Source organism: Lygodium microphyllum, chromosome 24 (assembly GCF_053477565.2).
Source record: "Lygodium microphyllum isolate KBCC chromosome 24, Lygodium_microphyllum_v1.1.10, whole genome shotgun sequence".
NCBI lineage: Eukaryota > Viridiplantae > Streptophyta > Polypodiopsida > Schizaeales > Lygodiaceae > Lygodium > Lygodium microphyllum.
In genome coordinates this window covers 121309630-121453808 of record NC_141158.1, presented here as the reverse complement: position 1 = coordinate 121453808, position 144179 = coordinate 121309630, and the positions used below count along the sequence as shown (strand labels likewise).

Below are 144179 nucleotides of genomic sequence, written 5' to 3'. Positions count from 1 at the left end.
GTTTTGTACCGCCATAAGGAGCTTTGGACCGGGCCCGATGGCAAGAGGTCGCTCGGTGAGGAATCCATTAGGCAAGAGGAGGCGCCACACTGAGCTGCTCTACACCGCACGCCCCGCGTATAACTTTGATGAAGGTAAACTATGTCGTGTCAATTAAATTTAAAAAAAGACAAAAAGGTTGCATAATCGGCAACCAACCGGGAGTTACCGACACGTCCCCCTAAAAGCGGGACCCATACTGATATCTATCTTCAGCCAGTAGCACATGAACTGTCGCATGATGGAGCACGTGTGGCACGTCGGCCAGGAGAAGTTGCCACAGTGCACCAACAGCGCCAATGGGCTTGCCACGTCGCATGACGTGGCTAGCCACGTCACCTCGATGATGCTGGTTTCATTATTATATTATAATTATCTTACGAATGTATCCAACAGGTTTCATTATTGGAGGTTTGAATGTAAGTCATAGGGGTTAATTTTTTTTAGTGATTGCCAAGGGCAAACAAGTGATTTCTAAGTGAAAACAAGTCGACATTGGAAAACAAGTGGACATTGTAGTTATGTGTTTTAATATCAACATCCAAGATTAACCCATATGGTTTTTATAGGCAAAGTTGTGGGCCCCTTGTAAAGGTGAATTCATAATGTGACATGCTAGACCATGGAGAGAGTAAGCTTCACTATGAACAATAATGTCAGTTTTCTTCTTGCATTGCGTTAATACGATGTTGTTGCCTGCCACCTCCATTGTAGGGTGTAAAGGCCTTTATTGCTCTTGCAAATTATTTTTTTGCTTTTGTTGTTACTTCACTCAAGCACATAGGTTGTTGTAATCATCTCTCTTTTACTCTAGCTTTCCATGCTTTTCTTGTTATGGTTATATACCTATTATGGATAGGAAAAAATGAAACCTCTAAAAGTGCATTTTCTAGTATGCCAAAAATGAAATCAAACTTTGGATTTATAAAGTCAAACTTGACTTGTTATTTGCTCTAAAGATATGTTCATTGAAACCTTACAAATGATAAGCATGTTAATCTGTTTTCCTTATGTGTCCCTAATAATATCGGGCTCATAGGCTCATGGACATTCTAATATTTTAAGAGTGCTCATGTGTCATATCTATAGGATGCAATGTGTTTTCTAATTGCCAATACTCAACATATGATTTTTGTAATGTGTTGTAATGAGGTTTTAATGTATCAGGGTATTATCCACTTGGTTAAATAGGTGTTGTAGAGTATTTTAGAGTTTACTTAGAGCCTATACAAGGTTTTTCAGGCCATATCTAGTACCTATAGATCATATTCAGGGTGCTACAGGGTTTGGAGACCTTATTTTGGACCTAAGGATAGTAAAAATGTCAAAATAGTGAATCTATAGGGTGCTAGATTATTTTATACAACAGGAAAAGAATATTCTCATAATATTTTGTTTCAATTTTGAATTGAAGTGTCATAGCTCATCTTGAAGAGCTATTTGTTGGATTTTTCTTGAATAAAAAAGTTGTTGATTCTAATATCATGGTGAAAAGTCATAGTTATTTTAGTGACAGGTGGTCTACTTGGACCGCACTATGACAATGAGTAGAAATGGTTGGAAACAAGGGAAAGAACAAGGGTAATGATGATGTCTAGCAAAAATGTAGGGAAGCACATGAATAAATTCTTGAGGCACATCATGATGAAGAAGAATCCCAAGAATATGGTGCACATAGCATTCTAAATGCATCACTTTGAAGCCATAAAACTAGGCATTCCATCAGACACATGGAGTTGGTTTCTAAATTGGATCGAGTGGTAGAGTAAATGGTTCAGTCAAACATCCAAATCAAGGAAGATATGGATTTGATGACCCAATCTACTAAGGATTCCTTAGATAATTTTTTGTAAAATTTTGCCTCTTCCACTAAAGAATCTTTGGACAAACTTCGTGCTCAAATTTGATCTATGATTGTGCTAGCACAAATGATAGATAAAGAAAGTATAGACAAGCAATTATTTCAGCCCTTGAATAATAATCCTTAGCCATGTATCATTGGAAAGAAGGATATACCACATACAAGCTATGAGTTTGGGGAGACTTCTTTTAGGATCGATGAGCCAATTTGGAGCATTCATATGTCCAACCCTCCTCAAGGAGCTAGAACTCAACCACCTATTCCTCTAGGAAGGTTTCAAACTAATTATCATAGGAGTGCCTCTAATCTTTTAGCTCCCATTGGTAGCTATATATACCCATATTTCCAAGCATCAAATGGGTAGCAAGGTTTTGTTGAGAGGGAGATCCATGTTAAAATTGCTGACAAAATATAGTGGCCATTCATCATCATTGGCTAATTTGGAGGAGTGGACCTAAAAGTTAGAGACTTATTTTGACATTTTCCCTATATCTCATGATCAAAAGATTCACTTTGCTACACTTCACCTTGAGAGCTTTGCTCATATATGGTGGAGGTACATAAGAGAGAAAATCAACAGGTTGAGAGTTGGGAGGATTTCAAAGCAAAGATGACACAAGTATTTGTCTCTCCCATTGAGAAAGAAAAATTGGCTAGGAGATGGTATCAATTTTGGGACCAAATAAGCCTATTAGTTAGAGAGTATACTAGCCAATTCTTGAACCTTACCATGTATGTTAAGAGTGTGAGCAATGATGAAAAGTTATACAAGTACATCTATGGTCTAGAGCCTAATTTGTCAGTTGATGTTATGGCCCAAAAATCTATCACACTATTCCAGGCTATTGAGCTAGCATAGAGGTATGCTCATAAGTAAAAGAAAGATATCCATGTGCATGCTTCTTTTGGATAGCAAAGGGATATTAGTAAACAAGGCAACTTTGGTGGAAATTATGGTGGGTCTAGTGCTTTATTTGGCAGCCCCAAAGTCCCCACATGTCCTACTTTTAATGCTTTAAGATAACAAGCTGTTTCAAAGCCAGCAATCAACCATGTATTGAGTCTAAACAAGCTGACAATAGACCAAAAAATAATTCAGCAATGGCAATTTTATATCCATGGATCTTTTAGAGAGCCCAAAGAGAAGAGTCTATATTTCAGATGTAGTGAAAGTTATACAATCGATCATGCATCTAAGTGCACTTACAAGGATGCCAAAGCCAAGAATTATAGCATGATATACTTGAGGATGTTGATGAGGACATTATTGAAGAACCAACTGTGGGTGCACTAGCTGAATTTGAAGAGCATGATGAAGATCTTCAAAAAAAATTCGTCTTATGAGTTAGCTGATGGATTTCCATTTAGCCTTAGTGGGCATGTTTCCTTTGATCTAGGTGGGACAGATTGACAGTACCCTTTGTTCTATCTCCATGGATGCTTGGATAGATTTAGGAGCCCAAATACACTATGTATGAAGGATACCATTCATGGAAAGGATGTGTTTATCCTGATAGACACAGTGGTAGTACACATGGTTCTATGAATAAATCAATTTGTGGACATGTTGCATTGTTTTTCCATAGATTTATAGCAGCCCATAAAATTTCAAGTAGCCAATGATGAAGAGGAAATCAACACCCAAATGTGTCCACGGGTTCCCATATAGTAGGTTGAAAATTATAGAGGAGTTGCATTATTCACCTACAATTGGACATTTGAGGTATTTAAGACATATGATAAAATAAAATAAAATTCACTAGAAAGAATTGTGAAAATATATCAAGGATTATGTTATGAAGTGTATGCCACACCAAGAGAATAAGGATATCACTCATAAGCCAAGTGGTTTACTACATCCATTGCTTATTCCTAAATGAAAATGGACACATATAACCATAAATTTCATTACTACTTACCTATAACTAAAAATGGATGGAATAGCATATATGTGGTGGTAAATAGACTCACCAAGGTAGCCCATTTTATTCCCACAAAGACAATTTGCTACCTTACAAGAGTATGTCTTTAGACTACATGGATTACTGCACATGATTGTGTAAGATAGGATACAAAGTTTACGCGTAACTTTTGGCAAGCGGTATTTAGCTCCATGTATATAACTTGGCTCCTTCTATAGCCTATCATTTGTAGATTGATGGCCAAACAAAAAAGATAAATAAGTGGGAGACTTATCTTCACCATTTCTATCATGATGTGCAACATGCGTGGGATTCCTAGTTGCATTTGGCTGGGTTTGCTTATAGTAACTCTATCCATGCTAGTATTGGCATTTCACCCTTTGAGTCTATGTATGGCTACAAGTGCTCTTATCCATAGTCATTTTTAATGAGAAGATAAACCATCATGGGAAAGAGGAATTGGAAAGAATGCAGATCCTTCCTCAATAGTGCAAGTTGAATCTTAGGAAAGCCCAAGACCAAATGATGTATGTTGATGAAAAGAAGTGACCTTAGGAGTTCCAGAAAGGAGAGTTGGTTTTGTTAAAAGTATCCAAGTCTCATTACTCTACATTGAAGAGGATAGTTCCAGTAACAAACCTTCTCACAAGTTTTATGAACCCTATAGGATCTTGTAGCATATTGGAGACTTGGCATATATATTGGAATTGCCCTCTTCCACTATAGGTCACTCTATGTTACCTAGATAGAAATAATTGATGAGTTGCCTTCTATTGATGAAGGACTTATTCAATACATCCTTAGGAGATCGTAGGCAAGCACAAGGAGAAGCTTCACTCTCAATCTATCACTGAGTGCTTGATCAAATGGAGAGGTTTGCCACTACAGGAAGCTTCTTAGATGCTTGATTTTATTTTGGATGAGTTTCCATTTTTATACACAAGATGCATTAGTGGTTGAAACATAGTTTTAGATAAGCCAGTTACAGTGCAAACAAGACCCAAACATCAACCTTTTTTAGGACAATTTTTATTTTTCCTAAAGCTCAAAAAAATGCCACCTATATGGATTCAAAATATTCTTTGATAGCTATGTTTTGACATGTGACATACTCCATTTGGATTATTTCCTATCATGAGTTATGGAAGTTTTCGTTCAATAGGACATGTTCTTCTTGCAAGCTGTCTATCAGTACAGTGACTTTTTCTTGAAGATCTAAAGGCTCACACTCTTTTGAAGATATCGACATTGTATATATGGTAGAGATTTCTCTTTGTATCATCATTTTAGTTGAAAGATTTCAACTTCTTTATTCATTTTCCATCATTTGTATAGCTTAAATTAGAGTAGTACTCCTTTTTCTCTATCCTTTACATTGTAATTTTGTTTTTGTGGGCAAAGGCCTTCGAAAAGGGATGGATTATAAGAAGTTGGAAAGACATATTAATTTAGAGAGAGTTTATTAATAATACCTTGTCACATTGACATATGCATAAAAGGTGTGAGACATGAAATTTTCATCACTTTTGGAAATAATGCAATTACTATCTCTCATCTCACCTCCTTCTTCATAGCTTTCATGGATTCTCTCTTCTCTCCTATCTTTCTAGTCTTTCTCTCTCTCCTCATCGCTCATTCTCTCTCATCTTTTCTATCTTCTACACTCCTTTTTCTCATTTCTCAACCCTGTTGTTGACATGGATGTTGTTATGTGGCTATATTTGTGAGGAAGCATTGGAGCTACAATGCCATATTTTACTACATGCAATGGTTTTCACAATATTTGGATAGTGATATATGCATTATTGTTGATCATTGGTTCAAATTCTATCTTCTCTTGGTTCTAGTTATGTTGGGTATGTGTTTCAAATTTTTTCTACTTTTGCAATGTAGTTTGTTGATTTTATTGTTGTTGTCATTTGATGATTGGATATTGATTTTGCACAAATGGTTTCATCATATGCAATGCACAAAACATTGTATAACATTAGAAAGTTTGATTATCCTAACTTTAGTTTGTGGAAGGAGTAGATCAAAGATGTCCTTATTCAAAAGAAGTAATTAAGGCCCATGACATGCATCGATGGAAAACCAACAGAAATGTTTTAAGTTTATTGATTGGAGCTTGATGCATTGGTCAAATCCTCTATTGGGCTACACTTGGCAAAATTCGTGTATTTTACAATTGTGTACAAGACCACTACACATGACTCGTGGAAAAAGCTACATGACACTTATGGAAAAAGAAAGCTACTGTTAACAAGGTATAACTCATGAAAAAGTTGTTTGAGTTACAAATGAAGGAGGGCTCTACTATCACTTTCCATCTTAATAAATTCAACATCATATTAAGTCAGATGCAGGCTCAAAAGTTGAAATTCGAAGATGAGCCTTAAGGCAAACTTTTTGTTGTGCTCCTTATCCGCATCATATGGGACACCTTTAGAACAATCATCAATAATTTAGCTCCAGATAGTGAGTTGAAGCTTAACGTTGTTGTGAGTAGTAAAGAGATATATAGAGAATCCATAGACCAAGGTAGAAATGGTTAGGCATTGGAAACTTAAGAAGAAAGAAGTAGAAAAATAGAACAAAGGAAAGAATCAAGATCATGGAGAGTTAGCAGCATCAAATCGAGGTCCAAGAAAGATATTAAATGCTCTCATTTTGGTAAGATAGGTCATATAGTTAAAGACAACCCTTATAAATGGAAGCAAGAGTAAAAGGATAAGAAGAAGGAGGATCACGGATCCCTTTAGTGGAGAATACTTACCAATTGGCTAAAACATTATATATTGACAAATGTTTTTTTGAAAGTTGAGTAGGTTGACGAAACTCCAAAGTGGATCAATTAACCAAGTAATAGAAACATTAGTGTCCTGTGGTTGTTGGATATATACTACCCAATAGATTCCAATGATGTGGTGACAATTGGAGTTTTAGGATGATGTTGCTTTTGGATGAAGATGTTCTATGTCGAAAGTTTGGAATTTAGAAGGCAATAACTCTTGTTTTTAGTTGCAATTTATGCAAACAAATGGGATTTTAGCAAGGTATCTCACTTCTATGTAGATCATTTGGATTTTAGTAGGGTGTTCTATGTAGACAATGATGGGTGTTCTATGTACATTGTTTAGATTTTAGTAGGGTATTCTATGTAGAAATGATGGGTGTGCTCTCGGTCAATGCTCATAGAACTTGCACACTATCCTATTGACAAGTGTTATCAATGTCAAGTGGTCCATAGGATTTTCAAACATCCTTGGAATGACTATGTAAATTTTGAATAATATGATTCATATCTATTCTACAAGCTAAGGATAACGTTCATACATTACTTTGTATGCCTTCAAGTCTCATTGATGGAGCTTAAAGAGACTCGAAGAGCATTCTCTCTCTGTCTCTCTGTCTCTCTCTCTCTCTCTCTCTCTCTCTCTGTCGTGGAACTCCTCTGCTTGGCTGGCAGCACTTTGCAGTAGTTGTCGCCCTTCACAACCCCCCTCTTCAGTTCTGTATCGCTTGCTTGCTTGCAAACTCCCGCATGAGCTCGAATGTTGTCTAAGGCAGTGAGTCATTGGCAACTGTGCCTACTTGCAGACTCCCATGTGAGCTTAATGAATGTGTTAATAACACTTTGGTCCCACAACTGCGATCCGTCCGAGCGGCACTGAGGATGGTCGTCGGTGCATTCCAGCTGCGTGGCACGTCAGGAATTGTGATCACAAGTCAGCCAGGAAAACTTATACGAGTGTACGAATGGCCACCAGTGCAATCTGAGTTGCAGTGACGAGTCAATCTGACGTGTGCACGGTAGTCATGATAGTTCTCTTGCTTCCGCCTTCAGTGCAGCTCCCTACGTGTCGTGTCACTATCACTGAGTATTTCGACATCGACGGGTCAGGCTAACTGGCAAGTGTAGGCGGCCACCTTGAGGCCGGCTTGGAATCCAGATGCGTGCATTGGCTGCAGTCTACACTGGCTTAATGGCAACTGCGTATTGCCCCCCCTTTAGTCGCTCCCTGCACTCCCCCGCTCGTGAGACGATCCGCAGCCAACCAAACCAACGCTGTAGGACCTGCGCGTGAGACGTTAGCGAGTAGAGTCTATGGCCATCACTAGCCAAATCAGGTTGTCGGACGTGGACGCAAAGCATCTTCGTGTCTAAGTAAGTCTTTCCTTTCCTCGCTTTCTTTGTCACCCTATTTCCCTACTAGTGCCACCTACTTGGTTTTTGCACATGGCATTTCCTTCTTTAATTTCTTTATTTTCTTCAATGACATTTGCTTGCCTCTACTTCTTAGAGCAATAGTCGGTTGGATGTCCGAATGTGCCAAACACGTCTTTATTTTCTTCAATGACATTTGCTTGCCTTAACTTCTTAGAGCAATAGTGGGTTGGATGTCCAACTGTGCCAAACACGTATTTAGTATTATTTTGCAATCCATCTCCAAATTCGCACGTTACAATAAGTTTTGTATTCGGATTTTTGGTGTAGACGCATTCATAGGCATAGATCAAGTTGTCCACATTTGGTCAAGGTATCGTAAGGTGGAATAATATAGTATGCATGTTCATCTATACATGCATCAAGTATAAACTCTCTCTTAGCAATTGCCTTTACATGCAAACCAATGTTATTATGTATTTATCATCATCCGAGTTAAGAAACATTAGCTATGCTATGTTGGACTTGCTTATATCTTATTTCTTTCTATAGTTCTAGCTTCCATTTTGGGTTATGGATTATCTTGCTCTACAAATATGTGTTACCATCTCCAGAAGATCTAGATCTAGTAGAAGTGGAATGTTCCTCCATGTGTGTTTATCTCTAAGCACATTCTAACAATATCTCAATAGATTTATTGAACTTGAGTGAAAGATCCTTAGGTTGGTTTACATTTATGAGAAAATATAAGAGTCTACCCTTCCCAAGATTATGCTTTGGTGACCACCTCTCTTTATACTAGGGTGTAGCAAAGACATTTTATCTAAGACAGTCATGACATTATCTCTAAACTCTAAAATCAAGGATTGACGAGGATTCTCATACACATCTCAAGAATCAACCATGTATGATAATCATAATTGCTCATCTATGATTCAAAAAAGTTTTGGAAACTCATGATACTTAAGACTTTGAATACTATATCACAGCTTACCTCCTCAATTTTCTTAAAACTTTATGAAACACTAGTTCATGCAAGAAAGGAGTATCAATGAAGGAAAATAATAGCCACTATATGTATTTATCGTAATGTATACAAAACTTAGCTTATAGTCTTCTATAAGAATCTTTCTATAAGTCTAGGGGCTCACTCACATAAAGGATGATAGATACTATAGTGATTTAGAACTTTTGCATGTCTTAATACTCTATGTCTTATGGGTAGAATCCTTGGGAAAATAGCAACCCTTTTCAAGGGGAGTATTTGGGTCACCTTCTTATAGATCCATAAAGTTTTGGGCAGTGCTTCATTACTACACAAAGCAATCTGTCTTCATAGGAATAAAAAATCATGAAAAAGTTGACAAGTTTTGATTAGTGGTTCATTACTACATAAAGCAATCTATCTTTCATAGAAATAATAGAGAATGAAAAGCCTAACAAATTAAGTCTCTAAGTCTATCAAAATCTTCAGAGGTTGTGACTCAATACCTATCCTCTTGATGAGATATGATTACAAATGTGGTATAATATTTGTGACCAACCTAGTTACTTGCATTTTCTTCATGTACTTGTCTCGAGGGGTCCACCTTATAGAACATGTAGGATACCATGTGAGTTTTAAAGAAAGGATATTATGTTTAGTAAAATTTACAGGATTATATTTACAAAAAGGATTTTTAAATTACAAATTGAAAAAAAATCCGTAAGTTTAGTAAAGTAAAAGGGATCGCTTGAAGACCTTATAGCATGCAAAGAAAGGGAAAGGGTATTTCTTAATATCCTTTGAACGCATGTTATAAAGATGATTTCTTAAATGTGGACTCCCCGAGGTACTTGTTGAGCTTTATATATTTCTTAAGCACATAAATTGTAGCTCTCAAGGAATTCTTGACCACAATACCTTAAGGATACACTCGAGTATCCATAAGTAATAAAAGTCCACACTTCTTGAGCCCATTAGTTACATGTATAGTGGACATTGTGTTTTTGCTTAAACTTAGATAGTTCTTGCACTATAGAGACTATTCTTGATCAAATCTTTACCTTTAGCATCCCTCAAGTAATTTTCATTAGAATACCTTGAGGGCATGGTTTCTCACCTCTAGAATCTTGAAGTGGCACCATTCTTGAGTATAAGTTTCTACTTACAATTGAAACATTGTAGTGGTCTTTGATCTTGACTTGTGGGGGCTTCATGCCTTTGAAACCACTCAAGCATCATAAATTTATACTCCTCATGGTAAAAATCTATTGTCTATGTGATGCCACGAAAACTCCAAAGTGTGGTCTTACACATTGGATATTGTACTTAGTTTATATAGTGGATGATGCTACATATTGGATAGTCTTAAGCATTACTTTCTTTTCTATTTTATGGCATTATTGAGTACTCAATGATGTAATGGTTGTGCATCAATTTATGTAAATTTGTCTTGAGTGTTTACTTGGAATTAGTAATACTTGGGTGATCCCTATACGACCAATAATATCATTTTGTGTTATTTTCATAGAGTCTTTGCAAGTTTGAATTTGACTAGTATAGATCTAACATGATTTCATGCACTTATCTCTTAAGTTCTCACTATCAATGAATGTATTTTGCACATACTCTATTATAATTGGCATACAATCGAGCTTTCATATGCTTATTTGTATTCACTTCGCACAATCAATTGAATTTTTTGCATATTTTATATGTTAGCTACCATAAGTAAATGTAAAGAGGATATTGCATCCCTAATGGCATTGCCATTATGAAACAAATGTCTTATGTTGATTTTTTCTATGGGATATCCTAATTAAGTGATATATAGTGGATGCCACAAGGGAAACTCCAAAGTGTGTTGTTATATAATGGGCAGTATAATTAGTTCATATAGTGGATGGAGTTATATAGTGGATAGACTTTAGCCTATACTTCCTTTCCTATTTTATGACATAAGTGTACTCAATGAGATAATGGTTACATATCAATTTATGTAAATTTACAACATGTTTTTGTACACTTGTTTCTTAAACTCTCACTATCAATGAATATAACAAGCTAGATTTTTGCATACTTTATAGTTTTAGTTGCAAATGCATATCACTTTATAGTTATAACTACAATGCATCATAGTAGGTGTTGAGACATCAAAGTAAAAGGAAAAAATCAACAACATATTATTAGATTTGAAATGGAAAATGATTATTTTTAAAGATAACTTAAAGGTGATAACATTGGAAATATTCGAACGTCAAGATTTGCAATCAAGTCATAGATCACTTCATGTTGATTTATTGTGTCAATAATTTGGCTCACAAGCATATTTTATTCAACTTTGAGACCAAATATAAGATTTGCCTAAACTTGGTATTCAAACTCACCTAAATTTGGTATTCAAACTTGATTCTATCTAGTTTTGCATAACTTAGGTGTGTGCAAGTTGTTAGTCAAGTGTGTTAGGTAGTTATTCTTCAAGCTCAAACTTTAGATAAGAAGAGAAATTTCAATTAACAGAAGACTACAAAGTAGTTTTGAGTTTTGGATTGTGCAATGTGTGTGGTAGGAGAGGGCTAGTGATTGGCATGCACTATAAATTTTACATATGTATGTCACGAGGTATTCATTTTCTGTCACTTAGTATATATTTATGTGTATGTGCACACACATATACACGTGCATGATAGGAGAGGTCGTTTGACTAGCATATGCCTCTAATTGAATTTGAGATATGCATATCATGAGGATAGTTAAGACAATCCTCTCCTATCACTCACTATGCATATGCATGTACTTTTCATATGCACATGCTTGATAAGGGGAGGTCATTGATTGGCACGTTGTTATGCATGTCATGAGGCAATATGTATATTGTGAATTACTTGTATGTATTGATTTTGCGTGTATGTGTGTTATATTGTCACTTGTGGGACATGTGGATTGACATGTATCCCGTATTTGATAGATACATCTCATGATATCTCTATCTCATGATGGGTGTGTGTAGGACCAAAAGGTGCATGTCAAATAGGCACTCGGTCATGAATTTCACTACAAGAATATGGAGGTATAGCGACGGCGCTTTTCGACACAAAATAGCGGCGTCGCTATTTGCGTCGCAAATGCGACACTAATAGCAATGGTGCTCAGACGAAAAAAACGTGGGCCGAAACCCAAGCGGTTATTTTGCGTGAGTACACGAAAGAGAGAGCAAAAGGGAGAGCGAACTCCATCTTACATTTGGGAGGGAGAGGGAGAGAAAGAGAGAAAGAGGGAGAAGGAAAGCTTCTCACTATCGCCGCCACCGTTCGTGAAGAAGAAGAGGAAGTGTACGGAGGGCGAAGAGGAGCCGCCGAATCCATTCTCGAGCCTTTACGGTGAGTGCATTGTTCCTTCTTACTTTGTTTTTGTGTTTTTTCTTTTTCTTTTACTTGTTTTTGTTAAAATTCATGTGTATTGAGAGAGGGAGAGGAAGAGAGAAAAGGAAAGAAGGAGAGAGAGAGAGAGAGAGAGAGAGAGAGAGAGAGAGAGAGAGAGAGAGGGAGAAACATGAAACATAATAGGGAAAGAGAGAAAGAGAGGGAGAGGGAGAGGGAGAGGGAGGGAGAGGAAATAAGAGAGGGAGAGGAATAGAGAAAAGGAAATGAGAGAGGGAGAGGAAGAGAGAAAAGGAAAGAAGGAACAAGAGCGAGAGGGAAAAAACATTAAACATAATAGGGATTAAAGAGAAAAAGAGAGGGAGAGGGTGAGGGAGGGAGAGGGTGAGGGTGAGGGAGGGAGAGGAAATGAGAGAGGGAGAGGAAGAGAGAAAAGAAAAGAAGGTCGAACGAGAGAGAGAGGGAGAAAACATTAAACATAATAGGGAAAGAGAGGGAGAGGGAGAGGGAGGGAGAGAGAGAAGGAGGGAGAGGTTGTTAATATTGTTGTTGTTATTTTGTTTCTTCTTTTCTTTTTTTATTGTTTATTGTTGTTGTGGTAGTCATAGTAGCAGTAGCGGTAGAGGTAGTTGGAGATTAATTTCTTATTTTCTTGTTTGTTGTTTTTGTGGTTGTAGTGGTAGTGGTAGTGGTAGTGGTAGCGGTAATGGTTGTTTAATTTCTTATTTTCTTGTTTGTTGTTGTTGTGGTAGTCATAGTAGTAGTAGTAGTAGTGGTAGTAATAGTAGTAGTTATTGTTTAATTTCTTCTCTTCTAGTTTGTTGTTGTTGTGGTAGTCGTAGTAGTAGTAGTGGTAGTGGTAGTGATAGTAGTAGTTATTGTTTAATTTCTTCTCTTCTAGTTTGTTGTTGTTGTGGTAGTCGTAGTCGTGGTCGTAGTCGTCATAGTCATGATCGTAGTAGTAGTAGTAGTAGTAGTAGTAGTTTTCTTGTTTTTTGTAGTAGTAGTAGTAGTAGTAGTAGTTTTCTTGTTTTTTGTTGTAGTAGTAGTAGTAGTTGTTGTAGTTTTTTTTCTTTTCTTGTTTATTGTTGCTTAGTTTTCTTGTTTGTTGTTGTTGTTATTGTTGTTGTTGTCATTTTTTCTTTATTTCTTGTTTGTTGTTATTGTAGTAGTAGTTGTTGTTGTAGTTTTTCTTCTTTTCTTGTTTGTTGTTATTGTAGTAGTAGTAGTTGTTGTTGTTGGTTTTTTTTTCTTCTTCTTCTTTTCTTGTTTATTGTAGTGGTAGTGGTTTGTTATTGTGGTAGTCGTAGTCATGGTTGTAGTAGTAGTAGTAGTGGTTTTCTTATTTGTTATTGTTGTTATTGTAGTAGTAGTTTTGTTTCTTTTCTTGTTTGTTGTTGTTGTAGTAGTAGTTTTTCTTTTCTTTTCTTGTTTGTTGTTGTTGTTGTTGTTGTTGTTGTTGTTGTTGTTGTTGTTGTTGTTATTATTGTAGTGGTAGTTGTTGTTGATTTTTCTTCTATTCTTGTTTATTATAGTAGTAGTGGTAGTGGAAGAGAGAGAGGGTTATTGTGGTGGTCATAGTCATCGTAGTCGTGATTGTAGTACTAGTACTAATAGTAGTAATAATAGTTTTCTTGTTTGTTATTGTTGTAGTAGTAGTAGTTTTTTTTCTTTTCTTGTTTATTGTTGTTTAGTTGTCGTAGTCGTGATTGTAGTACTAGTACTAATAGTAGTAATAGTAGTTTTCTTGTTTGTTGTTGTTGTAGTAGTAGTAGTTTTTTTTCTTTTCTTGTTTATTGTTGTTTAGTTTTTTTTTTTGTAGTAGTAGTTGTTGTTATTGTTTTTTCTTATTTTCTTGTTTATTATAGTGGTAGTGGTAGTGGTAGTGGTAGTGGTAGTGGTAGTCGTGGTGGTAGTCATGGTCATAGACGTAGTCGTAGTCGTCGTAGCCGTGGTTGTAGTAGTAGTAGTGGTTTCTTGTTTGTTGTTCTTGTTGTTATTGTTGTAGTAATAGTTTTTTTTGTTTTCTTATTTATTGTTGTCTAGTTTTCTTATTTGTTGTTGTTGTAGTAGTAGTGGTAGTAGTAGTAGTTTTTTCTTCTTTTCTTGTTTGTAGTAGTAGTAGTAGTAGTAGTTGTTGTTGTTGTTGTTGTTGTTGTTGTTGTTGTTGTTGTTGTTGTTGTTGTTGTGGTAGTAGCGAGAGAGATATGTTTTGTTAAAGGAAATGAGAGAGGGGGAGGAAGAGAAAAAGGAAGAAGGAACGAGAGAGAGGGAATAAATATACATCATAATAAAGAAAGAGAAAAAGAGAAAGAGATGGAAGGAGAGGAGATAATGAATTGATAAAAAACAAAGAGAGAGTGGTGGCGAGGTCCGGTAAGGTCCGGTGTAATACCACGAGATGGAAAATACTCCGATATACGTTAATTTGTGGGTGGGTGGGTGGAGACTTTACATATGTTAATTTTTGCTGAGTTACAAGAAAAGGAATCCCTTCTCAAACAATTTAAGAAATGAAAAAAGAATGATAACAAAAACAAATTGTTTGTTGTAACGTAGACAAAATGGAAAACGATAAAGGTCGTGATGTTCAAGATCACAAGGCGTATCTTAATCAGCGTGTCCCATGTCCTTGCTCTCAATGTAAGCTAGCAATTAGACGAAAACGTCGATTGTCTATAAAACACGTACGACGCTTCGATGAGTTTTAATTTGAGATTATTGATCAGGTGATCTTGGATTTTAAGCAAATGGTAAGAAAAGTTAATATCAACCATGCATTGTACTCGCAAGCTAATTGAATACCATATACAAAAAGATTGGGTATGGCTGGCAAATTTTCTATCCAGGGAGGTGACGTCTCGTCCCAAGGAGGAGTGCACACTTTGCGGCCACAATTAGACTCCCGAAGGTCACAAACCATAAAGAAGATGGTATATCAAGGACACGCCGCTTTCTTACCAGAGGGTCATGAACTTAGGTAAGATTTTCTTGGACGACCTCCAACACGTATGAATGCCCAAAGCTGGTACGAGCTAAAAATGGTCCACATGGAATCCCATCCAAACGGAATGCAATGATTCTCAGTTTTCTACGAGTTACCATATTGGACCCACTTAAAAATCAACCACTTGTATCCCATGCATATTTTCAAGAACGTGGCCAGCTTGCTATGGGACCACATCACAGGAAAGAGAGACACTATAGGGGCACGAATGGATTTGAAGGAGGTACGCAAGATGGAGGCGCTTCGGCTGCAGTCGAGTGCTGATGGTCTCTTGCAGCTACCTCGCGCTCCTTGGGTTTTGTCCACTAAAGAAGAGTGCATTGTGAAGCAAATAATTAAGTCTATCCGCACTCCAACGGGTATGATGTGTTCTCTCAGGTCTGTGTTTTCTAAAGACGACACGGCTAAAATCCCATGATTGGCATAAGATATGTCAAGTTTGTACTACGAATGGATTGTAAGTGGCCTGTTTATTTTGCTATTTAGAGTGTAGTCATTGTTCATAATACTTTCTCATTTGTGGCAGTTTGTACTACCAATCGCAATCGCATGATGTCTTACTCCAGAAATACGCGGGAAAATTTACAGGTTGTTGACTTTAGTTCAATGGATCTCACAGAAGGAGATTAAGATGTCCTCTATTGAATCCACGAGGTGGGGAGTATTGGAGACGGTCTGTCTCTTTGAGAAATACCTGCCTATCAGCATGCTCACGATACAAATCCACCTTCTTGTGCATCTTGTAGATAAAGTGGAGATTGCTGGACATGTCCATACGCGATGGATGTTCTTCTTAGAGTGCTTCATGAAAACCCTGAAAGGCTTTGTGCGACAATGAGCTCGGCCAGAAAGTAGCATGGCTAAAGGTTGGTTGGTGTTTGAAGTGCTAGTGCATATTTCACAATGGCTACCAATAGTGGATCCAGACAACAATATGCTATGATCACTAAAGGACGATGATAGACTGACCGAAGATGTGGTGGTTGGAAATGGGGTAGAAAAAAGAATGGATGCTGCAATGGAGGAGAAAGTGAATCGCTTTTGTATGTTGCACCATGCCTCTATGGAGATGTGGCTCGCTAGGTACCATCAAGCTAGGCAAGATTGAGAGGAAACACGATCTGAATTTTGACGTAGTACATGCCATCGACCGATTCGATATCCCGAGGGCATGGAGGAGATACTGCAGTTTATATCAACGTGACCATTACATGGAGCTTTGACTGCAGCGTCTCGCAAAGGGGTGGATGTCTCAATTGAGGAGTGGGAATTCTCGAGGGGATGTAGTCCAAAGGTGATGACGTGTTTAGGGTTTGTTGTATCTATATTTTATATGCGATAACTAATTGAGTGTTTCAATATACAGTACAAAATATATAGTGTAGCATGGTCGCGCGGACATCATTTTTACGTGGAGCGTATTGACAAAATGCGCTCCACAACAGACTGTGGTATCATGGCAAGGTTCGAGCAAGAGAGCCGACGACGAGCAACGGATCCAAATATGGTTATAGATGAGATTGAGTATTTTGGGAACTTGCAAAGTATTGTTACAGTAGATTACCATAGCTTCTCCATGATACTATTTAATGTGCAGTGGTTCAAAGTGGTACTTGAAGGAGCTGGAGCAACAGTTCGACGAGGTCCATTTGGATTTCTCGAAATAGATTCCGAAAAAAAATGGACGGATTTGCACGACACCTTTGTGTTGCCGGCCCATTGTGAACATGTACATGAACTCATTTGTTTTTTATTTGTATTATGACATGGTACATGTCACAATAGTTAAATCTCTCTTGTATGTGATTGTGAACATGTAATCTTCTATCCAAACCCCTGACAACCTCGATGGTGGTATGTTATACCTTCAACTCCCTGAAGTGCAAGAGTATATGATCAAAGCAATGTTCCGAGCATACATGAGGACAATATGCAAATAGAGGGGTCGATATTGCAAGGGGTGGAGGCCACCGAAAGCTTGGAGCATGTAGAGGAGCCAGCATCGGGTAACAATGATGGAAATACAGGCGTCCAAGAATTCTTTGACAACGAGGTGGACTCATCCTTTTGTGGTGACATGTCTATCGACCTTGCAATGTATGCCGAGTTGTGTCAGGAGATTGACATGGGACCATAGGATGCTTCATACTTGGAGCATCCACCTACTCAATTCGTTGACGAATCGCTTATAAGGGTACATAAGATATGCATTTTAAGTAAGATCATTTTTTTAAGATTTATATTACCGTGCTTTGTATGATTTAAATTGATTATGCTAACATCACTTTTTGTCTGTGCAAGTGACCTTTGTGGATACTTTGTGGATGTGATGCTTCAGTTTCGAGCAGACGAGGTCAACGCTACAGACTTGGGCCAAATGGAGGGAGTTCTTCAAGGGGATGCTACAGAGATCCGGATGTAGTGAGCCCACGATCGGCTTGGGATACAGGCGCTACTCCTCGCTCTCGTGGCGGTTCCAGAGAGCGTGGCTCAAGTGGTTGCTGTGGAGGCACGGACACGGTGTCTCCATCTCCTCGTTCTACTAGAGTTGCATCACCTTCTGGATTTATCACACATGTGGGGATGTCTACTCCACTCACTCCATCTTTTGCTCAGCCATTCGCGTGTGGCATCCCTATGGGTGCTACTCCGATAGATACTATCCCGATCGGTACACCAGATATACAGGGGTCTCCTGGATATGCCTTGGAGTATGGTCGCAGGTGGGAGAGGACCCATCTTAGGCATACACTAGAGGGGTATGCCTACCTTGTAGATGATAGGTCAGGAGCCATCATCATGAATGATGAAAGGAGGAGGGTAATGGCTCGCATGAGAGAGTTGTACCAACAAGTTTTTCGGCACAATGTCTTAGATCATTGGAAAAATATGCCGGAGGGGAGCAAGGACTACATAGTAGCATTCTTGCATGAGGATTTTCCAATACCAGCCGCAGCAGATAGGTTTTCTACGGGCTAGATGATGGAGTGCATGCATGCATATATGTCACACAGACGATCGGATGCATGTAAGGCACTCAAGAGTAGGGCTGCAAAGCCCGAGTGGCTAGACGCGGATGATTGGTGCCGACTCAAGAAAGAGCCTACAGATTCTCCAAGACATTGAAGACAGCAACACGAGACGAAGAGGGCACGACTAGAGGCTGAAGTGGTCCATCATCTTGGGAGTGGCGGCCACAGGACATATCTGGAGGACTTTGTAAGTTTTTCTTTTATTTTGCTTGCTTTTTTTTTTTTGCAATATCCTTTGTGATGATAATCGTGTTTCTAACAGTTGTATTTTGTTTTCTTTGCAGCACTCCATTAAAAATCACGATTCGATCGGCCTTGAGACTCGATATGCAGAGAAGCACGGTCTCACTGCATTGATTGACCGATTGTATGGACGCGGTGGCCCTGTAGGTCACTCATCTTTCTTGTCCATAGTTACCGTGTTTAATTAGAATACATTATTGTATAGTGGAATAATGTGTAGTTATTTCTTTTTTTGCAGAGTTCGTTCGATGCTCCTTTGCAGTGGATGAGGTTTCAAATGGTGATGATCTATAGCTCGCCCTTGGATCCCAGGACCTCACACACCCTTCTTTTTTGGTCGTGTGATATGTATAGATATTTTCTATGTAGTAGTGATATCTTGCCATGATTGTACCAATCACTTTCATTATGTGATCATGTATTTATTTCATGTATCAGTGTTATGATTTAAGTACACTTTGTCTTTATTTACATGAGCATTGTACACATTTATGAAACTATTTTGTATGGCCCAATTTTTTTAAAAAAAATCCTTGTTACCGTCGTTATTAGCGTCGCAAATTTACTACACATATCGCTATTAGCGTCGTTATTAGCATCGCAAAGCGTCGTTATCAACGTCGTTATTTGCATCGATATCAGCGTCGCAAATGCGATACTGATACCAACGCAAATAGCGACATTGATAACGACGCTAATACTGACTGTTCTATGGCGTTGCCAATAACGACGCTTTATGCGACGACGGGGAAAATTTTCTTTATTAACATTTTCGTCGCTTTTAGTATCAGTATAAGGCCTATATCTTGTAGTGTTTGGCAAGTGAGTGTCATTTCAATGTGTAGGTGATAATTGACTTAGCACTATGTCATGAACTCAACATAGAAGTGTCATTTTGATCGTGACAACCTCCCTTTCCGCTTAGTATGGATGGACACTTGGTCATGAATTCCACTAGATAGTGTCCTGATGGGTTCCACATGAATAAAGAAGTGATGGGGATTTGGTCATGTATTCAACTACACAATGTCCCAACATGCCACTTGTTTAGTATTGTTTGATGGGATGGGCATTTAAGTTGTATATTTAGCCATAAAATATCCTCACTTGTGTGTTATTTTTATACTTTCATGAGTAATAGCTAAATGGAATCATTTATTAGTGCTTTTCATTTACAAAAAAATCCTAATTTTTAGCAATTTATATATCATAGAATCATAAGGTTAAATGGAGCTAAAAGCATACACTCTACAAGTTTTATGTTGGTTTATAGATTGTATATTTGTAAGTCATTGTCAATTTTTATGAGATTCTTTGAATATTCTCATTTTTCCCCTTATATCACCTAAAATTTTCACTCACATGGATTAAAAATTCTTGAATATATGGTTAATGTAAATTCAAGGATGTCATTTTAAATCTATGTTGAGCATATATCAATATACCAAACCTAATACCATATAGTGTAGTTAATAGCGTAGGCATTTTTAGCCATATATTAGAGAGAAACAAACAAGTAGAAATTGTTGGTATAATTAGTATGATGTTTATAACACTTTTGAGATTAGTGGAATAATTAGATGTTAATGATACAATTAGTATGGTTTTCTGTGAGACTTTTAATCAAGAACGTGTAAATGTGTGTAAGTGTAAAGAATATTAGAAAATTTAGGAGTAAAGTATTATAAACTTTATACAAAAGAAACACATATTTGTCAAGTTTATGTAGAACTAAACAATGGTATGATGGTATGTAAGACTAGGCCCTACTGTTGGAATATGCGGGATCTAGAGCATGGCAGATGCGGAAGCTATGGAGGTTGAAAGAGGAAGAAGAAACCCATGAAGACATTGACCCTAACAAAGACCAATTGTCACACAAGTGAATTAGGTTCCAAGATTGAGACTTGGACTCATAAACACAATCTTGTGTATTGACAGAGACAAGACACTTTATTGGAAGGTAAAGAGTACTATCATTGCTTTAGAAAAAGAGTGCAAGTACAATGCTTTATAGGAATTGAGTGGTGATACTTTCTCCTACTATGCATATGGGATTCTAGTCATGAGCCCTCACTGCTCCTTACAAAGGGACTGAAGTAGGTGTGATTGCAAATATCTCAACATCCCTCCTCAATCACAACCATAAGTACAAAGTGTGTAGATGCTTTAGTGAAAGCAACACCTACAAAGTGTGGGCACACCATAAACATGGCAAAACTCCAGAGGCTGTTGCAAAAAAGGCTAAGTGTGGGTACCACAAACATGATGGACATCCGGAGGCTGTAGCAAGGGCCTCACAAAGTATACAGAGGTTGTAGTACATGGCTATTATGTATGAGGCATTAGGGCTAGGAAATACAAAGCTAAAAAAGTCTATCTGAATAGAAGGGTTGATGAGGTTTGTCCTTCTCCTGGTGGTCTTCTTCTTCCTTTGCTATGTTTTCTTCTTCTTCTTTGAATGCAACTAGATAGGCCTTTTGGGACCTCTTTTTGATGCCAGGAGGCATATTACATGGTGGATTCCGTGAGGTTTTATGGTGGATTCCGTAAGATTTTATTATTGGGGCTCATACACAAAGTGGATTCTTTGTGCAAGAAGTCAATGGGGACACCTATCCTTTTCGGGCGTTTTGTTAATTTTATGTGTACATGGGTGATTCCATAGCGGGTGATTCCGCAAAATACATATTTAATTAATAAATGTTTATGAGTTTAGAGTGCGCACTCGTGATGAATTAAGGTTAGGATTGATTTCTAACCAATTTATTTATGTAGCTGAAGACTACTAGATATTCACTTTTGTCAGTTTAATTGTATTATTTTACTAATGATTGTGAATGCTTCAGTTGATGTGTAGATCTAGCAGCAGTGGCAGTGGAAAGCATTGGAGGATAGCGTGTATTCAAGTTATTGTCAATAATTTGATGGGTGCATACCTTAGGTATGGCGCCTATATTTTGTCGCGCTTATTTATCAAGGCGCTTGATATTTATTTATTATTTTTGTATGCGCATGGGCGCACGATCCAGATATTTGTATTGGACATTGTATTTGGGTACGCCTGACTTCTTGGGCGCCCATTAGCTTTAATTCTATTTGGCACAAAAGCAAACTCAAAAGCTAAAGCGTGCTATTTTGTAATTTGGGCTATTATTTGAGCTTAAAGATGATTAATATATGAAATACATGCTTTGTGGAGCGCTCACACAAGGCATGGGGGAGATTGCACCCAATTGGTTTCTTGTTCATGTCGTGCAAGCTTTCTACATTGATTTGTGTGCATAAAGTAGAGTTCTTTTGTTCTTGGGGACCTTCTGACACTCACTACGTGTGCTTACAGCATCCGATCTGTGCACCAGTGGTATCAGAGCGAAGCTGAGATCGAGAGCTTCCAATCGCTTACCATCTTGCGTGAAGGCGGAGCTCCTGGAACAATCGAGCTCTACAGTCAGTTTCATCACGAACGATCGATACTGGTGTGTTCCTGGCGGTCAAGAACCCCCTTCTGCACTCTCTGATCACGAAGGACCAGCCTGTGGAGGCGGAGGACCACGTGGAGATCTCCTTCTTCAAGTCATTTTATACAGTAAGCCTCCATAGCTAAAAAAGCTTTAAAGCTTTAAGTCAAAGCTTAATAAGCTTATTAAAAAGCTTAAGGGCCCCCAATTTTTCAATTTCGTAACGCGGCATGTCCTCGCCTGGATCGTCGGCGCAAAAAACGGCCCCCCTCCTAAACACGAAATTGTCGACTGTTTAGATTTCTTAAGCTTAGTTACTTAAGTTCTTAAATCCACTAAGTCTTCCAAGTTATACAAATTCTGCAAGTCACAAAAGTCAATAAAGACTTACTCCAACCACTCTCAAAGGGGTAGCTCACACGCAGAAGCTTACAAACTAGTCTATTGCTCTCTGGTAGACTCTGTTCGCACCTGCAGACTTGCTGGACCAGTTTCAGCAAATGCAGAAGGTCATACACAGTTTCTACGAAGACAACGAATACCGCAATCACAAAAGAGAAAGACTACAAAAGCCAAACAAAAATTTATAAGCCTTGTATACCCGCCTTTGAGCTACGCTCATCCCGCTAATCAGATTTCGAGAGTGTGAGGTATTTTGGATTTTACAGGATGACAGAACAACATATGGATGATCTTATGGTTGAAGGTGATTTACCCGAACCAACGATGGAACAAAAGTTGGATTTGATTATGATGCAGCTCGAAGAAGAACGAAGAGCCCGACAAGCTTTGCAAGTTCAATTGGCCAATTTGCAACGAACTACCACCGACAAAGATGGACCGCAACCCGAAGATCTTATACGATGTACCATCGATGCGACACTTGAAGCCCAATCCATCCACAAAGAAACAAAGATAAGTAAAAGAAACTTCAAATTTCATACTTTCAATGGATCACGAGATGGAAAGACTGTACTTGTATTTATCAGTCAATTTGATGATTACTTCCATGAAGAGACATACGCTGAGAAAGACAAAATTAAATGTGTCACTAACCATTTAGTCGATCGAGCATCTTTATGGTGGACTGTGGTCCGCAAGAGCATTGATTGTCCCACTATATGGGAGAGTTTCCATAAGAAGTTTTTGCAGAATTTCCTTCCTCCTTAGTTCCATGAAAAAGCCATCAAGCAATGGGATCTTCTACAACAAACAGATTGCGAACCTATTTCCCAATACACTGAATGTTTTTGGAATGCCCTACTGCAACTCCGAATGCTAGAAGATGTACCTGAAGCAACTCACAAATGCAAGTTTATGTCTGGCCTACTTGGACATTACTATGCTGAAGTCAATATGTTCAAGCGTACAACCCTTGAAGATGTAATTTCCTTGGCTCATGACACTGAAGACAAGATTCGCAGAAGAGACAAGCGACCACAACAATTTCAAACTAATGGTAACTATAGTTCCAAACAATTCAATTCAAATTTTCGAAAGTTCAATCAAAGTCGTTTTCTTCCATCTTCATTCCATAAGTCTTGGACACGACCACCTGCTTTGCCATCAAATACCAATCTAAACCCTAGGCCATCCTCACAGCCAAATCCCAACATTACTAAACTTCCTACCATTACCAACAATGTATCTAAACCCAAACCCATAATTTGTTACAAATGCCATCAACCTGGACATTTAGCAGCCAATTGCCAAACCAAAAAGCCAGTCCATATCAATTATCTTGGCGCAATCGAAGATGAAGAACGTGAAGAAATGCCTAACTTTACGGAAGATGACGACGACATTGGTACTACTTCGGATACTTTGCCAGGTATGCCAACTCCCCATTCTTTATTAACAATGAAATGTTTTGTGCATGGTAAAGAAAAGACTATTTTACATGATGATGGTAGCACACATGATTTTATTTCTACAAAGTTAGTGAAAGAATTGAACTTACAAACTGTTTCTACAAATTATCGCATTAAAGCTGCATTCTTAGGCACGAGATATAATGAAACATAAGAGGTGCATAATTTAGAAATTAAAATTGGTGAATATACTGAACGAAGAAATTTCCTAGTTGTACCTTTGCAGTCTAGTGACATTATCTTAGGAATGCCTTGGCGTCATCAGTATAATCCTGATATAGATTATTCTACGCATTCAATTAAAATTTATTTTCAAGGAAAACAAATCACATTGCATGGTATGCACGCTTCCAATAATTTTCCACTGCTTACTCATACTCAGGCTAAACGTGCATTACGTAAAAGTAGCAAATCTTATTTAATATGGGTGAATGAACTTCAAGCTAAAGAAAAACATATGCATCCTAGGCATACACAATTTCTTGCACAATTTTAAGATTGTTTTGCTAATGATTTACCACCTGGACTACCACCTTCACGTCCTGAAGATCACAAAATAGATTTAATTCCTAGTACACAACCACCATGTAAAGCACCATATAGGCATAACCAACTTGAACATAAAGAAATTCAAAATCAAATAGAGGAATTACTTAACAGAGGATTAATTAGACCTAGTAGTTCTCCATTTGGCACACTTGTCTTATTAGTAAAGAAGAAGAATAATACTTATCGCATGTGCATTGATTATCGTGCCCTAAATACAATTACTGTTAAGAATAGATATCTGATCATTCCTAGGGTAGATGATCTTATGGATAAACTATAAGGATCTGCCATATTCAGTAAGATAGATCTTAAATATGGTTATCATCAAGTAAGATTGGATAAATCTGATATATTCAAAATTACATTTAGAACACAATTTGGACACTATGAATTTCTAGTAATGCCTTTTGGTCTAACTAATGCATTAGCTACATTTAGTCGCATGATGAATCACATATTTCTGAAATATCAGCATTGTGTTATAGTATTCTTTGATGATATATTAGTATTCAGTGAAAATGAGAATGAGCATTATGAACATCTGTCCTTAGTTTTTAAGTTGATAAAAGACAATCAATTGTATGCTAATCCAGAAAAGAGTGAATTCTTTCAAACAGAAATTGAATATCTAGGTCATATTGTTTCATCAGAAGGTATTAAGGTTGACCCTAAAAAGATAGAAGCAATTTTAAATTGGCCCATACCCAAAAATGTGCATGAATTACGTTCTTTTCTAGGTCTTGCTAGTTTTTACAGAAAGTTTGTGCGAAATTTCTCATTACTTGCCTTACCTTTGACTAAACTTTTAAAGAAGGGTATTGTTTATAACTGGTCTGATAATCAACAAAAATCTTTTGATTTATTGAAACATACATTAACCCATACTCCTATATTACAACTACCTGATTTCAATAGACCATTCTTTTTAGTAGTTACTGATGCTAGTGGATCTGGAATAGGAGCCGTCCTTATGCAAGATAATCATTCCATAGCCTACTCTAGCTGTAAACTCAAACCATCTGAACTTAAATATTCTACGTATGATAAAGAATTGCTAGCTGTAGTACGCCTTACGTCAATGAAAACATTATTTAATGGGTTCTAAATTTATGATCAAAACTGACCAACAAAGCTTTAGACATCTCCTTAGTCAACCACAAATATCTGACCGACACATTAAATTGGCAACTTTTATTCAAAGTTTTCATCCCCTTATACAATATCAACCAGGAAAAGAGAATGTTGTAGCCGACACTTTGAGTAGAAGACCGACAATTCATAATATTTCTGTGATATCATTTGATTCCCTTATCCCTATGAAAGATACTTATCATCAGGATATTACTTTTCAAGCTGATTGGAATAAACTAGTTGCAAATAATTGGATTCCTTTTGATTCACTGTCTTACAATAATGGATTCATGTTTTACGAAAAGAGATTATGTGTGACAGTTCCATTTAGATCTTTTGTTTTGAATGAGATTCATTGTCCTCCATATCAAGGTCATAGAGGTATTATATCTACTTTGCGTACATTGACTGAAGATTTTTATTGGCCACATATGGACACTGATGTATCTAACTTTGTATTTGAATGTTTAGTTTGTCAACGAGTTAAAAAACACCATGGTAAACAATATGGTTTACTAATGCCATTATCTATTCCATCACAACCATGGGAACAGATTTCAATGGATTTTATTACTGGTTTACCTAATACTAAAGCTAACCATGATATGATTTGGACTGTTGTAGACAGATTTAGCAAACAAGCATATTTTATTCCATGCAAGAAAACTTTAACTGCATCTCAAGCTGCTCAATTGTTTATGAAAACTATTTTCACTAATCATGGTTTACCAAAAGTTATTATTTCTGATCGTGATTCTAGATTCTGTAATAATTTTTGGATTACTTTGTTTGCTAACTTAGGAACAAAGATTGATTTTTCATATGCATTTCATCCTGAAACAAACAATCAAATAGAAGCTACTAACAGTACTATTTTAGATCTTTTACGTGCTTACACTATTTTAAAACCACACACATGGGATACATGTCAACATTTACTTCAGTTTGCATATAACAATACACCACACACAGCTACAAAGAAAGCACCATTTGAAGTTATTTATGGATATAGATTGTCTACACCTGTTGCATCATTATCAAACAAAATTCAGACTGTTGATGATATTGCTAACATGCATGCCACTATTTTTTATGAAGTTAAAGATATGATTGCCAAAGCCCAGCAATCATATACAAAACAAGCAAATAAGAAAAGACAGGCCATGAATTTTAAAGTTGATGATTATGTTTGGTTACGAATAGAAAAACGTAGATTATAAAGTGTAGATAAACACCCACTAGTGAAATTAGCACCTAGATTCTATGGACCATTCAAGATCATACACAAAATTAATGACAATGCATTTAAACTAGAACTACCACAACATTGGAAAATCCGCAACACCTTTCATATCAGTTTATTACGACCTTTTAGAGGCCAATTACATGTACACCCTGTCTATGAAAACCCTCCTTTACTATATGATGAAACTGAAATCCTTGAGCCTGAAACTATTATAGATACTGACTTTATGACCACTAGAACTAGCCATAGATATTCTAGATATTTAGTCAAGTTTAAAAACCATCCTATTGAAGAGGCCCAATGGATGCACGCTAGAGACTTAGATGCTTTCCCCACTCTGTTAGCTCCACATTGAACTAATAGCAATTGAGGACAACTGCTATCCCACCCCGAGGGTATGATGCTAGGAGGCATATTACACTGTGGATTCTGTGCCACGGTGGATTCCATGAGGTTTTACAGTGGATTCCGTAAGATTTTATTATCGGGGCTCATACACAAAGTGGATTCTTTGTGCGAGAAGTCGATGGGGATGCCTATCCTTTTTGGGCGTTTTGTTAATTTTATGTGTACATGGGTGATTCCATAGCGGGTGATTCCACAAAATACATATTTAATTAATAAACGTTTATGAGTTTAGAGTGCGCACTCGTGATAAATTAAGGTTAGGATTGATTTCTAACCAATATCAATGTCCTATGGTAATGGATGGGATTGCACCCTGCAGAGCATGTAGCAGCAACACGACTTGATCAGGCACAGATTTTGACAGCGTGATAAATCTTCAACAATGCTAAAGCGTATGACGGCCAATGTTGTAGCATGATTTGCCATAGAGAAGCGCCTGATGTTGAGGAAGATTTCCCTAGAAGACATCATGATGAATGGTGGCTTGTAGTGTGAGATCCATAAGCTCCAAGATGCCTAGGTACTACTTGGCTATGGAGGCTATATGACATATCCTGAGAAAAATGACAATGCTGAGGCTATACTTGCCCAATGTCAGTGATTGAGATGCTAGCGTTGAGGAGCTGTGGAAGCAGAGAGACACTTCTCTAGAAGGAAGTTCAAAGAGATTTGACCTATGGAGAGAGATATAAAAGTTTCAATCTAACAGGGTGCTGCTTGCTATGGCAGCCATGAAGGCAAGCTTGAAGGTGGAGATGGAAAGTGAGTTCATAGGCTGAGACTTAACTGAGTAGAGATGGACCAAAGGTGAAGAGCTACTAAAAACGAGCTAAGCCATGCTCAGCTGCACTCTGATACCATGTTAGAATATGCGGGATCTAGAGCATGGCAAATGTGGAAGCTATGGAGGTTGAAAGAGGAAGAAGAAACTCATGAAGACATTGACCCTTACAAAGAGCAATTGTCCCACAAGTGAATTAGGTTCCAAGATTGAGACTTGGACTCACAAACACAATCCTATGTATTGACAGAGACAAGACACTTTACTAGAAGGAAAAGAGTACTATGATTGTTTTAAAAAAAGAGTGCAAGTACAATGCTTTATAGGAATTGAGTGGTGGTACTTTCTCCTACTATGCATATGGGATTCTGGTCTTGAGCCCTCACTGCTCCTTACAAAGGGACTGAAGTAGGTGTGATTGCAAATATCTCAACACCTACAATATGATCTCTTTCCAATTTTAGCTTTGCAAGTCTATATTAACAACAATCGACTTGCACATGCAATATCTAGTGTTTGTTGGCTTATATTCTTCTCGAAACATATTAATGAGATTGCGCCCTAGGGCCATCCATATAAATTTCTCATTAGAATGTGTAATAGATATAATTTTCATTGCTTATATTGCATCTCAAGAAAAATAAATATATTGCCAAAAAATTAGTAGTGGCACTCTATCCCTTCACATGTTGATCATCTTATTCAAAGGAGTCTATCCAATGCTTTTCATTAGCTATATGTTAAGTCATAATATAAGCTAGAATGCAAACAATACCTATTCCATCAAATTAGATATGTGTGCCAATGTAGGTCTATACATGCAATGGGTATGCTTTGAATGTGTGTATGTGTGTGTGCATTTGGGAAAGGGGAAGAGAGAGAGATCCAGCTTATGCTTTATATCAATCCTTAGACCGAGAACCACAAACTCCATGGGCACAACAACCTCTAGACCATACACTAGCCTAAATGGTGTGAGTCCCAGCCAAACCATTCTGGGGGGGGTGTAGGGGGTGGTCAACTGACACTTAATACCCCTCTCATCACATAACTGCTCAAAAGTACATGAGACATACTCACCCCCATTATCTATCCTTAGGCATTTTAGCCGATACCTAGAGTGGTTCTCAACTAATGCAAGCCATCTCTGAAACACAGCCAAGACATCCGATTTCAGCTTAATGGGATAAGCCCAAACTTTCCATGAAAAATCATCTATGAAAGTAACAAAATACTTTGCATCACCCATAGACTGACAAGGCATGGGCCCATAGACATCCGAACGTACCAATGCCAAGGGCTCACTCATGCGTGGCCTACCTACTTCTTATGCGTAGACCTAGTCTGCCTGCCATAAAGACAATGCTCACATGAATCAAAACATGCATATTCAAGGGGTGGTAAGTACTGCAAACCAGAAAGCATTGTCATTCCCTTTAAAGACATATGGCCCAAATGGGCATGCCAAAGAGATACATGTGGGATAGAACCCACAGAAAAAACATGATCAAGGGAAGAAGCGGATACAATCAAGGGATAGAGGCTGCCAGCCTTGGCACCTCTCGCAATCACAAGTCTTCCACGAGTGATCTTCCATGCAGAGTCTCCAAAAGATACACGATAACCTATGTCATCAAGCTATCCAGCTGACATGAGACTACGTGTCAAAGTAGGTACATGACGTACATCCTGCATGACAAAACTGCTGCCAGAAGGAAACTGCAGCCTAACATCACCAATGTCCACAATATCGAGAGAGTTGTCATCACCCAGGTGCACAGAACCCGAAACAGTACGGTATGAATGAAACCACTCTCAGAAAGGTGTCACATGAAAGGATGCACCTGAGTCCAAGAGCCAACACTGTGCATACATAGAGTGTATCTCTGTCATCTGCAAAGCACTAGAAGAAGTTGCAAGGATATAATCATCATCAACATCCTCAAGCTGCATAACATTGATCTCTTCAATTTTAACATTGGACTTTGCAGGCACTATGCTGCAATCAGAAGACTTATCCTGCACTTGTCTTTCCCCTTATATTTGCGCCTTTCATTACGCAGTTCATGGCATTGTGGCCTAATATGGCCCTTTTTCCCACAATGGTGACAAGTAACATCTGCATTCCTGCCACGGAATTTGGTACGTGACTTCCCACGAGACTTGGACCGAGATTTCTGAGAATCCCGTCCACGGCCACTACCATTGCCATACTTTCCATATCCATCATTCCTACCTCTAACTATCACAGCATGCGACACACGAGAGGCATCCAAATTCTTATGGTTAACCTCTTCCTGCAGGAGAGCACTCTCAACATCAAATAATTTCAAGGTAGCAGTAGAGGCACATAATGCAATGCGGAATACATCCCATGACTCATTCAGAGTACCAAGCAAGAAAAGAGGAGTGACATCCTCTGCAAAACTGATGTCCTGCAAAGTCAAGTTCTTGAGTATAGCATGGAACTGGCTCAAGTGAGCAGACATAGTCACATTCTCCTTTATGCGCAGATCCATAAGCTGCTTCAGCCAATACATCTGACTCACTGGACCTTTCTTTGTCATAGAGATTCTTGATTTTATCCCACAACTGCCATGCACTCTATTCTTCCTCAAATACATTGTAATGAACCTGTTCTATGAGAGATAATACAATAGTGGACTTGCATAACTCATCAAGCTCAAGCCATTCCTCATTTGGCATAGTTACAGGCGGATGCCTGCTCAACCTCAAAGGTTTGATCTACGATTTTTGCACCAACACCTGCCAAATCTGGCTCTTCCAATAAGAGTAATTCGTACCATCAAGCTTAATGATGTTGAAAATAGCATGATCAGTAGACGAACTCGCCATAATGCAGGCTGGAAGACTGCAGGCAGTTTAAAACTGTTTGCTATTTACTGTCGAAAATGACCAAAAAATCACCAAAATCGAGAGAAAAATGGCAAGAAAAGTGTAATCAAAGCTGCTGCTCTCCAAGTACTAGTGAAAGTACATCATTTCAGAATATTTTAGCATGAGAAATCCATGTCAATCCGGAGTTATATGCTTGCTGTAATAAATGACAGCAGGGTACTGTGAGAGGCAATTTGTGACCAAATCACTGCACCAAGTCAAGAAATGACAGCCAAGACATGACCAGCCATAAACGGGCATAAATCAGCACACCAAACAGTCATGAAGACCCTGAGCAAACACCCAAATATGTCACCAAAGCATCCGTTAGTGAGTAGGCATACCCCCTGGACAATAGGGCAAAGTATACATAACACTGGCAAGACTTGACACCAGTAGGTGTATGCTCACAAGAGTGCAAAGCCCAAGCTCAGGTCAAAAGCAATTCCAAGATATCAGTGCATGAACCATGCAACATGTAAGTATAAGAGATCACAAAGTCTCAAGTATCTGCAAAATGCTCAAATAGCATAAACCTCCTGCTCAATGTCAGTCAAGCATACAAGATACTCCCACTGGCACAAAAGGCAGATAAACGAGCTCAACAGCTCAATCAAACCAAGTCAAAGTATCAAAGACAGGTAACCAAGACAATGCCTTAATAGCATCCAAGGTTGTAATGGAAAAAGCCAAGTCGTAACAAAAAAATCCAAATCAATGTCCAACTGCTAAAGGGAATACTCAAATGAATGTCGAGATGAGCTCAAACAACTACCATCCACAGCCAAAGCATAAAGCATTCACCAAGACATCATAACCTGTACTGGGTAGCCGAGGCATAAACCATGTCATAGATGAAATGCCAGCTACAAAGAAGTGACAGTCAAACACAAATCAAGCTCTAATCTCAGCTCAAAAGCATTCTGAAGCATAAACAAGACATGTGGCATAGTCCAAATACATCATGACATCATACCGAGTAGCCGGGAGCACCCCGTGTGACCAATAGGCATAACCCAACTCTAGCATAAATAGCTTCAACCTTGAAGTTTCCAACAGCATATAACCTTTGTAAACTGAGAAAATCAGTGGTCAATCCAAGCTCAAATCCATAGGCAAACCATAGGCATACATTCCCGTATATATAGGCACCAACTGGGCATAATCGGGCATCAAATGCCAAGACCTATAAGCATAAAATTGAAGTAACACGTGGCTGCCCTGTTTTGGACGGATCTGGGATTGTTCAAAATAGTCAATGGTGGCTGAGCTAAACCAGCTCCAAATGCATCTCACATAAGAGCCATAACATCCACAAGTGATCCAGTATCAATAGACATCAGTAGAAGCATCACATAAGCCATAGGCATACAAATACATGATGTCTCAGACTTGAAATCTGTTGCAGAATATTTTGTCATCAAAATTTGGCATTCTGACATCACCATCATGTCCGAAGCATGCCAAAACCCCAACTTAGACTCTTACCTTGCCTGAATCGGGTTTCGAATGCTTGAGATATGACAAAAAGAGTGATTTTTGGGCCAGATTTTGAAACAGGCGCAAAAAAAACGTGAGCTAGCTGGGGGGGTTTGCTGTCCCATGTGTCAACAATGGGGTAAAGGGGACACAAATGGGGGCCAAATAAGGCCTACACCAAGCCTCAGCAAGCCTTGATAGGCTGGAAGCAAGATCCAAGTGAAGGAAGCTCCAAGAGGTGTGAGCTATGGCTGCCCATAACTTGTGAAAACCCTATTTACCTAGACTTGTGGACTGAAGTAAAACTCTGAAATAATGAAGCAATACCTCAATGTCAATGCCCTGATGGTGCCTCAATAGGCGGGAAAAAGCTCGAGAAGCCGGGGAGTGACGGGAGCTTAAGAGAATGAGCTATGGCTGCCGGGAAGGAGACCCAATGCGAATGGGGAGTCAATGGGAAGCTGAGAATGCCACGAGCCAAGCTCAAGGGTCGGGAAGCCGTACTCTAATACCAGTTGAAAGGTGAGAAGGATCGAAGCTTGCACTCGAGAGCTATGGCAGGAGAGCAAGAGCAAGAAAGAGAGAGAAAAGAAATGGGAACTCCAACAGTCACAATGTGTGATCGGGCCTTCCTTTACTCAAACTGTCACTAAAAGAATAATGTGACGGGTGCCCACCACTTGCAATGTGCAGTGGCGGTGACTGTCAGTGTAGTAATACACGGGCGGCTAGGCAAAGGTGCCTTTACCCCCAACAATACTCCTACTTCCATATAATCAGTTTACAACCTACTAAGATAATCAGCCACTGCATGCTCCTTACCCAAAGTATGGACAACTTTATATCAAATTCTTGCAATAATAACACTCATCTAGCAAGTCTTCTAGTTAATTGAGGTTTGTTGGTCAAGAAAAATAGAGCCTAGTGATCAACATGAAATATAACCTGATTAGCCTTAGTAGTGCTTGAATTTTCAAAAATAATATACCATTCCTAATGCTTTGCTTTCTGTAGCCAAGTAATTCTTCTCAGCAACACTTGGTCTTCTACTTACATAATAGATGGGTCTAAACTAGCCAGATTATTTGTCCTACATAAGCACTACTCCCATTGCCAAATCAGAAGCATCTACAAATACATGAAATGATAAATCCCATGCTAGAGGCTATAAAATAGGAGCCACAACCACCATCTTTTTCAACACCATAAAATCCTTTTTGTGATCCCCTCTCCAAACATACTACATGCCTTTCTTAGTCAAAGTGGTGAGGGGAGGATAAATATGAGACAAGTACCTCAAGTACCTTCTATGCTACTTCACATGCCCAACAAGCCTCATCATTTCTTGCACACTTGATGGTGCTTTGGCCTTTTGAATAGCTACTATCTTTCTTGGGTCTATAGCTATATCCTCTTCTCAGAAAAATGTGGCCCAAGGTTACTCCCCTCTTGGCTACAAAGACTGACTTGAATGGATTCAGGGACATGCCAAATTTCTTGGACCTCTCAAAGCATAGCATGAGATGATTTAGGTACTCTTTCCTATGTCAAAAACAAAAAAGTCATCTGTGAATACTCTCATGAAAGTATTTAGATACAAATCATAATCCTTATGTGCATCTCCTTGAAACTCTGAAGGTCCATTCTAAAGTCCAAGGTTCATCAGTGTACTGACACATGCTTCCCATTCCATAATGAAAGCTACCTTATCCATATTATCTGGATGCATCCTGATCTGATTGTATCTTGAAAATCCATCCAAATATATATATATATATTATGCACTACTACATCATCAAGCTGGGACTCAATAAACGGTATTGGAAAAGGGTCTAAGATTGTGGCTACATTCAATTTTATGTACTCCACACACACCCTAATCTTCATGTTCTTCTTAGGTACTATTAGTATTAGAGATAACCATGTCACTTCATTGACCAATTTGATGAATTCAACTCTAAGCACCTTATCTATATTCTCCTTCACCTACTTACCATAATTTGGATTCATTCAATACCTCTTTGCATCCTTCTTTAGATTGATTCTATGACCACACATCATTGGATCAAATCCCTTCATATATGTGTAATCCATAGCAAAGATATCATGAAATTCCTTACATAGCTTATTGAGATCTTTCTTGAAGTTTTCCTCCGCAATATGCTTACCTTGATTGGTTTAGGCTCTCTTTCATCATTCACGTTGACTTCTTGTACTTCATCTTCCATCACTCTTGTAGACTTCCTCATAGTTTGTTCATATCTTTGCACACCTTGAATAATAGCATTCTATCCTTCTTCATCCTACACATCTGAGCTATCCATATGCTAAGCCTCCTCAAATTGTTGACTTTTAGGTTGCCCTTGCTATTGAAATTCAGTATGGCTAGTTCCAAGATCTTGAACCACTTTAAACTCTTCATTTTCTAACCTATCTTGAAATTTTGATTGCTCTTGACCTACAAAGGACCTTCAAGATGTTGTCCTTCTGACCAGTTTTATTCTACATGTTGCTTAGTTTGTTGTTCAGGAACTCCATTCTCTACACCACTAGGCTGCTCCTGATACCCTTGAATAATGTTGTCAACATCTATTTCAAACACTTGACCCACCAAAGGATTTTCTTGAAGAAGTAACTTCTCATCATCATCTCCAACTTCATCTACTAAGTTGATAGTCGAGCAACCACACGTTTGTAAGTATTCTTCAAGGTTATCTTGTTGATAGAAGATAACCTAATCTCCTTAAGTTCTCTTGGGATACATACATACTCAACCCCCTAGTCCCACCTCAACCTAGCAAGTTTAAACCAAGGTCTTCCTAGTAGCGTGTGATAGGAGTCCCCAATTTTTGACATTCTAAGTACAACAAAACTCACTGAACTTCAAGCCAACCACCTTTATTTGTTGGTGCTCAAGAATAACTAATGTTTGTAGCATCCTTTGATTTTTCAATGGGGCTAGTAGCAATTCCCCCTACTTGCTAGCTAGGTATGTCTCTTAAGGAAGTATATTAACTCTAGAACCACCATCAAGAAGAACATCATCATACTTCCTCCATGCATACTCTACTTGGATAGTGGGAACTTGATAATCCACAACCTCCTTTTGTGTGGCAATAACTACCTAACATTTTGAAACTGCCTAATCTTGCCGTGATTGCCTTCAAAAATCTCCTATTTCTTTTATTGAATTTTCAAGAGCAGCTTTTCTTTGAACCCAAATTCAGTCTTATGCCTTGTACATAGTTCACAGTTGGGTCCTACAAAGCATCCTTGACCTTCACAATAATGGCATGCTCTTGTTTATGTAGTTTGATGTTGTTCTTAAAAGTTATTTCATGACTATCTTGTTGGAGTTCTTCTTGATCCCCTAAAGGTTCTTTGAGGTATTTGGTCAAGAATGACTTGGTTGACTATAGTTTTCTTCTCCAACTTACTATCCTCAAGCTTCTTCTTACCCTTTTTCTTCATTTTCTTTTTCTTAGTTTTTTTGGACTTTTTTTTCCTTTTCTTATGTTTTTCCTTACTATTGTCTTCTAGCTTTGAACTACTAGAATCATCATGTAATATTCTGAAGGTGAATCCTTCTCATCCTCCTCACTATCACTATCTTCATATGACTCTTTCTCTGAGTCTAAAGAATCTTCATCATTATGGTTCTTTGACTACTAGTACCCAACCTTCTTGCCACTCTCATATAGTAGCTCTAACCAAAGTATCATTTTAGCGCAAGTTCACATTTTCTATAAGGCCTCAAATAATACTCTTTAGGCCCTTAATAAAGTAAGGTATCTACATTTCCTGAGATGTTCAATTAGTGTGATTCAATCTATTTAACAAATTCTTGAACTTTGAGCATAATCTTTCACCAACATATCTTTTATATATATATACTTTAACTTCCTTAAAATTTCCCCATGTGTTTTGTATTTCCTAAAATGCTGTAGAAATACAATCCTCAAAGCGTCATATGTAAGGAAGGAAGCCATACCATAGCTGCTAAACCAATCAATAGCTTTCTCCTGAAGAGTGGCTATAAACTACTGCTTTTTTACTAGATCTTCATATAGCTGGTTAAACCCACTTGCTATCCAACTTGTTTTAGACTAAGCCACATGACAATCAGGGTATTTTTTCTTTCCTCCTAAGAATTTGGTAGCTCGTACCTTATAATTTTGAGGCAATGCTTCCTTACTTGAAATTTTCTTGCTCCTATTATGAAGTTCTATGGATCAAACACTAGCTTTCTTTGTGCAAGTGGCCCAAACAAAGCAGTTCCTATCAATAAAGTATCTCATATATTTCTCCTCAAATCATTAAGAGAATTTTGTACTTTAAACTCAACATCATCGTCTCCATCTCCTTTTGTTGCACTTGTGGATGGAATATCTTTTGGAGCAATAGCTTTAGGTCTGTAAACTCTAGCTTAAACTTGATACTATAGAGAAGCATGTATGCAAAGCTTATGAAAAAACCATTGTTGTTGGAAAGAAGTTAGTCAAGTGAGGTGGAAATCTAGTCAAGATTATTCACAATATCATCTAAGGAATGTAGAACTATATGAGAAGGATTTACTTCATGAAACACAAAGTGAATGGAAGATATGAGTTTAAAAAGTAAAATCTTAAAATTGAAGTTATTTTTTGTATAATTAATATATTTTACATTTATAATACTAACTTATAATGGTTCCTCTATCAATTTTTTTTCTATATCTTAAGACAAAGGAGACTAATAGTGGATTATCCTGAGTATAAAGAGTTTTTGTCACAACTTGCTATTGCTAATTTTTCACATTTGCATTGGTCATGGAATAGGAAATGGGATTGGACAAAAGCATTAGATGAGATCATCATCAAGGAAGATTTGGGAGAAAATATAAAACTTGTTAGTTTTTTTCTCTCTCAATGGATCAAGCAACAACTAAAGATAATAATACTTGGATTTGCATGACTATCTATTGCATAGAAAATCATGTTTGACATGAACATTTTCTCACAATTAGACGAATGAAAATTGATGCCATGGCTGAAAACATATTTTTACTAGTCTAACAAAACTTGATGAGTATTTTACAATGATCAAAAGTCGAGATTGCGAAAAACCCAATTTTTTTGGGAATTAATGAAGCTACAGTTATGCAAGGATATCATCAAGGATTTGTGTTTGATTACAAACTTCTATAGCACCTTTCATGTCAGGGATTCATTGTATGGCACATCAGATGAACTTGGCCTATAAAGTATGATAATTGAGTAGCTAAAAATATCTTTGTGGAATCATTGGTTGGGACACATGTCTAGAAAAGGAATGAAATTCTATCTCATTTGGGTTACTTGTATTCTCTTTATATTTTTAATCCTTTTGTTTATAACTGTTGTATATATGGAAAGCATGCATGTTCAGTTCATAAGAAAAACCTAGGTAGGGAAAGGATTAAGTTGTTCAACTTAGTGCATAAAAATATATGTGGACCTATGCCTACAAAGTCTATAGGGAGGCACCATATTTTATCACATTCCTTAAATATATTACTAGGAAAGTGTGGTCATTTACTATGGATAGGAAAAATGAGACTGTCTTTTTTAAAAGAAATTTTTAGCACTTGCAAAAAATTAGTCTAGCAAGAGAATTAAGTGTCTCAAAATTGATAATTATGCAAAATGTCTCTCATGAGCTAAGAAATTTTTGTGAAGCACTTGGGATAAAAAGAGAACTCACTAGACTGGTAATCTTGTCCAAAATGATTTTGTAGAGCATATTAATAGGACAATAAATAAAAGGATATTGAGTTGGCTAATGCTAATCTTACTCAAGGATTTTGGACTGAGGCTATAGGGATTGTTGTACATTTCATAAATAGGTCTCTTAATACTATTTTGGATTATGGTATTCCTTAAGAGGCATGGTCGAGCAAGAAGTCCTCTTATAATTACTTAAGAGTGTCTAGTTGTGAAGCTTATGTTCATGTGTCAAAGGGACAATGCAATAAGTTAGAACCAAAATCTACTAAGTGCATCTTTTTGGGCTATGTGTAGAGTGGCAAGATGGGCATAGCCTTTGGGATCTTAAAGATAGAAAGATTATCAGTAGTAATGATGTGATCTTCAATGTAAAGAAGATGCATAAGCATTCTCTTAAGGAAGTGGAAATAGGAAAATTTACTTTCCAATATACATTGCCATATGTTGAGCTAGATGCAGCAACAATCAAGACTTTTGACAAACTTCTATTCTTTTAGAAGTTGCAATTCACTTCAATGACAATCTCTCACCTTGTCTCTCAATACTCTACCCTAACTAACCAAGCATCCTTCTATCCAAACCAAGAAAACAAAAACACACAAAAACACAAGTATGCTTTGAGTTGTAGTAAACTCACTAACTTACCTTTATGTGCTGTAGTCCAAAATCTTGAAGGCTCAAAGATGGTCCCATGACTAGGATCAACACAATCCAATGCCGTCACTCCTTTGCATCCACCACCAAGCACACCAACAAGTCGAGAAGCTAGTAGAGAAGAAGAAGAAAAAGAAGAGAAATAAGACAACAAAGAGCTTCACCTTCCCTCTGTCCCTCATTCAACATACTCTTGCTCACTCTCTCTCTCTTTCACTCTCAACAATGGAGGCAAGATGATAGAATAGAAGGAGAATGGAAAGCTTTAATAGTTGCACTAATATAGCTTTCGTAGCATGGATGCACCAAAAGGGTAAATACGATTGAGACCTCCCACCCTTATATAGACACAAATCAGGGTTAGGGTTAGGTCATCTCTCTAGGATGGTGTACCATTTTGGGGTTAAGGGTTTCACCCCACTTTGCGTTTTAGGGTTTGTAACCTTATGAATTATTGTTTGTGCCCCTTTTGCATTTTGGGATTTCTACCATTGTGAATTAGGGTTTGCACCCTCTTTTGGGCATCCTACTCCCTTTGTGGATTCTAGGATGGCCAATTCTCATTACATGCTTGTACCTTAGTCTAAATAGACCCAATCCTATGCTAATTGAATCACAAATCCATATGCACAACCCACACAACACAAATGGGTGCGACAAATACAACTGTGGGTGACAAATACAATGTGCATGGGAGTGAGCCTGGCTCTCACAAAATAATACATCAATGATAATCTGCTATCCATGAAGTACAACAATAATACTCAAGAGCCCAAAATAATATAATGGAGTTCTCTAAAATAATGATCTACCAAAAAATAGTAGTTGGCACTTGTGCTTTTGCAACCTTCTCAAAATACTATTAACATTATTTTCCCCTAGACAACTGCTAGTCCCATGGCATTCATGTCATAAGTAGCATGGTAGAGCTTGTATCAAATATGCAAAATGCTAGAACAAATCCATGAAGAAGTAGTCCTAATGGAGAAATAAATGCTTCTGATAAAGAATTTAGACTAATAAAGATGATGTGTTTGATGAAGAATGATGTGACGAGGAACTAGTAAAATTGAAGACTATGATGCTCCTATTTGATGGTATAGATGATGTCCAAAAATGAGGCTCAATGATAGAAAATGATGGCAGCATAAAGGATCAATGATAGCTCCATTGAAGAAGAAATCGTGAAATGGGGAGGATTCAAAGGCCACCTATGGTCATGGTTCTTTAATTCTTCAAATGGTCCTTCGCAACAATCTTTTAAGCCAACTTGTGCTCTCCCTAAGGGGTGTGTCTAACTTACTAGTGCAGTGATTTGTGCATGTGCAAGGGCAACTCGAAGATGGGTCTGTAAAATATTACATGGCGCAGCGAACAGAATCTGAGAAAGAGATAGAGAGTACACAACAGATAAGAGGAGAATCAGTAAATTCTTTAGCACAAAACAACTGATACAAAGATGGTTCTGTCCACCCGTGCGCTTTCACTGTGTGAAGCTTAGATGGCGATCTAGACAGAAGATAGGTGAAGAGCTTAAGGCTAGCTGGAACAACTCCTCTGACTGGGTGAAAGATGAATGATCGATGGCTGTGAAGGGGTTTAGCTTTTATAGCCTGCGAAGGTCGTGAGGTTGGCCTAACCGACCTACCATATAAGCCTCCACTAGTCGGCCAGGGAATATTCCCTTTACCATCGGGCTGGCGGCGCTGCCCCCGGACCCCTGCTGCGCCTCGAGTTGCTACCAACTTAACCACTCCATCTAACCCAAAGATTAGACCCACAACGGTCACCTTTTTGCCATCCGGTCACATAGACCTCATCTGATATACAAAGTAAGGACTCAACTAATGTTCGGGCTCACATTTGGCTTCTCCTCATAATGGGGGACCTTACAGCTTTGAGCACCATGGATCATTGGTAGCACCTAATGAGGGTGGGGCATTGATCATATCTAACAGGGTCAACTCTAGGTAAAAGCTTGAAGTGTTGTCCCACACTTGAGAACCCAATTGGTGAACTATTATTGTGCAGTGTAAAACTCGAGGTGAGAGGTCATTTGAGCAATCCTAGGATGTCCTACCCTTAATGTGCCCTAAGATTATGCAATGAGGAAAGGGCTAGGGGATTAGAGACAAAGCTAGCCGACCGAAGCCACTTGACGCACCTAACTTGAGGACCCCTAGTAGGTGCAATGAAATGTGAGTGCACCTAACAAATCGTGGAGCTTTTGCTCTCTTTTTTTCCTCTTTTTTTTTCAAGTAAATGTACAAGTGATTCACTCCTCAAGGAGTGGCTACAAGGTGAGTGAAAGACATTCTTTGCTCAAAAGATATGGCTTAATAAAGGTTTGGAGATAAATGGGTGATTCTAGATAGAAGGGGTGTGTACACAAGGCAAATTTGCTATCCACCATATCCTCGAGTAAGGCTACACATAGTAAGATGAAAAGTGTATGGCTCAAAGAAGAAGCCTTGCAATGGCAATGTGGTCAATTACTATGTTGATGTTGAAGAATAGAGGTGGTAGACCATCCTCATAAGGAGTCGATGGTTGCTATAAGAGCTTAACTATGAGACAGAGATAAATACAAGTTACTATGAACACAGGATCTAGGCAATTTGATTACAATTTAAGGAAACTGTCAAATGAGAGTAGTAGATCACGCAACTGGAAGTGATAGATTCCACCCTCATGCAGAGCATTGATATTGGGAATTTTGGGAAAGTTTTGTCTACCATGCTTCTTAGCATCATAGTTTCTTCCATACCTTCTTGGGTAAGGGCGATGGAGAACATCTAACTTTTGATTAGAATAGTAGAAGGCAAATGGGCCATTTCATTTGCTTCAAGGATAGGATATCTCCATTTTAGTTGAAGCTTCTACACCTCTCACTATCCTCTATGAGATACTCCCTCTTGTTTTCTCCTTGGGTATCTTACAAGTTTCTTTCAAAGCTGACCTATCCTATTTCTTCAACCACTTCTTAGCCATTTTCTCTCTCACTTTGATGAGCTTTTGCACTATATTGAGTAGTAAGGGTTTTGAATTTGGCATCTTCATAGACATTGAAAAAAAAAAGATTGCCTCCTCCTTCTGCTTCTCATGATGGGCCTTAATGGGCTCATCCACATTCTCTCTTTATGCCTCAATGCCTTGCATGTCAATGGAATACTCTAGCACATCCTGAGGGTGGCCTGAAAAGGACCTCAACCATCCTATCAAAGTGCTCTTGGACTTCAGATGCCATGTCTAGTACTGGTGGTGGTTCTTGAGGTTCCTCCATAGCTTCATCCTCCTATTTAGCAAAATCCTAGGGGTCCATGTAATCAAAAGAAGGAACCATGTCCTCAAGAGGCTCTATTGTAATGGGGTATTCATCAAGTGACTCATGTTGTATGTTGCATGACTCAAAGGATCTTGGTTACAACATTCCTACATCTCTCAATTCTTGATCATTATAGCCCATGTCATGCAAGTTACCAATCATTTGGTGGGTCTAAGGTGAATAATGTGAGCTCCTTCCCCTAGTCAAAAATGGCAAAGGCACCTATAGCAATAAGTTGTCAGAATCTCAAGGCTCCAATGCTCCACATGCTAGCTTCTAGACCAAACTCTTTGCACTGCTCCACAATGAACACACTCCTGTCATCATGGCGAGAATCTTTGACAACCACTAAAGTAGTCCCATGAACTAGTACAACTTGTAGAATGTTTGTAGTTGTCATCTTTACTTGCCAAAAAAAATTCCATATGTTGAGAAAAGTTCAATTAGACAATACAAAAATATAATAAGAGCCAAAATATACATTTTCCTGTTTATCAAAAATGCAAAAAAGCCTAATTTCTCCCCTACAATCAAAAGGGACAACCAAGCTTCCTAGCTTGCAAGTTGTGTAACAAGCAAAGGACTAGAAAAGATGTTAGTGCAACATAACAAAAATGAAAGAAAAACAAACAAGACTAATTATGTACAAAGAAAATTCAAAGACAACTAGACAGAGGGTAAAACAGTGGACATCCACCAAGTGTAAAAGTTGGGATTACACTCCAATTCCACAAATGCATCAATGTCAAAAGGTCGCATAGCCAAACCACAAAAATAAATGGTAATATCTATGAGTAGACAGGGACCAACAAAGAAACTAGCCACATGTAGTACCTCCTCTATATGAATTTTATTAAACAGTGGGTGGTGGTGCAAATTGGAGGCCGCTTCTAGTTCACAAGCCAAAATGATAACATGTAGTGAAATGCTAGAATGATATGTAGGATCAAACTAAAGGGTGCTAATGGCACAATGTTGCTCAGCAATGGCCATAAGGCGGATGCCTGCATGCATAATCTTAAGCTAGTGGCTATACCAGTGGCATAGGAAAGGACTAGAATTGGTGTGTTTGGCCATAAGGTCTGCAATCTTAGTGTCATCATCACATTTGGTCACTAGAACATAAGAAGAGGTGAATTGGGAAATTGGAGATGCTTTTCTGAAGAAGAGTCTTGGCATATTTAGCATGCACTAAGAGTCTCCTGATCACTAATCAACTTAATCATGCAACCAAGGTGGGAAATCACTTATTCCCACAAGAACTTAGTCATTATACATGTGTCATTCTTGTGGGTGGCTCATGCCTTAGCCCATTTAGTAAGATAGTCGATTGCCACAATGATGTAGCATGCTTGTGAATACTGGGCCACTAGAGTGATAGGTCCTACAAAGTCAATTCCCCATTTTTCAAAAGGTTGTCTAGCAATGATAGGTGATAGCTCCATATTGTCCTTGCGAATAGAAAGCTTGGTGCGCTGACACTCATCACAATGGTTAATAAAACATGCCACATCCTTGAACAAGGTGGGCCACCACAACTGGGGCTGTAAAACCTTACATGCTATAGTCTGACCATCAAAATGTCCACCAGTAATGCCTCCATGGGCTTCTTGGAGCACATACTCCATATCATGTTCACACATGCATCGTCAAAGGATACCGTCTTACCCTAGTTTATAAAGTTGACAAGCAATCATCTGGTAGGGTCGAGTCTTAACCAACAAGCAAGTGAGGTGGACCTTCTTAATGGGTCATTCAAGAATTCCATTCTCTAAAATAGCAACAATATCATTCTCTAAAATTCTTTGTTGATTTTAAAGGCCTAAAATAGTTTTTTTGTTGGTATGCTTTGATATGTTTCTCCAATGAACAGATCTTTAAGTTGACATTCTTGTAGTTTTTGCAATAACTCATATCCATGTTTTGTTACTAAGTGATTCTCCAATCTAACAATATCCTTCTTTGCAACATGATTAAGCATATATCCTAAAAATCCATCCATTATAATCATCACTAATAAAACCCATAAATGAAGGGCTATTCTAAAAAGGAGGAGTACTATTTTTTATAAGGTCCCTAGGGTATAACCTTCCATTCAACCAAAGATTAATATTTTTATTTTCTTCAAATCAAAAGACATGTTTCATGGACTCTAAAACAATGTTTTGTTTTATTTTTTTCTTGATTGGTTCATACTCACATTCTAGTTCAAGGTGAAGATGATAGAGAGCATTTTTACGAGTGTTACAAATATCTGTAAATGATTGATTCATAGTTAAGGATGTGATCTGCAATTTTGAGTAGGAATATTGTGTGAATTCAAAAATGAGGAGGAATGAGAAATTAACTAGCAAGGAGAAGAAGAAAGGAAAAAGAGAATTAAGATAGAGGGAGATAACCAAATGTTGAAAAAAATAAAATTGAATATTCACTTTTACTTCTATGTAGAGAATATAGGATCTTCATTAAGGCAATCATTATCATCTTTATATCAGCCTACATTTCAAGGTTTGATTTAAGCCACAAGATTATTATCATTAATGACTTTTTAATGATTTTAGATATGTTTATTTATAAAAATATAAACTTTTTTAAAACCATAAAATGATCATTAATTCCGAAAACGTTTCTCTCTCTACGATCTCTTACAAGGTATTTTTGAGACCTCGAATCTCCACTAATGGGAGTCAAGCTCACTTGAGAAACAATCCATCAATTTTAGAAAAAGTAATCTATATGGGAGGTTTCAAAGCCAAATAAACTTTAAGAAATCACAAAGGAAAGCATGTAAATGTGATGTGAAAGTCTTGAAGAGAGTTGTGTGAGGGAATGTCAAATGTAGGTAGCACACTGCATGTCATATTTTTACAAATGGAGATTTGGAGATACCTTGATATCTTTGTAAAAGTGCTTAGGCAATATAAGATATCATATATGTACGCAAAAGAGTAAAATTATTCAATTGCAAATGATGTTCAAGTAATCAAGGAGATATGGGGAGGAAAGGTATCACTTTTTATTTGGTAAGATAGAGTTAAATCTCCTCATTTTTGAAACATAAGTTCAAATAATATAAATTCATTGTTGGTTTTTTCATTATGTAGCACATTCCTCATATTCACATGGGCCTTGTTTGTGAAAAAGACACCTAGCAACTTATAGTAGCCAAGGTATGGAAAAATATCACTGTCAAACATGTATATGCTTCTTTGGACCATAAGACATGGTGAAGGATTAATAAAAAGAATGCTCTTTTGGAGCTATTCAATTGATTTTTCAAAAGACAAATTTAAAGTATGAAACAACACAATAGGTGAGTGTGAGCCCTAGAAATTCATTATATATATATAACATAGTGGTATATAAAGCTAGCTTTTGAGAGCCTTTACATCATTTTCCCCCTCAGGAAACTTCCCTTTGTAATGTAAAAATTCTATCCTCTTACTCCCATGATCTAGCCTTATGGCTTGTTATATCATCTTCTTGTGAATGGGGGTTTATAGTGGTAGTGATTGGGGGATGGGTCTCAAGAGAGGAGAAGGTCAAGGTGCAGGAGGGCTCAACCAACATGTAGTGGAGGAGAGGGCATGTGCCATTTAGGCCCCCTAGTTGGTGCCAGCTTCAATAGGGATGGGAGGAGAGCTATGATAGGCTAATGGGAGGAGGGGGTTGGATCGCAATTAAAGAAATTGTAGTTTTGCTTGCCTTGAGTGCCATGGACCTATGATAGAAAAATTTCTCCCTAAGAAGTCTATCATTGTTCCTTTATGAAAGGAATACATTAATCACTTTTACCCTGATACCATGTGTGATGTACCCAATCCAAGCCAAGGGAGGAAACACTTAGTAGTCACTTGGATGTCTTTCCTAACAAATATCATCATGATTCCTTAAGTTCATAGGCTTAAGTAGTATACTAGGATCAACCTAAGGGACCTAACTCTTGGTCTCTATCATCAATCAAGTGCTTAGCCATTAGGGGAGATTTAAGGTCTCGAAAATGCAATGTAGAGATCCAAGAGAGAGAAATTATTTTATAGAAAATATTTTTTAATTTAAAAATATATTTTGATCAATAAACATATCTAAGATTATTCTTGTGGCTTGCATCAAACCTAGAAATCTAGGCCTCCACAAAGGTGACAATGACTTAATGAATATCTTAACTTCTCTTGATAGAAGTGAGAGTAAATATTCAATTTGACTTTTTTTGACATTTTGTTACCTCCCTCCATCCTCATTCTCTTTTTTCTTTATTCTTCTCCTTGCTAGTTAATTTCTCATTCTTCTTCTTTTTTGAATCCACGCAATATTCCTACTCAAAGTTGCATATCACATCCTTAGAGCTATGAATTAATCATCCAATTATCTTTGTAACACTAGTAACAGAGTTGTCTATCATATTCACATTGAGCTAGAATATGAGTATGATCCATTCTGTTAAAGAATAAAGCTAAAAATTAGTCCATGAAATATGTGTTTCGATTTGAAGGAAATTAAAAAATTAATCTTTGGTTGGATGGAAGGTTATACCCAAACACCCTGTAAAAAATAGTACTCATTTTTATAATAGCTCTTCACTTGATAAGATTTATTAGTGATTGCTTTAAAGGCATCTCGATTCTAGTATTACCTTTTGGCCTTACCAATCATGAAAGATATTCTTGAGAAAAAGAAATTCAAAAAAGTAAAGAGACAATGCTTGGATTCTTTTATTAAGCATTATCCTTTGGATTATGAGCTACTACAAAAGACTTTGGACAATATTGTATTAGCCGAGATGCATATAAACAAATTTTTCAACTAATACTGTCAAATATGAAACAATGTCAACTATGCAACTGTTTACTTCTAAGACCATCCATGGTGGTGAAGACAGTTAGAAAGAGTTAAAGTGATGGAAGTTTTGGACGATCCTTTCCATATCAATGCCTCCTTCAAGAGCAAGAAGAAATAGGTTATTTTCAATGAATTTAATAATAGTTTTCTTGACCTACCTTCTTTAATGTTTAATTATTAAATTCTATCATTTGTCTTTAGAAGAGACACAAGAAGTAGCAAGGTTTGTGATTAAACTTGATGAAAGTGAGATTTTCAAGTGTACAAAATTAGATAGGGTCGGACTCTATATTACCTTGATGAATAAAGCACTTTTATTAATTCATTGCACTAATTCAATGCTATTTAGTGTTGAATCTAAATACAATATCTAGTGGTTAGGAGATTTTGAAGTAGACATGGAGGGTTTTGATACACTATATTGGGATTTCTATTAGACTTCAATATCTAATGTGATTAAGAGCCAACAAGCACAAGAAGAGCTATTTATTAAGGCATTACAAGGTCAAATGGCACATACCTAGTGACTTGAAACACTCAAGTGCATGTGTAATGTGTGAAAATAAGCCAACTTTAGAAGTCATTGTCTATATTGTATGTCTCTAGCTACATAGTTGAATTCAAGCAACTAGAATAGAGCCCCCTCTAGGCATATGAAAGACCCATACTTCAAGCCAGTATTAGATATTTCTTTGGCCAATGCTCATATCTGTACACTTCATGCACTTTATGGAATAATTGAAAAGCTCATTCATCTTTACATAGGGTTTACTTGGAAGTAATTAAAACCCTTATCAACTAAACAAGATACTATAACAAAGATCGAGCAAGTTTTATCTACAATTTATTTGCATGGAGGTAAATTTGTTGTTGAACCAAATCCTCAAAATTTTCAAGGATGAAAATTGTGCCTCCAAAAATCTATCTATTAATGGGGTTAAGGCCAGAAGATTTATAGGCTTTCATGGAAAACTTGGTAAGATCAACTCTAAAAATAGGGACGATATGCTTGAAACACAAAAGCCAAATTTTAGAAAACACTATACAAAATGTTTTTTATTGTGAAAAAATTGATTGGAAAGATGATGATCTCAAATACTTTAGAGACTAATTAAACATTTTCAAAAAGGAAATGGTAGAAACTTGGTGTAATCAACGCTTCACTCACTATATGGTAAAAAGTTAGCATTGTTATGTTTTTTCATTATCTAACTCATAAAATACTTTTAATTAACTCTCTTATTTTTTAACTATGCAATATATTTTATATAATGATGCTCCATATTTCATCAAAAATATGAAAGTCTATCTATCTAGTCAATCCAAGGCATTGAAAATTTGCAATACCAGGCAAGAACAAAATACTTCAGACACACAAGGCATGGGGGTAAAAGAGTCAAAATAATTTGTTTATTAGAGGTCTTTTGATGGTTCTGTAGATAATTTTGGCATAAATTTAGGCTTGAAGAAACAACCACACTATGTAATACATCATCTTTGGTAAAAACCATACAAATGGTTACCCAAAAAAGAAAAGAGGGATATCTAGGCTCTTGTGCAAAGTAGAGAAGGCAAAAGATGGGTTTTAAGAAACCCTTCTCTTTGAGATATTTTAGCTTGATTTTATTTATAGAGGAATCTTTGGTTTTATCCCACTTAATAAGGATATTGCATTTCAAAAACACTTGTTTTTTATAGCTTGGGAGAAGCTTCAAATATTTTGCATCTCATAAATTGAAGAGTAAATAGGAGATAAGAACTCCAAAATATCTAGTTGTAGATCCTTTGTAATTAGGCATGTAGCCAAAAACCCCTTATGGCTTCTTCCTTCTCTACCAAAATTATCTTCTCCACTCCACTATTAAAAAGTTCAAATCCTGTGAACACACTCGTTACATTGTCACTCCTAGTCTTCAACTGCCACTTCTGCAATCAAAGTAGCAACCATTATATTGTATTCTCCTACTTCCAAGGTAGAAAAACTTTTCCAAGCTAAGAATCCATCAAATAAACATAGACAGAAGCATATAGACCATTTACAAAGACATAGGAAGCTCAACAAAAGCTATCAAAACCCAAATAGAAAGCAATAAAACCTCATAGATCAAACCAAAACCATCTAGCAATTTTGCATGTACCACATGGCTTGTTCACAAGATAAAGTATAGCTTGATGATCAACAAAAAACATGAAGGGAGTGGCAAGCAACTAATGTCAAAACTTCTTAACTGCATAAACCATTGCTAAACATTATCGTTTAGTGGTGGAATAATTAATCTCAATCTCAGTGAGTTGCTTGCTTGCAAAGCTCACCTGAAAGTCCTTGTTATGCTCACTAGGTTGGCGCAAAACAATGGCAATGGCAATTTTGGATGCATCAATATGAATATGGAATGTAATTGTCCAATTTGGGACTCGTAAAATCGGTGCAAAGACAAGAGCCTTCTTCAGGACCTCATAGGCATCCTGGCATCTAGCAGTCCATTCCCACACAACCAAAAGCTTATAAAGTGGCATGGAAATAGTAGCATAGTTTAGAACAAAGCGGCGATAATGGCCAATATGCCCAAGAAAGCATTGAATACTCTTCAGACTAGTGGGAGGTGGAAGCTCCATAATAACCTTGATCTTAGCTGTATCAATGGCAATGCCATGTTTTACCCAAAATTGTCATTTTAGCATATTTAGGGAAATCTAATACTTCTAACATATTTCAAAGAGAAGGAAAATCTTGGCTAAATGTTGTGCCCAACTAGTATAGACACAAAGATTGTCAACAAATAATTAAAGTCACTGCCGCAAGATGTCTTTATAGATGATGCATCAATCGTTGAAAGGTAGTGGGTGCATTGGTCAACCCAAATGGCATGACAATGTAAGCAAAGATGCTCCCTTAAGTGGCAAAAACAGTCTTATGCCGATCATTTGGGTGAACCTAAACCTAATTATATCCAAAAAATCCATCAAGGAAGCTATAAGCCTCCTTTTTGGACACTATCTTAATCATGTAATCTGTTTAGGGTAGTGGATAGTGATCGTGTTTGGCTACATTGACCTTCTTATAGCTTACGTATACTCAAATTATGCCATTCTTTTTTAGTACTACAACAATGGTTGATACCTAGTCAATATGCTCAATCTCATAAATGAATCCTTCTTTCTATAATTTTTCAAATTCCTCCTTCACATGCTGGGCATAGCAGGGACTCATGGGATAGAGCCTTTTCTCGATAGGTTTTGTGTCTAGCTGCATGGGAATAGTGTGAGTAAGTACCCAAGACAGCTTTCCTTTGAGGTCTACGTAATTCCAGGCAAACACATCACGCAACTCCTTGAGTAACCGAATGAGTGCCTCCTCATTTTCCTTGCTTAAATCCTCACGGATGATAAAGGTGGGTTTTAGTGTCTCCCCCTCCTCAGCAAGGTCAACTTCCTTAGGCCTTCGATGGATTCACTAGTTGCACCCTGGAATTTGGCACTCAGCATAATTATAATCCGATTCCCTTTCTTGAATCTAGTAAAGTGTTTAGGGAGATCCTAGGGCTTATGTTGAGAGTATGCATCATCAGAGTCGGGGTTCTTTTAAGCTTTCTCAAGATGCTTCCTTCACAAGTGAATCAACAAGGTCATCTTGGAATGGGGAGCTGGGGTAGGCTAAGGTATTTTAGGATCCAAGTCATTGCTAGCATTAGACTCTGAATCAGACTTCTCTAATGTCAGTGGAGCATCAAAGGGTAGGTCTTTTGAGGGTTCAATAGTGAAAAAATCAAGGTTGGAAGTGAGGTTGGAAGTGAGGTTGGAAGTGTGGGGTTCTAGCTGAGTGTAATCCATGGCTTTTAGGTACTCTAACCATTCTAAGTCAAATTTAACATGAACAAGGCCAGCATTAATGAGCAATGAGGGGTGTTTGGAAGGTTTTTGGTCAACTTTGATTTGCTCAATTTTTCTTCCATTAGATTCATAGTCTGCATTAGAATCTGTATCACTTTCATACTTAATCAGTTCATATTCAAAGTCATTGTCCTTCTCTATATCGGAATCACCATGGAGCATCATGGAGACAAAAGTTTTATTGTGATAATCGAAAAAAACCTAATGTAGTTCAATCTAGTGCCATATGGGACATGTTAAGAGCTCTTCAAAGATAAGGAGGTTAGCCTCACCCATGTTCTTGAAGGTTGGTCTCCATAATGAGAGGAGTTTATAGAGCTCAAGTCTATCCAATGGGTGCATGGAAGCTTCTTGGCTTAGATGGTCGTGATGGGCTAGCATGCATCATCAACAATGGTGTAGAAGGTAGTTCATTAGGAATATCAAGCTTGTTTGTGGGGGCTTCCTTAAGTCTGTGTTAACTTAGAAATTTGCTAGCTTCTTTATATTCTCCTTCCTCAATGAATGGAAAACCCAAGGTGGCAAGAATATGAAGCCAACCTTGCTCATCCTTGGGACATGGAACATATTTGTTCAAGGGCTTTTGTGTTGGGGGATAGATTGTGTCACCATGCAACAAGCTAGAAATAGCATCCAAGTCAACTAAGGTAGTCTTCTAACTATCCATTTTAATGTGCGCAACCTCAGTACAATTTTCCAAAAAGACTAGAACATTGCCCCAATCTTCAATAAGTCGCGCATTATTGCACATCTAGGATCGACCGAGCAATATGTCATAGTCAACTCCTTTCATGACCACAAATGTGACAAAGAATTTGACACCAATGATCTTCACCATCCATTCCTTCAACACACCCAAGGGGAATACCTTAGAATAATTTGGGATGGTGAGATTAAAGTGGACATGCTCAATCAAAGGGTTTACCCACGTCTTAAGCGCGCTGCTTGATTCACGATGCCAGCACCAGATCCTATATCTATAATGTATCTTCTCATGGAGTCACAACAAGGACTGCCACAGGTAGAACGGCATGTTGTTCAACACCCTCCAAAATGTGGCAACAGAGAGCACCAAGTAGGAGGGTTGGTGAGGAGTTGGGCAATGGATTTTGTTGTGGGTGCTCCTCACTAGGTTGGGTCTCATTACTTCCATCAATCCAAGTCTTGAAAGTTGTCCAAATGGTAGGATTGTTCTTGAAGAGCATACCCAATGATATTGTGACACTCGTAGAGGTTAAGGCAACCAAAAGCCTAGGGTCTATTTCCTGAAATTGTAACTTCCTTGACTAATGATCTTGGGCAAGCGGTTTGCTTCAAGTTCAATAGTGGGTCTTCCAAAGGTGTTAGGTTCAATTATTGAGGCCAAGGGAAGTGTGTTATTGATGCCATGCCACTGCGAATTGTCCTTCGCTTCTTCAGCCCTAATTTCAACTTGAGCCTCTTCAACCCAGTTCTTCACTTTACTAATAAACTTAAGTTGTGCTCAAGGTCAGGGTATTCACCTACTTTGGCTGAGGCAATCATTTCAGTGTGTAGAGCAAATGTAGCTTACTCGAGACTTGAAGCAATTGCAAGAACAAAAGTCTCCTTATCACTATTGAGCTTGAGAGCGATACGCTTAGCTTTCTTCTTTGCATTCTTCTTGCAATGATAGAGCCAATAGCCAAAGATGGACCAACGATACTAACTCCCCCTTGTTTAGCTTGCACCCAGGTAATTCTTTCCTTTATGTTGTATCTTATCTATACTTTGTATATATTGTATTGTGTGTGGAAGAAGAAACTAGCAAGAAAATTTTTTGGTCTCCATCTCTCTTCTTGTGTCATTGAGTGAGCTTCCACTTTATTGTATGGTGTGTATTTGGCGCAACATCTCAAGCAAGTCCACCACCACGTGATTCTTGACATGGTATCAGAGAGGCACCGCCTAAAAGAGGCTATTTTTGAAGGCTGAAGTGAAGGAAAAGAAACAATAATTCGAGCAAGCAAGCAACGTGTAAGAAGCTCTCCCATTATTCGATTGATAGTACTTGTGGGGACACCAAAAGCAAGGTAGAGTGAAAAACTCAGATTGCTGTGAGATTTAGTGTGTAAACAAAGCACTATATATTATGCAGATATGCCTTTTAGGGCTTCTCCACTGCTTTTGTGGACATCTAAGGCCATTTCGAGCCCCATTTTAGAGTTGCAAGGTTGAAGACAATAGTTTCAGGGTATACTATAATTTTGACTGTATTGACTAAAAGTGGATACACATATTGCAAATTTCAAGTATATAATTTTTTAGATATTTTTTAGGAAGAAAATATAATTTTTATCTCAAACAAGTTGCAAATTACATGTACTATTGACCAATCAGTGAAAAAGGTTACTTTGTGTATTATTGTACACTTGTTGTAAAAGATTACAGAAGGCTCGCTTGCTATTTTGTATCATTTTTGTGATAGTATTAGAGAATAGTGAAAATCCCAGCATTGAAAAGTTGGACAATAATAACTACCCTTCATGGAAGTTTCATGTCACAAACTTCCTCATTGAAAATGGCCCTTAAGTGTTTGTTTTAGGTCAAGAAAAGGAGCCAGAGCTGAGTATCCCTGCAACTGTAGATGAATTAAAGGCATGGAAAGAATGGAATTCAAAAGACAAAAATGTGATATATTGATTATCTACATTCATTGATAATAATATGCTGGGACGTATCACGAATGCAGAAACTTCACATGCAACTTGGACATTTTTTAGAACATGTTTTCAATAAATACAAAGGCACGAAAGATTCAACTCAAGTAAGAGTTGAATACATTGAAGAAAGGAAAAATGTATATCAATGAGTATGTTTTGAAGGTGAGGAATATTGCAAATGATTTAGCAACGATTGATGCAATGTCCGATAATGATGATTTGGTTTCATCTACTTTGGGCGGCATTAATAATAAGAAGGCTTGAAAATCATTTGTCACTTATGTATATGTACGAAGCTATTTTCAAATTTTGATGAGTTGGTCTCTCTCATGATTACTGAAGATATCAATATATGTAGAGTGACTCATCTAAAAGAAATGGTGAACAGGTCTAAGCATTTTACTCAAGTTCAGGAAGAGAATGTAGCAGATTCTCTTCGAGCGGCTATGGTGTGGGACGTGTTGATGATAATTAGCAAAACATGTTAAATCAATAATCGATGAATTGTAGATTTCAAAAGGTCATGGAAACTTTAGAGGTAGAGGGAGCTCTAGAGGAAGAGGTGAATGGCAAAATAAAGGTTTTGAAAAATATTCTATTTTTTGCTATTATTGTGGCAAAATAGGTCACATTGCAACTCATTGTTATGCTAAAAAGGATGATATCTGCAGTGGTAAATTGCAGCAAGGAAACTATGCATTGTCTTTACGACAGAATGAAGACAAAAATGAGCATCTGTTTGTTATGCAGCATCATATGATGAATGATGTTACAAGAAAAGGAACACATAATGATGTATAGTATGTCGATTCAAGTGCATCTAATCATATGACCAGTCATGTTGAACTATTTAAAGAGATGCAAGACTTATAAAATCTAGGTTATGTATAGATAGGCGATGATTCATGCCACCCAATTTCACACATTAAAAATATCCCTTGTCCTTGCATGATGGCTAGACAAAGAGTATGTCAGATGTATTGCATGTGCCATCAATCACAAAGAATTTAGTGTATGTTGGCCAAATGGTAAAGCAAGGGGTTGTAGGTTCGATTTAATGTAAAAGGTTGTTTTATAAAAGACTTTAATGATAAGTACAAGTTGGTCATAAAAATGAAGTAGAGTTGGCCGCATGTTCACTTTGGATGCTGGAATTCGTGTAATGAATGCTGCTATGTATGCTAAAGGAAAAGGAGTGGTTGCAAACATTGAAATATGGCATAAATATATTGGACATGCAAATGTGCAAAGACTAAATCAATGCAGTCCAAAGGATTGGTTACAAGGTTACCTACTTTTAGAGTTACAAAATTTCATAAAGTGTGTAAAGCATGTCAGTTTGGTAAGCATACGAATGTTTGGGTACCTACACAGAATGTATCTCTTGGTGGCAGCAAATAGTTTGTTGCATTTATTGATAATTGTTCAAGGAAGCGGGTATACTTTATGAAGGAAACTAGTGATGTATTTAAGCACTTTAGATCTTTCAAAGTCACTTTTGAAACAAAAATAGTCTTGAAAGTTAAGTGCTTAAGATGAGATGGAGGGGGAGAGTACGTTTCTAATGAGTTTAGTGGCTCCTAGGCCTCATGGAATAAAGAGATAGTTTAACTACAGGTATATCCCATAGAAAATGGGATTACAGAAAGAAAAAATAGACATATTGAAGAAGTTGCGCATGCATTGATGGCTAAAAATAGCATACCAAATTATTTTTTTATGAAGTTGTTTATACTGTTTTCTATATCATGAACAAAACTTTCACAACTACAGTTCAAGGGATGATCCCCAAAGAATGCTTTACAAGGCAAGAAGCCCGATGTGTCATACTTAAAAGTGTTTGGTCATATTACATATGTTCATGTGCCATATGAGCTACAAAAGAAACTTAATCCAAAGATTGAAAAATGTATTTTTATTGGATACTCTTTAGAGCAGAAAGGGTATCGTTCTTATAACCATATCACAGGTGAGTTCAGAGTAAGCATGGACATTATTTATTATGAGATGAGCAATTGATATGCGTCTACTAGTGATGTATTAGATGATGATAATGATCATGATAGCTATATGTAGAAAGAAAAGCAAGAATCGCACAACCTTATTGATGGACCAAAAACATCATCTAGTACTACACCTACAGTTAGCCCTTGATCTAGGAGACTGAAGAGTAGCCCCACATCTTCAGGTGGATCTACAAGTGTTGTAGGTAGTAAAGACAAAGGAAATAAGAAAGTGTTGGATGGTAATGATACATCTACTAGTAATTTGGGATTTGATAGAGATTCTAATGGTTCATAGAGTTTGAATGATGAGCTTGGTATTCCTTCAGTCAAAACACTAGGTGTATAGAGAACACATAGTAATGTAAAGACTTCACTGAGTGATCCAGTGACAAATAGGTATATCATGGTCAGCTACCCTATTAAAAGATTTGGTTTTGAAGGTTATGCAATTTACCATTATGCTTATATGGTGAAGGTAGTTGAGGATGTTGGGCCCACTTGTTTTGAGGATGTTATTGGTCATACTCATTGGAATGCAGTAATAGATGACGAGATGACTGCATTAGAAGCCAATAAGACTTAGGATTTGGTAACCTTGCTTAAGGGCAAGAAAGCTATTAGGTATAAGTGGGTTTGAAAAATCAAGCATAACGTGGATGGTTCGGTTAGCAAGTATAAGGCTAGGCTAGTTGCAAAAGGCTATGCTCAAACATATGGCATAGATTATGAAGAGACATTCAGTCCGATTGTTGGAATGGAAACTATTAGATACATGATTGCTTTGGCAGCAATCAAAGGTTGGAGTTTGCAGCAAATGGATATTAAGAATGCCTTCTTGCATGGTGAATTGCAAGAAGAGGTGTATATGGAGCAACCAATAGGTTGCGAGGATTTAGAGCATCCCACATATGTGTATAGATTAAAGAATGTGCTCTATGGGCTGAAGCATGGTCTAACAAGATTGGAGAGTATCTTGTCAATATTGACTTTTATATTTTTTATGTTGATCACTCACTTTATGTGAGAAAGGGAGATGTAGGTTTGGTCATCATAGTCATCTATATAGATGACTTGATTATTACAAGTGACAGTGACAATGGGATTGCTGAAGTTAAGGATTTTGAAAGGGAGCGACGGATCGAAGGTTGGACTCGAGAGCTATGGCGGGAGAGCAAGAGCAAGAAAGGGAGAGACTAGAAATGGGAACTCCAACAGTCACAATGTGTGACCGGGCCTTCCTTTATTCAAACTGTCACTAAAAGAATAAAGAATAAAGTGATGGTGATGAGCGTCCGCCACCTGCAATGTGCAGTGGCGGTGACTGTCAGTGTAGTAATACACGGGCGGCTAGGCAGAGGCGCCTTTACCCCTAACAACCTCCCACTTAAAGGCGAATCTGCCCCAGTGAAGAGTGAAAAGAAAAAGAAAAAAGGACAGTACAACATGTACACATGTACAACATGATGAGGAAATATGTCATCTCATCCCACACCCATCAACCTCTTGAGGAAGGCAAAGCGCTCTGTAGAGAGACTTTTTGTGAGCAGATCTGCAGGATTCTGGTTAGTCGAGATCTTGACAAGATCAACAGACTTGTCCTGAATGACCACGTATGAAGTGATACCTCACCTCAATGTGTTTCGTCTTCGCATGGAAGACCGGATTCTTGGCTAACTGAATAGGTCTCATAGAATCCGAATGCAGTGTAGGGTTAGCATCAATACCAAGGTCAGCAACTAAACGACCTAACCAAATGGCCTCCTTGCAAGCCTCAGTGGTGGCTGCAACATACTTGGCCTCTGTAGTAGAAAGGGCTGTGTATTTCTGCACCCTGGACATCCAAGAAATAGCACCTCCAGCATAGGTGAATACGTAGCTGAAAGTGGACTTCCTACTATCTGCATGTCCTGCATAATCAGAGTCAGTGTACCCCACAACTCCTATATCCTGGCTGCCATAGCATATGCACATATCTGCAATGCCCTTCGGGTACCTCATGATACCCTTCACGGCATCCCAATGCTTCTTGCCAAGTATAGCCATATAGCGTGCCACAACACCAACTGCAAAGGCAATATCTGGATGAGTGGCTATCATGGCATACATAAGACTGCCCACTGTGGATGCACATGGAATCTTGGCCATCTCGGCCTTCTGCTCCTCTGTTTGCGGACAATCAGTCTGTGATACCTTCACATAAGAAGGCAATGGACAGCCAATAGGCTTTACGTCTTGCATGCGGAAGTGCTCAAGGACTTTATGAATGTACACCCTCTGTGACAAGTAGAGGAGTCCCTGATGCCTATCGCGTCTAATGTGCATACCAAGTATGTGAGCGGCATGTCCCAGATCTTTCATCTCAAAGCTCTTCTTGAGCTGAGCCTTAAGAGTATCTAGCTCATCATGAGCTTTCCCTGCTATCAGCATATCATCCACATAGAGTACCAAAATCAATAAAAAACCATCATGGGCTTTCTTCGTGTAAAGACACGGATCCATAGCACTCCGGCTGTAGCCCTGTGACTGCATAAAGGCATCAAACTTATGATACCACTCCCTAGGTGCCTGTTTTAAGCCATAAAGACTTTTCTTCAATTTGCACACTAGGTGCTGCCTGCCAGGTTCTGCAAAGCCCTTAGGCTGCTCCATATAAATCTCATCATGCAAGTCCCCATGTAAGAAAGCCGCCTTGATATCCATCTTGTATAAATCCAAGTCAAGTTGAGAAACCAAAGCCAAGACTAAGCACAGGGTGGTCATCTTAACCACAGGAGAAAAGACCTCGTCAAAGTCCACACCATGCTCCTGCTTAAAACCCTTTGCTACCAATCTAGCCTTGTATGCTGGCTTGGGGTGTCCAGGGGTACTTTTTAGCTTGTACACCCACTTGCATGGCAAAGCCTTCTTGCCCGTAGGCAAGGAAACCAAATCCCAAGTGTCATTCTTATACAGGGAGTCTATCTCAGACTGCATAGCCCTCTCCCAGGAGTAACTGTCACCCCTGTGCATAGTCTCATCGTAGGTGAAAGGCTCTCCTGCATCTGTAACCAAGACATAATGCATCGAGGGCTGAAATCTATCAGGTGGATGTCTGTCTCTAGTATACCGTCTCATGGCAAGCTCTACTGCCTGCCCCACTGCCTGTCCAACACCCTGACCATGAGCATCTATTGCAGTTGTAGGCTGTCCAACTGGCTGTGCGGGAGCTCTTAGCTCCTCCTGAAATATGACCCTGCGGATCTCAACAACTCTCTCAGACTGCCTATGCATTTTGTCTTCATGGAAGACTATATCATGACTGCAGATGACTTTTCGCGCCTGCAGATCCCAAAGATGGTAACCCATCTCGCCTGCATCCCCATAACCAAGGAAAATGCATTTGACACTCTTGGGATCCAGCTTACTTCTCTTGTCCCTGGGCACATGGCAAAATGCCTCACATCCAAAGACACAGAGATGCGCATAAAAGGGAGGTTTTCAGTCCATACCTCCTCTGCAACCTGGAAATCCAAACCACTAGAGGGTGATATGTTTATGACATGCACAACTGTACTAACTACCTAGCCCAAAAGCTTTGTGGTAGGCATGCACGGCTAAGCATACTGCGTACACACTCCTGGATGGTTCTATTCATCCGCTCAGCCAAACCATTCCGGGGGGTGTGTAGGGAGTGGTCAACTGACGCTTAATACCCCTCTCATCACATAACTGCTCAAAAGCATGTGAGACATAATCACCCCCATTATCTGTCCTTAGGCATTTTAGCCTATACCCAGACTGGTTCTCAACCAATGCAAGCCATCTCTGAAACACAGCCAAGACATCGGATTTCAACTTAATGGGATAAGCCCAAACTTTCCGTGAAAAATCATCCATGAAAGTAACAAAATACTTTGCACCACCCATAGACTAACAAGGCATGGGCCCACAGACATCTGAATGTACCAATGCCAAGGGCTCACTCATGCGTGGCCTATCAGACTTCTTATGCGTAGACCTAGTCTGCCTGCCATAAAGACAATGCTCACATGAATCAAAACATGCATAATCAAGGGGCGGTAAGTACTGCAAACCAGAAAGCATTTTCATTCCCTTCAAAGACATATGGCCCAAACGGGCATGCCAAAGAGATACATGTGGGATAGAATCCACAGACAAAACATGATCAAGGGAAGAAGCTAATACAATCATGGGGTAGAGACTGCCAGCCTTGGCACCTCTCTCAATCACAAGTCTACCACGCGTGATCTTCCATGCAGAGTCTCCAAAACATACATGATATCCTGCATCATCAAGCTGTCTAGCTGACATGAGACTGCATGTCAAAGCAGGTACATGACCTACATCCTGCATGACAAAACTGCTGCTAGAAGAAAACTGCAGCCTAACATCACCAATGCCCACAATATCAAGAGAGTTATCATCACCCAAGCGCACAGAACCCGAAACAGTATGGTATGAATGAAACCACTCTTGCAAGGTGTCACATGAAAGGATACACCTGAGTCCAAGAGCCAACACTGTGCATACATAGAGTGTATCCCTGTCATCTGCGAAGCAGTAGAAGAAGCTGCTAGGATATAATCATCATCAACAACATTTTCAGGCTGCATAACATTGATCTCTTCAATTTTAACACTGGACTTTGTAGGTACTATGTTACGATCAGAAGACTTATCCTGCACTTTGTCTTTCCCCTTATCTTTGCACCTTTCATTGCGCAATTCATGGTATTGTCGCCTAATATGGCCCTTTTTTCCATAATGGTGACAAGTAGCATCTGAAATTCCTGCCATGGGATTTGCTATGTGACTTCCAACGAGACTTGGACCGAGATTTCTGAGAATCCCGTCCACCGCCAATACCAATGCCATGCTTTCCATATCCATCATTCCTACCTCTAACTGTCATAGCATGAGACACACGAGAGGCATCCAAATTCCTGTAGAAGAGCACTCTCAACATCAGATAATTTCAAGGTAGCAGTAGAGGCACATAATGCAGTGTGGAATACATCCCATGACTCATTAAGAGTACCAAGCAAGAAAAGAGGAGTGACATCCTCTGCAAAAGTGATGTCCTGCGAAGTCAAGTTCTTGAGTATAGCATGGAACTGGCTCAAGTGAGCAGACATAGTCACATTCTCCTTCATGCGCAGATCCATAAGCTGCTTCAGCCAATACATCTGACTCGCTAGACTTTTCTTGTCATAGAGATTTTTTATCTTTTTCCACAACTTCCATGCACTCTGTTCTTCCTCAAAGACATTGTAGTGAACCTGTTATGTGAGAGACAATACAATAGTGGACTTGCATAACTCATCAAGCTCAAGGCATTCCTCATTTGGCATAGTTGCAGGCGGATGCCCGCTTAACCTCAAAGGTTTGATCTGCGATTTTTGCACCAACACCTGTCAAATCTGGCTCTTCCAATAATAGTAATGTACCATCAAGCTTAGTGATGTTGAAAATAGCATGATCAGTGGACGAACTCACCATAATGTAGGCTAGAAGACTGTAGATAGTTCAAAACTACTTGCTATTTACTGCAGAAAATGACCAAAAAATCACCAAAATCGAGGAAAAATGGCGAAGAAGGTGGAACCAAAGCTGCTGCCCACCAAGTACTAGTGAAAGTACATCATTTCAGAGTGTTTCAACATGAAAAATCCATGTCAGTCCATACATATATGCTTGCTGTAATAAATTTCAGATTTCAGTAAAAGAGAGTTAACAGTGCCAAAATCGGATCCCAAGGCAATCAGATATTGCCAAGACCAAAGCCGGCATCATGCAGGCATAGCATAAGCATATGATGGTCGATAAGCATGAATCCAACACCCAAGTATGTCATACAAATATCTGCCAGTGAGTAGGCACATCCCCCAGGCAACGGGGCAAAGTGTTCCTGCCACTACCAAAACTTAACACAAGTAGGTGTCAGTTCACAAAGATACGGATCCAAAACTGAGACTTAGCTCATAAGCATACAGTGAACCAAGACATATAATGTATCATCCCAAAAGGTAAGAAGTCCCAAAGTCTCTCATGTCTGTAACTGCTCAATAGCATGTAAACGGCTCAATGCATAAAGTACCACCTACTCAATGTCTGATAAGCATTCAAGAATGCTCCCACTGGCACAAAAGCCGTATGTACGAGCTCAAGAGATCAAGCCAAGGTAAGACACAGTGCCAATGACATAAGTCCAAGACAATACATCAATCGTACATCCCGAACATGTAGGCGGTAGAGCATCCGTATGTCGCATCCACCATAAGCATGTAAGACATCAAGTACATCCCAAGATACAACTCTGGCAAGCCAATAAATAGCTCAAGTAAGCTCTGGGAATCCAAGGTCAAGCCAAGATCGAGCTCTAGTAGCAATAGGCTCCAAACAATGTAACTAGCATGTAGTAATGGCATAGGCTAAGCATGTCAAGACCGGTTAGACATAAGCAACATACATGCCATAAGTACATCCAAGACGGAGCATCCAAATGCTTTGCAAAGCGAGCTCAAGCTCAACCAATGATCCCGAATCAAAACCAAGCTCTATGTTGAGCCCCAAGTGTCAATACATCACCATATATGCCCGAAACATAGCCCGAAAAGCATAGGCATAAGTATACATGAGTAAAATGACTTCAGCGCAACTGTATACAGCAATGATTTATTGTTCAAAACTGAGAATTTCAGCGCCAAAATAAGCTCCAAATGGTTTCCAAACAATAGGCATACATTCCCCTAACATCTGGGCATCAAACGGGACCAACCAGGCATCAAATGACAATGCCAAACAAGCTGTAGCATCAAATGTCAGTGTAACACTGTCATAAACTGCCTGTGGACTATTATGACAGTCCCAAAACAGTGTTAAATCAGTCCAAATGCTATGCCAACACATCAACCATCAAAACCAAGCATCAAAGCATGTTCATATGCCCGAAATGGAGCCTTTCCAAGTGCCAATGGAGGGGGAGAGTTGTTGTTGTGACTATCAATGCTGAAGACACATAAGGGAGGGCTGTGTGATTCCGCCAACTGTAAATGCTAGTCCTGGGGCTACAAAAAATGGCAGCCAAGCTTCGGAGGGGTTCGATTAAAGCCAAGGAAGGCCTCAAACAAACTCCAGCAAGTCTTGTTCAAAGGCAAGTGAGATATGAAGCAAGGGAGCTGCAATGGTGGCTGCCCCAATCTTGTTTACAGCCTGTGAGATGTGAGAACTGAAGTAAAACTCTGAAATAATGAAGCAATACCTTAATGTCAATGCCTTGATGGTGCCTCAATAGGCCGGGAAGAAGTTCGAGAAGCCGGGGAGTGACGGGAGCTCAAGAGAATGAGCTATGGCTGCCGGGAAGGAGACCCAATGCGAGTGGGGAGTCGATGGGAAGTTGAGAATGCCACGAACCAAGCTCAAGAGTCGGGAAGCCGAGCTCTGATACCAATTGAAAGGGAGTGACGGATCGAAGGTTAGACTCGAGAGCTATGGCGGGAGAGTAAGAGCAAGAAAGGAAGAGACTAGAAATGGGAACTCCAACAGTCACAATGTGTGACCTGGCCTTCCTTTATTTAAATTGTCACTAAAAGAATAAAGAATAAAATGACGGTGGCGGGCGCCCGCCACCTGCAGTGTGCAGTGGCGGTGACTATCAGTGTAGTAATACACGGGCGGCTAGGCAAAGGCACCTTTACCCCCAACAGATTTTTGGAAGAAAAAGTTTGAGATGAAGGATTTGGGTAAGCTAAGATACTTTATTGGTATTGAGGTGATCAGATGTAATGATGGTATATGACTATCCCAAAGGCAGTATGGCTTGGATATGTTATCCAAGTATGGTATAGCAACATGTAAGCCTTTTTCAGTACCATTGGAGCAAAAATGTGAAGTTGAGTGTTAACGTTGGGGATAAGATAGAAGACCCTACTATGTTCAGGAGGATAGTAGGGGGTCTAATTTACATAACTACCATACGGCCAGACTTGAGCTATGTTGTTGGCCTTGTCAGTCAGTTTATGCAAATGCCTAGAAAGTCTCATTTCGATGTAGTTAGATGCATATTGAGATATGTGAAGTCCAGTTTACATTATAGAATTTTTTATGAGGCAGGTAAGAATGTACAAGTGTTTGGACACACAAATGCAAATTGGGCCGAAAGCATGTTAGACAGAAGATCTACTAGTGAATTTATGTTTTCCCTTGACAGTGCAGCATATACATGGAGCAGCAAAAAGTAGCCTAGAGTTGCTTTATCATGTGCATAGGTTGAGTATAGAGGTGTTGCTATTGCAACATGTGAGGTGGTATTTTGGATGTGCAAAGAGATGATCTAGTTGTCATTCACTATGACAACATGAGCAACATACAGCTAGCTAGAAACCCAGTGTTCCATGCTAGGACAAAACACATTGAGATGCACTACCACTTTGTGAGAGAGAATGTACTTGCAAGAGAGATTGACTTGGTATATGTCAGTACACAAAATCAGATAGCTGACATTTTCACAAAGGCATTGAATGTAGAGAAGCTTCAAAAGTTTTGAAGCTTACTTGGAGTTGCTGAGATACAGTTGAGCTTAAAGGAAAGCATTGAGATGATAAGCTCAACATGTGCAGACATTAATGATGAATCGCCTAGTTAGATGAGTTTGCACGTCTACACTTAGCACATCAGTGATCATTATGATCCTCACATGGCCAGTGACTTATCACTTATTATATTTAGTTTGTTACACCTACCTATATTTGGCATAGTTATAGCGCCACTTGCCTATTCCAAACAATTGGAACATAGCTATGCTTCAGTACTTCTTATCATCCTCAAACTGATGGCCAAACTGAGAGGGTGAACCAGACCATTGAAGATATTCTAAGGTCTTATTGCAGCAAAGAAGCGAGATGGTGGATTGAACATCTACCTTTGGTGGAGTTTACTTATAACACTGTCTTTCAACAAACAATCAAGATGTCACCATTTCAAGCCTTGTATGGAAAAGAATATCGTACACCTCTAAACTTCTCAAGGTAGAGGCTTCTAAGGCTATGCTTGAAGAGATGGACTAAAAAATCCAATTAATCCAACATGACATTCAAACTGCTCAAGATCGGCAAAAGTCCTATGTAGATCTTGAAACATCCATAAGAACAGTCATGGAAGGTGACATGGTGTTTCTAAGGGTAAGGCACGAAAAGAGCTCATTATCCTTGGGGAAATACAAAAAGCTTAGTCCAAGGTACTGTGGACCATATGAAGTAATCAAAGTAATGGAAAGGCAAGCCTACAATCTTAAATTTCTACCCCATCTCAAGATTCACAATGTATTTCATGTAAGCCTACTGAAACCTTATGTACCAAACCCGGATCATGTGCTTAATGACAAACAAATAGTCATGCCTGCCCAAGGAGTTCTAGAAATGCAACCCAAGAAGATTCTATATATAAGGGAGAAACCTCTAAGAAGTCGAATCCTAAGAGAACACCTAGTACAATGGAAGGATTATCCTGAAGAGGATGCCACTTGGATCGATGAGGCAACCCTTATGAAAGAATACCCCCAGTTTCTCTCAAGATGAGGGGGAGGAAAGAATGTAATGTCTCCAAAACTTAGTTTATTTTAATAAACAATCTGCGTATACATTCCCAAAATTGATTTATGTTGAAAAGAAAATGGTAAAGATTGCACATTTTTAAAACTAACTCTAACTATGAAGCTAATTGATGAGGTATTATATGCCAGTTCATGGAAGGAAGGCTTGGGAAACCCTCCCAAGGCAAGCTTATTAAAACTATATTTGTAGTATAGAACATCAAAAAGAACTAGCCTAGTGGATAGTCACTTGGCAGTTAAGTGCACTTGGGTGACGACACTGCCAGGATGGGTGACCTCTCGGGAAGCTTTTCCTACAAGCTAGTGGGAGCTTCTCGTGGGCATCCAACGGTGCCAACAAAACCATCGTAGCTTGTTGCCAAGTACGCCAAGGCCAAGATGCCAAGGTCGTCACCTTGGTAGTGAGCCTTAGAGTGATGCCCACGACTGATGACAAAACACATGTGCTCACTGTATATTCGTAAATTCGTTATCTCCACGCTAGATTTCAAAAATGAAGCCCCTCTTTGACATCACCGATGATGTCATCAAAAATGCTAAAAGAAAGTGTTCTCTCTTTATCCCCCCCCCGTCGGATTACTATATAAACAAGGATAGAGCATCACGTCAAAAAAAAAACAACCCATGTAGAAGTCTCTCTGCTATTGACGCGATGAAGCTCTACTGCAATCAGTCGAGCCTCTCTCTCTCCATACCTACGTGGAAGCACTGCTCAAATCTATCAAGCTTATTCCATGGCTCCCAAGAGGTGTCGATATACTGAGTGAGGTCATGCTCAATGAGCTCCCCAACACGAGTTGAAGTGCAAACGGAAGTTACCATCGAATCCATTCAACCTAAAGGACCGGTTATTCCACAACAAAGCAAGGATGCAGTCATAACCCATAATCACAATGGATGGCCGAACGGAGATAATTAGCTAGATGAGTTGTGGATTGTGGTGGTTTGGGATGTTGGGATCCCCAACCCAATGCTCCCTAACACTTTACGAAGTGTGGAAAAACTCACCTGTGGGTGGGGGTCCTATGCTCCCGAGGGAGGTAGGTGTTTTTGGTTTTTAATCACTTGAGCACCTGAGAGGGCAAAGGGCCGAGTGATCAGTATTTGATTTCCGAATTATTTGTTATGTACTAAAGATTGAGTTTAATGAACCCAATTTAACTAAGTAATAAAAGGAAGCTGTTTTTTAAATGTCCAAATAGCGTAGTAGTATGCTTTGCTAATTAGAAAACTAAAACAAACCCAATCGAGGAAAGTGGGAGGCTTTGATCTTGACAATCAAATGCCTATGGTTGGGTGGACTCGATAAGTCGGGTAACTTTCCAACACTAGATAGAGCTAATTAAATCGTGACCCTCCCAATATCAGTAGGATTAGCTACCAAGTTTAATACCGTTTTAGGGGTCCGGAGCTGAGATTTTACCTTATGGGTAGGGGGATCGGGTTACACTCTCCCCCGTCTCTCACTCTATTTGAGCCAAGTGTGGTGTTAACCTCACTCCTACCTTTAATTGATTACAAAGACTGGTCTTTCTTAGGTGGGCGTTAAATTACTATTAGGGGTGACTTGTCCACGCTTTCCCTGTGAAGTAGAACTAAGATTCCTATGTCTTACTAAGTCCTAGGTTTCCCATAGGGAGATTGGATGGTGATGTGCATGGATATGAATTTCGGTCGACTACTAAGAGGACTCCTTCGGGTCTATTGGAGGAGGCACCTCACAGTAGGACCATGATGGGTAATACCCAATCTATGTGCTAAATCTTGTAGATGGGCCCTTCCTTGAGAAGCTTATTTAATACTACTCATATAGGATGAGCACATATAGGTTTCATCTAGTAAGGCATTGTTTGGTTGGCTTGATGTTAGAGTCCATATGTATTTTATGCATTAGCATGTGAAACAGTAGCCCCTTATGATCAATGTAGTTCCTTGCAAAGGTGTTTTGAAATATGGTTGGCTTGACATTAAGGTCCATAGATATTATATGTATCTACACATGTAATAATATCCCCTTAAGATTAGTGTGGTTCCATGTGAACAATCTTGACATTTGATTAGAACCTCCATGTGCTTTCTCTAATCCTTCTCTCAAGGATGTATAAACACATGGGAGCTCTCCCTTCTTTGTAAGGTTCACCTCTTTGACCTTGGTTGGGGGCTTTCCCTCCTTTTCAAGGTTTATCTCCTTTACCTTCCTCATCCCTATATGAATGAAAAGCTCAATGATATTTCTATCATCCTCCTTTGAGAGATCAATGACATATATAGGCTTTGGGGCTCTCCCCCCCTTGCATCTTGATCTTGACTAGTCCCTCTATGGGCTCACTGGACTTTCCTTCCATTTAGCACCAAGCATTATAACTATGAGACCTCCTCTCTTGAATCACATGAACCACTTTGGGAGATCATGTGGTTTCTCTCATTTTTCCTCATTAGATTCTTGGTTTTTCTAATCTTGCACTGGCAAGTCTCTCTTCAACCTCTTGGTTTTTCTAGGTAGCTAAATCTTAAGGTGTGTGTCCATGCTAGCATTAGATTTTGAGTTTGTCAAGCTAGAATCTTCCCACAATCATAAGGACTTCAATATTGGAGACAAGATCTAGGAGCTCAAACCCTGATCACACATGATCTAGGACCTCCAAGTATTCTAGGTATTCTAGCTCTAAACTTCACTCTCACTACTCTTGCATCCACTTGCAATAATTTGTTATAATCTAAGGAATGGTACCCTCAGCATTTTTCATCTCTACCCCAAATAAGCTATGAGGCACCAACAGGATCATAATCTTACCAGTGTTGGATTTTTACTTAGAAAATTTGGGGCACATGTGAGTTATGATGCACTTGGGGTAGCAATGGTCCACTTGACTATCCTTTGCTGGATTTGCCTTTTGGGGGCACCTAAAGGACACATGTCCTACTCATCCATAATTCCAACATTCAAAAGGGTCCTTCAAGGTCTTTCTCTTCCTCACCCTAGAATTGTAATAATATCAATCATTTTTTTTAATAGCCACCACAAAAATGAAGACCTTATCATCCATGTCATCATCACCTTCACGCAACTACTTTGATCAACATTAATGTCATGATCATCTTCAACAAAAAAGATCACACCATGATCATCTTCATCAATCCTAAAAGCAAAAAAGCCCACAATAAGATCTAAAGAAGCTTGCAAAGTCTGCTAGATGATCATGTCAGCTATACGCTATATTAACCCTTGAGTACCAAGCTGATAGAAAAATCATCATCATGAGTTGTGTTGATCCATGATATATATATATATATATATAGAGAGAGAGAGAGAGAAGAGAGAGAGAAGAGAGAGAGAGAAAGAGGAGATAGAGATTGTGTGTGTGTGTGTGTGTGTGTGTGTGTGTGTGTGTGTGTGTGTGTGTGTGTGTGTGTGTGTGTGTGTGTGTGTGTGTGTGTGTGTGTGTGTGTGTGTGTGTGTGTGTGTGTGTGTGTGTGTGTGTGTGTGTGTGTGTGTGTGTGTGTGTGTGTGTGTGTGTGAAGAGGTAGTGAGAGAGTGATAGAGGAGTTAGAGGGGGGAGAGAGAGAGGGGGGGTAGTGAAAGAGAGGAGCATAATTAGAAGAGAGGGGGTTAGAGAGAGAGAGAGAGAGAGAGAGAGAGAGAGAGAGAGAAGAGAGATAGTGGGAATAGAGGGGAATAGAGAGAGATATATATAAAACTTAGATTATCCTTTCATCCCACAAACTTTTGCTTTGCCAAATTGTAAGAATCCCATTTGCCTCACCCAAGTTTGCTTCAAGAGATATGGATTTGGAGGTCCTACAAGGCTTGAAGAAGGGATTGAGCAAAGAACATGCTACATGAACTTTGCTTGCTATGATGGCCCCAAAATTCTGTTTCATTTTGATAAAATATTTAAGATATGCTTGTTGCTAGGAAAAGAGATGGTTTCCTAGTTAAGAATAGATTGCTTACTTGATTTGTGGATTTTGGAAAGAGATATTGTGTCCATATGGATGGATTCTTGGATACACCCTAGGTCTCTCCCAAGACTAGTGGTGGAGCCCTTCACCAAGGGGCTAGATTTCTCTATAATGGGTGCTAGGACCGGCCCTGGATGTAAAGTATTTCTCCATAGAGAGGAATTTAGGCTAGAGGTGATGAGGGTATCCCGGGGGCTCTAGCCATAAATTCCTATGGCATCGAGGACCAGCCTAACCCTTGCAAGCCTAGGATGGTCTTCTTAGAAGGCCCTAATGCTAGATAAGTGCAAATTGGTGGATTGTGCCCATGCATGAATATTTAGGTCCTTTGGATACAGATCCCAATGTAAGGGACAAAATGTCAACACGACATTGTACCTTGGAGAAGATGTAGATAAATATATTGCTTGCAACAATTTTCAAAAGACTATCTAGAACTGTATTTTTATACTTACCTAATTTACATGAATTTACATCACTTAAAGGGACTCATTAATGAAGCTGATTTCTATATGTCAAATTAAATTGTACTAGGATTAGTTAGTAAGATATAAAAAACCCTTAGGAAAGTGGATGGCTAGATCCCTAATTTAGCTTGCCAAAGGCAAGGTGGTCTTGGTAGCCAAGAGGCTTCCATCACAATCCAACCATTAGATTAGGTGAGTCTAGGAGGGTTGAATGTTGATTATCCTAGTGAGTTGTCATTAGGAACCAACCAATGTCATTTTAGGGGGGTTGGAGTTGAGACTTTACCCTATGGGTAGAGGGGTTGATGTGCATCACTTCCCCTTGTTTCTCACTCTCTTTGAACCAAGTGCAGCAATGGTTTGCTTCGGCTTGAGGGATTATATCAATGCGATCACCTTAGAAGCTGACACTAGATGGCTAATAGAAGACTATAGCATTTAAATCAGATTCCCATTTTCAAGTCAATCCTTATGGGGTTGAGGCAAAGCTTCCCTTGCAAGGTAGACTCAAGTAGTCCAAGATTACAAATGTCTAATTATTCTACTAAGTTTTGGGTGGTAGTAGTCTTGCTTATTTTTTGATGGGCTGATAAAATATGTGATATCAATGTTTGTTTAGGTAGGCACATTACAAGCATCATGACTAGGATGGACTCATAGTCCATTAGAACCATGTTACCTTCCTTGTCAAATGTGACATAGGGACTTGTATACACCTCCTCTTCTATTGGCTCTTCCATATGGTGGGTGGGCACATCACTCGGAGGGTGAGTGACAATTGGCAAGGCTAGTCATGTGATACCTGAATGATTGATTTCCACTCTCTAAACATTAGGCTTCTCCTTAGCAGAAGCTCGCAAGGCCAACTAATAACAAACATCACCACATCAATTGGAAACTTAAATACTTGAACTATTAGACTTGTCAACTTGCAAAATACTCATGCCTTTAAAAGTTGGTGATGTGACTTTCAAGTAAGGATCTAAAATCCTTACAAGCCATGTTCTTAATCCCAACATCATTATACTTCTTTGTACCTATCTTTTCATCATTGTTACCACAATAGATTTCTTCGAATTTCTTTTGTTGATGTTTCTTTGGGATAGGACATAAAATTCTTTGAGCCACATTGATTACATTGCCTTTCAAACATGCTTTGGAATGAAATGAAGCATTTATAGGCTTTGTGTAAAGCAAGGACTCCCATGGAGTGGTCATATTAGTGTATGTATGACTAGCAGCTTGGCATGTTGTTAAGGAAGCCATATCAGAAATGCATAATGAACACTTATAGTTGCATGCAACACCATGAACAACTTTTATTGTCTCAATGAATTTAGTGCTTTCATCAAGAAAAGCATTTGGACATAATAGATGCAACAAGTATAATGATCCCATAACTTGCAAACAAAATAGGGCTTCATGCCTTCAAAGAATTTTAAACGAGGTTCTAACTTTTCTATATTATTCACAAAACCTCTTATATAACTCTACCTACATATAAATTGGACCATATTCTCAGTATCAACATCCAAGATTCTAAACAAAAACATTTGTAATAAAATTTAAAACTTAGTCAAGCTACAATATTCATATACCTATCTTTTCCCAAATTACCTATGAATACATTTCCTTCTCAGTATCTAAATCCATCTCTTTGGTTGGTAGGATGCAACATCTAAGAATCTTTATGTACACATTTGCCATACCTTTAGTAGAGTAGATTACATCAAATTAGGGGCTAATCTTTTGCTTCCTTGCTTGTTCTTCACAATTCTTAGATGCCTAGTACTCAATAATTTTTCATCGGATTCATATCAAATAAATTGTATATGCAACTCCTCATGAGAATTTTTGTTTGAGACAACACTCGATTGGTTCTCTATTGATTGACAATAGTGTACAAACTTTGAAATGTTGTCCAAAATTACCATGCCTAAACACATTTATGACTTCCAATACCTACAACTAAACATAATACTAATAACAATGACTAAAATAATCACAATATAAGAGATGTGTGTGTGTTGTCTCTCTCTCTCTCTCTCTCTCTCTCTCTCTCTCTCTCTCTCTCTCTCTCTCTCTCTCTCTCTCTCTCTCTCTCTCTCTCTCTCTCTCTCTCTCTCTCTCTCTCTCTCTCTCTCTCTCTCTCTCTCTCTCTCTCTCTCTCTCTCTCCACACACACACACATTGGTAGTGATACCAATCTTCACCCTTCTCAGCAACCAAAAGTAGGGCACAAAGAGAGGGAAAAGTAGCAAGCACGCATGCATGCATGCACGCACACACACACACACACGCACATAGATGGAGACTATTATCAAGATCTAAGATCCCAAGTTCCTAGACTACCTTTTTCTATTTTATTTCAAGCATTTGAATGCATCAAGTCTAGAAATATAGTTAAACCTTGTTAAGTGTCTTTAAATGAACTTGTCCAATGCATAGGGGGAGATTTTCCCCAATGTTGGTGTTATGCATTCTCTCTTTCTTTTTCCAAGTTCATGCTTTCTTACTTTCTTATGAAATTCTTATGTATGGAAGATTAAATTATGGTGAGAGCTTCCAATAGTCCACTTTTTGTATCTCAAAAAATCTCAAGCAAAGCATGATCAACATGTGATTAGATGATATACTATTGAAATCAACACTAATGTCAATACCAAAGGAAGCCAACATCTCTAGTACTATAGTAGCAATCAAGTTTGTTGAACAATAGCCTAGGGAGCTTAATGAATTGTAGGTGAGCAAGTAATCATGATTACCCAAGTAATCATGCATAACTACTAGCCCAAGCTTATGGGACCACTAGATTGTATTTTGAAGAATAGATGAGGAAACAAAAATCCTCCTTGCAGTAATAGTATGAAGAATAATTATAAAAGGTCAAGGAACAAGCAATAACTAATATAGGAAAAGGAAAAATGTGCTTCTTTGAGGGAGTATCAAGCACTTGACATAGTCTACCTTAATAGAGTATGAAATTCCTACAAGACTAAGTCCCATGAGGTAAACAAGTAGCTAAAAAGATAGAATGCATGGAGAAAAGGTCCAATGAAGACACAATCCTAGTCTCCACTACAAAAAGGCTTGTTGACACTAGTGTTAAGACTAGCGGACCTATAAGGTGCCAAGAACTAACATTTTTTCCATTGTTCTAGATGAGCTCTACCATGAATTATGAGAAGACACAGATAGTGTGGTTAGATAAATGTAGGAAACACAATGGCTCTTACATGAGGAGAGGACACTACATCAAACAAATAGGAAGAAAGTAGCTAGAGAGGTTTGTGAGGTGACACAAGAAATCTAATCTCTCAAAGAAACCATGGAAAATAGCAAATGATTAGAAGCTAACAAGAAGAAATTAATTGCATGAAGAAGGAATCAAAATGGCAACTAGCACTTGGAAGAGAGGTTGCTTGACTTTAAGAGCAACTATCTTAAGAGAAAGAGAGACTAGCAAAGGTCATCATCGACTTAGTGAACTTACAACAATGTCATGAGAATCTAGAACTTTGAGGGTCTATAGGAGACTATGAGGAGATCTTTGATACATTAAGACCCTAGAAGGAGAGATTATGTAAGTACATGAGAATAGAAACATGTTGAGCTAGCATTAAACTTAAATCAAATGACTTTGGAAAGAGAACAATTGAAGGAGTAGGAGAAATTCACAAGCTACCTCATGTTCATCCAACAAGATATGTATCTTAAAGCAATAAAATTTGCTATTAAGCCAATTGAGGGGGGTGACTTGGAGAGCTTGCAAAAGAAGCTAACAATAGTCAAAGAACATCTTCAACATAATTTTGGCATTATAATACCCAAAATAGAGATATAACGTGTCAAGGAAGACCTAATTAAAAATTAGAGGGATGTAGGCTACATAGATTGGGAGATTAAAGACATGGGCCTTGTAATAACACTAGGATGACCATTGAGTTCTAATGGTAGACCAAGAAGACATAGACACACTAGAACCACTGATCTCACAACCCCTAGGATTTGTTGATGAGATCAATGGGACATTTATGAAGAAGACATATCCCAAAAATAGAGTGAATAACAAACTAGTGAGGAGTCCAAACAAGATTTGTCACAATCGGACCTTGAGGGTGTTAGCAACATGATCAAAACTTTCATGTCTTCAACCTAGCATGTGCCAAATAAAACAAGAAAAAACAATTTGAAGTGCATGATAAGGGGTTTAAATCTTCAAAACTTAGAGGTAATATCTCCATTCCCTTTGATTTTGTGATTCCACAAAACCTTGAAAGAGTACTTCCACTTTTGTCATCAATCGACTCATCAATACATGGATCTTTATAGCCAATAGATGGTTTGACTAGACAAATAAAGATATATTTAATAGAACAATCAAAGATAGCAAAGCTTGGAGCGTCAAATGTATGCTAGCACAACAGAGACAATGTGGCCAAAAATTTCTAATGCCTTCCTCGATGGTGGTTATAAGATCTATGAGCTCATATAGGCTATCTCACTTCACTCCTTTGCTGACTATATCCCAACACAATTAAGGATCTTTGCCCCCATATTATCAAGACAACTTTGTGACCATTGTGTGGAATCAAGACAATAGATCACAAGTTCTTCTTGATTTGAGGTGCATACAACACCTTTGACATCTTCTTAGACTTTTAATGTCATAAATGAAATAGCAATTATTCCTTCAACAAGGCATTTTGCAATCTTCTTGATTGTCATAATGATGGATTCTCTTAAAGGCCTTAGAGAATTGTACTAATATTTCTTGTTGGTAAAGTAAAACTTAGATACATCTCCTAGCCAAATCATCACTAGCATTTATTATTTTGACAATTGCCATTTGATCTCACAAATTCAAGATCAATATAATGAAGGTCTTCGCTATTTCTCCATCAAAAAGCTTTTCTACTGCAAGTTAATCTTTAGGTTTTGAATCTAATTTGGTTTTGTGTCACATATTAATATCTTGGTTGGCTAGATTTAGATGTGCATTGAACAAGAATGAGAATAGAATTATATGTGTTGCTAGTGATGGTGCAAAGTGCATCAAGGTTTCTTTACTTCTAAGCATGAAGAAACAATTGGATCAAGTGGAATTTGGTTACTAGTTTTGCTTGGAACCAATGTTGCAATCAGTTCACTATATAACACCAAACCCTTTTTGGAGATAGAAAAATTAAGTCATTGAGCTGCAGCAACTACAAGCTCATGAAGTCATACCTTGAATGGTCAAATGTGTGGGATAGCGACCTTGTGCATGAGTCCATATTGAGATGTTTTACTATGCCTTGACATGATGTGCCCAAGTGGACCTAGCCAATCTACTTTGTGACCATCCAATTTGGCACAATGTCTGACTCTTTTAGCCCTTAGTCATTAAGCCCCAAGTTCTAAAATGTTGTAAGATCACTCCCCCCAAATGAGACGTTGGAATTGATTTAGTCATGTCAATAAGATTTAAAAACAATGTCCATGTTTTTTCCCTTAAGGGGAGAGGTGTGGCATATATGTCCCTTGAGTATGTCTAACCACCTAATGTGGGAGGACACAATGGTTGTTATATCCAAAGACTTGTTGTGAGCTATCTTATGTAACTAACTTGGTGATAATATAAGGAGGTGCCTAATGTGGGAAGGGGCACACTCATTTTGGGGTCCACTTATGAGTACATCACAAATCGTGCATTATTTGTATCAATTATAATTATAATATATGTATTATGATTATTAGTACCTTAATATATTAGATTACTTATACAATAATAATCAATATGTATAACGAGACAATAATATAACTAATTAGTTAATAATAATTAATTTTTAATAGTAAAAGAGGTATAATTGTATTTTGATTAATTAATTATATTATACATATATAATTATGTATGTAAGCTATTAAATATTAATTATGAGAGAGAGAAAGAGAGTGGGGGAGAGAGGGAGAAGAAGAAGAAGAAAAAGAATAGTGTGGGGGGGGCGGGGGTGCGAGAAGGGAGTGGGGGGAGGTAGAAGTAATTCTTAATATAGTTTGTGGGTTGTCAAATTTATATAATATTGTAGGCTGAGTTTGTGAGGATAATATATATACCATGATGGCTCAATGTGAATAAAAATCACCATTAAATAATAGGCTCAATGTATAAGGATATTATACATGCCATTATAGATTCCACGTGAATAGAAATCACCATTAAATATGTTTATCTTTGAGAAACTTTGAGAAATGGTAATAAGGTTTCTTTGGAGATATAGTTTAGGCTTGATTTTGTCAATGTTAGTCTTCCACTCCCTATATATCAATGAGTGCCACATCCCCGTATATTGCATTTTCGCGCATTTAACATTATATTAGTCTAAGTTACCAAAGCTTTTGAAGTTAGGATTATGTCCCTTATATCAATGTCCCATGGATATTATTGCCACATGAAACATGCTTTTCGAACCTCGATGCAAAGCAATGGGAGAACATCGGTGCAAAGCACCGAAAGAATCCAGATTCAGACTGCCTAGTAGAGATCAAGGAGAGAGAACTACGTGTGTGTGTGTGTGTGTGTGTGTGTGTGTGTGTGTGTGTGTGTGTGTGCGTGTGCGTGTGCGTGTGCGTGTGCGTGTGCGTGTGCGTGTGCGTGTGCGTGTGCGTGTGCGTGTGCGTGTGCGTGTGCGTGTGCGTGTGCGTGTGTGTGCGTGCGTGCGTGTGCGCGCACACTATGCAAGGGCTTAAACACCTAATCCAAGATCTACCTCCACTCTAATTACCTATTGGAAAACCCCTAATTATCTATATGGATGCCAATGATCTTGGTTGGGTAGGGGTCCCTTGTGAAAAGTAAGGTAATGCGTGTGAGGAACTTTACCGATTTGTAAGTGGCACTTTTTCTAGCATTGAGCATAATTATCCTTTATTCCACCAAGAGATTCTGGCAATCAAAAAATCCATCCAAAGCTTCTGTGGTTTTGTTGATTTAATACCCTTCACTATTAAAAGTGACCTCAACCATGTCACTACCTATTTAAAAGGAAAGGCATCCAAAGCTATTGCAAACAAAAGGCTTCTTCCGTGGGCTATCTCATTTGATGAGCTTGACATCACATTCCAACATATCAAAGGAAAATAAAATAGTCTTGTCACCTTTCATGTCATCCCCTAAAAGAACAAAGAAGACATGTCTTTCTCTCCTTCTGCTAAATAATAAAGACATGTCCTATCTCCTTTTCTTCTCTACCACATAAATAAAGGATATGTGTCTTTCTCTCCTTCTTATAAAGAATAGAGGCATGTCCTATCTCCTTTTCTACCATATAAATAAAGGAGACATGACCTTCTTTTTTTAGTGTATTTTATGGAGACATATCTCTATATCCCTCACAATCCTTTCCTCCTTGTATCTATAAAAGGAGACTCACTCCCTCATCCTAATCATCGAGTTTCAAGCAAGCGAGTCAAGAGAGAGGGTAGCCTTTACCTTACTCCCCTACCTCTATGCAGGAGCTCATACACAAAGTGAGTTTCTTTGTTTATCTCTCTGTAAAGCCTATTTTGACAATCTATTCTAGTTATACTATACCGCAATAGTATAAACTTCATCTTAACCATGTAGTTGATACTCATCCTTTCATAGCTATTCACTTCTTCTTTGTAATACATATTATCATAATTGAGCATCTAGGTTTTTTCCATTGTGAGTTCTTTTATTAAGCATTGTATTAAGATTGTTTAGTTATCTCTCCTTTTGAACAAGTACGCTAATCATTATCCGATTCTCTTTCACCTATCATAACACTACTTATCTTGTTATCTATGACATTAATGCTTCCAATTTAGGACTCTGCTTCATTACTGAACATACTACTGATCTTTATCATAGCATGTTTATACTACTTATTTTGCTTTCATCGTAGATTCTGAGTGACGCTTCCAAGTCATCCAAGTTTACTGCCCACCTTGATATTAGTGGTATCAAAGCCTACCCAAGAAGAGTTGTTGTCTCCACTGGAGAAGTTGCTCAATTAAGAGGAATCAAGGAAAAGGGTAATATGCCATTTGTGGAAAAGCATAATAAGACATTTGTGGTTAGACCGTACAAATCCTCGATAAGTCCTCTGCTTCTCTCTGGTGGTAGCTATGTCATTATCACCCCAAATCAAATGATCTTCTTTAGCTAGGAACCTATCCCAAAAATATCAATCTTTAACTAATTCTACTATCATAGTAGATGAAACTAATCCATCAAGTAAATGGGTGTTATCGGCTGTTAAGCCTGTAGAAGTTTATGGGAACACTCTCTTTTTAAATTATGAGCTTCTACCATCTTTATTGAAGACCACGGGTGCATCTCCAATGGAGATTGTTCCCAAGATGACCACTTCATCTCTCTCCTTAGTCTCCCTTATGATAAAATACAAAAATGAAATGAAAAAAATCCTTACATCCATTTGGGATACCTTGCAATTGGCATAGTCCCTCTTTTTTGTCAAGGCCTCCTTGTGTCTTGTGCTATAATAGTTTTGGATACCAAGCACAAAGAACTCTAAGATATGATTGTTGGGGCTATTACTGTCTCCTATTTCCAATGGTCCCATTTTACTTGAGCTTGGCCCAAAATTTGTCATTTTTGTGAATGATCCTTATCTTGTAGATATTCTAACCCTCAATGTTTGAACCTCTGGGCTAGAGATGAAGCAATCATCTATACATATTGTTGTCTTGGTTTTAGTCTCAATGGCCATTCCTCGAGTCATTGAAGGGATCAACTACAAGAAGGACCAAGGCCATACAATCATTATGAAAAGTTATGACAAGACCCAAAGGTATTTCCCACCATAATCAGTTCAAACTTTCCCAAGAATGGCATATGAATATCTCTTCCTTATGAGTATGGGAGCTAAAACAACCTTAGGATATTCAAATCTACTCCCACACTACAAAAGACAAGTATGTTATTGGTGCCCCTTCCACAACTAAATCCATCTGAAAGGAGCAAAAAGCCACCTAGGTATAACCACTTTGCTTATTTGGCATAATTTTCTCAGGTCTACATATTCCCATGAGTCTATGGATGAAAATGATATGTATATACACTGCAAGTGACTCATCACTCCCACAAGTGGCAGTGCTAGAACTGTCAATGCTCAAAATTTCCAACCTAGAGAGTTCTCTCGTAATGACTCTTACTACAAAGTTGCCCCATTCCTTTGTCCACTCAATGGTGAGTAGCAGGCCCTAAATTAGACACATCTCTCCCTTAACCAAATCAAAAAACAAGTCAATCAAATTCATTGAAGTATGATCTCTCTCAATACCCATCTTAATACTATTGAAGCCTCTCTTAAACCTATGGAATCCTCTAACCTCTAAAGTCTATCCACCCAATTTTCCATCACCACTACTTCCTCTTCTAAGAAAGTCTATCCTACTAGAATGCCCTTTCAGTTGGAATCTAAAGAAGACGACGAGGACAAGGAAGAAGAGGAAGGCAACCTCCTAGCTATGATAGCTATTAGTGATGTTGCAACCATCAACGAACATGTTGCCTCTAGTTCTACTCCACCACAAGATATCTCTGAATATACCCCTGTTACACTAGCACCTATCCTTGGTCCATGGAATACTTTCAACAAAACGATGTAGAATTTTCCCATATGCATTAGCCAAAGATCTAGAATTCATAAGCATTCCATTGAAAATTACCTTATGGAGGAGACTTTATGGCATCCAGATGGTACTGAAGAGAACTGATGTGAACGCAGATGACTATAGGAGAATCTATGGCGGCTATCTAGACTCTTCAAATGAAGAATCTGGGTTGGATGATCTTGCTAATGCTACTCCTCTCAATGATAAAGATGATGATGACTTCTCACAGAATGTAATGAGTTTCAGGTAGTTCCCAAATTTATTTATATAAATGCTTGCTCCATTACTAATGTGTTTGATCAAGAAGAATATGGTTTCCATTGCTTCATCGATCTTGATGCTATTGAAGCCAAGTACATGAATGCACATGGGGTAAAAGAGGAAGCTTCAACCTCTAGTATCAAAGAAACTAGCTTGCCCAATCTTTTTAGAGTAGGAAAATTTTCCATCTAAAATTTTAATGGCAAATCACAAAAAGAGATTACAACTATCCTGCACATGATGCATGCCTACCTCTCTCAAAAGCTAAAGCTTCTTGATCAGCTTGATACGGGAAAAGTTGACCACATTATTGTTGTCACTCATGGGTTTGTGGGTACACTCCAACTCTGGTGGGAAAGCATCTGCTTAGATCTCAAAGAAGAAATTGCCAATAGTGCTGGCCCTATTTTTCCCTTTTTTGAACTTCTCCTCAAGGGATTTGTCAGTAACAAATATGATGATAAAACTAAAGCTAAAGAAGCATTCAAAGGGCTCAACTTTGTGATCTCAAACCTGTATCCAATTGTTAATAGAGCATACTATATGACTCAGAACTCATTCCCACCTTGTCACATAATCCCTGAGCATCTGTAGCAGTAAACAAGTTGCTCACATCCCTAAGACGTTCACTAGCAACACCATCCACAATGTCCCTGAATTTATGATTTTCCAATGCATTTTTGACCATATCCTTGCTAAGGACTTTGGCAATAGTATCATTCTCTGCATGAGGAAACATATTTCTCATTATAGTAGATTAAGCATATATCCGTCTATGATATTGTCCACTTCCTTTGGCTAATTGGTGAATTGGTTTAACGGATTTGATGCGCCGACGTGCCTCTTTGGTCTTTAAAGTGGGCCCAATCTCCAAAGTTTTTGTGAGCTTCCTCTCTATGTTTCGATTCTCCTTCTCCAAGTCATTGACTTTAGACTGTAACTCCATATTCTGCACGTGTGTAGCATGCATACCTAATTTACATGAGAGACCTATTGTATGAATGCCAAGTGGCACATGATGCTACACTTAAAGAGAATTTTGTGAATTCATTCTTTAATCCTCTACATGCATTTGCCAAAAGCAAGATGAGTGAAGAAGGTTATGACTTGTTTAACAGTTTTGGGTAGCTAAGTCTGATTATGGAAAAGGTGATCAAGGACGTTTGCAATCAACAAAAGGTGGCCAAGTTGCATCGACAAATCCTTGATTCCATTTGTAAGTATGAACGATTTTTTTTAAAAATAAAGGCTTAATAATGTTCCAAACCTTGAAATTTTCTTCATCTATCTTTCCTCTCTCGACAAATATGGTCTCCCTTATTCCAATTGCCTTGTTAATCCGTCTTTCTTCATCCATTCTTTCATGCTTCTCCAAATCAATCTAGGCTTCCTATAGGTGCCAAAACAAGTTCAGAACAAGCCACTTGATAACTTTTTGGCAACCACTTTTCAAAGATGTAGTCATGTTGGTTAGTCTTTGATGCCATGTGCTAGGTGTGGTTGGGGGTGGGCCCTACTAACCTTTTATTGTTCAATACCACGAGTTTCTCTTCAAAAAGCATCATGTATCTAGGTGCGGTTGGAGGTGGGGAACTTTTGACCCCCACTCTGGGCTAGCAACCACCTACCCATAACCGGGTATGTAGTCTTTCCTTTGTTGAAGCTCATGATGTTGTTGTAATTCACAACTTGAGAATTATCATCGAAACGTGTCCAAAATATCTTGTGTGCATACCTAAATATATAGAACTTGATTTCAAAATTCCTTCAAAATTTTGAGTCGAGGGTTTTTTTCATGAACTTTCTCATGAACTACGCACATGTGGTATGCACAGTTATTACTTGCCATAGCTCATGAGTCTAAGTTACTCTCATGTGTGAGGTTGAGGGTGGGGGCCTTTTGGCCCCACCCTAGGTTGGCAACCTCCTACCCCCAATTGGGTATACGGTTCTTGCCTTGTAGAAGTCCATGATGTTGTCGTATTTCACAATGTGAGAATTATCATGTGAAATTGTCCAAAAAATCTTGTGTATGGACCTTAATATATAGAATGTGATTAAAAAATTCCTTCAAAATTTTTGAGTTGGGGTTTTTTTTGGTGAACCTACTCATAGACTATGCACATGTAGTACGTGTAATATCTTATTTTCTCTTCCCCCTCCCTTTTTTCATTAAAGCCTCCCCTCCCCCCCCCACCTCCCTTTTTTAAATTAAAACCCCCTCCCCTCTCTTTCACTTATAATCTCTCTATTTCTTTTCCCCCTCTCCTTTTTAATTAAATTCCTCCCCCCTCCCCCCTCTCTCTCTCTCATGTGTAGGGCCTAGGTTCTCTCTCTCTCCCTCTCTCCTTATTTTAATTAAACAAAAAGTTTATATTTAAAAGTTTAATCTAAGAGAGAGAGAGAGAGAAAGAGAGAGAGAGAGAGAGAGAGAGAGAGCAAAAAAGAAAGAAGAGAAGAGGGAGGGAGGGAGAGAGAGGGGGAATAGAGAGAAACAGAATTATAGAGAGAGAAAATATAAAATTTAAGAGAGAGAGAGGAAAAGAAAAAAGAAAAAGAGAAGAGAGGGAGGAGAGAGACAGAGAGAAGAAAATGAGAGAGAGAGAGAGAAAATAATAAGAAGAGAAAGAATTAGAACACAGTGAGAGAATTATAGAGAGAGGAAAAATAAATTTTAAAAGAAAGAAAGAGAATTATAGAGAGATAAAATATAAAATTTAATTTTAATTAAACAAAAAGTTTACATTTAAAAGTTTAATCTAAGAGAGAGAGAGAGAGAGAAAATAATAAGAAGAGAAAGAATTAGAACACAGTGAGAGAATTATAGAGAGAGGAAAAATAAATTTTAAAAGAAAGAAAGAGAATTATAGAGAGATAAAATATAAAATTTAATTTTAATTAAACAAAAAGTTTACATTTAAAAGTTTAATCTAAGAGAGAGAGAGAGAGAGAGAGAGAGAGAGAGAGAGAGCAAAAAAGAAAGAAGAGAAGAGGGAGGAAGGGAGAGAGAGGGGGAACAAAGAGAAAGAGAATTATAGAAGAAATATAAAATTTAAGAGAGAGAAAAAGAAAAAAGAAAAAGAGAGGAGAGAGGGGGAAGAGAGACAGAGAGAAGAAAATGAGAGAGAGAGAGAAAATAAGAAGGAGAAGAGAAAAAATTTAAAAGAAAGAGAAAAGAAAAAAATTTAAAGAGAGAAAAAAAGGAAAAAAGAGGAGAGAAAGTAAAGATAGGAGAGGTGAGAGAGAGAGAGAGAGAGAAAGAAAGAGAGAGAAGAAGAAGAAGAAGAAGAAGAGAGATGGGGAAAAAGAGAAAAGAGAAAAGTCTTTTTAAAATTTAAATATTTTTTTGAGAAAGAGAGGAAGGGAGAACGAAGGAGAGAGGGGGAAGAGAGAGAGAGAGAATATATAATTTAAAAGAGAGAGAAGGAGGGAAGAAAAAGATAAAATTTAAAAGAGAGAGAGAGAGAGAGAAGGAAAAGAGAGGAGAGAGGGGAGAGAATAAAAAAAGAGAGAGACAAGAAAAGCGGGGAGAGAAAAAAATGAGAGAGAGAAAAAATTACAAGAGGAGAAAAATAAACTAAAATAAAAGGCAGAGAGAGAGAGAGAGAGAGAGAGAGACAGAATTTGACATAGGGAATTTAGAGGGGGGAGAGAGAGGAAAAAAGGAAAGAGAAAAAGACCTAGCGTTCCGTGCACGCGAAGTGTGTGTGAAACGCTAGTTATATGAATGTATGTAATGTAATGAACGTAGATAATGTAATGAATGACGATAAATTATAATGGTCTGCAGTGGTCATTGGTCATGCGTGTTTGAAGCTTCTAGCACCTTCTGTGGTATTTTTGAACTTGCAAAATGCGTATTACGAATCACGATGGCATGCAGCAAAATTTTTCGCCAATTCTAAGGGGCGAGATAAATATAAGAATTCGAACAAATATAAGTTTTGGGGTAATCCAATATACCTCTTACCTTCATCTCCTCACAGACCTTTCTGTGCCTCTGCACTCTCCTGCTGATCCCCTGTTTAGAAACCCTAATTTTGTTCTGTTCTACAGGCGCCTCTGTGCAGACAGGCCTTCCTCCCTCGCCCCACATAAATCCAAGCCGCAGGTCAGAATCTGGACAAGGCGCTCTCTCCGATTAGCGTCCCATGGCCGCCGCTGCAGGTCCTCTGTTCTGGTGCCATCAGTGTAATGTCCAAACGCGGCCACTCCCTGGTGGCGGCGATGTTCTTTGTAGCTTCTGTAATGGCGGCTTCGTTGAGGAGATGGACGCCACCGAAGTGGAGCCTGGGGTGGCCTTCTCCAGCTTGCCCTTGCCCCTCAACAACATCCTGCGTATGCCGTCTCCTGCCTCAGTTGGCATGGCCCGCCCCCGCCCTCGCTCTGCAGATGGGGATCATCAGGTCCACCGGCCACGGCTTATTTCTCGACAGAGCTCGAATATCTCTTCACTCTTGGATGCCATGATGGCTGTGATGGATCAGTTCGATGCCCGAGGCTCTGTGTCTCCACCTTCCGGTTTGCTTAATGCGAGTCAAAGCCATGGATCAGATCAGGCCTCTCAAGATGATAGTGCCAGCTTCTTCATGCCTGCACCCCCCTTGTTGATTGTGCATGGCGGGATGCCCAATGGGTTTCGCCAACTGCAGGTCCTCATCGATAATGGACAAGGACTGGGCCCGGAATTGTTACCGGATCATATTGGCGATAACTTCTTAGGGTTAGAGTTTGACAGATTGATTCAGCTCTTGTCTGAGAATGATCCCAATCGTTATGGCTCACCACCAGCAGCCAAATCTGCTGTGGAAGCCTTGCCGAAGTTCACTATTTCAGAAGAACACATGGCCTCTGAGATTTTGGAATGTGCGGTTTGCAAGGATGATTTTGAGCTAGGAAATGAGGTGCAACAGATGCCTTGCAAGCACATGTTCCATCCAGATTGCATTCTTCCATGGCTGCAACAACATAATTCATGTCCGGTGTGTCGCTTTGAGCTGCCAACTGATGATGCTGACTATGAATCAAGAAAAATCCAGACTTCTGGTAACAGAGATTCTGGGAATGCACAGGAGCAGTCTTCAAGGGGAAGGGAGCAGCAGGTTCAAGATGGGTCTTCTGGAGGGGAGGGCCATGGAAGGCAAGAAAATGGAGAAGGTCTTCGGCATTTCACCCTGTGGGGCATGCCGGGATTTGGCTTTGATTTGACACGGTTATCCATTTCTTCGGGCAATATGGACAGGCCCTCCGAGGAAGCCACAACTACTGGAGGGGAAGGTAATACCAGTGGTACAGATTCTGATAGTGGCACAGACAGGACAAGCATTCCTCTCCATTGGCTATTCCGCCTTTTCTCATCTGGTGGGTTTCCATCGAGAGACAGCACAGGCACAGGTGGAATTGGTGAACAAAATCACAGCAACTCATCCAGCCATTGAAACTGTCTATAATTTCTTATTTTTTGAAAGGTCTTGAAAAGAATGATTAATTCTTACATTTCAGAACACACAAAGGTTGGTTTTCTTCTTGATTTTTATTGTTAAATTGTAAATCTGAATGTTAAGTGCACTATTTTATGCCCAATAACATGTATGTAAAACTACATGATGAGCTGTGTAAAAGGCATTATCATGTAAGATGTGCAAATGTATTTTTCTCTTTCTTCATGGTGCTGCTACATAACGAGAAACTAATTTACAACCTCTGTGGTGTGGAAGTCTAGAGCTAGAAGTTTCAAAGACACAAGATAAGAGTAAGGGATGTTTCACAGGGAGACGCTAAGGAAGTGGAATGACATCATGGCACACCCAGCATGGAGCAGAACATGTGGCTTTGATCTGTACAATTTGGAGGGATGCTGGTGCAGGAGAGAGTCTGTGGACTTGTATGTTGCATCTGTCCTGCAATGTGATGTGATATTCATCCTCCTTTGGAGTTTGTGGTGGTATTTGAAGTTTTCTTCCACCCTCTTTGGGTAGGCCTGTGAGACCAGCTGAACTTAAAAGCTTTGCTGTGAGACTAAAAGATGCTGGCTGATCAGGGTGATTTGCTGTCAGCTGCTTCTGTCATTTATTTTGCAATAGTAAGGCAGGTTTGCATCTCTGAAGGGTCTCATTATGTTTTTGGGAATGTGCACCCTCCGAGTTGTAGTTGGTGATTGGCAAAATGGGGGAAAGTTCAGAGGTGAAAATGGTGATGCAATGGCAGGTATATCAAGGCAGGTTTGCATCTCTGAAGGGTCTCATTATGTTTTTGGGAATGCGCACCCTCCGAGTTGTAGTTGGTGATTATGGGGGAAAGTTCAGAGGTGAAAATGGTGATGCAATGGCAGGTATAGCAAGGGGCTGTTATATTCATGAGTGGAGAATGGTGATAGAATGGCAGGTACAGCTAGTGGCTGTAATATTTATGAGGTACCCTGAGTTGCTGTTATTTATGAATTGTCTAGGATTAAGTTAAATCTCTGTATGACAAGTTAGCATTGAGTCAACAGCTGACAAGGCCTGCATTGGACATGCCTATGGCGGTTAGATGGTCTGTTCTAACAGGAATTGGTCCTGTCCTTTGTATGTGTGGGTGGGTCCCTTTTTTTTGTGGGGGTGCGTATGTGCAAGGATGGTTCATAGAAATAAAATAATTGTGTGGTTTGTCTATGATTGCAGGGGAATGATGTTAGGGGTGCGTATGTGCGAGGATGGTTCATAGAAATAAAATAATTGTGTGGTTTGTCTATGATTGCAGGGGAATGATGTTAGGGGTGTGGGCATGGAGGAGAGTTGTAATGGTACATGTTTTAACAATAGAGGGAGAAGGGTTGGGGGGGAAAGTTTAAGAGGGGTTTTCCATTAGGAGTTTGAAAGGGTATATGAAAGCTTCAAGTTTCAAGTTTCAAGTGCACACATGTAAAGGGGGTGTGCGAGTTCCAAATATAGAGGGCAAAAGCTTGGAAGCACCTATCGGCAGTGTTGATGGTTATTGAGGTGACTAGTGTAATTGATGATGTAAAGGTATATGAAAGTTTCAAGTTTCAAGTGCACAGATGTAAAGGGTGTGTGCAAGTTCCAAATATAGAGGGCAAAATCTTGGAAGCACCTATCAGCAGTGTTGGTTACTATTGAGGCGACTAGTGTAATTGATGATGTGTGTTAGTGGAGGGGAGCTACAAAATAGCGAAAATTTTGCAAAAGGAATAGAAAGGAGCTATAGAATGCTCATGACCTCTTGTTGTGGTGATGAGGGTGTAAGTTTCATGCTTGTTGCTTAGCAAAAGTTCCACAATAGGACAGTTCCTTAACGTTGTGGGATTTCCTTCTTAAACTCACCATGAGAAGAGTAGAATTTAAAAAACTTTTGCATTTGGCTTCCCAAATGCATTGTGTGAGAGGTGTTCTAGTTTTTCTTTAAGGGCTTGTTGCATTTCTCATAGTACTAACTCTAATAGAACAAGAGTAAAGTTGGTTGAGAACACGAATTTGTTTGGGGGTTATACAAGGCAATTTTTTAGTATAGTTGTAGTGTATTGGTGATCGAGTAACATTGTTTCTTAGATCTACTCGAAGTAATAGTAATAATGGTAGCATTTTATTGTCTTATAATGTAGTTTTTTATATGCAATGGATTGGTTATTGAGTATTATTGATCCTCAAATTAACTCAACTAATAGTAAATGTGAGTGTGTATTAGCCCATAATGCAAGCTCTATTAGCTTTGCATGAGGTCTAAGTTGGTCCTTGTTAGGTGTGCATCAACTACAAGGGACAAACTCTTGTAGTCAAAGTCTCCCATTCCTTGTGCAAGTAGTGGCGTGTATTTAATCATGGACAATAATAAAGGAAAAATCTACATAAGGGTAGATTTCAGTTTGATTTGAAAGGATCAATAGTTGCATATGTTGGCGTAGGTTGAGATGATGTAATTTGTTGGGTGTAGGTGAGTTTATATGTTGTAATGATGTAAGTTATAGGGTTTTTTGGTTTTAAAGAGAAACTTTTGAGCACCATTTTAAAAGTATGAAATTGCTATATAGATTGACTTTCATATTTCTTGTAAGAATAAAGTTAGTAACTAGAACATTAGAACATGAAAATGAGACCAAGTTTGGTCGTGACAAGCTTGAGAGAGAGAGTGGGAAATTTGAAATAATGCCAAAGGGAGTAGAAGAGGACAAGGTGCAAGTGTTACAAGGTTGGTGTGGGTAGAGAAATGGAGGTGGAGTCCTACATTACACAGGTGGACAAAATGCTTAATCTACAGACCATAATGTAAGCTTTTACATTTGATATGAGAAGAATTAGTGATACAAGAAATGAAATTAGCCTTTCTCCTTGGATAAGATGGTGAATCCTTGATTACAACTTAATTAATGTCGCAAACAATTAATGTAAATTTACCTACTGATCTTTGATAATGCACACTCGATTGGTCCCAAATTTGCGTCCTTTTCGATATTTATTTAGCTTTATTGAAAAAGTTGATTTACAATGGGATTCTCTCGATCCCCTTCGCAATCCAGACTCCCCGTGTTGTCCAAAGTGACCAGTAAGCCTTTAATTTGATTTACCCTTTGATTTGGGTAATCAATTGGTTTTCATCCGCTTTGGTGGAGATGGAAAAAGCCCCAAATTCAATTATTTGTTGGTCCATCCACTTGAATAGGCTAAAAATAGCTTCAATCTTGTTGAATCCAAGTTTTGGAGCTTTTAATATTTGATATGCTTATCAAGGTTGTTGCTAAACCCTAATTTTTATTGTAAATTAGGATTTATAGCAAAGAATTATGAAATTTCTTAACCTTTGGTGATCTCAATGTTGCAATCTTTGGATCAAGGTTATAGAAAGATTGGGAGATGAGAGAGAATGTTGGGGAGAGAAAATTCACTCTCTTCGTGAAGAATTGAAGAAAATCTGTGATTTATTGATGCTTTTTTGTCTCAATAGCTTGTAGTTGCAAAGAACTGAAGAAAATCAATCATTTATTGTTGCTGACTTGTCTCAATAGCTTGTAGATGTTACATGTTGTTGATTGGTCTTCTCTTACCCTTAGTTGCCTCAGAAGATTCTCCAATGATTTCAAATTAGACCACCGGCATAACCTTCCTCTCTTGTAGGTTGGATATACTAAAAATGCCTCTCTTTAGCCTTTAAAGACATTTTTTAATCTTGCATGGGCATTTTTAAAAAGTGGTAGCCTACTCAAATGTTTTTTTCAGTATAATTTATAATTAGATATTAATTTTTAATCTTTAAAGATTGAAAATTAATCTAATAATTATTTTGGTTGCTTGAAAGATAATATAGGTCAATAATTAAATTGGGTGGAAAACTTCCATTCTTGAGTGTCTGTGCGTTATCTTTGACCATCAGATTGGCGTTAGGTATCATTAAATGCCACTTCTCTAGTGTCACCAACTGGTACTAATGGCCATTTGAATGACCTAGGCAAAACAACAACTGGCACTAGATACCACCAAGCGCTTGTGTGGCATGACTTATAGTAACTTTTGCCTTTGACATCTTGTGATTTTCTTGGGTCTTAGGCTCATAAATTGACTTTGATCCCAATTACAACTCACATGTGCAACATTTACTTAAGCATGTGATTAAAAATTAATCCACATGTTAAGTGAGGTTTCAAAAATACACGTTCTCATGACAGCCTTTCTCCTTAAAATTCTTGTAATTGTCCTCGATTGCACTACCAAATGCATCAAAAGTAAAGTATTACATTGAAATTTCCATAGGCCATCATAGTTAACATAACATTGCGCACTACTGTTCGACTGTTCCATATGCCCAACATATATTGAAAATTACCAGCCAACATAACATAACATAAGACTTACAAAGAATCTCAAACACAATTTCAGATTATCATGTGATATGTCCATTTCTCATGAGCTCAACTCATTTGACAAAATCAAACCATAGTATAGCGAAAAGCAAGCATAAACCATGGTTGAAACATCAATGGCATCATAAGACATGTCTACAAAACCAGTTGAATACCATTGAATATTAATGATCATTTGTTGAAAATCAACATTCGATAATCAACCCATGATGATCATTAATTGATGCTACACCAAGCATAATCAATGCCATTCCAAGCATAATTGATTACACATCGAGCATAACGGATACAAATGTATAGTTTCAGAGTTGCAATGAAAACCATACCGATCTTCATACCAAACATAGTGACTAGTACACTAAAGAGTGATCTCCTAGCAAACATACTGTTCAGCTATAATACCTTGAATGTATGTTGAATATATTCGAGATCCACTACTTCTAGAGCTGTCCATTATTGAGGAGCGGAGATGCTAGCTTCCTCACAAGCATCAGGTAATACTCTGGACCTCTACTTTGTTGAACCCGATTGAGCTTGAGCTCTAATTGGAAAGCATCAAGGTAAAGTTGCAATAACTGAGGATGGTTTGCCAAGTCATCGTTTGCCATCCATTTGACATCCATTGGTGAATAATTTGTGTCGATACATATCCATATGGCTTGCTTTGTGCCCGAAGCATCATGCCTATGTTGCTATACATGGGGTTAGACATTCCACTTGCATTACTTGGATACATTGGGTTTTATGAGTCATATATTGGCTATTGCATACCATATGGATTTGTGACATACATTCCTATATGCGGAACCTGTCCATAACCATAGCATGAAAAATGGTACCACCACCAAAGTATCCTTGTTGTCCCATGCTCGCATGTGCATAATTGCCTTGTTGCCCATGTTCCCATGGATTGGCACTACCAAGTTGGCCATGCATTTGCACTTGCTGCCCCATGGATACCAAATGTTTGTGCTTATCAAGCATTTTGGGCTCTTCTAAAGAAGGTTTAGGCATTTCCTTTGGTTCTTGTGGTTGTGTGAAGCTGTAGAAGGTGTCTTCTTCTCTTTGCCTTTGCTATCCTTCTTTAGGGCATTCAAGAATTAAGTAAACTAGGGATCCTTTGCCAATTCAACAAAAAGATTTGCTGCTATACGCATTCGATCCTTGAAGCTATCATCAAATTCTTCAATCCCTTTTGGTCATCATCCTCTTTATGCATTGAAGTGCCAACATTTGGGTCATTTTCCATATTTTTAGCATGCTGTCCATGTTGGAAACCATGCCCAACATGTTATTGCATTTCCCCCTTCACCATGTGATTGACCAAGGAGTGATGCATCCTCTCCACTTGATCGCGTATCACCATGTGAAGACATACTCACTGCAATTCACCGTTGAGAACAATTTCAACAATAATGCAATAGTTGCAAGTTACAATCAAGTACCATGGGCCCACCAATTCAAAGGATTTGATGGTATCTCGACAATGGAACCATGTAACCAGCCTTCCTCCTCGGATAGGGTGGTAAATCCTTGATTACAACTTAATTACATCATCAAACAATTAATGCAAATCTAAAAATATAAATTTACTTACTGATCTTGGACAATGCATATCCAATTGGCCCCAAAATTGGCGCCCCTTTTGGTATTTATTTAGCTTTATTGAAGAAGAAGTTGATTTACAATGGGATTCTCCCGATCCCCTTCGCAATCCAAACTCCCCTTGCTATCCAAAGTGACCAATAAGTTTTTAATTTGATTTGGCCCTTGATTCAGGCAATCAATGGGCCTTTACTTGCTTTGATGGAGATGGAAAATGCCCCAAATTCAATTATTTGCTGATTTCTCCACTTGAATAGGCTAAAAATAGCTTCAGCCTTGTTGAATCCAAGACTTGGAGCTTCCAATTTTTGGCATGCTTCTCAAGGCTCTTACTAAACCCTAATTTGTGCTATAAATTAGGATTTACAGTAGAGAATTCTGACATTTCTTAACCTGTGGTGATCTCAATGCTGCAATCTTTGGAGCAAGGCTATAGAAAGGTTGGGAGATGAGAGAGAATGTTGAGGAGAGAGAAAATTCAGACTCTGCGAAAAAATAAAAAAAATTATCATTTACTGATGCTTTCCTGCCTCAACAGCTTATAGATGCAAATAATTAAAGAAAATCAGTCATTTACTGTTGCTGCCATGTCTCAACAACATGTAGATGCTGTTATCTGCTGTTGATTAGTCTTGTCTTGCCCGTGGCTGCCTCAAAAGGTCCTCCAATGGCTGCAAATCAGACCATCAACATCTCCTTCCTCTCTCTTGTAAGTTTAATACACTAAAAATGTCTCTCTCCAACCTCTAAAGACTTTGACAACTAGCAGCCTTTCCAAATGGTTTTTTCAGCATTATCCATAATTAAATATTTCTTTTTAATCTTTAAACTAAAAATTAATCTAATATTTATTTTAGTGTCTTGAATGATAATTTGATTGGCCAATAATTAAATTGGCTAGGCAACTTCCATTTTCGAGTGTCTTTGCACCATCTTTGACCATTAGATTGGCATTAGGTACCATTAAATGCCACTTTTCTAGTGTCCCCAATTGACACTTATGGCCAAATGAATGACTTAGGCCAACAACTGGCACCAGATACCACCAAGTACTTGTGCAGCATAAGTTATTGCAACTTTTGCCTTTGACATCTAGTGATTTCCTCGAGTCATGGGCTCATAAATTAACTCTAACCCCAATTACAACTCACATGTGCAACATTTGCTTAACCAGGTGATTAGAAATTAATCCATATGTTAAGTGAGGTTTTAGAAATACATGTCCTCATGACAAGAAAACATGTCTTTTCAACATCTTCTAGGCGGGTACAGACTGTGGAAATGGAACTGCCTATGGAAGCCGTATGTTAGAGGGGTTTTGATTTCTCTTTTATTGGTATATACTTTTATTTTATGGGCAAGATCCCTACATATGAAGAGTTATCTAGATGGTTCCTCAATGCTTACCAAGCTTACTGCAGTTTGGTATACTACCGTTTTGTGGATAAAAAATTATTAGGTACTGGTGGGGTTGCAAGTAGAAAGAAATTGAATCCTTTCTTACATCGTCGGGTAAGGGCAACCTGGTCCACAACATATAGTGGTTAGCCACCTTCTCCCCAGATGAGGTTTTGTTGTTAAAGTGTCCAGTTTGGGTGGTTTTTCTCAATCTTCACACTATATTTGAATAATAGCTCTGTGCGATTGCTTCAGCCTTGGGTAAGGTTTTGTACGTGCCTCCTCTTCCTTCCAATCCAAAGGAAGAGAGAAGGGTATTTTTCAACTCCTCTACTAAAGGAAAAGGTATGATGATTGCAGCCAAAGAGAAACTTAATCCTATTGTGCTTGTGATATAACTCTTTTGGAGGTGAAAAACAAAGTTGGTGGAGAGTTGTTGGATTGCATATTTGTATGTGTCAAATGTAGCACATGTGCGTGTTCAATTTATGGATGTCAATCAAAGATCATCTTGATTGGACTGATCAGTGATTAGCTAGTGCTCTACTATAGATTTATGATGAATTTTCCTCTCTATTTGGGTCAAAGATTAATGAGCCAAAGTCTGGACTGCACCCCTGGTCATGGAACAAGGAATAAGATTGGGTTGTTGAATCAGGGTTTAGTATAATATCTTAAGGCATAGCAATACGATATTTGGGGTGCCCCATCTGTGTAGGAGTTACAATCAAGAAATGCATGGGCTGGTTCACTAAAAGGATGTATAGTAGAATTGATAGCAAGATGATTCATCAAATGGTTTTTCCTAGAAGAATCCTCTTCCTCAAAACATTCCTTACCCTTGTCATTGTCTTTGCTACTATGATCTTTCTGATCTCATCCAACTAGTGGAGGAAATAAAAAACCATTTTGAACATTGCTTATGGTCACATGGGGAAGTAAAAAGATGGCATGTGGTTTTTGGGAGCAACTTTCCTCCCTAGTCTCTAAAGGGGCCCTTGGTTTGGAATCAGTAAGGGAAAAAGCAGTAAAGATTATCCATGATCATTTTGAGGAAAATGGAGGATGCTTGGTTAGTCTTATTTTCTCACTAGATCACTCTAAGGTGGTCGAAAGAAAATGGTGTAATTGTAAATGGGAGGTTATTATTCTTAGAGGTTATGACAGAATCAAATTTAAAGATTTTAAAATAGCCCAATGGCTTGTTAGTGCTTGAATGGAGATAACCCCCAAATTGGCATGGAGATGAGCAAGTAGAGTTAAATCGGATGGATCGCTTTCATTCAACATCTAGCTTACAAAGCATGCTTACAATGGAGATTTTATGTTGGCAAAGGAGAACCCAACTATAAGCTACAATATCAACACTAAGGCCTAAAGAATGTTGGTATGACTTTTGGGATTCCACCAAAGGATGCTTTCATGAAGTAGAACTTGTAGCCCAATTGTATAAATTGACCAATGAACAATAGGATTGGTTACACTTAATTTATTTTGGGCACGAGGAGGAATGATTGACTTCTCTATTCTGATTTGAGCTTGAACATTAAGTCTTGGGCTAATCATAATGCTAAACCCCTATCATTACCCAAGAAAAAGGGAAGATTTTAGAGAGCTAGATGCAAGGTGGTTACTCAAAACGAAAGATGCTTAGATGAAAGAGGATTTACATGCAACAATGAGGACATAGAAGAAACACTTTACCTTCATGCCACACCGTCATTCAGAATCAATATTATGTTGTGGAGGGTTGTGGCCAAAAATTCCCAACAAGAGATAGGATCTCAAAGTTTAGAGATGTATCACCATTGTGTGCTTTGGGTGGTAGAGAAACTAAAGATGTTACATTGGACTATTAATTGGAAATAGACTACCCTAGGCGACAAAGGAAATCTCAACAAATGTTCAAAGAAAATTTGGTCATAATTGAGAGGGGTGAACATTATGGTTATTTGGTCTATTAGAAATGTAGTTTCGGAAGATAAAGGTTGACATCTTCCAAACCAATATGTAAACTATAGAGAAAATTGGTATGAGTTTTTGAAATTGTTCTTGATATATCCCCTATTTAAGGAGATCCACTTATCCTCGTATAGATCGAGAAGTATAGTGATATCTTAAGAAGCATAGTGCATTACCAACTCATTGGATGTTACAAGCATTGTGACTGCACACATAGTGAAAGGTTTAGTGTTATGGATTTCATAAGAGCAAAATATGCAAATCCATTTGAGTTTGGATGATATCTAAAGGTGAGCTACAAGAAGGGGCAATGGTAATTGGAGTGGGGAACAAATGTCTTGGGTGACCGCATGGATTCCAAATACTAAATATAGAGTATGCTCCAATATTACTGCATGTATGAGAGATGTTAAAGAAAGGTTCCAAAGGCATGAACTGGGCTTAATACTTTCCATAAAGTTATCATAGAAGGGAAGATCCTAAAGACTAGGAGTCACATTGTCCAACCAGGGGCTTAGAGTTTTGGGTGGAGATTCATGTGGAGGATTGTTGGTGAGGTTTGAATGAGATGTAGGAGACATAGGTGATTAGAAAGCAGACTTCTTTTGGCAAAATAAATAGTTCTAACATGTTGGAGATGTAAGGAGAATGGAGATTGCACGCACACGCACACGCGCACGCGCACACACACACGCACGCACGCACGCACGCACGCACGCACGCACGCACGCACGCACGCACGCACGCACGCACGCACGCACACACACACACACACACACACACACACACACACACACACACACACACACACACACACACAGCTCTCTTATGAGCGTCACCTTATTGTCTTATCACTCAAAGAATAAAGAATGAGTGTGTACATATATAGCTAGGTTTAGTGAGTAAGATGAGTGATTGGCTACATTGGCCTTTATCCCAAGAACCTCCCACTTAAAGGCCAATGTGCCTTTAAGGGGAATGAAAAATTGAGAGAATGTGTGTGATATAATACATGTGAGTTAGCCTCACTTAATGCCCATCAATTCCCTGCAATGTGCAAACTTTTTAGTGGGCAAGCTCTTGGTGAGAAAGTCTGCAGGGTCATCGTCAGTATAAACTTTGATAAGCCCAACTCGATTATCTTGAAGCACATGAAAAATGAAGCGATACCTTACCTATGTGCTTGGTTTTCACATCAAACATAAGATTCTTTGCCAACATGATGGCATTGTAACTATCATTGTGCAACAATGGAATGCCTTCATTGAGGCCCAAGCCTCCCACTAGATGAGTAAGCCACATGGCTTTTTTGCATGCCTCTATGGTTGTAATATACTCAGCTTCATGATAGTTAATGCCATGTATTTTTGTGAGTGAGACATCCATGAGATTGCACCACTATGCAAGGTAAAAATATATCTTGTGTTTGACTTCATGTTATCAATATTTCTTGCATAGTCTGCATTTGTGTATCCAAGTGTACCATTGCTACTTCTCCCAAACCATATATGCACATCTATTGTATCACTCAAGTACCTCAATATGTCTTTCACTGCTTCCTAATGCTTGTTAACATTTGATATGTAATTACTCGCTACTTCCATTGCAACTGCAATGTCCAAGAGAGTGGCAATCATAACACCATGAGACTACTCACACATGATAAATATGGAACCTTGGCCATTTCAACCTTCTCCTCATCAGATTTGGGACATTTATCAACACTAAGTTTCACATAGAGGCAATGGAGTACCATTTACTTTTCCCTCTCGATATTGAAATGTTACAACACTTTGTTGACATAATCCTTTGAGATAGATAGAGAAATCTTGTTGTCCTATCCTTGATTATGGGCATGCTAAGAATGTGATTTTCATGTCCAAAATCCTTTATTTCAAAGGCATTCATCAATTATTTCTTAAGGGTGAAGGGGATGCAATGGTAGTGGAGAAGGAGAAGAGGAAGATGCGGGCGAGAAGAGCACACACAATGTAGGTGATGTTCAACTGAACTGACAGCCTTATTGCACTATCATATGATATATGAATAAAGAATGGGCGGTCATAGTGTATATGGGCAGGCCCTTTTACCCCAACAACCTCCCACTAAAAGGCCAATGTGGCTGGGGAGTGAAAATAAAGAAAAGAAAAAAAGACAAGGTGAGGAATCATCACATCTCACCCAACGTCCAATCGGAAAACGAGTTGTGCAAGAAGTGTCGCGAACCTCTGTAAAAGAAGAGTCAAGCATCCTTGAGTCCATGACATCCAAGGGATAAGTGATCCCGTAGCTCCATACAATGGAGCAATCCAAGAATGCTTCCCATGAAGCAAGCACAACTCATCAGTGCATGACTGTAAAGCATCAGAGTCGCACATAGCATCACCGTGGCGCATACAAGACAACGTAGAGCATTCAAGCTCTCTAGAGTCAATCATTGAAAGAGAGCCAACATCCTGGACACTTGTCCAATGGGGTCTCAAGACTACATGTGGCCTCAGCGAAGCGGAAGACTAACATATGGCTGGCTGTCCAGTCTGCAAAACTATAAGAAAACAACTCTCATGAGCCTGCAAGGGGTCTAGCAACTGACCACCAACATCCTGACCCTGATTGTTATGCATAGCTACGTCATCTGGGCTAATAAGTGCCTCATTTTTAGCATAAATAACTTGCTGTAATGGCACGGTAGCTGCTGTAAAATCAGCCATAAAGCGTATTAAACACATATCAAGAGGCCTGAGAGGTGTCTGCATCTCATAGAAGACAACATGACGGCTGCATATGACTTGCTAGGCATCCAAATCCCATAATTTGTAGGCCTTAAAGTCACTATCTCCATAACTAAGAAGGATACATCTACGTGACATAGGCTCATGTGGCATATGTATAGATGCCTGGTAGCCAAACATCCTCAAGTAATCATAGGAGGGTTGCATGCCACTCCATGCCTCATGGGGTGTAATACCATCCAAGGTGAAGCAGGATGTCCTGTTAACCAAATAGACTTCCATCATAAGGGCCTCAGCCCAAAAGCCATAAGACAACCTAGTTGTGGTAAGCATAGAAGCAACCTTTGCCTGTAAGGTCAGGCACATGCCATGAGCAATCCCATAATACCGTGGGCACAAGAAATCAATGCCATACTGCTGACAAGAGGTCCAAAAGCTGGGAGAGAGAGAATGAATCTCATAATCCATCTGCAAGCACCTAGGCTTGCTACTAGCAGAATCCATAAACTTGTTAAGCATAACTGCAGCATCCTCAATCTGCACCAAGGGAAAAGCGCAAACACGGTGGGTAGCATGATCAACAAAGGTCACAAAGTACGATACTCCACCAAGTGAATGGGACGGCATAGGTCCATATATTGCACAATGGACAAGATCTAGAGGAGCATGCCTCGTATGATTGCCATAAGCCAAGGGGGCTCTGCAAGGACTAAGAGTACAATCAAGGCAAGCATCAAGATCTATAAGTGATATAGGAGGCAACAATGAGTCTAAACGAGACAAGATCTCCATCTCTCTGTGGTGCATATGGCCTAGGTGATATGCCATAACAATGCATGTGGTATCTGGATAACTACAACCATAGAATCTCCCACATGAGAGACATGCACTGGGTAATGAGAACCAACTCTAGAACCTCTGACCAAAACCAAGCAACCACGATAGATCTTCCATGACCTATCCTAAAGAGAAATAGTATATCCTGCATTATGCAATAGACAGACATAAATCAAGCTCTTACTGAGCATGGAAACATGTAGAACATCCCTAAGTATAAGAGTAGTCCCATTAGGCAAAGCTAGGTGTATATCCCCTATACCAAGAATAGCATAAGTTTGCTCAAGGCCCAAAGAAATGCATCCATCAAACTCCATGTAAGTAGAGAACCATGCTCTATGTGGAGTAACATGACAAGATGCCATAGAATCCGATTATGCTCTTTGGCAATCCATGTAACCTAAATACTTCTTTGAAAAAGACTCGAGCAATGTTAGATGACTTATAGGTTGTTTTGACTGGGATCAAGTGTGCAACATTTGTCAATCTATCAATTACTACCATGATGGAATTATATCCACTAGTAGTAGTAGGTAATCCAATAACAAAGTCCATACTTATTGACTCCCATTTCATTTGTGGAATGTCCAAGGGTTGTAACTCTCCAGGCATCTTGATCCTTTTTGCCTTGACTCTTTGACAAGTCAAGCATTAAGTTACATACTTTAATACATCCCTTTTCAATCCTGGCTAGTGATAGCTCTTTTGAACTACATTGAGTGTCTTGGCATACCCCAGATGTCCTGAAATGCGGCTGTCCTATGCTTCCCATAAGATCTTGGCCTTCACTTCTGGTCCTTTTGGGACACAAAGGTGATCATAGTAATATAGACGACCATTGCTAGCATGATAATCCTTAATCTTGGACCTTTCTTTGTCAGAGCTTCCTCCTTGAAGTACCTTAGCCATGAGTCCTTTATATTCCTTATCCTGAGAAATAGCTTGGCATACAAGCTCAAGTACAGGGTTATCAAGTATAGATACTGTTCTTAAGCTTCGAACTTTGACAGTGCTGTTAAGAAAGGCTTTTCAGCTTAAGGCATATGCAACAACATTTTCCTTCCCTAGACGATATTTGATTTCAAAATCAACCTCTTGCAATATCTCTATCCATCTTTTTTACCTCATGTTTAGGTCAGCTTGGGTGAAGATCCACTTAAGACTTTTATGATCTGTCACTAAAGTGAATTTCCTTCCCAATAGATAGTGTCTCCATATTTTCAAGGCATGGATTACTGTGAGTAACTCAAGGTCATGAATGGCATAGTTGGACTCATAGGGCTTTAATTTTTTGGAAGTATAGGCCACTGGTCTTCCTTGTACTAGCACCCCACCGATTGCAAGTCCACTTGCATCAGTGATCAACTCAAATGGTTGACTGAAATCAGGGAGTTTTGGTACAAGTGCAATGGTTACAGCTTCTTTAAGCTTATCAAAGCTTTCTTAATGCTCATCAATGATACAAATGATTACTATATTTTTCTTCAAAAGATTTGTTAAGGGTGCAGCAATGAGGGAATAATCTTTGATGAAGAGCCGATACCATCCTGTTAGTCCCAAAAATCCTCAGATTTCTTATACTGTCTTAGGTATTGGCCATTCTAGGATATCTTTTACTTTGGTAGGGTCTATTGAGATTCCATTAGCGGAAACAATGTATCCAAGATATTCAATCATGCCAGTGAGAAATATGCATTTACTCATCTTGGTGTAGAGTTGATTTTCACGGAGTGTTACTAGGGCTATTTTTAAGTGACCTTCATGTTCCTCTATTGATTTGGAGTACACTAGTATATTGTCAAAGAATGCTAGCACAAAATCATCTAGATATGGTCAAAAGATATCTTGCATTAGACAGTTGAATGTGGCTAGGGCATTAGTCAATCCGAATGGCACGACCAAAAATTCATAATGACTAGACCTGGTGCTGAACGCAATCTTTGGGATATCTTGTTCCTTGATTCGGATTTGATAGTATCCGGACCTTAGGTCAATCTTGGAAAAAACCTTGTCTCCATGTAGTCGATCTAAAAGTTCATCTATCCTGGTATGGGATACTTGTTCTTGATCGTAACCTGGTTTAGTCCTCTAAAGTCAATGCAGAGTCTAAGTGTTCCATCCTTCTTTTTCTAGAAGAGGATAGATGCTCCTCAAGGTGAATTACTTGGGTGGATAAATCCTTGCTCTATTAGTTGCCTCATTTGCTCCTTAAGCTCAATAGCTTCACGAATATATATTTTTTATGATCGTTTTGATATTGGTTCGGCTCCAGGAACCAATTCTATTTCATGATCAACCTCACAATTTGGAGGCAGTTGAGTCAGTTCTTCTAGAAAGATATCCTTGAAGTCATTGATCTAAGAAGGTAGAGTGCCTTCATTAGTCTTTTCGACCTTATTCAACTGGATCATGTAGATTGGTTGACATTTTTTCAATCCTTTCTTAAGTTAGCTTGCCTTGGCTAGTTGGACTCTAGTTCTTCCAACTTTCCCATATGCCTTTATGCTTTCTCCTTCCAAGTCTTGAAAGATTATTTCCTCTTTAGCACATAGAATCTGGGCTTTTTTCTTCTTGAGCCAACCCATTCCCAGAATGCAATTGTAGCATCCTAGTGGTAGATTTGGAATTCTTATTCAGTTGTATGGTTGTCTAACTCAAATTGAAGTTTCCCTACAGTTTCAGTTGAGGCGATTTCCTTCCCGCTAGTCAATTCTACTATCATTTTCCTTGTCCCCCTGGATTCTAGATGCAATCTTTTAACTATTCTGGGTGTAAGAAAGGAATGAGTACTACCATAATCAATCAGAGATTATAAACAATGTACCCTTGTAAGTAGCTGGAGATTGAATTACTGAACATTGGTGGTCCGCTCATTTCCTTTCCATGGCAACATGAATGGATCCTCTTTCAATTTCTTCACCTAATGTGCATTCCTTGGGCTGTCCAATCATGATATGTACACGAGCACCAGTTGCTCTTCCATGTCCATAGCCTGGGTCGTTGTTGCCATTCCCTCGGCCTCTTCCACCAACCTGGTTTGGGTTAGGATTTTGAGGATGGTTAGGACAATTTGCCCTTAGGTGTCTAGTCTTTTCGCACTGGTAGCATTACCTATTGCCTATCCCATTTGGTCCTTGGGTGATTGCATTAGCTCTACCATTCCCTCTGGCATTGGCCATGTTGACACCACGGTTTGGGTAGCCCCTTCCATAGTTATTTATTGGGTGGTTCCTTTGGCCATTTTGTAGTGAAAGTGATGGTGAGAGAAAGAGAGAGAGACACAATGAGGCAATGAGATGGAGAATGAATCACACTTGTAATACACACTTGCTTACACACTTACATTGAAATAGGTGAGAGTACACATATATATACAATGGAGGTGTGGATATGGTAGGTTCTCTTAGTGAAGTATCATCCACATGTTCTAGATCCATCTTATCTAGTTCTCCTAAATATCTAGATACTGTCTTCCTAGATATTCTTTAAGTACATGTTCATATGAGTACATTCTAATATTCTAACATTCCCCTCTCTAGAAAAGGTTAACAATATCTTCTAGCATTCTTCCTCCTTCTCAAAAGGAAATAGGATTTTCTTTTGCAATACAAAGACTTTTTGCCAATCATTTTGGCTACAAGAGAAGTAATATTACAATGATGACTATAGCATGAGACCATGTCCTTGTTGTTGCAGAAGATATACATCAATCTTTGCTTGCAATGATTTAAGGGATATAAGTTGATGATGAAGATATTTGGGCTTTGGTTGATGGATACCTTGATGAAGAGTCGATCACCATAGTTTGCTTCATGATAGACTTTGAGCTCATCATGTAGATAGATGATGTATTTCAATTGGAGCTTGATAGTTGTGGAGTAAAATAATGGTGAGAGCATGTTTGTAGATGGAAATATGATCCCAATGTCACTAGATACCATAGTAAGATAGAGATTGATAAGGTGCTTGTGATATGATCTTTGGGAAGGTTATTGATGAATACGGAAGTGTAAAATAGCAAGTGATTTATGAGAAATTTCAAGCATATTGTCTTTGAGAGGACTTTGAGATTGAGGCAGAGTTTAGATAAAGACTAGATGCCGAGTGAAAAATGTAAGGAATTAGGATAGAACACAAAGATGTAAGAGAAGTGGAAGGAATGTACCTGATGAGGGAGTGACCTTGAAGGTTGGTAGAAATATCCAATAAGAGTTTATGAGGAATAGTAGGTGTATCCAAATTGTTACTGATAAAGTGACGAGGTTTTGCCATCTTCTTGCCACTAAAGTACAATCCAAATGTGTTGAAGAATACAATTCAATAGAGAGGCCACAGACAATGCCTTGTTGGGCTTCAAGATGTAGAGTACAAAGGGCATCCCCTTCTTCAATTGTTGTTCCAACTAAGATAGAGTCCTCCATTTCAAGATGTAAGAGGAGAGCCTGATAGGGATGACAAACATTGTCATATTGAGAGTAATTGGGAGACCTAGAACACTAGGATGGTTGAATTGAGAGCATGAGAGTACAAAATGGAAGAGTCACAGAGAGCTGGATGTGAGGGGCATTCATTTGGTAGAGAATTGGGGTTGTCCATTGGAGAATTTTCTATATATTCCACTAGTTGACAGGAGAGAGTGAACAATGGAATTAATGAGGATGCAAGCATGGAATATATGTGTTGCATGATGTTATCTGACAAAGATAAGATAAGAGAGAAGGCTATGATGTGGATAAGGATTAGGAAATGGAGAGAATACTTCAATGAATCAATGATAGGCCCATAGATGAGTAGTGATACTAACAGTCAATCATGCCACTGCTATGTGTTGGTGAGTTCAAAGATTCCCATTATTGTGTGTGTGCATAAGTTACTGAGGATACAAAAGGCAATGGAGGTGTAAAATCACGCATGAACAAGAACTTGGTTGCTTCAATGTGAATGTGGGCTTATAGAGTACTAAGGTTTTAATACCTTAATAATAGTTATAAGCTAAAAAGATTGTAGCATTGAATTTTGGCTGCCATTGTGATTTGCATTGATGCTAGTTAGTGCAATCATCGAATTTGTTGAGATAGATGCCATTGACTACGCGCTTGATGCAGAGCTCCTAAGAATGTTGACTTGCTAGTTCACATGGATGGCACAGTTGTAAGGCCGTCAAATCTGCCCAACGATGATTGTCAGTGAATGGCTGCCCTTGAGTAGGCCATAGGTGGAGCTGAGTATGCCAATTTTGTCACTGCAGATGGCATGGATTGCAATTCCATTTGAGATGAGGCAGTGACATACGTGTTAAGCTAAATTAGCACTAATTATTACCTTGTGCTGGAGTGGTGCTGGTTGCTAAGAGTTGTGGAAAATGATGCCAATGATGCCCTAAATGCTTGTGAGTAGTCACCTCTGTTGATCATAGAGGCCGATGATGCCACATGCTGCAGCAGAAGTCATTGATTAGCCTTTACTTCAAACAATAGCTGCTTATGTGGATGGATTTAAAGGACTCTCTCTCTCTCTCTCTCTCTCTCTCTGTGGGTAGGTGATTATAATGAAGAGTTGGTGAGAAGAGATAGATGAGAATTAAAGAGGGAAAGAGAGAAAACAAAAAAAAAGAGAAAGAGAGTAGGTGAGGAAATCAAGGAGAGCGTCTAGCTCAAAATGCCAAAAATGGCAAATACATGGAGAGAGGAGATAAGATGAGATAAGGATGATAATAATGATAAAGGAAAAATATATTTCTCTCTCTTGAGGTGATAATGAAGAAGATAAGAGTAGGTGAAGATGATAAGAATAGGAAAAAACTAGGTGGATAGGATAAGATGAGATCAAGATAATGAGGATAAGGTGCATGTGGATGTGGTTAGTTTACCTTGTCATAGATATAAATCCTACTAATCTACTCATAAAGAAAATGATTTGTATTGCATGTAATAAATAAATATAAGGATTAACTTGAGTAGACAAAAGTTGAAAGTTAATAACTTAGGCCCTTAGGAGCTTAGCATGCTCTGATACCATGTAGTGAAAGTGATGGTGGGAGAAAGAGAGAGAGACAATGAGACAATGAGATGGAGAATTAATCACACACTTGTAATGCACACTTGCGTACAAACTTACTTTGGAATAGGTGAGAGTACACGTATATATACAATGTGTGGATATGGTAGGTTCTCTTAGTGAAGTATATTCTACATGTTCTAGATCCATCTTATCTAGTTCTCCTAAATATCTAGATATTGTCTTCCTAGATATTCTCTAAGTACATGTTCATATGAGTACATTCTAATATTCTAACATATTTTAAGCGATTTCCTTGGCCATAGGCTTTGCTTGCATAGGAGCATCTTTGAGAGTCGTTGGTCTCATTGATTCAAGGCAAGTGTTGGCAGAACCTTGCAATCTTCCAGTGGCTAGGAAATAGTGGTCCATAGCCTCAATCCAAGCTTCTACATTTTTCTCCACCTTGGGTCCTTCACCATTAAACCTAGGTGGTGGTGTCTACTTGAGAAGAAACTTATTGTCTTGGAGTTCCTTGTATGTTTCATCAATTCACACTAGTTGGCGATTCTAATTACCACACAAGTTGAATGTTTTGATTTTCCAAGAGTTAAAGTACCTACTCTCTCTTAGTCAACTTTAGAAAATAAGGTAATCTTTATATATTAAATGAAGAAATACAATGGAGATCAGACAATGGACTTCATGTAATGGTACATTTACAAAGTAAGGGGGTTTCTTATCTATCTCTAAGGCTCTATAAACTGAGGGTAAAGGAGGGTATCCTCTGACATTTCGGGCATGTCTCCCATGGACTATTATATGACAGGGGGTATAATTTGGATGACTTGTTCATACACCCAAGTTGTAGGGTCATTGTCTCCCCATTAATTGTCACAATATCATTAACCCTCTGCCCTTCAAATAAGAAACATTGAACTAGTTTTAGTTCTTCAAGCCACCGAGTTCTCTTGAGATTGGTCTTGAGGTTCCCTATATGATCATGGTTGATCGTGAAGAAGTTGCGAGCTATTCTTCATGGCATTCCTCTAAACCAACCCTGTTGGATTTGGGTGTAATAAGGGTCTATCATATTCTCAAGAATTGTCATCGTGGATTCTCGAAACTCAATGTTCGAGGATTGGCAAGAAGTATTGTATGTAATCTTGAATACCATAAATCGATTATAAGCTTGTTCAACATCCTAAAATACCATAATACAGTCATCAAAAGAAAAAGAGAGAAATTTTTATTGTCATAAGAAAGTACAAGTGTTTAGCAATGTATCTCCGTAACTTCTTTGTTACAAAACAAGGTGGTTTGGCCTTCGTCTCTAGGAATCGATAAGATTTTGGGAGATTGGGATACTTTGGAAGCTCATAAATTTTTGACTTTACACACCTAGTAAGGGCAATCCTATCGGGAGAAATAACCTTTGTATATTGGTCAGACACTCATTTATTTCTCATTACAATTTTCCTATCTATATATTTTGCCTTATCATTTTGAAGAGTATCATACTTATAAAGTCCTATCAATTTGAGGTCTTTGAGCCGTTTCAACAACTTGAGATGGACTTTCACATCTTTGTACAGAGTTTGGTCTAAGTAAAAGTAAGGGTCATCCTGTCCCTAGGTTGGGCTCCAGTTGTAGCCCCTTTGTAAGCTTAAACAACTCCATAGACGAGTCTTCTCTAAGATAGCCATTACGCTCTCTCTTAATTCTAACATGTTTGACTGGCAAGCAGTGGAATACATGATCTCAAAAATCAATTGCATAAAGTGTACTTCATCATTAACCTGTCAAAGCAACTCAACTATCATCATAAGCTCATAACTCATGCTCTTCAAAAATAATAATCAGACTTTGTATTTATGAAAAGTATTTACAAAGATGTATTGATCATACTATGATCTACCAACACACCATCTCATGGATCCTTTCCTCATGAAAAGTATCATGGTCTATACTCTCATATCTTGGTGGACTCTCATGTACATGGCAAACAACATAATGTGGTGGCTCTTAGGGGTAACCAAAACATGCAGTGCCAAAATAAGGCCTTCTTGGCACTACAACAACTCTCTCGGGTGGTACTATTTGTAGCACTTCCCAATACCATTCAAGAAAGGCACTGAACAAAAGGTATATCTTAACTATCCTTAGCTGATCAACCCATCGAATCCTCCATAGCTCGTAATGAAGAAGGATGTTATGCCCACAATATATCCCCATATGTGACCTATTCCTTAGCTAGAAATCTCTCATGTAGTATGAGTTAGGACAAGGTTGCAATACAATTGGAAGAATAAAGATCATTTCCATTATCTCAAATATAGCCTCGCAGTATGAGAAATTATTCAACCCTAAGGCTACTTGATACATGATGGGAAAAATATCCTGCATACGTATAGCTACCTCATCGCTAAGTTCCTATAGGCACAATGTGTATGCTAGTGTTAGTGCAAGATAATCAACAACAGTTTTGTTCAAACAAGTGTGGTTATTTTATTGATTCCTTTTATACGTTGACTACTTAATCTTACACTAAAAGCTTTTTTGAAACCTAGGTTCTGATACCATGTGTGAGATGCCTCTTCCAACAGACTCGGAGGAGTCCTCTTAGTAGTCGACCAAAATTCATATCCATGCACATCACCATCCAATCTCCCCATGGGAAACGTAGGACTTAGTAAAACATGGGAATCTTAGTTCTAGCAAAGCATACTATCACGTTGTTTGGACATTAAAAAAATAGCTTCCTTTTATTACTCAGTTAAATTGGGTTCGTTAAACTCAATCTTTAGCACATAACAATCAATTCACAAATCAAATACTTTATTTCATAATAACAAGAAGAATCATCACTCCACAGAGTGGTACAAAACTATCTTTCCGCAAAAAGACATTGTCCCAGCCTAGGATAGGACCTTCCAATCTCATAGGATTGGGCTGTATGTGATCGCACTCCGTTTGCGGTCTATAGGGAATTTACTAGCTCAGAGCCCCTCTAAGATTCCCTAAGCCTTAATAGCCATCCTACATAATAGGGGCACTTATCACTTTGCCCTTTGCCCTATCAAGTGCTTGAGTGATCAAAAGCCAAAAACACCTCCCTCCCTCGGGAGCATAGGACCCCTACCCGTAGGTGAGTTTTTCCACACTCCACAGAGTATTAGGGAGCATTGGGTTGGGGACCCCAATGTCCTAAACCACCACAATCTACAACTTGTCTGACTGATTATCTCCATTCAGCTATCCATCATGATTATGGGTTATGTCCGCATCCTCGGTTTGTTGTGGAATAATTGGTCCTTGGGGTTGAATGGATTCGGAGGCAACTTCCATTTGCGCTTCAGCAGGGACTACTTTTTTGTGTTGGAGAGCTCTTTGAGCATGACATTGCTCAACATCTTGATGTCTCTTGGGAGCATTAGAAGAAGCGTGATGGATTTAAGTAGCATTTTTGCATAGGTGTGGAGAGAGAGAGGCTCGACTCATTGTAGCAGAGCTTACTCGCGTCAATAGCAAAGAGACTTCTGCATGGGTTTTTTTTTCTGATGTGACGCTCTATCCTTGTTTACATAGTGATCTGCGGGGGGGGAGGGGAGGGGGGTTAAAAGAGAGAATGCTTTTTTTTAGCGTTTTTGATGACATCATCATTGATGTTAGAGAGGGGCTTCATTTTTGGAATGTAGTGTGGAGATAAAGAATTTACGAATATATGACGAGCACTGTGTGTCGTGTTGTCGGGCAGGCATCACTCCAAGGCTCATGACCAAGGCAAAGACCTTGGCATCTTGGCCTTAGCATACTTGGCAACAGGCTACGAAGGCTTCGTTGGCACCGTTGGCTACATATGAGGAGCTCCCATTAGCTTGTAGGAAAAGCTTCCTCGGAGGTCACCCATCCCGGTAGTGTTGTCACCCAAGTGCACTTAATTGCCAAGTGACTATACACTAGGTTGGTTCTTTTTGTTGTTCTATACTACAAACATAGTTTTAATAAGCTTGTATTGGAAGGATGTTAACCCTCAGACAAACAAGGTGGAAAATCGGGAAAATCTAAAGCAGAAGATAAGGTTAAGGCAAAAGTGAAATGGGAGACGAAGGCGCGCTAGGAGAAATATGGAAACACAAGAAGTGCAAAAAAGTCATGAATCAAGGAGAAAGACGCACAAGAAAAAACGCAAGTCAATGCTTTTGTTAAAAAACGCAAGGTGCACCACGATTTATTTTGAGAGTGTCGGGCTCTCACCCGTGCAAATTGTAAAGGTAGATAGACCGTAGGAAGGAAGCTAGGAAGATATGAGGACAATGGAAAAAAGGGCCTAGGCTATGGTCGGCCATGTAAAAAGGGGATGATCGCCCAAATGGGATTTAGGGCTTTGTATATAAAGTTCAAAAGATGAATGAGAAGCTCATTCTTGTGTGAGGCCAAAAGTAGCTCTCTTCTTCTTCTTCTTCTTCTTGTTCTTGCTTGCTTGAGCTTGTGCTTGAGAGAGGGAGTGTGAGAGTGTGAGAATGTGAGGGAGTGAGTGTGTGAGGGTGAGGGACTGTGGTAGAGAAGCTCTCCATCTTCTCCTCTCTTCTTCTCTTCTCTTGCTCATAGAAATAGAGCTTGGAGCATGGAGCTTGAGGTTGGAGCTTGCACTTGGATTAGCGAGCTACCGAGTGCTCGAGAGAGGAGACAACTCGATCGGGCATCAAGGTAAGCTCACTATACTCGTAGGGATGGATAGCGCATCGGCTATGTGAGAGGTAGCCATTAGTGCTCGGCTTGGAATGCTTGAAACAATAAGGTGGCTGATCGCCTCTACATTTTGGTTCCGTTGTGTCGGGACCAATGGATTCAAGCCTTGAGTGCTTGCGCACTTCGAATTGAGCATTGAAGTAGGGTTTTCCCCAAATCGATACTTGAGATAGATAGAAGATTTAGGCATGTTAATCATCGGAAAAAAGTAAGTATTGTTGGGTTTGGATGTGTGGATGAGTAGGTTAAAGAAGCATGAATCCTATATGGTGATTTTTTGATTGCATTAGAGGTAGGATAGGATTAAAACAGTGTGAGCACACAATAGGGTTTTGTTACTGTATAACATGTTGAAATAGGGAAAAGAAGGGCAAAAAATAAAACCCTGGGTTAAATACTGGTAAGAGGAGCAAGATTAAGGTGAATGCAAACCTGGGTAGGTAATAAGAGGCCAGGAGTGGCAAGGAAGATCTCATTTTGCATTAGAGAGAGAGAGAGAGAGAGAGAGAGAGAGAGAGAGAGAGAGAGAGAGAGAGAGAGAGAGAGAGAGAGAGAGAGAGAGAGAGAGAGAGAGAGAGAGAGAGAGAGAGAGAGAGAGAGAGAGAGAGAGAGAGAGAGAGAGAGAGAGAGAGAGAGAGAGAGAGAGATGTTGATCACACGTAAGGATCTTCCTTATATGCTATTGATGTGATCTCGAAGGTATGATAGGGGCCCATGATGAGTGCTAGGAGAAATCAACCAAAAATTATCGCGTTGTGCTGTCGGTTTGCAATCGGACCATCGTGTCCTGGTCCGACTCCCGGAGTCGGACAATTGAACCAACTCAAGCTTGGACCACTTGGAAAAACCTACTTGGTTCAATCGGACACCTTGTCCGATTTTGAAAATTGGAAAACCCATAATCGGACACACAACCCATCCGATTGAATGCTCAACCCACAAAGTCGGACCAACCCGTCTTGTCTGATCGGACAGACCCTGTCCAATTTTGAAAATCGGACATTCCATAATCGGACCATCTAGAATCGGATGCCTCAAAATTGGACACTTGTAAAATTGGACGTACAATTCTTAGAATTCTTAGAATCGGACGCACAAAAATCAACCAAAAATTGCAATTGCCACACGAACAGTCAGACCACCTTTCGGGGTCAGACCGTCCAACTTTGAGAGTCTCATTGACCATCCAATTCTGGGAATCAGACTAGTTGGGCAAAAGACAGAAGAACTAGGAGTAGGACCACCCCCAGGGCAGGACCTATTCGGACACATTTCCGAACACCTCAGGAAACCCACCATGTCTTTCCAAAACTAGAAACTAGAGGAAACCGTGACTATGCCCCTTAGAGGTGGACTCTAGGAGCCTAGTCGCATGGCTGGGTCGCATGGTCGACTAGGCTCGTAGCCAAAGGATTGACCTCTAGATTGTAACCTAGCCTTGATAGAGTGTAGAAGAAGCAGCATAGACCCCGTATTACCCTCAGGGGCGACCAGAGATCACGCGCAGAGCCATATTAGGTCGTAGACACAAAAGGGGGATAGCTAGAATTGCATAATCATGTCACATTTGCACCCCACACAGTGATGATTTCTTCCACAAAAGTGCACTGGAAAAGGATAGAAACCTTGATTTTGCACCGTGTACAATGGAACACCCATCACTGAGTGTACATAAGTTTAGCACTATTTTCAATAACAATGAATGAAGTCAGACTTAATAACTCAAGGAACACACCAATAGGAGGGGACCTCATAACATAGTTGGATGCTTTGGAGCCCCCATCAAGAGGACCCTCGAAAACAACAGTGGGACCAAAAGGACGGAAAAATTGAGGGCAAAGCACTACCAAAGTTGCTAGGGTTCATCAAAACCTCGTGAAGAGAAAAGCAGGAACGATGTCAAGAGCAAACGGAGACCAAGGAGACGACCAGCTGGACCTGGGTGAATTCTCGGCCATGGTCCAAGATATGGTCAACGAGTATGACATGCTAACTAGGACAATAATCCACAGTAGGCTAGTAGAGCCGTAGTGGCAAGCATGGAGGAAGAGAGGAAATCGGTTAGGAGAGCACTGCAGGGCATAGCTGCCTACAACCGCGAGTAGAGAACTAGGAAGCTGCGACATAGATGTGCATAAGGCTCGACGAGTTCTAGCCTTAGCTGGCAAAAACAAGGCAGGACCAATTGCAGAGGAAGAGAAAGCATTGGAGGTAGACCTCATGCTAAGCGAGCTTGTGACCAAGTGCCTCATCGACAACACGGTTGCTGAATAGAGTGTGGTAGCATTAGCGACCACGCTACTCTCAAGACTAGGAATTACTCAGGGGGTGAAGAGCCAATAAAAAATCCCTGCACTAGCTAAGCAACTGGACAAGTACCAGCCTAGTAGCAACATGTACAATTTCATGGAGTAGTTTGAGCAAGTTTGTGAGGCCAACGGTCTCACGGACCTAGCACAATGCTCCCAAGCATTTGGGCTATGACGATGTCACTCATGTGCGTAGCCTCTTCAAGAGAATCCCCATGAATTAGTGACCAAATGAAAGAGCAGTCTCCATCATGTTAATGAACGGAACGGAATCCCAGTGAGGAGTTGTACAAGGCTTTAGCAAGAAACTCTAGTTTGTAGCGCGAGACGTGTTAGCTAGGGTCTTTGATGAAGCAATTAGGGTGGATGCCCAGCTGAGAGAGAGAAGCTCTTGAAGCTCGAACCACGACAACTCTAGTCATAGGACCACAACCTTGGGCAAGGGATCAACCCCTAGCAGGTAGGATAGGGGGAAGAATGTAGATCAGGGCCAGGAGCTCACCGAGGTGAGAATGGAGCTAGCACGACTACATGATTTGGTGAGGAAACCAATGCGACCATGTGTGCATTGTGGCGGCAACCACCTCTTGGCTGAGTGCCATGATCCTAAGTCTAGGCCTTGCGCGAACTATGGTAGATTCGGCCACAATGCCATGCATTGTAGGTTGCCTAGGAGATTCCCCTACGTCCAATAGTACAACCCATTGTACCTGCAGAATAGGCCGCCAAATTTCATTGGAAGAGGAGCCCAACTGGCACTTCCAGCACCAAATGATGCAAAGCCCATCATCCCTAAAATGGAGATCAACCTGATAGGCATACCCCGGCCACTAGGACCCTACGTGACCCATCCACTGAGTAATGCTCCACTCCATTACGTGGAGGAGCCTAACAAAGATGAAGCCTATGTAAACTCTTACATCTTGTACAACGAAGAGGGCAACCTAGTCCTAATGGACTATCGACCAGTGTCGGTGATGGTGTTAGGTAGAGGTAGGGGAAGAGGATTCACAAGGCTAACCCAAGATCCAATCTTGTGTTGGACTTGTGGTCACCTAGGCCACATATCATCACGTTGTCTAGAGAGAGAATAACTGAATAAAGGAAAAAGCCGACCTCAAATGTATCGAGTGAGGTATCACTCACCTCTTTGTTGACTGCCCTAGATGGAAGCCATCCTTGGGCCTGGCAAACGTGCCCTCAGTGCCCTTGGGGCTGTTCGGAGTAGAGACATTCAATAGCGAGGACACACCCATCCCCTTGCATGTCATGACCAAAGCACAGACAAGGCAGGCGGGAATATCACTGCCAAGGCCCAAAAATTAGATGCAGCCTCAATAGGAAAAAAGAGCCAATGGAGAATGAGGAAAAAGACTGACGCAAGGGTCACTCTTAAGAATGAGGGTGCGATAACTCTAGTGACTGGCTAGAAGGCCATGGATGTAGAGGCAGAAACTACCACTCCAAAGACAGTAGAGAAAGGGAGTGCTAAGGTAGGGGAGTGTCCCCATCCTAGGCGCCAACTTGAGGCAATAGCCAAGGTCAAGGAGTGGGTAGAAGAAGCCCAGGAGCACCTCAAGGATGCTGAGCCCATCTTAGAGGATGAGATCAATGATCTCTCTAGTGTAAGCACACTAGTCTCACCTGCACAACCAAGGCCGAGAGATGCACCCATGCCACAGGTAGTGCCGCCTAGGCCAAGTCTAGATGCCACGGGCTAGCCGGTCAGTCAAAACTAGTGCCAAGGAGCACAAACCTAGGAGAGAGACAAACAACGTGCAACCTCCTTGCGACCTTAGTAACCACCCCAGTGACCTTGAGTTTAGGAGACCTGCTCAGACAGCACTCCACGCTATGGTAGGAATTGAAACACTGGATAGAAGAACCGATGGAGCATGCTACCACTAACTTGCAGGATCATGATGCAATCACGCAAATACCCAGCTTGACACTGCACTCAGTGCCAAAATCACTACACGTTAATGCCTTTTGGGAAGGCACTGAGACACACACAATTTTTCCTATCCTAGCCCTAGGAGACGCCACACGGAAAGGAATTGTAGATATCGGGGCAAGAGTGAGTGTGTTGAGCCATACTGTGCTCCAGGCTTGGGGAAACCTACTTGTCAAAACTACTAGGTTCAATGTCACTCTAGCTAACAGAAGGAAAGTAAGGCCATTTGGAGTCTTAAAAAATTGGCTAGTGAAGATCGTGGGATTCCAGTTCTATGTGAACTTCATTGTCATGAAGGGAGTGGGCTACGACATTCTGCTAGGATGACCTTGGATGAGGAACACTCGAGTCATTGAATACTAGGGCAATGATATAATGTTCCTAGGGAACCGAACAAAAATAGTAAAGGTTGAGATGGACACTTGGAAGACAACCCCTATTGACCTAAATGATGTCTCTACCATGCTGAGGGGTGACACACCAATAAGGAAGTCTCACAGACCCTTGACCAAATACATTCCTTGCCATGACGATGAGCGAGATTGGATGCACATGCTAGCAACCATCGATCTCCCATTCTTAGACAAGGAGGAGACATACAAACAGGTTGCAAAAACTACAAGTGTCTCAAGGAGGGAACCCATACTGACCCTCTGTGTGATGGCCAGGATCTCAAGCAACCAACTTAGACCTATCTCTTCCCATGTTCCTAGCAACAAGCTAGAACTGCACGAGACCCTCGAGTATCTTGCACACAAGTTGACTGGCAATCCGGCTACTAATCTCAAGCCCCTCAAAGACCTCCTGAATGCTCCTAAGGGGAGATGGACTAAGGTGCATGACCTAAACTTAATGTACAATTGGGCCTTAGTTACTGACAAAGGACATGCCAGAGACAAGAGTCTAGGGGATAACAAGCAAATAGGAGAAGCCCATTCTAATGATGAGTACAAGGATTGCTACTCTAGTAGTGAGGAGACTAGGGAGGAGGTAGATACCATAGAATACGACACTGAAGGTGAGGGCATAGGCATACCTACGCATGAAGAGGCAACAACACCAGCATACCTACGCATCACGGCCACCACTCGGCATACACATGCTTTTGATGTATTGATTGACGAGGGAGTTGACTTCAAGACCTACGCTTGGACCCTCATTAATCAGCCATAGTTACATCCCACCAATGCTAAACTCAGCCCATTCGGGGGCAAGTCATGAAATCCTAGAGAAGTGCAAGATTGTAGTCTCTATTGAGTTTGAGAGCCTACCAGTCATCTTCTATGTATTGCCAAATACGCAGGATGTAGGTCAAGAAATGCTATTAGGATGCACTTTCAAGGAGCAAGCACACTGCAACATGGACTGCGATCTGCAGCGGATCCACCTTTCTATTGGCAAGGTTTGAATCGTGACAGCTTCCAGCAAGGGCAACAAGGCTCCACCAAAGCCTGCTATGCCACTGATAGAGCCACCTAGGACCAAGCCTAAGGAGGGGGGTCGTGAGTTATCACAACCCACCCAAACCACAAAACCACTGCAAACTAAGTCCATTCCCAAGGCCACAGGGCCCACACTTAAATGGGTGCTAAGGCACCAAAAACGGCCTACGCACAACAAGCAACCATGGCCTCGTAGGGTCAACAGCTATCATTTGAAACCTAAGTAACCGATCTAACGCTATCGACATAGATGCACAATCAAGTTGTGATGGATTCCCAAAGATCTATTGCAAGCCTAAGGATACTACCAAGGCAACACCTGGATATGGGTGCCCACAACAAGAGATCCTAGAAACATAGCCCAACCATGACCATGGACTGCCATCCCACCTCCAGGAAGCCCCACTCCTGCTAAGGCAAGGAACACCCAGGAAACTCGAGCTTCAAAAGCCCATAGAACCCCTAACGGTTGCGGTAAAAAAACCCCAACCAACATATCAACTGAAACAAACTCAATATCTCGAAATCATCTAAGTCCAAAGGACTTGGCACCCTAGTGGCTGCGTAGAGGGAAGCAATGCACTGTCCATGCCACTTGAGCCACCCTCAGTACCTCAAAGCAGTGCTGGATATGCGGATCAGACTACAGAGTTATCCTTAGATCTAGCGCTGCCTAGTATGCCACCCCTCGAACCATTACTGTTTAGCTCAATTCCACCCCAACCACTAACAGGTCATAGGCGTTCCTACAAATGACGTTCTTTTCTATCATTCGCCAAGGACCTTGCTGAGAATACGGGAGATGACTTGGTGACTTGCATCAAGTTCTTGGATAACACCTTTGCCACGTTCGCTAGGAGCTACGAAAGACTTGACCTTGCTTGATGAACCCCTTGCCTTTGAGGTTCGTTCCTTATCTTGCACTCGGGAAGAATACAAGTTTATAATCGTATCATCCCCCAAAGTCTCAAAGGAGTTGATCCATAATGGTGAAATCTCAAAAGAGCATGCATTCATCAGATGATTAATAACATCCTACCGCAAGCCCCAAAGGCTTGCGTCAATCATTGAGATTGAGGAACTTACTCGCCTTGCTGACTTTAACTCCTCGTTCCTACAAAAATGGGGTAACTTACGTCTCTAATGGGAGAAGCGGGGTTGCCAAATAATGACTAATGCTGAGCAGTGATGTGCCATCAAGACAACTGAGTATGACTCGACTTACGTAGCACCAACCTCGTTTAGGGTCTTGGCCACCACTCGCTTCAAACACCTAGATGACTAGGTCTTGGCCCATCCTTACATTGATCATATCCTTACGGAAGAAGAGCTACATGTGGCTAGCCGCATCAACTTGGGTGACTTTCTAACTGATGTCCTGACTTACATTACCCAAGTATGCATTAGCCCTCGTACTCTTGATCGTCATGCCTAATTGGAGTACAACCCTGATTTCTATAATTGGCTGATGCCCAAGTAAATAGCACCCTATGGTGCTCAAATGTCTTGCCTCTCCCATGTCCAATCCTAGGAGGATTTTTCTCATTCCCAGGGGGAGGGAGTAAACATGAAGAAAGGTGAAATCAAGGAGAAGTGTCATAAGATCTTGGAAATGAATAGAATTGCTCAAGGGGAAATTCTTTTTGTTGCTTAAAGCATGTTCTTCTTGCCATAAAGGCATGATCAATTCATGTTTATTTTCCAGCAAGAAAATGTCTTAGGAATACTAATGGTGAACAATGATATATGACATGAACCTAAAATGGTAGGGCAAGATAAAGGCAGCAAGCTTTCATTCACGGAGGAAGAACAAGCTAAGTATGACTTGATGGTAGAAATGAGGGGCTATAGCCAGTTCACATTCAAGCATGCCATGAACCTAGAGGACGTCATCATGGAAGAGCCACCCATAAAACGACTTGTGGACTAGTGCAGAGTGCATAAGTGCATAGAAAAGGTTGGGCATGCGGTCAACTACAAAAAATGCACAGAGTTTCTGAGGAGCTTCAATGCCGAAAGGAACTATGTCATGGTGAAAATTAGGAAAGGGGAAGAAGCCCACCAAGTAGAGGTGGAATTGAGCCCTGAGGTGGTGGAGAAGGCCCTAGGCTTAGTAGCAGGACCGAGCAATGCCCAAAAAGGGACGTGTACAACATGCTAGGGATGAACATATGCATAGTGGATGGGGTAAGTTTAGCGGATATTCCAAATCCTGAGATCAAGCTGCAGGCAAAGATGATCCATACTCTCTTCTCCAGTCAAAGGTACAATGCCATTATGAATAGAATCGGGGTCCATTGTTGGAGAGCATCGCAGTAGGATCCCCAGACAAAACAGACTGGAACACCTTCATGCACAAAACTATTGAAAGCTCAACAAAAGCTTTGACCATTGGTAGAATGATAGCAGGAGGAGAATCCCCGACCTCCACAATAAGATTAGTTCGAAAGAAGTCCTCCTCCAAAGCATCCACCATCAGTTCGGTGGGATCCTAACGGCCATCATCCAGGAGGCCTTGAAGGACACAAAGGAAGTGGAGAGGAAGTAGGGGAAACCCATGACAATTGCCTCACCATGAACAAGTGTAGTCAAGTGAAAGGACTATAAGTGATAAGGAGGAGCAGGAGACACAGTTTGTCAGCCAAAGAGAGCCGAAGGCACAGATGAAGGGAACCCCATCAAAGTTGAAGGAGGCAAAATAATCGATGACAAGGGAGGAATGGACCGAGTTGAGGAAGGCCCAAAAGGAGTCCAAGAGGGCCGAAGATGAGAGAAGAGAAGAGCTGAGAGAGAGATAGAAGAGCTAAAAAGAAAGGAAGATGAAGACATGGAAGAGGCCATGCACAGGTCTGTAGAGGAGGCTTGCCATGTCATCTCTGGTCATAGTGCGTGGCCATGCTAGAGATGACACGGCAAGCCTCCTCTACTAGAGGATGAAGCCCAAGACTTGGTGGTGGAGCACCGGGGCCATCCAACAATATGCTGAGCTCTAGCAGCGAATGGCACGGGTGGAAGCTATGCATGCAGAACTATAGGGAAGCCCGCAAGAAGGAGACGAGGCACCAAAGGAACAATGCCAAGAACAGGAGGACGCCCTGGTATTCTAGCTATGGATAGCAAGGGAAGAGCAAGGAAGGTTGGAAAGAGAAATAGAAGCTGTGTCAAAAATGAGGGATGAGACCATCGAAAAAGCCACAGGAAGCTTAGATGACCTGAAGAACGCCTGGGAGGAGGTGGAGGCACTAATGGCCATGGCCATGACTGAAAGGAAGCTGCACCGGGTGCAGAGCTTGAAAATTGTGCGCAAACTACTGAAGATCTATCAGAACGGATCGTATAAGCCTAGCAATAGTACTCCGTGTCTGAGCAAGGTAGGAGGATGGATGAGGAGTAGCTAAACCGCCGGGATAAGGAGGAGACCCAGATGATGGAAATCTGAAGTGAGCAGCAATAGGTGGTAATGATGCTATCTCAGGAGATGGAGAGGGGTAAGGAAAACATGGAAGAAAAGGCATATCAATGGGAGGAATGCAACCTTGAAAGAGTACAGGGACTAACAAAGCACCTGGCCATATCAGAATGTAAGAGGGTGCTCACAGAGTCTAGAGCTGAGGCTGTTGAAGTGTGCTCCAGCAACAAGCAGAGGCAAGCCTTTTTGAGCACTGTGCTTCATGTCACACAAGTTGAAGGTGAGGACTCAGTGGACAGAATGAGGAGAAAGCTGGAACTAACAACTAGAGCTTTAAGATATGGCCTGCAAGAGTGCACACTTCGAACCGGCACGGGCATAACCAAGGAGTAGCAAGGTAGCTAATTGCGACAAGCTAGCCTCTCCATCGATGAGCTCAGGGAACTTGGATTCGAGGAACAAGATCAACCCCACCCACCCCCAATCCAACTCCCTATGGAACATGACACTGAGGAAGGGCCCTGACCTAGAGCAAGCATTCGAAGAAGAACCACAAATCTGGGAGGCCAATCTGCCCTTACCTAATCTATCCCCAGAAGAGCTGGAGGGTACCCAGGTTTTTGAGCACGTTATTGTTAGAGGGAACTTGTGGAGCAAGCCCAACAGAGGGTGCAAGCATGGCCACAACAGCTTCTTGATGAGCCCATGCTGCCATATGCGAGGAGGATCACTACCCCATTAATTGGCCACAGAAGCTGACTATTTTGCAACAACAAGAGCTCTTTCCTCAGGCCTTAAACTGAGTCTTACCCTTAGAAGTAGTGGAAGGAATCATTTGTTTGGGAAATATCCTAGTGAACCAATGGTTGAGGAGCGAAGCATCATCATCACCCAATGGAGGCATGAGCCCATGGACTACTGGTAGGACAAGGTCTATCAGGTTCCCTAAAAGTGTCCAAGGGTATGAGGCACAGCCTAAGTGGCGGAGGAGGATTCGGGACACCGATTTTGATGCATGGATGGCTTTTTGCAGCACGCTATAGGAAGAATGGAATGACCCCACCTACATGCCCTACCCTCGCAGACACGGAGTGGATTAGGATAGGGTGGTGCATGGTAGGTATGACTTTCTGAAGATCTACAATGTCAATGTATCAACTCCCGAGGAATACATGACCTTTAGAGTAGGGGACTTGCGCCCTCCTATTAGCTATTTTCTCAAGGATTTTTCTTCCTGCCCAGATCCAACCTTCATAATCACTTGTAATTACCTGAGGATCATTAGGTTTCTACTTAAACAAAATCCAGTAGTTGAGGAAGCCCACTTCCCCCACTCTTTTTTGGCATTAATGTAGGAATAGATAGCTGTGCTATGACTAGGCTCATGATGAGGGCAACCATGCTTCCCTTGTTTTGCATGAGGATCCTTGAAGACATTAATGATAGCCACTTTACGAGGTGCGGCCACCCTTTTTTGTTAACAACACCTCTCAATGTACCTAGGGGTCCTCAAGTTAGGCATGTCTGGTGGCACCAATTGATCGGCTCCATCCCTAACCCCCTAGCCTCATTTTGATCCCCCCTTGTTGCTTAGGGCACATCAAGGGCATGACACACCCATGGAGGTAACATTAGTCCTATCACCCTAAGCTCCATCCCACTAGCATGTGCACAATGCACCACACGATAGTGGGACACACCCACATGTAATGCACTTTTCTTTTCTTTCTAGGTACAATCAAAGGTCCCACTACCAGCTTCAGAGACCCCATCATCCATGCAATGCCCTCCCCATCCTATGCCATGTGGTGCCATCTAATAAAGCACAACCAACCAAGGGGTGAACACAACAGCCACGATTAGAAAGTGAATGAAGAAGCTCATTTGGAATAGTGCAGTTGAACTCGGTCACGAAGAGTTAAATGACGGATCCATCTAACACCATTTTGAATTTCAAAGATGGACTTGCCCCCCCAACAACCCTCCAACACCAGGGATCTTATCCAATGCCAGGGCCTCTCAGTTCCAAAAATCCCTCCAATACCAGGGCCCCTATCCAGCCCAAGGGCCTTTTAGTTCCATAAATCCCTCTAACAGGTCTAGAAATCCCTACAACATACCCCACCACGGGTATGTCCACAACCTCAAGAAAACCCTAGCATCCTCGCACACCACTACCCCCCTCATCACCAACAAGTGCCATGGGACTGTCACTCGTCTCTAGGAGGGGGGATAATGTTAACCCTGAGTCGAACAAGGTGGAAAATCAAGAAAATCTAAAGTAGAGGATAAGATCAAGGTAAAAGTGAAACGGGAGACGAAGGTGCACCAGGAGAAATATGGAAACACAAGAAGTGTAGAAAAGTCCTGAATCAAGGATAAAGACGCACAAGAAAAAATGCAAGTCAATGATTTTGTTAAAGAATGGAAGGCGCACCATGATTTATTTTGAGTGTGCCGGCCGTGCAAATTGTAAAGATAGATAGACGGTAGGAAGGAAGCTAGAAAGATAGGAGGAAAATGGAAAAAAGAGCCTAGGCTATGGTCGGCCATGTAAAAATGGAATGACCGCACAAATGGGATTTAGGGATTTGTATATAAAGCTCAAAAGATGAACGAGAAGCTCATTTTTGTGTAAGGCCAAAAGTAGCTCTCTTTTTCTTTTTCTTCTTCTTGTTCTTGCTTGCTTGAGCTTATGCTTAAGAGAGGGAGTGTGAGGGAGTGAGTGTGCGAGGGTGAGGAATCGTGGTGGAGAAGCTCTCCATTTTCTTCTCTCTTCTTCTCTTCTCTTCTCTTCTCTTCTCTTCTCTTGCTCATGGCAAAGGAGCTTGGAGTGTGGACCTTGAGGTTGAAGCTTGCACTTGGATCATGGAGCTACCGGAGTGATCGGGAGAGGAGGCAACTCGATCAGGCATCAAAGTAAGCTCACTACACTCGTAGGGATGGAGAGTGCGTCGGCTATGTGAGAGGTAGCCATTAATGCTCGGCTTGGAATGCTTGAGCCGATAAGCAGTCCATGGGTCTTGGCAGTTGATCGCCTCTACAGAGGGTTTCCCAAGCCTTCCTTCCATGAACTGGCATATAATACCTCATCAATTATCTTCATAGTTAGAGCTAGTTTTAAAAATGTGTAATCTTTACCATTTGTTTTCAACATAAATCAACTTTTGGAATGTATACACACATTGTTTATTAAAATAAACTAAGTAATGGGGACGTTATATCTACTCAAGAAAATGGAAATATTAGAGTATTTGTTGATTATAAGTTGCACATGCTACTTTCCAATGTTTAATCAATATGATATTCAAAGATATTCTTTGTAATCATCTAGAGGTATTTGTGGATCTATGCACTAGCTTCTCAAGGAGTGAGCACCTAGACAATCTCTGAGAAGTCTTTGAATCGTACAGGAAACATCAACCCTTCAAAATATTGGACATAATTCTATTATTTCAAAATGCACAATTTTCTTTAATGATAGTCTCTTACCTTGTCTTCTTGACACTCTACTCTAAGTAACAATACAACTTTCTTCTCTATCCTAAGAAAGCAAGAACATAAGACTAGCTTTGGGGTATATTGAAATCACCTACTTACTTTCCTATATTGGTGTCCAAAATCTCAAAGGCTCCAAGATGGTTTCACGATCCAAGCAACAAAATTTGATATCATCGCTCCTTTGCATCCACCATCAACTATGCCAATGATGAGAGAAGAATAAGAAAACCAAGAAGAAGATGTAAAGCTTCACCTTTCCTTAGTCCCTTAACACACTTGCACTCTCTTTCTCTTCATCATTCTCAAAAATGGAAGTAAGAGGATAGAATAGAAGAAGTGAAAAGAAAGTTTCAATAGTTGCACTAATAAAGCTTCCTTAGCATGGATGTACCAAAAGGGTAAAAACAATTGAGATCTACCAAACCAAGATTAGGGTTAAGGTTAGGTCCCTTTTCTAGGGTGGTAATCCATTTGTGTTTTAAGGTTTGTGTCCCTTTTTCATTTTAAATTTCAATTAGGGTTTGCACCCTCTTTTGGGCATCCTACAACTCTATGGGATCTAGGCTAGTCAATCCTTGAAGTGTGCTTTGAATTTAATCTAGTTAGACCTAGCCTATGCTATTTTGATTATAAATACATGTATGCAACCCATATGATATTTGTGGATGCGAGGAATACAACTGTAGGAAATAATATAATCTACATGGGTGTTGTGAGCTTAGGTCTCACAAAATAATACAATCATCCTAATAATGTGTCCCCGAGGTGCCAAAACAATACATGTTTCCAAAAATAATATATTAAAGCTCCAAAAGATAATAACACTTGTGCTTTGAGTATATTTTAATAATCTTGACTTTTCCTTTCACTAATGTCTTCCACATTTCCTATTAACATAAGCCCACTTAGAGACTAGTGCTAGTCCCATAGAATTCATGTCAAATAAGGTAGAGACAAAATGTTGGGACAATCAAAGAAGAAGCTTTGATGGAGTAATACTTGCTACTAGTGAAGAAATATGGTTGATGATGATGATATCCTATAGAAGGTACAATTATTGGTATTGTGGTAGATATCGGCTAAGGATATTGTTGGTGACAAACCCTATAGAACTTAGTGTTGTGCTTGTAATACACTTGAGTAATGGTCCTTCCGATGAATACAATTCAAAAGGTCATTAAAAAATGAATATGGGAGATTTTAGATTGAATTAGAATTGATGGCTCATGAGTCTCCTCAAAATTTATGCTTGTAAAATAAAACCTCACATGCATTAACTTTCTAGGGGAGAGTGCTAGTCCTTTGTCTTGTGCACACGACATACTATATTGTTGGTTTGGGAGATGGGGTCAATCTTTATGAAAGCTTGAAATCTTGTCCCAAACTTGAGGACCCAAAACCATATATAAGTTATGGTGCAAATATTCTATGAGCCTACGTGCTTAGATAGCTAATACTTAGAAGAATATTCCATAGGTTCTTCTGTTAAGGATGAGTGATGAAGCCAGGAACCTTAAACTGTTTATGGGAATTGGTAAGGGAAAAGGGAATTGTTGAAGAAGATTTTGGAAAAACTTTGAAGGGTACAATGGAAAAGATAGAGTCCAATCGAACTAGCTCATGAAGCACATGGTTTTCCATAGATCCACCACATGTGGCAGTTGATGCAAATGTTATTTTATGCTAAGGAACCTTTTCCACCTTGTTGGGGATTGATGATAGTTTATGAATCGAATGAAGGGATGAAAAGTGCATGTGACTTAGAGAGACATGTTTAGCTAAGGCAAGTAGAGACACCTTAGGTATGCCCTAACCTTGATGTGCCCTAAGTAAATATGGGGGAAAATGGGAGAAGGCTAGGGAGTCAAAGATACTAGGGTCACCAGATGCATCCAACTTGAGAATCCCTATGTGTGGTGTAGTGCATGTGAGTGCGTATTTCTTTTTCTTTTCTTTTCTTTTACTTTTTGAACTTTTTTTCCCATTCCTTTTTCTCTCTTTTTTCTTTTTGTTTCTTTTTGTTTCTTTTTTTCTTTTCTCTTATTGTAAAATAATCACAATGCCATAGAACTAGGCATGTGGCCTAACATAGATAAATGGATCTTTCAAAGATATATAGGCCGAACTCAAAATAGTAAATTTGGCTCAAAGAGTAAAGTTGTGCATTGAAATGCACATTTTTGAAGATTGAATACTAAGCCTAGACATTAAAAGCACAATGCCTTGAAGTTATTGTTGAAGAAGAACTGGACTATTGATGAAGATTTGGGTGCTCATAGATGGAGCAATTTGAACTTCTCTTGCAAAGTGGATGAGCATTGGTTGTTATCATCATTGAGATATGTCATGGTTGAAGAAATTGAGATGTTATTGTCGATGGATCTGATGTGTTTGTCTCTTAGTGAAGTCTCTTTGATAATCTTGGTAGCTTGATGTTTTGATGAGCTACTGTTGGGTTACTTATAGGAACTAAGATTTTTAGGAAAGTTTTTGGTGCTACTATCATCTTCAAGTCTTGGAGCTAGACTTTCTCATTGATGTGATCCATCATGTTCTTGCATTCACTTGGTGAGACCTTGAGAGTACCATGTAGTGAAAAAGATAGAAAGAAGTGATGCCAACTTTGCTGTGTTTTCCTATCATGCCTAGAATAAAAATTTAGAGCTAGTACCTTTGAACTTGTCCTCACACAAGATGTGGCATTGTTCCAAATGATGGAGGGGCTTTGGTTCTTGCATGAAATAGATTCAGTGAAAGAATAGAAGGTTAACTAGGCTAGTTATATACAAGAGTTAATGTTTTTTCAATTTTGGGAATCCACCAGTTGTATAATTTTGGTTTATATTCTCATTCAGCAAAAGCATCCACATCAGTTAGTTTGCTAGCTAGTCTACAAAGGTAAGTAATCAAATCATTAAGCAAGGAAGGTCCTACCAAGGAACTAGCTATATGCAATTCCTTTTCAATTAGGATCTTATCAATAAATGGATAATATTTTAGTTGTGATGGCATGTTAAGATTTTGAGCCAGGATGATAGATAGCAATGAAGTGGTCCTATGGTTGTCATGAGGTAACTACTATTGTCAGCAAGTTCAAGTAGCTCAAGTTGATGAGAAAACCACATCTATGAGAATGGGCTCTAGGAATAGCAATTCTGTTCAAGTTGAAGTGTTGGATTGGTTTTTGATTTTGGTCACAAAACCATAAGAAGGAATGTTAGCATAATTACAATTGCTTTTGAGGGAGGGTCTTATCATACTTTGTCAGAAACTAAGAAGATTTTTCAAAAGAGGTGTTCACTCTCTTCCCAAGAATGTTAGGAAGTAACTCAAATATCCTTATTATCAACAAGACCCAAGTCAGTCATTACAAGTAGCTTGGCATAAGTAGTGAATATGGAGTTGAATTGGAATAGCCATTCCACTTCAAAGGAATCATCATTCTTTGCCAAATTAGTAGCCATGCTGCTCAAAGATCAATAGGCTAGTAAATATTTCACATCAACAAGGTGGATCAGGCTTCGTGACATTAACCTGTAGATGAGTCTAAGAAATCTCCTTTGAAGTGTTTGTGGTCACATGTGTTGATCTAGTGGGGAAATTAGTAACTTTGGGCTTAGGATCTAGGATCTTAAGCATACTGCCTTTTGTTACTATGTCTTTGTCAATTTAAGTCATATGTACACTACTTTAATTTTTATGATTTGATGAAAATTCATTCTGTGTGGTAGTAGAAGTAGAGGAAAGATGAGGTTTTGTGTCACTTAGACTTGAAGTAAACTAGTCAAAGAAGTTGAGATTGTATTGAAGTAGAGCATAATCATCAAGGAGTAGTGGTGCTATGAGCAGTAAACATATGTATGCAATAACACCAAGTATAATGTTGTCTTAGCCTATTCTGCTGACAACATGCACTTCTTCCTATGCAAGGAGTATATCCAACAGAGGGTGGCCTTGGACCTATTCAAGGAGCTCAAAATATCATATGGTTGTAAGCACTTTGAGAGAAGTAGGGGCTACATATGTAGGATCATGCACTGAAGTCCAAAGCACCCTTCTTTACTTACCAATAGTCATTAGTTGTTGATGGCCAATTCAAGTTTTTAAACAAGGGCTAGAATCCAATTTTTGTTCAAACACACTTTGTCCTTCTCCCTTTATGGCAATACTTTAAGTTCCTCCTTGTTGGTTTCACAATGGCTAGTGTAGAATGAGGGAATCAACCAAAACTCCCTTTTCTTAGTTTTGGACATGGACTTCATGACATTTGCTATAACTGTTGGATAATGCAAGTAGATGGATCCGTGCTTTGTGTGTGTTAATGGTATTTCTAAGAGCTTCTTATGTTCTTCAGTAGAAACTCTAATGTCAACATGAACATTTTCTTGAGTAAGTGGTGTTAGTGTTACATCCATTTCCTTTGGGATCTTAATCATCAATTGATTGTCTTGCTATCCCATATTTTCTGACTCCTCCTCAATAGATTGCTTTACTAGCTTAGGCTTTAAATGCGATCTAGATTTTGTGGTCGAGAAGAGTACGACTTGTGAATCAACAGATTCATTGCACCCCCTATGCTAGAGCTCACATCCTTTGGCGAGTAGAAGTATGAGAGGCCTGTTTCTTGATAAGATTGATAGGTTTGTTTTTAGTCAAAGACTATGACTATGTAGGTTCTAGCTTGGCATCAATAGTAACTTTTGGTTCAATGGATGGATCAATCATGCTAGTCAAAGATGGTTGTGCACTTGGATCCTTAGACTAATCAAAAGTAGTCTTAATCTCTTGGAAATTCCAATTGCATTTTTGATAACACTCTCAAATGAAGGTAATTGATGTTTTGTTGTTTTCTGGTTTCCCCTTGTGGAAACTTTCCAGTGGATTGAGCAATTGCATTAGTTCATTGCCATTACTAGATCTTTTTTTTGAGCTTGGATGACAAAGGTTCTTTATTTTTGGGAGACTTTGTTTGTTTGGATGGATTGGCAACTATGCTAAACTACTACTTTTCAATACTTGAGGACCCTATTGCATACAAATTTGGACATTCTCTTTTAGCTTGAGAAACATCATTGGTTAGTTGCTACATTGTTTCTTCTTTTGGAGGATTGATGACTTCTCAAACACCATTGATGTTTATGGTAGAGTAGCAATTGCATTAGGCAGTTACTCTTCAAAAAATTTGGGCTCAGGTATCACAAGAGCTAGCTTTTTCGATCAAATAGACTTGTTTATCTTTGTCCCCTCAATTGGTATAATACCCTTGAACATGCATAGTTCTTTGGAAAACCATTGTGGCTTGGTGCTAACTCTTTGTCGATGTTTCCAACTACATACCCTAGGTCTCCCCTTCCTTCCAAATGTAGTCCTTTTTGTGACAACTTTAAAAGCTATTGTATTGTTCCTAGAAGCTTGAGTGTTTGCTTTGGTCTAGGAGGATACACACTTAGAGTGGTTTCCTCTTGCTCTCTTATGCCTTAACTAGTTCTTTCAAAAGTCTTTGGCCATCCTCACTTGGGTTTTTTTTTGACTCAGAGACAGTTGACTTGCCCTTCTCTTGAGAAGAGATGATGTTGCCTTTATTGAAAAAAGTGATGAACTTGATGCTCGGCAAGGTCAAATGTATTCAATGTACTGCATAGTCCACTTTACATTGAGTTGCATGCTTGAAAGGTCTTCCAAGAAGGACTTCCTTCCCCACATCCTCTCAATTAGTATAAAAATGATTTGCATGCTTTTAGTCTTTAAAGTCAAGAAAATTTTGCATTTTCTTGCGAGGGAATATGGTGATCCTCCATGAGATTTGACAATTACATTTGTTGGGATGAGATTAGTTTGACCAATCACAATCCATACTTCATAAGTCAGGATGTTATAATCCAAACCTTCATTAATGAGAACATCAATGATGAACTCTTGCTTGCTAGTTAGTTTGACCCTAAGATACACTAGAGGTATTAACTCTTCATCATCCAAGTTAGTATATGTGGCTTTGACCTTTTACATATCAGGTTGAGTAGACTTGATTAGGGTGCTACTAGATGCCTTACATGTTGAACAATCATGGTACATGTGAGCGATGACATACTCAATGCATCTTAGGTTAGCCTTAGTGGATTTGTCTATCTCCATTCAGTCTATTAGCTATGGCCTAAGCTCTTATGTTGTTAGCTCTGTAATTTGATCAATGTATAGTTGGATGGGAAGGTGCACTCCTAGTTGACTTATAAGGTTTTAAGACTTCTTGACTTCTTAGTCTAGCTTGCTATTAAGACACTCACTAAATATCAGGCTCTCAATAGCCAAATGAAAGTTGTGACTTTTCTTGCAAGGTTAAGTTCTTGTATGGTCTTGTCTTATGTGTGCTTTTGCTCTTTCAAACCTTGGGTGTCATTTGATGTTTTGGTGATTGGTTGGGGCTAGGGCTCTGATGCCTAGAAGGAGTGGGAATCACCTTGCCATTTTGAAAAAGTATACAACAAAATCAATCTTGAGCTTTAGCTTAGGAATTGGTGTTCTATGTGTGTCTATGCTTTAGCCTGTGTGATGTGATAGAATGCTTCGTGGGTTACTTGCTCAGTTTTGATAAGCTTCATGTTGAGTTCTTAAGGCACTATAGTGTTTCTTCCAATATTTGATTTCAAACAATATAAATTCTCAAGGCACTTTGATATACATTGATTCAAAAACACATGAAAATGAACCATGCAAACTTAGGCTCCCCACCTCCACCCCCTCCTTCCAATCAATGTGCATGTATATAAGAAACTTCCCAAAGTATCACTATTATTAACATGTCAAGTTAGACTAATGGAATTTAAAGAGTGGACTCCTAGAATGGAAGTATGGATGCATCATAGATGGAGATATTTGTGATGCAAGAAAAGAAGCACTTTGATATGAGCACTTAAGTCAGAATGTTGAAATTCAAATTGTAAAAAGAGCACAAGTGTAAATGCACAATAATCAAGACATTGGATAGACTTCTATGATTTCAGAAGTTGCAACTTACTTTGATGACAATCTCACACCTAGTCTTCTCGACACTCTATTCTAACTAACCATGCATCCTTCTCTTCAAGCCAATAAAGCAAGAGTGATCTTAGTACACGAGTGAAGTAGCTTAGTGCAAGAGTGATCTTCTAGTGTAAGAGTAAAGTTTTAGTGCAAGAGTGAAGTTCTAGTGCAAGAGTGAAGTTCTAGTGGAAGAGTGATCTTAGTGCAAGAGTGAAGTTCTAGTAATTGTGTGATCAAGCACCTAGATGAGTGGACTACAAGAGTGCCTAACTGGGATGGTGGATGTGTTTTTGTTGTGTAAGCGTGTGCATGGGGGTGTAATTGGTGGTTTTAGTATGTGTTTGTGTAGTAAAGTGGGTAAAGTTCATGTGTAATGAGGTGTATGGATGGTGTGTGTGAATGTATTTGTGTATGGGGTGAGTTAAGGGTTTTTTGTGTGAAAAGATGTATGCATGGAATGTGTGTGAATGAGGTGGTTAAGTGTGTGTGTGGTGTATACATTGTGTTAAGTGTGTGTGCATGTGGAGCATGTGTGGATAGTGTGTGAATCTATATGTGTGTGAGGGTGAATAAGGTGGATTCAATGAGTGTGTTTGATGTTTACATAAGTGAAGAGTGAGTATAAGCATATGAGAGTGTGCATAGTGGGGTGAATTAGGGAGTTTGTGTGTGTAGTGTAAGAAAGGGGTATATATTTCTTGTGTGTGGAGGATTGGGTGTTCATGGGCGAGTTTTATACATGATGCGTGAATTTATATTTTTGTGGAATATGTGGGTGTGCATGTACTAGGGTAAGTTGGTGAGTGTGTACACAAGAGTGTAGGGCGTGATTGTGTACTAGTGTGTGTGAGCTACAATGGTACACAAGAGTAAGTGATGGTGATTATGTGCACGAGGAGGAAAGGCTTGATAGTGCAATAATGGTTTTTTGGTTCTACATGAACAAGTGAATGGAAATGCATGTGCATAAAAGGCATCACACATGAATGAGCCAAATCTCATGTGCATGAGGGCATCAAAATATGTGTATAGTTGCTTTAAAAAGTTGAGTGCATGTGGACTCTAGAGGAACTTTGAGTGCACAAGTAACAAGCTATTTTGTGCACGTGGATAAGTTGACGCTAATGGCAAGACTATATGGCAAGATATCATAAAAAATTACATGTGCATGATGGGATGATTGCATAGTGATCACCTACATGTACCACACATGAGGTGGCAAGTCATTAGCACGCAAATGACACATAATTAACACCATATTTAGTGCCTTGCATTGGGAAAATATAATTAACCCACAATCAAAGTATAATGTCTTCATATTGCATATATACCTTGGGATCATGTGCAAGATTTCATTAATGGGGATCAACAAAGAATAGACATAGCTACCAATTTGTAAATGCATTCAATCAACTCAAGTGCAATTGGATCTTTACACCAACCAACTAAGTCGAGCTATTTGCAAATGACAATGTAAGTTTTTCTTGTGTATTTACAAAATATTTTGTTTGTGTTAAGACGATCTTGTGGAATTTATGTAAATACTTGTAATATAAGCCATGTACACTAGTATACATATGGTCCAAAAGATGCACATGCACAAGTATCTCAGCTACTCATGGTGCATAAAAGACACCACACATTAGGCATGAATGCATGTGGGTGTTAGTGTGACTTCAATATTAGCGGGTTGTAGCTCTAGCCACATGTTGCTTGAATTAACTATATCCAATATAGGCATGTTGATAACACTAGAGAAAAACACCATGGTACATCTTTCTTTAGTGAGATAATGTCTTTTGCACCATGGCTATCGACAAATAAAAAGTGGATTTGTGAAATGTTACACAAGCTTAGGGTTTCACATCTCCAGAAGCACACAATTATCACATTGATTTAGTCCCACAAAGTGCAAGGCAAGGTGACTTTTGCCGCATCAAGGATAGATTTTTGATTTAGCACAACACCATAAACTTCATTTTTGAAATTTTTGTTGAGAGTGGCCATCCATCCCACTTGAGTCCAAATCTACTACCAAAATTGTTTAGATAATATTAGAATATGAACTTTCATTTTGGAATATCACTATTAGATACATGTCTAATGATTGGGCCAATTGTGGGCTTTAGCTTCTCGTTCCACAAACATCAAATGACTACCTATTGCTTGCAAACAAAGCTTGTATCAAACTGATTACAAGTACAATGAAGAACTAGGACCAAGTAATGGAAAGCATCATGCAAAGGGTCTGTAAGAAAACTATTGCATTCCCACCAATAATACAATTATCAACAATCTTATCATACCCTACTTTTCCTTTTCCAACTTTGATTATGCATGTTGTTAAAAGCTCACGATTGTCTAATTGATGTCCATCAAAACCCACAAGCATATCATCTTTGGTTCTATCTACAAATATCAAGGAAAAAGCCACAAACTCTTTTACAATGCTTGATTAATTCACAATAGAAATGAATCCATTTTTATTGGAAAGATCATGATATCATTGCATGATGTGCTTCTTTATGAAAGTTTCATCTTTCACTAAGATGAAAGGAACCTTATACATGATGTACACTTTTCTTTCTCCATTTGATAGATTTTAGCTATTGCATTAAAAAATGTAGCTACATATCTTTGGAACACATTGAGTGGGATGTCTTTTCCTTCTCTTTGTTGTTGATAAAGAGGATCCATTATGGTTGGAACTTAGGAAATCATGTAGCCTTGTAGAAATTCCCACAAGGTAGCTTTATCACCAAACTTGCCCAACCTATGGGCTTCAATTATATTGTTGCAAAACCTTTTTACATCCTTATGATTAAGAGACTCTATATTGGCTTCTCTTAAAGTTTGAATTCTCACAAAAAGAATGGAAACTTGAGATTTCGTCCACCATAGTTGCATGCTAAGTTCACTTGGTCCCCCTACATGCTATTTTGGTCCTATGCAATCTGTTAGACAACTTAACTATCCCTTTGCAATGGTGGCATCTGAAGCCTTCAAATGGGTGCCCATCTTGTGAATTGCATAGGTAACTAATGTGACAAAAGCATCCATTCATATGAAAGTTTGTGCCTCCATCTTGTGAGATTTTCTTAGTGTGTGGCTTTGCAAACTAGTTCTTTCCACCACATTAATAATCTGAGAAGGCCTTTATCTTAATGCACTTATTTCTTATCTTAACTTCATGGTTCCAAAGACCCCAACAAAGCAAGTTCAAATTTATTGGCCAACCTTATTCTATTTATCATGACTAGACAAGGGGGAGAAAGCACTCATACTTTTATCTCCAAATTTCATTAGGACTAAGAATTTTGTGAGAGATCTTTGCTTTGAATCATGCTCTATATCTTTTTGAGGACATCTTGGAAAGCCTATGAGTATTTTCTTTGAACCTTCCTTGCTCTTCATGAGTGACTTGATATGAGAATTTAACTTTATGTGCTTATTGAGGATTTTGTATAGATTTGATCTTGGAGGACATAATCATGGCCATGCATAATCAATCTTGCATCTCACCTTCCAAAAATTTTTGTCTTTAAAATCATGTAACATAGCTTCAATCAAATCAAAATGCCAATCTATAGAAATTTTAACATCAAAGAGTTGAGTAAGAACCAATTCAAAAAGACAATAAAACTCTTAAACATAAAAGAGATGGGAGAAGAAAAAAATGTATGGTACCTTCACTAAATGCCACATAAGAATGCACTTCTCTTTTTCTTCTTCTATTTGTATATTGTCATCCTTTGCTGACTAAGGCACTCCTTTGGGTATATTTTCATTTTTCAATCCTCTATTTGTATCTTGTCATCCTTTGCCAAGTAAGGTACTCCTTTGGGCATATTTTCTTTTTTCAGTCAAACTCTTACTAAAATCTAATTTGAATAATAAAACATATGACTATGTTTAACAAGAATAAGAAGTATTCAATACATGTATCTCTATTTGTCTCTCTATGGGAACTTTTATGCCAAACTTAAATATATCAAAACTCATAGGCTTCAAATATTATATAATGGCATCACTAGGAATTGAACATTTGAGAGTTGAAAAATTTGCCTTGTTCTAAAGCACTATACCCACATGCCCAAGTTGCAATAGGAACTTCTAAACATTTATTAATTAAAAAACCCCATTTGTGGTTGACTTTTAGGCCTTAATTTTCATTGTTTTTCATTTGCAAATATGTAGATTTTAGGGTTATTAAATAGCCTTATTTTGAATTCATGTGCTAGAGGTATGTATTATTGACCCCGCTGACTCCCTCGAGGGGGATATAGAACCTTAGTGTTGGGTAGATAAAGAAGAATAAGATCTTCAACTTGCCATGGAAGGGCCACATCATGCATCACCATCTACTTATTTTCCTTCACAACTTGTCAAGAATCTTATTAATCTTGTTAGTTTCTAGGATTCCTATGCCAATGGGGTGTCCCAGATACTTGAAGATGTTTCCTCTTCTTACAATATTCCACTTTCACCTAACTCTTGTAGAATTTCTTCTGCGACACAAATGCGACAAGATTTCTAGTAGTTAATCTTAAAAAAAAGGACATCAATGGGACAAAGTTTGTGGTAGTTAATCTTTAAGTCAGCTACCTCCCCAAAGGTTTTGAGCACTTCCATGGCCTATTCCAAAATTTCTCTTTTAGCCTCCATGAGCCAAAAGCACTCATCCCAAAGCAAGCGTAATGCACTTTACTAAGCTGTTGGAGACTAATCTTTTTATTGAGTACAACATACAAAATGTTTTCAAAGGTGATGGCATAATGAAGATCTTGTATCTTGCAAAAGCATGTATAGCCACTCCAATTTGGCTGGCCTAAATCACCATCAACAATGTGTTGAGTATCAAAATGGCCTTATATTGGGTTGTTCTCTTGGGCTAACAATTGGTCTTCTTGTGAGTCAACATAGAAAAAGTTTTTGATTCCCTTAATTGGGTCTACATAGGGCTAGTCATGGAGAAAATGGGCTTTACTAAGAAGGTAGGCCGACTTGCTATCTAGTGAGGAAAAACTAGTGCATCTACATTACATGAGGAAATAACTGCATAGGGCAGGGATTTGCAGATGACTTAATGGAGTTAGAAAATTGTCCAAAGTCCATATTTGGGTCATAAGCTCCATTGTGACTCTATCGTAATAGCCCCATGACTCTTCTCCCTAGCTTCTTGAGTGCTTCATCTAGCTCCTCTTCTTTAAGTAAAAGATGATTCTTCTATTCTATTAGACTAAGATGCATGACTTAACTACATCAAACATTCTATTTATTGCATGAAGATTTTCATACCCTTTTTGACCATAAATTGATCAATAGAAATCCTTGCATCTCCTCACAATGTTTTTCTAGGCCAATCAACCAAGTGTCATCATCATCACACAATGTCAAGCTTTCCCACAACCTCTTGCTCTTAAGGCCCACTATCAAGTAAGGTGAGACACATTGCAAGCCTTACAACTCTCTTTTTATAGAGCAAGTAAAAATTTCCATTTCTCTTTCTAGGCTACCTTGCCTTATAGCTTAAGCTTTCTAGAGTTGTTCCACTTCCTTTGAGAGATACCCGAGTGTAGAGTCATCAACCCATTATAATTTCTCTTTCTCCCTTGAAGAGAGCCAAATACCTTGAAGCTTGGTGCATTGTTGAGTTGTGATTAGAAACCTTTCCCATGGGACATGCCCATCAGCCCCATAATCTCTTATTCTAATGCACTTATTACACATGCTACCATATAGTCATAATAATTGATTTGCCTAAAATACCTACTACTAGGCATTAACCACTTGTGCTTGTTGGGGGTTAAGGCACATGTGCCTAGTTGCCCATGTATTACTACTGACAATACACACACTTGTACACTACAAATGGTGGGTGCCCATCATTGTCACTTCATTCTTTATTCTTTTAGTGACATTTGAATAGGGAAGGTTGGTCATTGTTGAGAGTGGAAAAAGACTAAATTTTTGACTGATTTTTGTTGTTTTTGAGGTCTGAATGGTTGATTTTTGATGGATGTATGGTTGTTAATGGAAGTGTTTGAGAGTGTTTTGGATGATATTGATCATATTTTGGAAGTTCATGATGATTCTTAGTAGAAATATGAAGCTCTGTGATGTTCTGATAGGTTCCGTTAAGGTTCTGATTGGTTATGATACCTTTTGTATAGCTTCTGTCTTGTTCTGATTTTCTTCTGTATGAAGCATGGATTGATGATTGATGAAGGTTGAAATCTTTTGAAAGCTTATTGAATAGTTTTTGATAGTTTGTAATGGTTTTAGTATGAGTTATGAGGTTCTGATGTTCTTTGATGACCTTTTGTAACCCTCTGTAAACCTTCTGTAGAGCCTTTGTCTCTGTTCCTATTCTGTTTTGTTCTGTAGATCTTTTGTAAGTGTTTTGTAGAATGTATATGTGACTTTGGAAAAGCTTTCTAACTTTTGGAAAGGATGAATCTAAGTTCAAAAGAGATCAAATAAATGGAAGAAGTAGCTGCTAAAGACTGAAGAGCAGATTGAAGTGACAAAGACAGAAGTGAGCTATGAAGAGACACTGTAGTGTCTCTAGTGCCTCTTCGACATAGATATACCTCTTGGGAGGTGCATCCACGACCTAAGAAGGGTTATTGAGAGTCATGCTTGAGTATTGTAGTGAGGAGAGAGAGAGAGAGAGAGAGAGAGAGAGAGAGAGAGAGAGAGAGAGAGAGAGAGAGAGAGAGAGAGAGAGAGAGAGAGAGAGAGAGAGAGAATTCTATGAAAACAGTGTATCTGTATATGAGAGATTGAGAGAGAAAACTATGAAGACATTGAAGATGAATACTATGTGAATTATTTCCATTCAAAAATGGTGTATTCTTTTATGTTCCTTGTTCTATTGATGGATTCTATGAAGATGTTGAAGATTATGGTTGATTCTATAAAATCTGTGGGAGATATCTACTATGATGCTGCGTGAAGAATTGATGTTTTCTTTGTTTTGGTCACCAAAAGAATGAAATAAAAGCTTATTGATGTTACAAGATAGATTTTCTTGCAGTAGCAACCCCTTTTCCTTGGTGTCTCTCTTGGGGCACCATGTTTTTGGTGCGCAGCCAGGGAAACTTGCCATCAACAAGCATCAGAAGAGGCTGAAAATGAAGGAAATGGTTTTGCCAAAAAGAGGAGAATTCAATGGATGTTTGCAAAGTTCCTTCTTCCATTGAAGAGTTGGAGATTCTTATTGCCAAATCCACTTTCCACAAGAAGTTCATCCCACAATGGCGGAAATATATTACCATCATGATGCAAGCTCTATGCGGTGGACTGTTTCCTCTTCTTGTTGAAGCAACAGAAATGTGCATCTTGGTGGCAAATTGTTTGGAAACAAACTGAAGAGCAGAAACATAGAGAATGACTATCCATGGAAGATTTGGTATTCATTGAGAAGTTTCCATACATCATCAAGTGGGAGATTGTGAAGAAGCTTCAGGAGTCATGGTCTATGGAGGTTCATGAAAACAAGAAGGAAAAGAGTTGGAATTTGTTCGTGGATGCTCAACAGCAAGATACGTGGGATGCTTGGTGCACTGTTTGTCCAATTAGCAACCCACTAGAAGTTGGTAGACAGAGTTTTTTTCACAACATACACTGTTGAAACCCTGGCATTATTATAATGATGGCACAACAACGATCCTAAGAAGAATGAGTTTTGATACTTTCGGAATGGAATATCTCCCCCTCTGTAGTGGTTTGAAAGCCGAATTCAGAGATGTTGAAGAGAAGGAAGTAGAGGAGATGTTGGCCAGAGAATCCCCCAGAGACTAAAGCCCCTCTCTGATTCTATTCTTTTGAGTACTGAACAACTGGTTGGAGCCAACCCCCTGATGAATGACACAATCAAGAGGCAAGCATTAGAACGAGTCCAGAGGTACGTGAGAAGAGAGAAGGCAAGAATCAAGGCTTAGAACCTTCACCATAGAATGGGGGACCTATGCCTACAGAGTGATGCCGTTTGGGCTCTGTAATGCTCCTGCCACCTTCCAACGAGTAATGATGGCTTCCTTTCAGAATCATTTGCATGATTTCATTGAGATGTATCTTGATGACTTCTGTGTCTATAGCTTAATACGAGAGCATTGGGGACACCTAGAGCAGTGTTTTGATAGATGCCGAGAGTATGAGATTTCTCTCAACCCCGAAAAATGTGTCTTTGGCATCTCATCAGGAGTTCTTTTGGGCCATATTGTCTCTGCACAAGGGATTGCAATAGACCCGGCAAAGATTGAGAAGATTGCCGCCTTAGTAGCACCAATAAACCTCAAGAAATTGAGAGGATTTCTTGGCCAAATGTGGGCTACTATAGAAGATTTATTGCACATTTTGCAACCAAGGCAGCCTCTTTGCACAAGCTCCTAAGGAAAGATGCGGATTTCCTTTGGACTGATGACTGTGAAGAAGCCTTTAATACCCTAAAACAGTGCCTTATCCAAGCACCTATCTTACAGCCTCTTGATTGGACGAAGGAGTTCCATGTGCACACAGATGCATCAGTTGAAGGGCTAGGTGCTATCCTATGTCAAAAGGGTCCCTCTAAATTAGATCAGCCAATATATTATGCAAGCTGAAAAGTCACTGATAGAGAGCAGAACTACACAGTGATAGAGCTTGAGTGCTTAGCAATGGTGTTTGCACTAGAGAAGTTTCGACACTATCTATTGTCAATGCATTTCAAGTTCTACGTGGATCATGAAGCCCTGTTCTTCCTAATGAACAAAGCAGATGTTAAAGGACGACTGATGAGATGGTTGCTCCTATTCCAGGAGTTCGATTTTGAAGTAGTCACTAAGCCTGGTTGTTCCCATGTCCTAGCCGATCATCTATCACGGATCCCTCAAATTGCAGAAGAGGAACAGGATGATCCAGATCTTCCTGATGCTTCCTTGTTTCTAGTTGAAATAGTTACTCCCTAGTATGCAGACATAGCCAACCTCCTAGAAACTCAACAGTATCCTCTTGGCATTGTAATGTGCCCGCTCCTTAAATCACAGGACACGTCTTAGCAATCCATCGAGAGATATATCTAGAAGATGCCACTCGGCACTCCCAAGTAATGACACGGGGTTTGCCAACTAGGGTCTCTCGAGCCTGCCTCGCAACGAAACTTATCCGACCATTCCCACTAGGATCGATCTGAAGTCCGGGTTCCTTGTAGTCGGGTCTTCCTAACAGCCTTCTAGCGTCAGTCTACAACTGCTCCACTTTACACAGACACAATTGGGCCAAAGCAGACTCATACCGCACTTGGTTCAAAGAGAATGGGAAACGAGGGGGATGCATCGTTTGACCTCTTTGCCCATAGGGCATAGTCCCATTTCGGTCCCCTAAAACGGTATGAATTAGGTTTTTTACTTACAAGTTCTAAGGTCCTTGTCTATCTAACATTCGCATCGAATAAATTCCATTGAGGAAAGCTCTCGGCTAACCGAGACCACCCTGCCGTAGGATGGACCCGACGGTCATATCCACCACGCTTCTCTAGGGGGTTGTTTTAGTTATCTAATTATCTGCCACATTATGTTTGACACATAAAAGTAGCTTCCTTAATTAACCTGTTAATCACAGGTTCCTTTACGTAATTTAGGGCATAGACACTAAGACAATATAAAACAAGATCAAATACTTACTTAAATTATCTTCAGATTAATGTTTGTCTCCCGCCCATACAGGAGAATTAAGTGTCCCTTTCTGCCTCTGCAGAAAAATCCTTCCATCTCCCGGCAATAAAAACCCGAAGGTTTATCCGATCAAGATTTTGCCTTGTAACTAGTATCAAGGCCTCGAGATCCCATCTCGAGTCACGTAGAACACTTGTGTAGGGTCCGGAGGCATTGGGATTTACGGCCAGAGCCCCCTGGCACCCAAGCGTCCTCTTACGCCAAGTAATTTCCATGGAGAGACCTCTCACGGCGGGTTCGGTCTACATTCCCGGTGTAGATTCATAACCCCCTTGGTTAGGGTTAGGCGGTTGGCGGGGGTAGCTAGCGCCATCCTTACTTAATTATCCATTTAGGAAATCATCCATAGCCGAAGCAACCAGCCTAATAACATTTACTAGAGAAAACATCCCTTTTGTTCCCATGGCAATTTATCCTTACAGTTCCTGCCATGAAAATATAATAACTTGGATATTCATCCAAAACCACAACCAATCCTTAAGTATCCTTTCGGAAACAATCAAGCTGAAACAACCAGCCTAACATCCTTTAACTAGGAAATCATCCTTTCCTAATCCACAGCAAGTAACCACTCTGCCTAGCAATCACTTTTTCCATCTTTAACAAGATCAACCTTCGTTAAAACCATTTCAATAGTTCCAAGCAACATGCTTAGCATAAATCAACTACCATAAAGTTCGCTCTCCCTGTTGGATTAGGGCTTTGCAAGGTCAATTTAACAAATACCTTCTAGATCCTTTAAATGATCTAAGTGGTCTTCCCCTTGATCCTGATTTGATCAAGGCTAACATTGTCCTATTGCTTCAACTCCTATGGCAAGCTATGCACAACATTAATGAGTCTACAGATTTTAAGTGTGATAATATAAACATCTAGAGAGAACAAGAGTTTGAGCAACCTGGACTTGATTTGCAGGAGTAGGGGCATAGTTGATGCTTGCCTCTCCATCTGCATCTCTCGTGTCTCTGGCTCCACTTATGATCGAGACTCATCGCAATACTTGGCTTTGGTGCCATCGTGGAGAACTCTGCCAAGATCTTCTTCTTCTTCATCTCCACTTTTCTCAACCTCCTTCTCCCTTCTCTCTCTGTCTCTCTCTCTTCCTCTACCTTTCTCCCTATGATTATCCCTCCTCTCTCTCTCATCCACCTTCCCACTCTCCCTCTCCCTCTCTCTCCTTCTTCTTCTTCTCTTCTTCTCCTTCTCTCTCTCCCTCTTCTTCCTCTTCTCCTTCTCTCTCTCCCTCTTCTTCTTCCTCTTCTCTCCTTCTCCTCTCTCTCTCCCTCTTCTTCTTCTTCTCTTCTTCTCCTCTCTCCCTCTTCTTCTCCTTCTTCTCCCTCCTTCTTCTCCTTCTCTTTCTCTCCCTCTTCTTCTTCCTCTTCTCTCCTCCTCTCTCTCTCCCTCTTCTTCTTCTTCTCTTCTTCTCCTTCTCTCTCTCCCTCTTCTTCCTCTTCTCTTCTTCTCCTTCTCTCTCTCTCCCTCTTCTTCTTCTTTTCTTCTCTTATTCTCCTACTCTCTCTCTCCCTTTTCCTCTTCTTCTTCCCTTCTTCTCCTTCTCTCTCCCTCTCCTTCTCCTTCTTCTCCTTCTTTTTCTTCTCTTCTTCTCCTCTCTCTTCCTCTCCTTCTTCCCTTCTTCTCCTTCTCTCTCTCTCCCTCTCTTCTTCTTCTCTTCTTCTCTTCTTCTCCTTCTCTCTCTCCCTCTTCTCTCTCTTCTCTCTCTCTCTCTCTCTCTCTCTCTCTCTCTCTCTCTCTCTCTCTCTCTCTCTCTCTCTCTCTCTCTCTCTCTCTCTCTCTCTCTCTCTCTCTCTCTCTCTCTCTCTCTCTCTCTCTCGGCCAGGGGGCGCTGTTCACGGGGCAGGGGAGGGTGCTGCTGATGATGAAGATGGCCACAAGGGGGCGCTGCTGCTGCCGCAAACGGAGGGGGGGACGTGATAATGCATAAGGGAGGGGAGGACCTACGTTTTTTTTTAAAGCACCAGGGAGGAGGGGGGAGGCTCCCTTATATGGTGGGGGGGGGGGGGGGGGGGAAGACGGCTTTCCGCCACCATCCACTTGGGGGCTGCATGCCCCTCCCCACTCATTACTCACACACACTCTCTCTCTCCCCGCCATGCAGTCGGCAGGGGGAGAGAGAGGGAGAGTAAAAAAAATTGTGTAATTTTTAAAAAATTCTAAGGGGGGTTCGCATGGGGGGGAAGGCATAGGGGCACGGGGGGATATTACAGGCATCTCAAGCCATGAGAAGAAGAAGCTTCTGTTAGAATCAACCCCCTACACTTTGCTAGGCGGTGCACTGTACAAGAGAGGAAAACATGAAGTACTACGAGGATGTGTTGCAGGAGATGAAATGTGTAGTGGACACTTCGCAGGAGACGCGACAACCAAGAAGGCTTTGTTGGTGGGATATTGGTGGTCGACCCTCCACAAGGATACATATGACTATTGCAAGAGATGCGATGCTTGTCAGTGAATGGGAAAACCCACCAAAACAAGTGCCATGCCACTGCAACCTATTCTTTCCCTAAAGCCGTTCGAGAAGTGGGGAATTGATTTCGTGGGTCGCATTGATCCACCCACCAGACGGAAGTAGAAGAGATACATTTTAGTATGTACGGATTATGTCACAAAGTGGTGTGAAGCTAAAGCTCTGAAGCAGGACGATGGTAACAACGTAGCTCTGTTCATGTACGAAAATATTATCACCTATTTTTGCAGTCCCCTCGAGTTGGTAAGTGACAGAGGTACTCATTTCCTTAACAAAATCATGGAGGAGCTGACAGACCTGTATAAGATCCGCCATCACAAGTCCATTCCTTATTACTCCAGAGCCAACGGCCAAGTTGAAGTCACCAATCGCATCCTTTGCTCGATCTTGACAAGAACGATTGTCCCATATCGTCACGACTGGGACAATCGACTTACAGAGGCCCTCTAGGCATATAGAACCTCCCATAAGGCAGCTACAAGACAGAGACCCCTTTCCAGCTGGTGTATGGTACAGAAGCTGTCTTCCCTGTTGAACTAGAATTGCCCTCTTTGCGAGTGGCAGTTAAAGAACTCTTGGGAGATGATGAATCACTGCAACGCCACCTCCTACACTTGGAATGTTTGGATGGGATTCGATGGATGGCCTTACAGTGTATGGAAACCACTCAAGTGCGACGCAAGTCCTATCATGACAGTTTCATCAAGTACAAGGAGTTCAAAGAAGGTGATCTTGTTCTAGCCTATGATTCGAGATTTGGCAAGTTTCCTAGCAAGCTTCAACAATGGTGGATGGGCCCTTACAAGGCACTTTCTGTCAATCCTAATGGCTCTGTTCAAGTGCAGATCGTTGATGCCTCTGATGATCCTTTTTTGATCAATGGCTATCGTTTGAAGAAGTACTTCCCTCCTTGGGGATCTTGACAATCACAATTGACTCACCCTTTCCCTTTTGGGTATCACACTGTCATTCTCTTCATGCTTTTGATAGCCCTTATGATTCTCCTCATGAGGCGGTCTCGTTCTGCTAGCCCCTCACAGATACCTCTCAACCCTACCTTGTTCTCTTCTCATTTTATCCAACAACGGTGGGGAGGTTGGTCTTGACACATGGTATTTCTACCATTCTCTTTATTAAATTTTTTTTAAAAAAGAAAAAAGAAACAAAACAAAAAACAAAACAAGCACAAAACAGAAAAAACTATTATGGGAGAAAAGGAAAAAATTCCCTGTCATAACAGGCCCCGTTCCAAGAAAACGTGGAAACACCCTTGGGCGGAAAACTGATTGTGGAAAAGATGGTAACACCCCGCAGTTCAGGATAGCTGACTCACCAGTAGAACCTTTCCAGCAAGTAATTTGAAGCCACCTCCCTTGGTGCATTGTCTCTGCAATATCAGTCCGTCTGTTCTTCTTAGCAGACGACCTTTCTTACACATCATTAAAGTACCAGAATTGTTGGCTGCCTCCCTAGGTATGCCTCGTCTTCAATATCCTGATGACAACAATATCTGATACGATCTTCATCACTAACCCCTTTGTGATGCGAGCTTTCATCCTAACAGGATGGGGACGTGAGTACGGGCTTCCCTCTGTATCTATCAATGAGCGTGAGACAGAGGGTGGGCTGAGTGACCAGTCTTTCCCTTCAAATCAAATGAGAGGTGAGATGTGTGACTTGAGTGTTGCACGCATGGGATGGGCCTCTCAATGCACAATGCACAATTTTTTCCTGTGCAGTGCACCACAAGGCTCCCTGGCCTTCCTTCTTGCACTGTATGCCGGCACAGGGCGGGATGCACAATTGCACCATCAAATGCGCACAAGGCATACAACCTCTGCACAAGTGACAGTGAGGATTACATCAATGGGTTTCAGGAATGGGCTGCCCTCTATATCTTTCAACAGAGCGTGAGACAGAGGGTGGGTTGAGTATGACGGATGTTTCTTCAATCAAGTATTGAGAGGTGATGATTGAGGGACGTTACACCAATTGGCGTCAAGTACGTTTTTGTTTCCCTCTGCACCTACGGGATGGGTCTTTGCCATCAGCACAGGACACGTCACTTTGTTCTGTACACAGTACTACAAGGCTCCCTGGCCTTCCTGCTTGCACCTATGCCAGACGAGGTTGGACTCACTGATGCACCATCAATTGTGCACCTTGGCATACTCCCTCTGTCCCATTCCCTTGTCGATTCCTAAACCGAGTGTGAGATCTGGGTTTCATCATTATTAACTCGAGAGATGTAAGTTATGGGGCGAGGGACTGTTCTCTCATCCCATTTGAGTACCAGTGAGCTGAGTGACTATCATTCGTCAACGACACCTATCCCGATGGGCTTCATCAACCAGCTACCTCCCTGGGTGCTGCTGCATGGTCCTTGCCATGCTGGCTGAACATTGGAGCGAGCCGTGGTACCTCTTGCAGCTGACTCCGACCCTTCTATAGTAGTGATGGTTCCTTCGACCATACTCGAAACGGGCCAAGTCTTTCTAACCTTTTTCTTATGATTGCACGTATACATTATGTTTTAAGTGTGGGGACACTAGAGTCCAGTCGGTTGACAAGTCCTAGGTTATGTTGCTACATTTAACCCTGTCCGTTATGGTTTTAAGTGTGGGGACGCGTCCCTGCACGTCTATGATGCATATCGCCCTTCCTATGCCTTACTTTAAATCCTGCATGTATGCCATGACGTGATTTTACCCTGATGGGGTCCTTCCCCACCCACTCGTCCATGTTCAACCCACCCTTGGGGCCGTTCCTTCTCTTTTTTCCTTTATCCCTTATTGTGTCATTTTTCCCTAAAAATGCATCATACGTTCATTGAGACCCCCCTTCCATCTTATAGCCATGTTTGTCCCTTTGACTTGACCACTTTTCCTTTTCACCAACCCTTGTTCCGACCGCCAGTTCTTGAGTTATTAATTTTTGAAGCATTTCTCGTCAATTGGACGGTTTTTCATGTGAATGCACCTTTCTTGTTTCGAAACAACAATCAGATGTGATAGCCTTGTCCTCCATCTTCCCCCTGGCATTTTTTTCGTTTTTCTCCCTATCCTTCCGATGCACAGCTCATTCGATATTAATTTTTGCGTGTTTTCGGCCATTTTCATGCATATTTTTAACATTTTTCCATGTGAACATGCCCTATTTTCACCGAAATTCCGGTTTCATTTGACTGCTGTGTCTTGCCAGCCTTTCCCCACATTTTTCCTTTTTTCTCCACCCTATTCGACTGCTATATTTTTTGTTATTAATTTTTCAATATATTTTCAATTTTGTTTTTTGTATTTTTCTTTGAGCCCATTTTTGGGTTCATTTTTTGGATTTTTTCCATGTGAACGCATCCTCTCTTGGTTGGAACCCTGTTTTGACATGATAGTTTTGTCAGGCACGTTATTTGGCACAATTTTCCTTCTTTCTGTCTTGCGTTTCGGCGTACTGATTTTCCAATATTAATCCCCGTATGTATTTTTAGTCTCGTTTTTTGTGTTTTTGCCATGGGAACGCCCTGATTTGATCTTGGCCACCCCATTGTACTTTTTCACAATCTCGCCCTCGCCTTTCGGCTTAGTTTTCCTTTTTATGTCATTGCGTTCCGACGAACGGCTTGCGAGTTATTAATTTTTTTTTGTTTTGCCATGTCCCCCTGCGCCTTGCCTTGCGCATG

The 144179-nt window shown here is 39.5% G+C and overlaps 1 protein-coding gene across 1 annotated transcript; it reads left to right on the top strand.

Annotated features, from left to right (window-relative positions):
* The first annotated feature begins 83411 nt into the window (after nucleotides 1-83411).
* On the top strand, nucleotides 83412-86208 carry LOC148015591 (E3 ubiquitin-protein ligase RING1-like). Its single transcript, XM_087665614.1, has 2 exons — nucleotides 83412-85050; nucleotides 85260-86208. The coding sequence occupies exon 1, from the start codon at nucleotides 83689-83691 to the stop codon at nucleotides 84973-84975; it is 1287 nt and encodes a 428-aa protein (XP_087521740.1). The 5' UTR covers nucleotides 83412-83688; the 3' UTR covers nucleotides 84976-85050; nucleotides 85260-86208.
* The last annotated feature ends 57971 nt before the right edge of the window (nucleotides 86209-144179 follow it).

Coding starts and splice junctions, on each gene's coding strand:
- LOC148015591 (XM_087665614.1), top strand. CDS start 83,689: ATGGCCGCCGCTGCAGGTCCTCTGTTCTGGTGCCATCAGTGTAATGTC.